Below are 109,727 nucleotides of genomic sequence, written 5' to 3' on the forward strand. Positions count from 1 at the left end.
TATATGTTCAAATAAAACGTCTGCTCCTTTTTCTCATTCTTCTTCTGTAACTCCTATGGTATGGATATTGTTTTGTTTCATGGAATCACTTAGTTCTCTAATTCTCTCCTCATGACCTAGTAATCTCCTTTCCCTATTTTTTTCAGCTTCATTATTTTCCATAAGTTTATCTTCTATTTCACCTGTTCTCTCATCTGCTTCTTCCATCCTTGCTCTCACTGTACTAGTTTATTTTGCATCTCAGCTCTAGCATTTCTGACTTCATCCTGACTAGTTCTTAGGTCTTTGATCTCTGCAGCAAGGGTTTCTCAGGTGTCTTCCATGCTTTATTCAAGGGCAGCTACTAGTCTTATGACTTTTGTTCTAAATTCTTGTTCAGATATACTGTTTATATCTGTTTTGAGCAAGTCTCTGCCTGTGATTTCTTCTTGACCTTTCTTTTGGGGAGAATTCCTCTGTCTGATCATTTTGGCTAGGTTTCTGTCTTTTGCACACTTTGTAAGTGTATTATGTGTCCTGCACCTGACAGTACTACCATATTAAAAAGGGGTCATACACTGTCAAGGGCCTGGCACCTCACGAAGTGTTTCTAGTGTATGTGGTATACACTCTGCTGTTGTGTTTTGGCTGCTCTATCCCACTGGTCAGTCCTCTGCCGGGCTCCTCCTTGCTTGTAGTGGTTGAGTGTTTGGATTTTTAACTAGGTGTGCTTTTATTTGTTTGTTGAAGTAACCTTGGGGGGGGCGGGGAAGAAAGAGGGCTAGCCCCTAAAAAGAGAAAATGGAAAGGGGAGAAAAAAACAAACAAACAGAATATCAAAAAACTATAAGGAAGGAGACTGACTCCAAGGAAGGAGAAAGGAAAAGAAAGAAGGAGAAAAGAATAGAAGCAAAGAGAAAAGAAGAAGAAAGAATAGAATAAGAAAAGTCTGATCAAAAAGTTAAAACTATATAATAAGAAATGACAAAAAAAAAGTCATAAGCCATGAGCATGATTCCAAAAGAAAAAAAAAGAAGAGGGAGGAGAAAAAGAAAAATAAAGAGTTGTCTATTGGCTCCTGGGGTGGTGGCTGTGCTGACCTGGAAGAGACGCTGGGTGTGCTGGGACAGTTAGTCTTGCTCCAGTAGATAAGCAGTTGCCGGGCACGCAGGGTTGGGGTTTGGTATAAGTGTGTCTCTCCTCCACCGGGGGCCACTTTACTGCTCTCTGAAGTCCCATCACGTTGGTGTTGAGGGAAAAATGGCGCCCCCCATCTCTCCTTCCCGGACTGAGGATCTCAACCCTTTCTATTCAGGCAGCCCTCACAGAATAGCAAGGGCAATCAGCTTGCCCTGCACCACAATTCCCTGAACCTTCCCCTTGGTGATTGGCTGGGATTCAAAACCTGAAGTCTTAAAGGACCTGGCAAGGTGCAGATCCACTCCCCTCCTCTGGAGTAGACCCCCTCCACCCTGCTGATGAAACGCCTTTGGCAACTGCAGGGACTTTTGCCTTGGGGAGGTAATAAACCCTCTCCCAGAGTTCTCTAGGAAGAGGACTGTTCTCTTTCACCATACCCTGGAGATTGCTACACCATGCTATGCACTCAGGATAGCTTCTTCCTCCCCAGGAGTGTGCACCGCAGCTGTGCTTGGAAGAAAATAGTGTTTCCAAAACCTCAGCATTTCAGCTCCAAAGGCTGTTTGCAGAAAAGAATATATACACTCAGAACTTCTCCCTCTCTATTCCATGGTCCAGAGAGATTTCCTCTTGTGCTGATGCCACACTTTCACAACCTCTCTCTCTTTCTCTCCCTTTTGTCTTTCCACAGAAAGGGTTCCCTTTCTTCCTTAGCCCCACTGTTTTATCTCCCCCAGCTCACATACATGCACCTCCATTCTGCCAAGCTTTCTCCCTCCAAGGAGATCTGTGGAGATCCTTCTGCTTCTCTGCAGATCTATTTCCTGGGTGTTCCAAGTGATCTGACCTTAGTACAGCTGTGTTTGAAGGATGAGGAAAATCCAGATCCCCTACTTCTCCACCATTTTAACTCTCTTCTTGACATTTTGTTTTTAATTGTGCTGAAAGATAATTGATTACTTAAAGAAAAATAGTATCAGTGGACTGTAGAATTGTGGCATATAAAAGAAAAATATATGACAATCACAGCAATGGGGAGTTGGAAGCATATAGTCATAACATTCTTATACTATGTCAGAAGCAGTAGAGTATTATTTGAAGGTAGCCTGTGATAAATAAAAGATTAGGGCAACCTAATTATATAGAATACATAATACTGTGAACCAGTTTGCTTACCTGACATTGGGTAAAGCCAATATTCCACCCAAAATGACAGAATGCACATTGTTTTCAAGTACATGTGGAACATTTTCACCAAGATAGGCCAGATGCCAGGCTAACTGAATAGATTCATATTCTGAAATGTTTCCACAAATTTAAAAGAATTAAAAAACCATATGTAGTATGTTTTCTAGCCATAGCAGAATTAAACTACAATCCATAACAAAGAGAAATCTGGAAAACCTCCAAATCTTTGGAAATGGAATATTACTAAACAATATATGGGTGAAAGAGGAAATCACAGGGAAAGTAGAAAATATTTTGAATCAAATAAAAATGAAATAACAACATATTAAAATGTATGGGATATAGCTAAAGCAATGCTTAGAGGAAAAACTATGCCGTATATGTTGATATCAGAAAAGAAGAAAACTTAAGTCAATAATCTAAGTTTCTATCGTAAGGAATTAGGAAAGAAAAGTAAATTAACTCAAAACAAGAGAAGGAGGGAAATAATGAAAGAAGAGCAGAAATCAGTGAAATTGAAAACAGAAAAAACAGCAGTGAAATAGTGAAACCAAAAGCTGATTCTTTGAAAAGTTCAATAAAACTGATAAATTTCTAGCCAAACTAATCATGGATATAGGAGAGGACTCAGATTACCAATATTAGGAATGAAAGAAAGAACATCACTACAGATCCTACAAACATTTAAGGAACAATAAGAAAATATGATCATGTATAAAATTATGCCCACAGACTTGACAATTTAGATAAAATGGACAAATTTTTTGAATGACACAAATTATCAAAGCTCACTCAAATAAAAATAAATAATCTGAATGGTCCTAGGTCTTAAAGAAATTGAATTCACATTGGAAATTTTTCTAAGAAGGAAAACTTTGGGCTCAGATGAGTTCAATGTTATATACTACAAAACATTGTAAAGAACAATAGTATCAGTTCTAAAATCACAAATTTCTCCAGAAAATAGAAAAGATGGGAGGGGGGCGCCTGGGTGGCTCAGTTGGTTGAGCGTCCGACTTCGGCTCAGGTCATGTTCTTGCAGTTTGTGAGGTCAAGCCCGGCGTTGAGCTCTGTGCTGACATCTCAGAGCCTGGAGCCTGCTTCAGATTCTCTCTCTCTCTCTCTCTCTCTCTCTCTCTCTCTTTCTGCCCCTCCTCCACTCATGCTCTGACTCTCTCTCCTTTGGAAATAAATATTTTTTAAAAATGTAAAGAAAAGAAGGGAGGACATCCCAACTTATTTATTGAGCCAACTTGATTCTGATACCAAAACCAGACTAAGACATTAGAAGAAAACAGTAGAATAATAACTCTCAAGAACAGAGATACAAAAAAAAAAAAAAAATCCTCAACAAAATATTAGCAATATAAGCCGAACAAACTTTATCCAGGAAATTGAAGTTAATTCAACATTCAAAAATTAATCAATAAAATGTACCATATCAACAGATTTAAAGAAGGAAAAATTATGTTATTATCTCAATAAACATGCCAAAAAGTATCACATTTGACATCCACTTATAATAATAATAGAAAACAATTCTCAGCAAACTAAGAAAAGAGAGAATTTCCTCAGCTTAATAGGGAACATCTACAAAAACCCCAACAACCATCATTATACTTAATAGCAAAATACTGAAAGCTTTACCCCTGATATCAGGAACAAGGAATGGACTTCCGCTGTCATACTCCTATTCAACATTATATTGGAGGTCCTAGTCAGTATAATAAATCAAGAAAAGGAAATAAAAGGAATATGGATAAAAAGGAAGAATTATAGCTGCCTCTATTCACAGGTGACATGATCATATATGTAGAAAATCTCAAGGAATCTACAAAAAAAAGCCTCTAGAACTAATAAGTTTAGTAAGGTTACAAGATACAATGTCAATGCACAAAAATCAATGGTAATTCTATATACTAGCAACAAACAACCATAAATTGAAATTTTATTTTTTATTTTTTTATTTAAAAATTTTTTTTTAACGTTTATTCATTTTTGGGAGACAGAGAGAGACAGAGCATGAGCTGGGAAGGGGCAGATAGAGAGGGAGACACAGGATCTGAAGCAGGCTCCAGGCTCTGAGCTGTCAGCATAGAGCCTGACGTGCGGCTGGAACTCACGAACTGCGAGATCATGACCTGAGCCGAAGTCGGACACTCAACCGACTGAGCCACCCAGGCACCCCCATAAATTGAAATTTTAAAAAATCATTTATGATAGAACAAAAAAACATTAAATACTTAGTTATAAATCTAATGAAATACATGCAAGATATGCTTGAAACTACAAAGCATTGATGAATAAAGTCAAAGAAGATCTAAATAAATGAAACGAAATACTACTTCATGATAGAAAAACTTAATATTATTAAGGTGTCAATTCTCCCCAAACTGATCTACAAATTCAACAGAGTCCCAGTCAAACATTCTGCCAGAATTTTGGTGTAACATTAATAAGCTTATTCTAAAAATTTATATGGGAAAGAAAAGGAGCTGAAATAGCTGAAACAATTTTGAGAAAGAGAGTGGAAAACTTTCAAAACTTGATTTCAAAACTTACTCTAAAGAAACGGTAATCAAGACAGTCTGGTGTTGGTGAAAAGGTAAACACACAAGCAACATAACAGAAGGGAAAGTCCAGATGTTTACCCACACATATATGGTCAATTGATTTTTGACACAGGAGCAAGGGCAACTCAAAAGAAAAAAAAAGGATGATCTTTTCAACAAATGGTGCTGGAACTATTAGACATCCACATACCAAAAAAAAAAAAAAAAAAAAAAGGGAAAGAAAAGAAAAAAGAACTTTGACTTATCTCTTGCACCAAATATAAAAACTTACTAAAAATGAACCACATCAACCTAAATGTAAACTGTAACACTATATAACACTACAAAATTCCCAGAAGAAAATAAAGGGGAAAATCTCTGTGACTCTGGGAAGGCAAATATTTCTTATATACAATACCGAAAGCACAGTTCATAAAAGAATAACTTGGACTTCATCAAAACTGAGATTTCTTCTCTTTGAAAAGCATTGTTGAAAACAGAAAAAAGAAGCCATAGGATAGACAGAATAAAATATTGTACTGTACATATATGATAAAGGGTTTATATCCAGAATATATGGAAAACTGTCAAAACTCATCAATAACAAAACAAACAATGCAGTAAAAAATGGGCAAAAGATTTGAAGAGATTCTTTACTAAGATTTGAAGAGATTCTGTACAGAGCCTGCCTGCAATTCTCTCTCCCCCGTCCCTCTGTCCCTCCCCAACTCACTCTCTCTGTCTCTATCTCTCAAAATAAATAAACTTGAAAAGTTAGCTACTTTGGGGTGCCAGGGTAGCTCAGTCGGTTGAGTATCCAACTCTTGATTTCAGCTCAGTTCATAATCCCAAGGTCACAGGATCGAGCCCTGGGTCAGGCTCCACACTCAGGGTGGAGCCTGCTAGCAATTATCCCTCTCTCTGTCTCTCTGTGCCTCTGTCCCTCTCCCCTGCTCAAGCGCTCTAAATCAATCAATCAATCAATAAAAGTCAGCTACTTTAAGATAAACACAATAAAGTATTTCATAGGGCTGTTTCCTGTGGCATTTCTTGATACAAAATGATGCAATCATACCAACTTCATTTGAGTCAAACAATTTAGCGGGGCCAATTTGATTTGGTCCATGTCTTCAGCTTTCTAAAGATCTGGCTTAAAACAGGAATGGATAGAGACTATTTGAATAAGACTACAAAAATGACAAATTTCCATTAAAAAATCTCTCTCTCAATTAGGCTTTTGATTGGTATCAGTGGGTCAAGATAATGCTACTAGACAGAGTGTAGATGGACGTCCATTAATGACCCTTACAACGTGTCCCAGAAGACACATAGTAAGCGTTTCTGTCTTCTTTCAAAGCTAACAGTATATTTCCTCGGCTCTCCTCATTTAAGCTAAGAATTAAAAGTTGCTATTACCTTCTTTTCATGAAGACTTTCTTAGATGTCCTTTAGAGGTCTCCGAGACTATGTACGTCTCCCTTGGTCTCTACTATTTCATATTTTAAATATTAATTTGCAACCTATCTTCTGGCAGAATCAAGGATCTTGAGTCATCTCATTAAAACGTGTTTTTTTTTTCTACTTGTTTTTTTCTTTTTCCTGAAGTAAAGGCTATTGACCTGTTAACTCAGCCTGTTCCAAAGGATATCAGTTTGTTTGAAACTATTTGTTGAAGGAATTCAAAAGGTGGTCAGGCCTTTGTGTTTATTCTTATGCTCTGAGTAGTCTTATGAAAGGGCATGCTTCTGTTCTGGGAGGTAGTCTGGTTACTGAATACAGCTTAGTCTGGATGATGAAATTATGTATAGTCGTTGGCAGAAGTTCATTTTACAAGTTCAGTACCTGCTAGATAGTTTGGAGGTGAGAGTGAGGGTTGGTGGGGAGCAGAATGAGTCCTCCATATGGTAAAAGAGGCCATCCTCCACATATAGGGTCCTTAATGACTACTATGTATCAAAGTTAAGAATGTAGTGACTTTGGTTTATTAGAAATGATATAAATCGATGCACCAGGAATTTTAGCTGTTGGTGTATTGCCTTTTAAAGCTGTAGACCTTCACACAAAAAGCAGGTGAGCACAAGTTCTATTGGACACATAGCCATGCTTCATTCAATTGCACTATGGGAAGGACGATCAGCACAGGTACACATGAATTGAAGGATGTGTATTTTTAAGAACAAAAAATAGAAATGCAAAAGAGCTAAATTTTATCTACTTCATTGGTAAAATTTCTGGGCCACACACTTGCTGGCTAGACTTATCTCATGCTGTCACATATGTAAGTTTTCCTAGTTCAGTGAATTGCAGCTAATATTAGAACTCAACAGATCCCATGGGCACTGGCTCAGGCAGGGTTTCTTCGCTGCTAGTACAATGTTAAGGTCCTCCATCAGAAATGGGGAGATAATGCTAGAACGTGCAAAACCCTGACTCCTAACGCAGCCATCATGCTTAATATAGGATAGCTAGAAATATGTCTTCCATTGTTTTGGTAAACACTTCAGCGCTGGCCTGGTGCAGGCCTCAACAAAGTAATGTCACATTTTTTCATGATATTGCTTATATAAATGATATTGTATGCTCAGAAACTGCATTTCTATTAGCCAATAATAAAACTATATTTTTCAAAGGCCTTTGAATCTAATCAGATTCTTATTAGAATGTCACAGAAACCCTAGGTGGCATATAGTCATGAAAAAAGTGGGGAAGGGAAGTGTATATTAAATATTAATTGAATGTTTGCTATGTGACAGAAGCTAAAAAGACAGTTGAAATTAGCATTTTAAGGCAAATTCTGATACAAGCTGAAGTATTTGTAGAACTAAAGTAATTGCTAATTATCTTTAACAGAACTAGTTAGAGTGGGGACCAATTAGAATCAAGATTATTGCCTTATATACTTTTCTATCCAACTAATTTAATGGTAGAACCAAATACTATTTTAAAAATTCTCCCGTGACTCATTCTCTTGCATTCTGACCTCTTCCCTTGGAAAGGATCAATCCCGTTAAAGTCTCCTGTTAATTTTTTTCCTTTTCAGAGCTTATATAAATAAAGAAATCCTTGCAAGCCACTCTAGTTAAGATAGAACATGGTATATATTTAAAAAAGCAAGTTGGGCAACAATAGTTAAGGTGGCCTTGTTGACACTGGCTAGCATGGGTATTTCCAAATGCTATGCATTCTTAACTTATCTCCATGTCTAAATTTTGAACTCTCTCTGAATTTTTACATTGCTAGGGAACCAGCTCTTCACTGTAAAATTTTATTTTTTTAATTTTTTTATTTTTTGACTTTTCCTTACTTTATTATTTTATTTTATATTAAATATAATTTATTGTCAAATTGGTTTCCATACAGCACCCAGTGCTCATGCCAACAGGTGCCCTCCTCAATGCCCATCACCCATGTTTCCCTCTTCCCCACCACCCCCCACCAACCCTCAGTTTGTTCTCAGTGTTTAAGAGTCTCTTATAGTTTGCCCCCTTCCCTCTCTGTAACTTTCTTTTTCTCCCTTCCCCTCCCCCGGTCTTCTGTTAAGTTTCTCAGGATCCACATATGAGTGAAAACTTATGGTATCTATCTTTCTCTGCCTGACTTATTTCATTTAGCATAATACCCTCCAGTTCCATCAACATTGCTACAAATGGCCAGATTTCATTCTTTCTCATTGCCAAGTAGTATTCCATTGTGTACATAAACCACATCTTCTTTAGTCATTTGTCAGTTGATGGACATTTAGGTGCTTTCCATAATTTGGCTATGGCTGAAAGTGCTGCTAGAAACATTGGGGTTTATTTCGTCTTTCCCATGCAGATGCAACCATAGGTAATCAAAGAGCATATATGGGCAAATTTCTGGAAGTATCCTAGCTAATAAACGAAGAAGGAATGACAGAACTAGATTATCACAATTTCGCAAACCCTGATGAATGACTGGATGTAAACACTTGGCATCAACCACGGGTGCCAAAGCATCACAAAAGGAGCCACGGTTGGATATCATGCGCCTCCTGATGGAAACACACGCTATTAGCTCTGAAGCAGTCTTGCCAAAAATTTCTAACTTGAGTCTGAACAAGCCTCCAGAGCTGGCTACGGTTATCATTTTACAAAAACACAGAGGTCAGAAGCACATGTTAAACTGTACCCTGGGGATGCTGTAAAAAAAAAAAAAAAAAAAAAAAAAAATCCACACTGTGGGAAATTCTACTGTACAAACAAATTGCCAGAAAATGAAAAGAGATAGAGGGGGAGAGCGGAGATTAAAGAGACTTAAAGATACATCAACCAATTGCAATGTGAAGACAAATTTGGGAAATTTGCACATTCAGTGTCCGTAATTAATGCCACTAAGAAATTATGGTTAATGTTTAACATACCACGATGGGTTTGTGATTATGCGTGGTTTTTAAAAGATTTCTTGTCTCCAGTGATACATACTGAAATATTTACAGACAGGGGCACCTGGGGGTCTCAGTCGGTCAAGCGTCCAACTCTTGTTTTCCTCTCAGGTCTTGATTTCATGGTTTGTGAGATTGCGTCCCAGGTCAGGCTTTGCACTGACAGCATGGAGCCTGCATGGGATTTTCTCTCTCCCTCTTTCTGCCCCTCCCCCCTTCACTCTCAAAAATAAATAAACTTAAAAAAAAAAAAGCAATATTTACAGACAAATGATTATATCTGGGATTTGCTTGAAAATAATAGAAAAAAAAAAACCCAAAATTATAGAACGGGGAGAGATAGGTAGGGGCATAGATGAAACAAGACTGGCCATGCATGAATAATTTTTAAAGATGAGTGAGGGATGCATCGACATTCATTATTATTCTGTCTCCTTTTGTAGATGCTCGAAATTTTTCATAATGAAAAAAAATCAAATCGCCATAAAGTTTACACTTCATCTCCTCTTCTGAACCATAGAAAGGGAGTTTCTCTGCCAAATTTATCGGGATTCTCAAAGATAGGGTTATTCAACACAGCATGGTGTCAGAGAAAGAATCCAACAGGCTTCAGACTGCATCCTGGCTTCCCCACTTCCCGACTGCCTGACTATGTGACCCCAGTACACTAATTCCGTTCTTTGGACCCCAGTTTCCTCATCTACTGTTGTCAGTCATTTGGCATGGTTTATATTAGATACCCGATAGTAACCTGCAAATACCACACTTGAGCTAAAAGAATGATGAGGTCATAAGCTGAGGCTGCCTGCAATAGCTTCCGGATGAATCTTAGGATCCCTTTGGTCTGTTGCCCAGATGTTGCAGAAGTTGCTTGGGTTGTAGTGATGCACGTGGTTGACATCTGGGTCAGGTAAGAGGCTCTTCAAGCATCTGCGCCTCATTTAGATTCTTCATTTCCATCCCGTCTAGAAGACCCGTTCACCAATACACTGGTCAAATAAAATGTTCACTATTTGGGGATTACTATCCTGTATCCTCACTGAATACCAACTAGAACAGATATAACAACGCGCTAGCTAATTTCTAATAAAACTCTACTCTAGCTATTTTTTATTCCCCTGTCATCTCAAACCATTCAACTTCTGCTTTCATTTAGGCGGAATCAATATTTTTGGGTAGAGTTTTTTGTTGGCGTATATGGTTTTAGTATTGAAAATCTTTTTTTTCAGGAAGAGAAGAGAAAGAATGTGCAGGGCAAATCAGTCTAAGATAAAGCAAAGTCAGGGGAGGAGTCTAACGCATTTTATCTGTTCGTGCAAATTTTACCATTATGACATTCACATTGTTAACATCTCAATCATTTACAATAATGTAAAAATGATTTCTTACAGATCAGCTATCTTTTAAGCTTATTTATTTATTTTGAGAGAGAGAGAGCACAAAAACAGGGGAGAGAGGCAGAGAGAGAAAGAGAGAGAATCTCAAGCAAGTTCCACACTCAGCACAGAGCCAACTTGGGGCCTGATGCCATAGTCGTGGGACCGTGAGCCGAAATCAAGAGTTGGACACTCAACCAACTGAGCCACCCAGGTTGAGCCCCTGAATGGTTGGGTTTTAATCGGCAATTTCTCTCTTTCCTCAATTGATTTCTAGGCTTCATGTTAAGTATGGGGTAGGTTTGCAACAAAAAGAGGCTGGGGGACTACTGTCTGGGGTTAATCATGGAAGTTACACCCGAGGTAGAAACAGCCACTCTATGATGTGTGTTGGAAAGGCTATTGCCTTGGGACAACTCCCCTTCCTTGTGAAATAGGCACTCTCACCTTATGCCTGTGCTACTTGACATTCATAAAAGAGCTTTTTAAAAGAATATTCAAAGGAAATAAATGCAGTTTAACAGAACCAGCATATTTTAAAGACAATGGTAAAGACAAAATGTGAATGAATGCCTCAAGTAAATAAGATCAATTAAAGGAGCATAACAAAAAGACAAAAGATAAAAGTTAAGTGGCTGTACGAGTACAAAGTAATGGCTCCACTATGGTTTCCTGAACTGGGATGTCTGCAGCTGACCAGAAGACATCATCTGAGAATGTCCTTCCAGGACCAGGTTCCCTAGGGCTGAGATCCTCAACGGTAGGGCTGCAGGGCAGAGGTTAATGGCCATGGTGTCAACAAATATATGGATCTCCACCTACAAGAGTGGGTGAAGGTGATGATGGGCTTGCATCCAACTCTAACACCTGAGTCACACTTCTGGACATTCCGGCCACCTTCCTGTTCCTCAAACAGGCCCAGTTTTTCTCTCAGGGTATTTTCATTTGCTGTTTTCTCCACCTAGAGGGACTTCCTCTAGATTTACTTGTGGCTCCATAGCTGGCTTGTTCTGCCATTGAGATACTATCTGCTTAGAGAGGACTTTCCTAGCCATCTTATCTCAAGCATCCCTCCCACCAAGTCAACTCTCTACCGTAGTATCATTTCTTTATGACATTTTTCTCTCTAAAATTATTTTGTTTATTGTCTTCTTCCTATAAAATACAGGCTTCATAAGAGAAAAGGATCTACCTATATTGTTCAAGGTCTTATTTATTGTATCTTGCTCCTACAGGGATCGCCACATGTTTTTGTAAAGAGCCAAGTAAATATGTGAGGATTTGCAGCTTTCAGGTTCAGTTGGGTTTGAGCATCCGTCTCTGGCTCAGGTCATATCTCACCAATTGTGAGTTTGAGCCCACATTGGGCTCTGTGCTGACAGCTCAGAGCCTGGAGCCTGCTTCGGATTCTGTGTCTCCCTCGCTCTCTGCCCCTCCCCCACTCGTGTTCTGTCTCTCTCTGTCTCAAGAATAAACATTAAAAAAACAAAAACAAAAACACCCTTCCCAACTTCCTCCTTCTTCTCCATAAAAGTAACATTCCTCTCCTGTGATGGACTTACCTGTGATTTGGCTGTAGCTTGCGTGTCTGAAATTGCAATTGTCTGCTCTTCCCAAATAAATCCCTTTTTTGCTGGTAAAATAACTGTTTTGTTTTTAAGGTTAACACAGGCCATGCAGTTTCTGTCACGATCACTCAACTCTGCCATTTTAGTGCAAAAGTCACCACAGACAATATGTAAATGTATGGGGAAGGCTGTGTTCTAATAAAACTTTATTTACAAACAGAGGTAGTTGGTCAAATTTGGCCCGTGGCTATAGTGTGCCGATCCCCGCTCTAGAACATTGTACTGAAGCATGGTACTCAGTCAATATGTCTAACTAAATCAACATAAAATGCTTCTTACCAGGATTGATCCGACGTAACAAATACAAAAACCCTGGAGAAAGGCGTTATATTAAGTTAAAGGCACATTATAAGTGAGTATTTTTCTTAGGATAAAATACAGCGGTGCCGAGTGTCAAAGGAGGAATGCTTCAGATGAAACCACACAAAAATATTAGACTCATGGAAAACAAAGTTTTTCCCACTTCATAATTTTGATGAGAACTAGAAGGCTAGAGCTGGAGAGACAGTAGTTACAATGAGGACATTGAACCAGGGGGCAGATCAGGCTTTGGGACTATGACCTATTACTTGTTGGTCTTCTCTAACTTCTCTGAGATAGACTTTCTTCACCTGCAAAATACATGTATATATATATATATACACACATATACATATATGTATGTATACACACATACATATATATACGCATATATATGTATATATGTATACATACACACACACACACATATATATATGGAGTCTGATCTCTATTCCTAGGTTTAAGATTCTTAGATTATGCTAATGATCATTTCCTATAGCACTGTGTTCATGTCAGTGCCTAACGCATAATTAGGCTCCAATTCTGTTATTGTTGTGCCTTAGCTGATGCACACGCTCCATGTAGGCGTGCCCTACAGCTAAAGAAACATAAGTATATTCCAGTTTTTGTGTAATCTATATAAGAGAGCAAAAATAAAAGGAAGAAAATCCTATAAAAGAATGTTGATGGCATATTAAAATATTTTTATTGATAGATAAATGAGGGGACTCTCGTGTTTCCTCTGATTAGAATGTTAAGGTACCCTCCCAGTTTTGTATTTATAGAGGTAGAACCACTTCCTTTTCTATTTAATGAGCTATGGGTGGGGAAAAAAATACCCTCTTGCATATGATGATGTCTCCTTTGTTTTAGTGACAAGGAAAGCCATAAAATAGTATTTTAAGAAATAGATACGATATAGGGAACTTTTTAAAAATGTTTATTTATTTATTTATTTATTTATTTATTTATTTATTTAGAGTGTGAGTAGGGGAGGGGCAGGGAGAGAGTGAGAGAGAATCCCAAGCAGGCTCCCTGCTCAGCGCAAAACCTGTTGCAGGGCTCAAACCCATGAATGGTGAGATCATGACCTGAGCCAAAATCAAGAGTTGGATGCTTAACCAACTGAGCGACCCAGGTGCCCCAGACATAGGTAACTTTTTAGATCTCCTCCTGGTTCTAGCTACGTTTTTAGACAACAAATGTAAAATAACAGTTATCTGGCTAACTGGTAATGGGAAGCAGCAGATAAAGTGTTAGAGTTCCTTCTGTGTTAACCTGGCGTGCTTTGCAAGGTATAGATGACATCCATGGCACAATTCCTGCCAGCAAATAGCAGAGAACTTAGACACTGGCTATCATACGTCTTTTTCCCTTAAAGCTGTTAGAAAAACAGACTAAAGCTTTCCCGGAGCATCTGATGGACTTGTGTTCTCAAAATGTGGTCCATGGGTCACCTGCCTGCATCAGTATCATTTGTGATGCTTTTTAAAATTTGTATTCCTGGTCTTCACTGGAGACCTGCATGGGTCCCAGGTCTGTGAAATTGATTAAAGCCTCAGGTGCAATTTACACACAATAATGTCTGAGAATCACTAGGTTAAGAATTCCCATTCCAGACACCTGGGTGGCTCAGATGATTAAGTGTCTGACTCTTGATTTCAGCTCAGGTCACGATCTCGCAGTTTGGGAGATCGAGCCCCGCATCAGGGTCTGCACTGTCGGTGAAGAGCCTGCTTGGGATTCTCTCTTTCCCTCTCTCTCTCTCTCTCTCTCTCTCTCTCTCTCTCTCTTTCAAAAATAAATAAATAAGCTTAAAAAAAAGAATTCCCATTCTACCACATCAGATTCATGATACAGTGAAATACAGATCTGGCATTTTTACAGTTCAATACCCAAAGAATGTAGAAGCTATTTTTATGGCTTTAAAAATATAAAATAATACATGTAAAAAAAAAAGGCTGAGAAATAAAAAATACCAAAAACACTATCCCATACTACTGTTATCGGGGGCGGGAGGGAACTCTGAGTATTTGGTGAATATTTCAGTGAATTTCCTTCTAGTCCCTGGATATCATAATATGGATCATCACAAGATTCTGAAAACTAATGTTAGGGGCTGTGTTTGTTTGTTCATTATTGTATCCCCAGCTCATACCACAAAGCGTGGCATAAAAGGTACTCAAATATTTATTGAATGGGCTTATTTCTGGGCTTCCTATTCTGTTCCACTGATATAGGTGTCTATTTTCTTTAAGTTATTTTCTTTTGAGAGAGAGAGAGAGAGGGAGAGAGAGAGAGAATCCCAAGCAGGCTTTGTACTATCAGTGCAAAGCCTGATGCAGGGACCTGATGCAGGGCTCGATCTCACCAGCTGCAAGATCATGACCTGAGCCTAAATCAAGAGTTGGACACTTAACCAAGTCACCCAGGGGCCCTTGTGTTTATTTTTGTGCAAGTACCATACCGTTTTGGTTACTACACCTCTGTTGTATATCTTGGAATTTGGGATTGTAATACCTCACGCTTTGTTCTTCTTTAAGATTGCTTTGGCTATTTGGGGGCTTTTGTGGTTCCACACAAATTTTAGCATTGTTTTTTTTAGTTCTGTGAAAAATGCTCTTGATAGCTTGGTGAGGATTGCATTCAATCTGTAGATTGCTTTGGATAATACAGACATTTTCACAATATTAATTCTTCCAATCCAGGAGCACGGATATCTTTCCATTGGCTTCTGTTGTTTTCAATTTCTTTCATCAGTTTTGTAGTTTTCAGGGTACAAGTCTTTTACCTTTCCAGGGTACAATATTCCTAAGCATTTTATTCTTTTTGGTGCAATTGTAAATGCAATTGTGTTGAAGGAATTAAGAGAATGAATGAATTGAACCGGCATCAAATTGTATATTTGGGTTCAGCCCTACAGACATTTTTTTATAAAAACATTCCAGCATTAAAAGGAATATCACTTTCTGATTTTCACAGGTGTCAGATCAATAACAAAATCAATAATTAATACTTTTGCACCAGGCATTTTTCCGGTGCCTTTTCATATTAATTCAATCCCAACAACAATATATAATGTGCCATTTTTATCCTCCATTTTATAGATCAAGAAACTGAAGCATAGAGATGTTAGGCAACTAAACCAGTATCACTCAGTATGAGGCAGGGCTGACTCCTGAGCCCACCAATGGTGAGATTTTAGAAGCCTTGGTTAATAAATACCTATCTGTTCATGGTCTAAAGTTACCCACCTCTTATAAGCACATATGTACCTGATGTTTAACACTCCAACTACAGGAAACTCTAAATACTAGGTGATTATACGACAAGAGTTAGCTCTGACATCTTTGGTTATTCACTTTGCTGCTTTACAAAATTGCAAATACATCTGCAACACTTCAGGTATGGATGCTAGGCGTATTTGCAGGTACCTCTGTGCACATGCAGATACGGTGTTCCTGACTGTCAACAAACACATTCACCTTTGCTTGCGTTTCAGTTTACCGGATCAGCCACATAAAAAAAAGCAAGCACACATTCTTAACGCTAATCACAAGTCTACCTTTCTCAGCATCGTTCACTCAGGCAACAAAAACTTTAAAAAATTAGAAGCCCAGGATCTAAGATTCCATACTTTCTATTCACAATTATGGGTTAAACTAACCATCGGTGGCATTAGCTAAGAAGACCTTGGAATAAGACCCTCTGGAGACAACATCATGGGGGACAAGGAGGCTCCGGCTCAGACTGATCCACTCCGGACCTCATGCCAAACAGAACCCGACCGATAGACCTGCATCTAAAACACCCACATCCCGCAAACCTGCACGGGCTCGGACCATTCTCCTTTAACGCGTGCCTGAAACCGCGGAGTCCAACTAAGAGGACCAGCAGCGCCCTGGCCGTCTACAGCCTCCCTGGTCCCCGCAGCCGCCGCAGCTGCCGGGGGGGGGGGGGGGGGGGGAAGCTGCCAGAGGCGGGCGGCGGGTCCGCGCCGAGTCTCTGCGAACGTTGGGCCATCCCACGAGGCGGGCGCCGACTGGGCCTGCAAATCGCCGCCCGCCCGGCAGGGGGCGCCGCGGCGGCGAGGGCGGAACCGTGCGCCCGGGAGGGGGCGCGCGAGGCCGCCCGGGTCTCCGTCTCGCTTGCCCCCGCCCCGCCCCCGCCGCCCTCCTCGCGCCTCGGCGCGCGAGGCCCCGGCGAGGGGAGGGGCAGGGAGCGGCGGGCGCCCGAAACGGCCCTGGAGCTCGGAGCGCCGCGCGGGAGCAGCGCGAGCCCGAGGGGGCGGGGAGGCGGGCGGGCGTGCGCGCGCCGGGCGTGGGTGTGGGCGTGGGTAAGTAGAGCGGGCGCGGCGGCAGCGCGGGGCAGAGGGACGCCGGCTACCCTGGACAGCGCATCGCCGCCCGCCGGGGTCGCCGCGCCGCAGCCGCCGCGGATCATGGTGAGTGGGCGCCGCGCGCCGCCGGCGCCCTTCTCCTTTCTCTCCTCGACCAACGCACTGGGCGGGAAGGGGCCGGGCGGGCGGCGGCGCGGGAGCTGCGGGTTCGACCGCTGGAACCCGTCGCGCCGGGCGGGCCCGGGGAGGGGTCCGTGAACGTTTGGGTTGGGGGCGCGCGGGCCGGGTCGAGGCCGCGGTCTCGGGATCTTTGTCCGGGGCCGCGGTCCCGCCCCGGCACCTCGAGGCGCCCGCTCGCGTCCAGCCCCCTGTTGCAAGCACGCGGCCGGCCGGGCGCCGGGGATGCCCGACGAAACCGCCCCCCGCTCCCGCGGCGGCCATTCCCGCTCGTCCCCCGGACCCTGCTTTCCCCCGGCCTTCGACCCCTGGAGTGGGGGACGGCCTTTCCCTCGCGCGGTGCCGACCCTGCCTCGGGAAATTCTGGGGTTTTGTCTCTAACGGTTGAATCCGTGCCTCCTCTCCTCCCTGCACCGTGCCTGCAATCCCGGGGGTGTGTCTGCGTGCTTGCCCCGGCCTCCCCGGGGTTGCATCGCGGAGTCGGGGAGGTTTCCTTTTGTAAACGGGGATGGGGGGGATGGGGTGGCGGGGGGTCCTGGTGTGTCCTTTCCGACAACTACTCTCGTTCCCGGTTTCCCAGGCCAGTACTTGACTCTGAATTCTTAACGCTTTCTGCTGGCCATTAAGCTCTGTTCCTGGACAGAGAGGGGTGCGTGTGTCCGTGTGTGTCCCCGTGCCTCCGTATCCCGTGAACTGCCTGAGAGTTTTGGCAGAAGAACCTGTTTCTGGGACTACAAAAAGAGAAAGTGATGTGGTTTCCATATGGTTTCTTCTCCACTACCGGGCATGTTAAAATATGCTAATCTCCTTTCTTTTCCCCACTTCAGCTGACACTGATCAGTCCTAGATTTTGCTCTCTCTATCCTCTCAGGCGCATACCATCTACTTTATTATACGTGAAGCCTTCTCTGGCCACTCTGTCTAAAATTTCGGTCTTTCCTACCCCAGCCATCACAGTTCATATTACCCTTTTTGCTTCATTTTTTTTTTCTTTTCGTCATGTATTATTTAACACACTCTTTTGTTTACCTTGTTTACTGAACGTGTTCCCCACTAGAATGTGTCAGCGCAGAGATTTTTGTCCTTTTGTTCACTGCTGTATTTCTAGTGCCTAAACGGTACCTGGCCCATAGTGTGTGATCGGTACATCGAAGAGGAAATTAACCCAATAAAACAGGATGCTAATGATGATGTACAAAAGGGAAGCGGCAAGGCAGTTACAAGGATTATCCAGTTGACGTTTGTAATGATGAGAATCTCAAGGGAAGTTTGAGAGGAGGGATACTCTTGGAAAGGAGGGACTCAGCGTGGTGACCCTCAATGATGAAAATATAGCTGGCCCTCTCAATACCTGGGTCTATCACTTCATGCTCTTAACACCTTTGCACTGGGAAGGACAAAGCATTTTTAGTGCTAGCAGGCTCTCTCCTTGGGGGCCTGAGCCTTTGTTACAAATTATTATGAATTGTAATGAGTAAGGACACAAGTCCAGGGATATCGCCTTAATTGGATGGAAGAGTCATGGGAATTAATCTAAAAGAACCGAAATAAAGGGCTAGCTGTTACAAACACTACCCTATACTACTGTGATACTACCTTTATAGGAAAGTGTTTTTCAGAAACTTTGGGTTTTCAGAGGAGATCTTTTTATATATGTCCACGTACAAGTCCTCACACTTCAAAAAAAAAATGATGCTGTGAGTGGGAAGGTTTCGGGGGTGGGGGGAGGGGGTTAAATTCAAAAATAAACTAGTAGGTCCGTTCAGAAGGATACTGTTTTGGATCTAAGTCCAACATGAACAGCCTATCACGAGGTCTGCTAATTAATCTTATTCCAAAGCAAATATTTTTCCTTCAAATTCCTTTTGTTTTCCCATTTCTATAATGTAAATGGATAGCAATCCTTTGTTTTAAGCCTGGCTACATGTGTTTTTATAATCTGAGCCAAACTGCGTGGTAAAATTTACATGGGCAAGTTCCTGAAAATGATGTGATTATTATAGCCATTGCTGTTCAAGTTTAGCGGTTCTATAATTGCTGTCTTGGCCAGATAGGTAGTAAAAAGTAAAGATGTAAAGGAAGGAATAAGTTTGTCTTTGAAATTAAATCCAACCACCAAACATACATGAAAGACCCCTCATTCTTTTGATCCCAATTTATATTTCTAGGAGATTTTATGCAATGATTCCAGTCAAAAAATCAAGCCATTTTTTTTTCTTTCTATTGCTCAAAGGATGGCATTTTCAAGGCGTAGAAATTATCCTGTCGGGTAAGCTAAATTTTTGTTCCTTCAACAAATGGTTGAAATTTAACCCAGCTCCCTTAAAAAAACATTTTTTTTTTTTAATTGTATAACTCATCCCTTCAAAACATTGTAATCACCGTTGGGGAGGGTCAGATACTCCACAGGGTGTTTAAAATGTAAGTGGCTCCATATCCTATATTTACTTATATTCCGAAAACAGGGCTCTTCTGTTGAGGGTCGTGCCCAGGATCATCTCCCTTGGACATTGTACCATCTAACTTGAAAGTTTTGGATTTTTAGGAGTAGATGTTGATAAGAGGCAAGAGTTTGCACCAGTAATCTCTTATTGCAGCTAAACGGGGTGAAAATATGCCAACATGAGTAGCTCGGCAAAATTCTGAAGTTAAAAATTTTTACACATTTGTATTTTTCCTTTCTCGAATTGGGACATCACTGGTATGTCGCTGACTCCTGACAATGGACCATTCTAATAAATTGTTAGTTTCAACGTGACCATTTAAAATCTAACAATTTAAGAGTTGCAAAGTATAAATTGTTCTGGAATTCGTGTGGCAATTTAGACCTTGAGATCTGGGGTCAGTCAAGGATTTGAACTCCCAACACCAAGATTTTACTGTGTGACCTTAGGCAGATTCGCTTCTTTAGAACTTAGTGTTTTTTTCTTTTGTTTTGTTTTTGTTTTTTTGTAAAAAAAAAAAAAAAAGAATATCATTTCATAAGGTTGTTGGGAGGAACAAATGAGATAACGCATTAAATGTGGCTAGTGTAGTTCTTCGAGTGTTCAGAAAATATTATCTTTTATAATGACGTGCGTTCTTTCTTCCCTATCTGACTGTTTCTGGTTGAAAGACCTCAGAATAATGTCTGTGATTCACCTCAGGGTTCTTGTCCCCTTACGTGATTCTGAAACGTATCTAGTATTGCTCTATATCAGCACTGTCCAGTAGAAATATGCAAGCTGCATATGCAATTTTAAATTTTCTCATAGTCACACTAAAAAGTAAAACTGTGAAATTAATTTTAGTAATATATTTTATTTATGGGGTGCCTGGATGTCTCCGTTGGTTAAGCGTCTTACTTCAGCTCAAGTCATAATCTCACGGTTCATGAGTTTGAGCCCTGCATCAGAGACTCTGCTGTCAGCACAGAGCCTGCTTTGGACCCTCTGTCTCTCTCTCTCTCTCTCTCTCTCTCTCTCTCTCTCTGCCCCTTCCCCACTGGTTCTCTCTCTCTCAGAATAAATGAGTAAACTTAAAAAATATATATTTTGTTAACCTAATTCATGCAATTATTATTTCAACATGTAATCATGTAAAAAAAAAAATTGGATACTTTACATTCTTTTTTTTTTTTCCCCACATGGAATCTTCAAAATCTGGTTGTGTGTTTTATGCCGATAGCTCGTTCAGTTCAGGCTAGCCACAATTTCAAGTGCTGGTTTGCCGCATGTGGTTAGAAGCTACTGTGCAGACAAAACAGCCCCAAATGTTACTCATCTTCCAAATTTCCCTCTTAACCTGCCGGACCCTCCCCGCTCCTGAGAATCGCACTGCCACCTTAAACCTCATGTTACTAAAAGTCAGCTACTCGCCTTTCACCCTGTCCTCTCTGTTCCCTTCGGCTGTTAGTAATTCCACCAGCTCTCAAGTCTACTGTGTCTGAAATCTGATTCTCACTCTCCTTCTTCTATTGTTTTGTGTAGAATCTCACATTTTTACTTGAAAATATCTTTATGTCTCCTCTCTTCTCCAACCCCCTATCCACTAGTCTTGCCTTTTTTTTTTTTTTTTTTTTAAACAGGTTTCCTCCTTTGTGGTCCCTTAGTTTTTAACCTTTTTCCTTGAGGTCCATTATTGCAAGGCCAGAGGCCTCATTTTCAGTTAGTAGCTTAAAGGTAGGGGGGCTCTGGGGACTCCCAGGTGGCTCAGTCGGTTAAGCGTCCGACTTTGGCTCAGGTCATGATCTCGCGGTCCGTGGGTTCGAGCCCTGTGTCGGGCTCTATGCTGACAGCTTGGAGCCTGCTTCGGATTCTATGTCTCCTTCTCTCTCTGCCCCTCCCCCACTCATGCTCTGTCTCTCCCCATCTCTCAAAAATGAATAAACATAAAAATAAAATAAAAGGTGGGGGGCTCTAGCCCTAATATATTTCCAAGGCTTCCCTCTTGCCTTCCTGTGCTGTGCTCCCATTCCTTGTGCCTCCTTCCTGCCTCTGGAGAGAGGGAAGTTCTCTACTGCCCAGGACCGCCCAGGCGCTGGGCTTCACATTCTTCCATTCTCTCATGGCTCTTCTGTGCGTTAAGTTACACTTTCTATTTTATACCTTATTCCTGGGTTTCGCACCGTTATCAAATATCCAAAGACACATAATTCCTTTACCTGAAAATCTGTTATTGAAATGACCCACCTACGGAAAGATGCACAGATAAAGGAAGGAGAAAAATCAACCATGGGAAGGGACAGTGAAATTATTCTTTGAGCTTTAGCTACCTTTCAAGAAATATCAGTGGACCCGATGAATGATAATAATAGCAACAACAACCGCAGCAGTGGTGACACCTTACATTTATTCGGGGCTTTGCAGGAAACAGAACACTTTCTTCGAGCCTGGTGAACAAAGGCGCGAGACAGAAGAAGGGCACTGGACCGAGAGTCAAGAAACCTGGTTTCTTTCTAGTCCTGGCTTTGTTATTGACTAGCTCTGTTCCCTTAATTGCACCACTCTGAGACACTGTTTACTCAGCTGCAAAATGGGGTATTCTTTTTTTCACGAGATCGTTTTGGCAGAATCAGTGGAGCCTCTACACTGGCTCTTCCCGCTGGCTGGCTGGCTGGATCTTTCTGCCAGAGAGCTGTGTGGCTGTCTTCTGAATACCTTCTTCTTCTTCTTTTTTTTTTTTTTTTTAATATAATTTTTTTTTTCTTAACTGTTGAGAGAAAACAGATCTTAGGATCAAAATAGTCTTGGGAAACAGTAGAGAAGTTTTCTCGTTCTCACTCTGTTTTTTTTTTTTTTTTTTGAAGTATAGCTGATACACAAGGCTATATTAATTTCAGGTGTACGATGTAGTGATTCAACAAACCTGTACGTTATGCTGTGCTCACCATAAGCATAGCTACCATCTGTCATCATGCAACATTAGCACACTCTCATTGACCATATGTATTCAGCATGCTGTACCTTTCATCCCTGTGACTTATTTATCCCATAATTGGAGGCCTATGTCTCCCACTCGCTTTTACCCATTTTGCCCATCCTCTATGCCCCATCCCTCTGGCTATCGCCAGTTCTCTGTATTTATGGGTCAGTTTCTGCTTTTGTTCATTTGCTTTGTGTGTTTTTTTTTATTCCACATACACATGAAATCGTGTGGTATTTGTGTTTCTCTGTCACGCTTATTTCACTTAGCGTAACATTCTAGGTCCTACAGTGTTGTCACAAATGACAAAATCTCATCTTTTTTTTTTTTTTATGACGGAGTAATATTCTGTTGTGTATTTATACACATTATCTTCTTTATCTGCATATCTACTGCTGGACACTTGAGTTGCTCCCATACTTTGGCTATTATAAATAACGTTGTAGTTAAAAAAAAAAAAGGCGCATATATCTTTTCGAATTAGTGTTTTCATTTCCTTTGGATATGTACCCAGTAGTGAAGTTAGTGGATCATATGGTAGTTCTATTTTTTATTGTTTGAGGAACCTCCATACTGTTTTCCACAGTGGCTACACCAGCTTGCATTCCCAACAGCAGTGCAAGAGGGTTCCTCTTCCTCCACTTGCTTTCCAACACTTGTTATTTCTTGTCTCTTTGATCCTAGCCATTCTGGCACGCATAATATGGTAGCTCATTGTGGTCTTGATTTGATTAGTGATGTCGAGCGTATTTTCATGTGTCCTGGCCAACTGTATGTCTTCTTTGGAAAAGTTTCTTTTCAGGTAGGTCCTCTGCCCATTTTCTAATTGGATTATTTGGGGGGGGGGTGGTTCTTGGTGTTGAATTTTATGTTATTTATGTATCATTTGCAAATATCTTCTATTCAGCAGGTTGCCTTTTTGTTATGTTGATAGTTTCCTTCACTGTGCAGAAGCTTTTTATTTATATAGTGTTTTTTTGCCTTTGTTTCCCTTGCCTGAGGAGACAGATCTAGAACAATATTACTAAGGCCTATGTCAAAGAAATTACTGCCTATATTTTCTTTTAGGAATTTTATGGTTTGGGGTCTCCCATTCAGGTCTTTAATCCATTTTGAGTTTCTTTTTGTGTATGGTGTGAGAAAGTGGTCCGGCCTCATTCTTTTGCATGTAGCTGTTCAGTTTTCCTAGCACCATTAATTGAAAAGATGGTCTTTCCCCACTGTATATTCTTGCCTCTTTTGTCATAGGCTAATTAACCAACATAAGCATGAATTCATTTCTGGGGTTTCTGCTCTGTTCCATTGGTCTGTGTCTATTTTTGTGCCAGTACCATACTCTTTTGATTCCTGTAGCTTTGTAGCATATTTTGAAATTGGATTGTGATACCTCCAGCTTTGTTCTTTCTCAAGATTGCTTTGGCTGTTGAAGGTCTTCTGTGGTTCCATAGCAACTTTAGGATTATTTGTTCTGAGATGTGTGAAAATGCTGTTGTATTTCATTTTCAATGTTGGTTGCATTGAATCTGTAGATTACTTTGGGTAGTATGGACATTTTCACAATATTATTCCTCCAGTCCATGAGAATGGTATATCTTTTCATTTGTTTGTGGTGTCTTCAATTTCTTTTATCAGTGTTTTATACTTTACAGAGCATAGGTCTTTCACTTCCTTGGTAAAGTTTATTCCTAAGTATTCTTTTTGGTGCAGTTACAAATAGAATTGTTTTCACAGTTTCTCTTTCTGCTTTGTTATTAGGATATAGAAATGCAACAGATTTCTGCATGTTAATTTTATGTCTTGCAATCTTACAGAATTCACTTATTCTAATTGTGTTGTGGTGAAGTATTCAGGGTTATCTATAGATAGTATCCTGTCATCTACAACTAGTTTTCCTTCTTCCTTACCAATTTGGATACCATTTATTTTGGTTCGTTGTGTGGTTGCTGTGGCTGTGACCTCCAGTATTGTGTTGAAGAAAAGTGGTGAGAGTGGACATTCTTGTCTTAATCCTGATCTTAGAGGAAAAGCTTTCTGTTTTTCCACCAATGAGTATGATATTAGCTCTGGTTTGTCATATATGGCCTTTATGATGTTAAGGTATATTCCCTCTAAGCACACTTTGTCGAACATTTTTATCACAACTGGATGTTAAATTTTGTCAGATGCTTTTTTGCATCTATCGACATGATCATATGATTATTATCCTTAGTTTTGTTAATGTGGTATATCCTGTTGACTGATTTGCAGATGTTGACCATCGTTGCTCCCTGTAATAAATCCCACTTGATCATGGTGATCCTTTTAATGTGATGTTGGAATTGGTTTGCTAATATTTTATTGGGGATTTTTGCATCTATGTTCATTAGGTATATTGGCCTATAGTTTTCTTTCTTTCTTTTTTTCTTTTTCTTTTTCTTTTTTTTTTTTTGGTAGTGTGTGGTTTTGGTATCACAGTAATGCTGACCTCATAGAATGTATTTGGAAGCTTCCTTCCTCTTCTGTTTTTGGAATAGTTTGAGAATTGATGATAACTCTTCTTTAAATGTATGGTAGAATTCACTTGTGAATCCCTCTGGTCCTAGACTTTTGTTTACTGGAAGTTTTTTGATTACTGATTGAATTTTGTTACTAGTAATTGGTCTGTTCAGATTTTCCATTTTTCCCTGACTCACTTTTGGAAGATTGTACATTTCTAAGAATTTACCCATTTCTTCTAGGTTGTCCAGTTTGTTGGCGTATAATTTTTCATAGTAATCTTTCATAATCTTCTGCATTTCTGTGGTGTTGGCTGTTACATCTCTTTCATTTCTGATGTTATTTATTTGGGTCCTCTCTTTGTTTCTTGCTGAGTTTGGCTAAAGGTTTATCAATTTTGTTTATCTTTTTAAAGACCCAATTTTTGGTTTCATTGATCTTTTCTTTCCCTCTCTTCTGCCACCCCTCTTGTTATATTGATCCCTTTTTCATTATGTAATACCAGTCTTTGTTTGTTACCATCTCTGTTTTAAAGTCTGTTTTGTCTGATATAAGTATTGCTAGTTTGGCTTTTTTTTTCCTCCCTTTGCATGAAATATCTTTTCCTATCCCTTCACTTTCAATCTGTATGTGTCTTTAGATCTGAAGTGGGCAGCATATATGAATCATTTTTTTTCAATCATCCCACATCTTTTTTTTTTAATGTTTATTTTTGCTAGAGAGAGAGAGAGAGCAAGTGAGTGGGGAGAGGCAGAGAGAGAGGGAGACACAGAATCCAAAGGAGGTTCCAGACTCTGAGCTGTCAGCACAGAGCCTGACGCAGGGCTTGAACTCATGGACTGTGAGATCATGACCTGAGCCAAAATAGGACACATAACTGACTGAGCCACCCAGCCCCCCACCCCCCCCCCACCCCCGCCATCCTACATCTTTTGATTAGAGCATTTAGACCATTTACATTTAAAATAATTATTGATAGGGGCGCTTGGGTGGCTCAGTCGGTGAAGGGTCCGACTTCAGCTCAGGTCATGATCTCGAGGTCTGGGGGTTTGAGCGCTGCATTGGGCTCTGTGCTAACAGCTCAGAGCCTAGAGCCTGCTTCAGATTCTGTCTCCCTCTCTCTGCTCCTCTCCTGCTCGCACTCTGTCTCTCTCACTCTCCCTCAAAAATAAGTAAACATTAAAAAAATAAATAAAAATAAAGTAATTATTGATAGATATATACTTCCTCCCATTTGTTAATTGTTATCTGGGATTTTTTTTCTTTTATAGTTCTCTGTTCTTTTCTTTCTTTTCTTTTTTTTTCTTGCTCTCTTTCCTTGTGCTTGAGGACTTTCTTTAGTGTTATGTTTGGCTCTCTTTCTCTCTTTTTTTAAACGCATTTATATAGGTTTTTGGTTTGTGCTTTCCATGAGGTTCATAATAACATTTTAAATATATGGCAGTCTATATTAAGTTGATGGTCACTTAAATTCACACACATTATAAGGAAACTATTTTTACTCCTGCATCACGTTTTACATATTTGTTGTCATATTTTACATCTTTCTATTTTACGAGTTCCCTTAACTAATTTTTAATATATAATTGACTTTGCTGCTTTTGTTCTGTTATATGCATAGTAGCTCTATAAGTGATTGTTTGTTTTCTTTACTGTGTGTTTGCCTTTCCTCATGAAATTTTGTCTTTTCATAATTTTCTAATTTTGAAAAGTTCCTAATTTTCTTAATTATGACTGTTTCTTCTTCACTTAATGAAGTCCCTGTAACATTTCCTGTAAGGCCAGTTTAGCGGCGATGACTCCTTTAACTTTTGTTTGTTTGGGAAACTGTCTGTCGTTCCTTCTATTCTGGATGATAATCTTGATGCTGGGTAGAGCATCAAGCATTTTCCTTTTAAGCACCTTAAATATATCATTCCACTCCCTTCTGGCCTGCAAAGCTTCTGCTGAAAAATCAGCTGACAGCCTCCTGAGATTTACCATGAACATATGTAATTAGTTTCTCCTTTCTTGTTGCTTTCAAAATTCTCTCTTTGTAATCTTTAACATTTTAGTTATTATGTACCATGGCGTGGGCCTCCTTTGTTCATCTTCTTTGAAACTTTTTGTGCTTCTTGAACCTAGAAGTCTGTTTCTTTCACTAGGTTAGTGAAGTGTTCAGCTATTACTGCTTTAAATATGATTTCTGCCACTTTCTCTCTTTTCCTTCTGGGACACATATAATGAAAATGTTTCTTTCCTTGGTGTTGTCCAAGAAATCCTTTAACCTATCCTCCTTTTATTATTCTTTTTGATTTTTGCTGTTCAGCTTGGGTGCTTTCTTTCCGTTACCTTGTCTTCCAGATTGCTGATCTGTTCTTCTGCATCCTATAATCTATTGTTGATTCCCTTTAGTGTATTTTTCATTTCAGTTATTGCTTAATAACTTCTTAATTAGACCTACCCTAACCACTCTATTTAAAACTAAAACCTGCCCTGCCATATTCACACCTGCCTGATCCCCTTACACTGCTGTATTTTTTCATAGTACTTACAATCTAATGACTACTCATTTATATAGCACTTTGTACATCTTACTAGTTTACTTATTATGTGAGATGATTTTTGTCCCTTCATGTCTCCCTTTGTTTACAAGCTTCATGAAGGCAGATTTTTGTTTGCCTTGCTCAGTAAAGCATCTCAAGCATCTAGGCTAATGCCTGACCTATAGTAAATGCTAAACAGTTGTTTGCTGATAAAGTGAAGGCCGGTTGTGCTGGTTCCCAGTGCAGTGCTCTTTTCTCATCAGTCTGCTTTGCAAACATACCCACAGTACAGTTCTTTTAAAGACTAGTATCTCTTAATGCATTCACAATTTTTTATCACATTTTAGCTTAGGCACGTTTCAGTAATGTAGCTGTTTTATCCATGCACATATGTTTGTGTAACCTTTCAGTGAATAAGGCATCTGTATTCCTACAACTATATTTATACTTCACAATCATTGTATTTGTGGAAGGGGTCAGGTTATGTCCTTTTTAAGTAATGAAATGTATAATTTTATTATAAATACTTATTGAAATTAAAATGTGTATCCATTTCTATAGTTACATTTGCTTGTTATAATTTGTCGATGAGGCTAGATTATGTTGTTATCTTTACATAATGAAATCTAGAACAGTGTTAAATTCTTACCGAAATTTAAAAAAAATGAATATCCTAATAGTAGTATAAACAAACCTATGATTTGTGAATTTACTGAGTAATTATTTTGGTTTTTACATATATGTTGTCTTTTCTGGCTTTAGTCGCTTAAATACACTATAAGCATGGTAATATTATTTTATATTTATTAATCAGTTAATGTGTGTATAACTGCATTAAAAAACATTTATCTTTTTTGAAGTCTTATAAACAACTTTTGAGAGAGGCAAGTCCTGTATCAGTATACCTACTTTATAGGTGAGGAAATTGAGTTTCAAAAAAAGATAAGTGATTTATTCAAAGTCACATACTAGAGGTAGCAAAACCACGTATAAACCTTCTGATTCCAAAAATATAACCTATTGTATTCCATATAGATTTATCCATGAGCCAGTGTAAATGTACTTTTCTCATATAAATCTGATGAAAGCAATAGTACTTTTTACCATTATCATAGGTGACAATAGGAAAATCAGAATGACTTCCCCATGTAGTTTCTTCCCCATTAATTATAAGAATAGATGGATAGATAGGTAAATATATGTTTGTATTTATGTACATAATATTTGTATTTACATATTACGTAGATCATAGGTATGTACTTACATGTATACACACATATATACACAAATATGTAAAACCTAAAGATCCATTTCAAATATGTGGAAAGTGGAGCCAGCAAGGGAAAGTGTTTTTGTAAATGGAAGTGATTATGGACAACGTATGTGCTTATACATACTCTACAAGTGTAATCTTTTAGCATAATAAATAGGACACTCATATAGTAGACAGTTAAGTAATAAATATTCAACTAAAGTGGTTGCTGTTTTTAAATAGAATGACTTCAGTATTAAGACATAGATCAGAGAGACGAGTGGTAGCTTTGCACATAAGTTTTGTTTCATAATGACAGTTTATCATTTGAGTTGACTTGCAATACTTAAAGACTTAAGTTATTGATTTTTCCATATTGCTGAGCAGAATTTGGTTAATAGAATCTTTGAGTTTAACAGCTTTTAAGGCCACTTGGGGACCCTGAGTCTTTTAGTAGGGTCCAAGGTTTATTGACTGTTAAGTTACACTGAAGTTAGATAGAGTTAGTTAGAGTCAGATTAAAAATTAACTCAACCCTTTAAAGAAGAAAACAGAAGTTGTCCATAATGTGAAAATAAAATTATGTCATTTTCATTTTTCCGGAAAAAGTTCTGATCAGCTTATTTTCTTTGCCTATGAGAGGTCTGTGCAGTATTCCCCAAGACATGGCAGGACAAAGAAGGAGCCTATACTTTGACCTTTTCTGCTCTCATTCCAGGGGCTTTCCTTAAATTGTTACAGGGAAGATTCATTCTCTTGGAGTCAGCAGCTTCCTTGATTTGGGGAATTGCATATTTTGTGACTGTTTTAATGTCAGCGGTGCAGTTATGCTTAAGGAGGGTGCGCTGGGCTGTCAGAAAATACTCGGTTCCACTTCTAGGACATCCCAGTCAAGATTGTCCTTAGAGGCCAATTCACATCCCTTTCTCCATGGGCTAGGGAATTGTTACCTCTTTGAATGTTTCAGGGTAAGCATTCCCCCCTTCCCCTTGGTCTTTTCTGTACTCAGACTCCTAAAAAGAAATGGCATGAGCTGCAACTTTTTTTGAGATTTAACTGCCTGAAGTCTGTTTCAAGCTCACCAGTGCAAAGCAGCCATACTAGTTAAAAAAGAATAAAAATAGTCTCAGCCTACATCAGGGCTAGCTTCTTTATTGAGCCAAGAATGTGATCAGGACCAGGAGGTGGTTGGTAATTGAGGACCAAAATCATCAGGATTGATAAGGCTGAAGCCAAGGTTTTGTGTGTGACACCAGGGAACTCAGATGAGTCAATTCAGTGAGAGGAGAAAAAATTAAACCAGTTGTCTGGGAAGTGACATGGGTAGATGGGGGCCAGAACTTGGGAATTTAGACAGGTGTTTAAATGCACATTCCCATACTGGATGAAACCATACCCACTGAATCAATCTCTGAGCGAGGGGCTTTGGAATCTGCATTCCAGGAATCAAGTCCACGTAAATCTGGAATCTGGTATTCTAGGGGATCAGAGGAATGAACTAACAAACATATTTAGCATATGTTTCATGAATGGATTGGAATCGACACTGGATCTTGACTAGGTTAGATTTTGATACATGAGAAAAAGGGTGAATGTAGAATCAAGCAGAACATTCCATTTAGGGGAGATGACTGGGTAAGGATCCACAGAGCAATAACAGATATATTTGAGAAATACTCTACTGTGAGCAATTTACAGACAGGGCCTTATATCCTCGCAGAGCCTAGCTTACATTAGATGCTCAGTAAATGTCTTTTGAATCGTGAAGGCTGTGGACCAACAGGATTATGAGATGGGTCAAGTCAGATTTTTGAGGAGTCTTGAATCTAAGAAGTTCCTTCTAGATTTTGTAAATGAAGTGTTTGGAGTGGAGAGTCAAATGATGAAAGCGTCATTTAGGAAGATTAACCTGATTTCCATAATACCTGGGCTGGGAGAGCCTGGATAAGGAGGTCATAAAGGGGTCGAACTAATATGTCAGTATTCCCTTGTTTTCACGTTGTCAACATTTGAAAAACTTCTTTCTTGAACCACACACTCGTGGGTTCAATTCTCTACTCCAATTACCTCATCTATAAAATGTGTATAATGACACATGGTGGAGATTGGGTCACATGAGATAACCTACATACAAAGTTCCTCATAATATGCAAGCTAAGCTAGCTGATAGTGAATACTCAAAACTGGGGCTGTTACCCACAGAAACTTAATCAGATTCATCTTTACAATCCTAAGTTTTTTTTTCTCTGCGCCTGGAATAGAGATTTTGTTGTTGTTATTGTTAAACTAGATTACATTTACGTACATTTTTAAAATCTTCATATTCCTGTGACAATGGATTTTAGTTTAACATTCAGGACTTTTCCTGGAGAGAATGAAAGAGTAATAAAAATTTCATTCTCTGATATTTAGTTCCTTTTCTCTTCCGGCTGCATGGGGTCTGTTAATTAGCGAAAAATGAAAAACCAAGCTCCTTGCTAGTTTCAAAACCGTTTTTCCTGCTGAATAGTTCTTACCTATAGATGCACTCATGTTATGGAACGGAATGTAGTTTGAAAATTGTTGCATGGATTTGAATCATAACTTGAGAAAATCCTGGGAGCTGCACATAATCAGATTAAACCTTAGCTGTTTGCCCAGCTGCCTACATCAAATTGCCTATGTCTTGAGCTTCTTAATGGTGCTTAATCTAATGCCTTAATCCTTAAAAATTTACCTTATAAGAAAACATATCTTCAGCTCTCTGCCTTTCCCACTGGATTGTCATTATTTCAGTTACTAAAACCTTATGTAGAGTGGATAATAATCTAAATCCATACAAATTGGATTTGTAGACTGTATTGGAAATAATGAGGAAAGAGAATACATGTTTGTTTCCCTACTTTTTTCTTCCCACCTTTCCCCTGTCAGTTTAGAAGTAGTGAAAATTGATTATAAACTTAAGTGTATGGGTAAAAACGAAATAAGTGGACAATATAGGACTTTCTGCCCAATCTAGGAGGAGACAGCATTAGAAGAGACTAAGATGAGGTGGGTGGGAAAAGTAGAAGAGCCATCAGACATGTTGAGGGCCGCGAATAGGCCAGCCTGGCTGGTGTGAAGTTGTTGCATCAAGGACTGGTCCCAGCAAGGCTGGAGGACTGCTTTGGACCAAACAGAATGAAGTCTCTGGGTTTCTGGTCAAAGTCCCTGATGCCCTCCAACATAAAATTCTTTCCTATCTGGGAGACTTCTAGTGTCTTGCATGGCTTGACTCCCTATCAGTTCATTTTCAAATAAAATAGAATAATTACACTTTCAATTTTTGAGCACCTTCAGAGGACCTTCTGGCAGCATCCCAGATGGTGATCATCATAATAGCACATGCTTGGAGAGCACTTTTTCAAGGTACAGAACTCTTTCACTGTTGAGACAAGCATGAATTAAAGAAGGGATGTTTCGTGTGTGTGTGTGTGTGTGTGTGTGTGTGTGTGTGTGTGTGTGTAGTCACTCCCTTTAGGTTATCCAAGTATGATGGCAGTGGGAGATAATAAGGTATGCCCCTGAATTGGGATTTGAAAACGCAGGACACTGAATGAATGATTGTCTATTTAGCTTCTTCTTAGTGTCCAGCCTATCATAGGTATCTTTGCAATCCTCTGAAACTAGGGTTACTCTTCTCATTTTATAGAAAGCAAAGATACTGCTCAGAGACAATGCCACTGAGTGTCAGAATCAAGACTAGAACCCTTGTGAACTCTCATTCTTTGCAATGGACCACACTGGGTGCCAGGCTACCTCTTCGAACCATAGCTTTAAGTGACACCCCCCCCCCCACCAGCCTCAGACACCCATGTGAGTGAGTGGCAGGAAGGCAGAGCATTCCTGTAAACAGTGGTGGATCATGATTTACTACCTCTCTGAAGTTAGGCACCTTGCTTTACCTCTTTAAACCCCACTTTACTCATCTGTCAAGGGAGATAAAATGCCTATCTTGCAGAGTAGTTGAGAGAATTAAGTGAGATAGTAGGATGTAATGTTAATATGCCCAGTAAATACAACAGTTGGTACTCACTAAGCACTTTCTAACAATTTTCATTTATTATTGTCACCAGTAGTTTCTGTAATGAAGAAATCAATCAGCCTGTAGTGAAGAAATTGCAGGCTGTTTCTGAAATTAGGAACTCCTAGATGTATTGTTTCAAGAAAAAAATACCCTAAAAAAGCAAGCTTCATAGCAACTGTAGATAACTCATGAGGGAGAATGTAATCCTTTTTTTCATAAACCAATGCATAAGAAAAGAAAGGAAGAGGAAAAGCCTACGACCATTATTATAACTTGGAGGCAGTCTAGTCTTCTGAGGGAGATACTTTGGACTGAAGTCCTCTGACAATCAGCCCATTTGCCTATACCTGCTTCTCACTGACGATAAAATCTCTTTACAAAAAGTGGCCAGACAAAGCATAAGAGACTCTTAAAAACTGAGAACAAACTGAGGGTGGATGGGGGTGGGAGGGCGGGGAGGGTGGGTGATGGGTATCGAGGAGGGCACCTGTTGGGATGAGCGCTGGGTGTTGTATGGAAACCAGTTTGACAATAAATTTCATGTTAAAAAACAAAAACAAAAAAAATGAAAAACAGAAAGTGGCCAGACTGAGGAGTCAGTAAATAGTTCAGTCAAGTAGTAGCTTATCAGGGCAGCCACGACACGGACCTGTTTTAATCTATCATGGAGTTAAAATACTACATCCAAATCTAAAGCAAAACCAAATCCTCAAAACAACCAAAGCAATTTATACATTGCTATAAAGAAACTCGCAGCCCTCATTTGGTGGATGGAAGAGAAGAGAAATCCAAGTGTCTGTAGATTCTCCCCACCTCTCAAAAAAAAGCCCAAATTAGGTCCATTTAGAGGAATGGTATCAGAGGGGAAGTTTTTATCTAGTTACAAGCAAAAGGAAATGGTTATTTCCATAGAAATATGGCTTTCAGAGTAAGAGGTAATAGTTCTGTCACATTCTGGAAATGTTCACTTCTGAGGGCTCACTTTTTTAAGACGTTGACCAACTAGAATAAATCCAGAAAGGAATGCCGAAGAGTGTAAGGGTCTAGAGCTCTTGTGCTATATATGGACATATGTCTACTACCTAACGCATTCAACTGATGCTTGTGGCTGGAAGGAGGAAGGGAGGGTCAGAGGACACAGTAGGGAGGAGGGAGGGGAGGAAGGGAGGGTGGGAGCAGGTGGGTTTACAGAGGCTGGTTAGCCAGGAAAGCTGAAGCATGGTGTGAAATGCCTGTCGTCAATGTCTGAAGGGCTCTCAGGTGAAAAAGAATACTAGCTGTGTGTGATGTCAGAGGAAAGAAGCAAGATTGATGGGTAACACTTGAATACAGAAAGATTTTTTAGCTCAAAATAAGAGCTTCCCAAAAACAAAAAACATTTTAAAAACTGAATGTGCTACCTTGCAAAGTAGTGAGAAGTCTTTCTCTGGAGTTTTTCCAGTACGATGGGTGAATTTCTATTGGAATTATTGTAGAAAGCAGTTATTTCCAGCTTTGGGTGGAAAGTTGAGTTAGGGGTCTGTGATTCTCTGATATTATGAGAGCCAGTACGCTGCCCCTTGATTCATCTGAGGTTTAAAACATCAATCTGTGTTTCTCCTTTCTATGTGGCTATTCATAACAAAAATTGTGGACTATGCAGGGCTAATTTTTATGACTTTGTAGTGCTTTGTGATGGGAAAGGAACCCCAATATGTTAATTTTTACTCTAATATTTTAAAAGTTATTTTTCACAAAACACAGAAATGTTAAGTTTGCGAAATGGAGATGTAATCGCATGAAAAATTCCAAATATTTTTGAATGCTGTTCTACCTAAAGATATGACATCTCCATGTAAGGAAAGACAGTTCCTCTTTAGAGGGATAGTTACTCTGTTAGATACAGTACTAATACTCCATATAGCTTTGTTAAAATTCATATGAGGAAACCAGGCTACAGTTTATAAACTGGCAGTAAATCCTGTTATTTCTTCAATTTTGATATGTTGTCCAAAGCTAGAGGCGATTTTGTATGAGTTAAGAGTGTGGCTAAAGATAAAAATTTCATTTCATTAATCCACTGATCATGTTAGAATCACACACGGATAAAGGTGTACTTGTTTTACTGATTCTAAAGTACAGTAGGACATCTTAAGGCATATCAGTGTGTCACGAATACTTGTCATAAGATCTTTGTTTCTAAGCAAATGGCACTTAACAGCAGCTAATTCAGTCATCGTAAGAAGGGAGGGTGTTTTTTTCCCCTGTATTATGTAAGTGAGGTTCAAGATGACAGAACTTGTTGGTGCCAGAGTTAAGAACCTGGGTTTCTTAATTCACATTCTGAATTCACATTCTGCTTCATTATGACAGTTACTGACATTATAATGAAGCAATTATGTTTTCTAAGTGGCTACATGTATGGGCATTCTCTTTAAGAGATCCCATGGAATTGGGAAAGCTCATTTTTGATAAATAGGGTTTTTAATTAACGTATGTATATATATACATACATATACATTTGTACATATATATATATATATATATATATATATATATATATATATATATAGCATTGAGTTTATCCTACATTCTGACATCCTGCTAAGTGCATGCAAGCTTGTCCTTACAGGTTTGACACGAATGTGTTTTATTCTCAAAGACGCAAGCCAAAGTGTCCATTGTTGTCATGGAGTTAAATAGCCCTCTTTGTGAATACATTCAAGGGACTCCTATTCAGGTGACTCCTATGTTAGAGAATTCTAGACACTGAAGGAGTAGTAAGCTAGAATGAACAGTTAGGTGAAAATCCAACAACTCACTCCAGTCCTTCAGAGGGAAGAGCTAGAAAAAGTGGCAAATCATTATTATAAGGTTTTCCTTGCAGTTGTAAGGAAGCACTGTAAGGTTTTTTCCTTCTGATTGTCACCAGCTGCTACCTTCTAAGTCTCTTGGACTTAAGAGTCCTATATTAATGAGACAATGGGCATGGAGAAAATACTAATAAACAGCTCCCATTTTCCCACAATTCCTAGTTTGCCTAGTGAAACAAAGGAGGCTGTCTACTTAAGAATCAGGTTCCTGGTGGCTGTCCCAGAGATCTGCAATATAACGCTTCGTCCCTGAGTCTGGGATTCATGTGGGAGTTGGCCTGTTCCTCCTGTGACAGCCAAGGAGAATCACAAAGTGTTTCCTGCCACATGCTGCCCGGCCCTCTGTGTAGCCCAGCACAGCATTATCTGACCTTCAAGCCTATGTGGGAGTCACTTCCATTTTCAGTCCTAGGGCTGTTTTAAAGCTATGTAGATGAGTTGGCCAGACTTCTCTCCTTTAAAAAACAAAAACCTCGTAGCCTGACATCTTCTTTAACTTTCCTAATATGTTCAAATGCAACACACATTTATTTTCATGCAGTAAGACTAGGAAACTTTCCTTAAGTCTTTACTTCTCCAGAGGCTAATTTGAGCTACTATTTGAGAGACAGGTAGAAGCATTTGTCAGGTGGCAGAAATGGAAGCCAGGCTCTTGTAACTGTTGCAGTTGCTGCTTCCGCCGTATCTTCCCAAAAACAAGTCTGCATCCAGAATCTTCTTGAAGAAAACCCAGGAATGTTTCTCCTCCACTGCTTCCTTTGCCCAGAATCATTGTTTCTTAATGTTACTGGCTTTATCCTTGCCTTTTAGAGGTTGGGAGGGAAAACACTATAGCAGTTAACATTTCTAGAATGACACAGCTCTAAAAAGCTATATTTAAAAAGAAAAATTGGGGATGCTTGAGTGGCTCAGTTGGTTGAGTGTCTGACTCTTGATTTCGGCTCAGGTCATGATCTCGCCGTGGATGAGATCGAGTCCCGCATCGGGCTCTACACTGACAGCACGGAGCATGCCTGGGATTCTGTCTCTCCTCTCTCTGCTCCTCCCCCTGCTTGCTCTCTGTCTCTGTCTCAAAATAAATAAAAATAAACTTTAAAAAATAAAAATAAAATATTGTATTTTCTCTATTATTTTTATTATATAATCTTATTATAGTAGAGATAATATTTATTTGTTGTTTTTTTTGAGAGAGAGAGAAAGAGCATGTGTGAGCGGGCGAGAGGGGCAGAGAGAGAGAATCCCGAGCAGGCTCCATGCTCAACACAGAGCCCTATGCAGGGCTTGAACTCATGACCCAGAGATCATGACCTGAGCCGAAATCAATATATTATAGAAATATATTATAGAAAATATATAGGGAGAAAATAGAACATACAGATATAGGTAGGTATGATTATTGCTTAAACAATTAGAAATAAAATCTGGCTCATTTTTTTTCCAAGAAATCATTAAAAGCTTTCCTCTGTTCTCACATTCAAAAGGATACCACTTACACAAGCAGAATAACCAACCTGCTTCCCCTCTGGTCCGTACTTGATAACCAGGGCACATACGAACAGAATCTCCTTTCATTGCTGTTGTTAATTGTGAAAGAGCTTTATTCTTCCCCATGTCCCCAAATTCAGAAACTGGTCCAGTTCCAGGGTGTCCTGGATACAACTGTCTGGCTTTGGATTAAATCTCCAAGGAGTTTTATATTCACTCACTACTTCCTGTGGAAGTAGAAGTTGTAATAATCATTACAAGTATCTTGAATCGCAACCTTAATGGCATTGTTACTGGCCTTTTCTGTTCCTTACATATTCAGCATCGAATCACTGAAAGACTCTATTTTCTAATTATGAAATTGACACTCTTTGTTTTCTTGTGCAGATTTCATTTAGTCACTCAAAACTGGCAAGTTATTCAGTGTCTTTTAATGAGCCCAGAAAGTTATGAAAGCAATGGGTTTTTGGATTTTATTTCCACGCTCTTGGAGAGAAGGCCATAATTTGCAAAGTAACTGGAAATAAACTAATATTATTATATTCACCATTACGAATACATGTTTGTTGAGTAAAATGTCAGTTTCCTTAAACTTGGCGAATATCTATGGGACCAGTGAATTAATCCACAAATCATTTTTAAGGTGTTTCAAATCTATTTTTGAGACTTACCAATTTGGATATACTTGTCTCCTATCTTTGTTAACCAGGGACCATTCTGTGCTCCAGAGATCCACACGTGAACCCTCGCTCGCGGTACTTTGTACTAGTTTTTACGTCTTGCCAGTTCCTTCCCCAGCTCCTCACACATTCCCTGCGGTATCATCTACCTTTAACATACAGCCATACCTGGGCAGTTCTTTCAAGAGTTCCAGTAGTTCACATTCATGGATAATTCTGGCCAGTTGTTTCAGGACATCTGGGAGGATACTCCTCTCGAGCAGATCCCCCTTTGTTGGGGAGGGCCGGTGCCACCACAGCTACCAGACATCTGCCGCTACATCTGCAGGGTGCTGATGGCCAGCGTCACTGCTTGCCAGAGACGGCTGGTGCTTACGTCGGGTTTCCAGACTCCGCTGGGCCCCACTGCCGGTGCAGAGGAGCCTCGCAGGGCCCAGATTCCACACAGTAGTCTGTGGAAAAGTTGAGAATGCCTGTCTGTTGCTTTCTGCTCTGTGTTGGGGAGGTTGCAGAGCACTCCTCTCCTACAACCCCGATGTCTTAGGTAGATTTAAGCACATCCTATTTTTTCATGAGTACATTCTTTCTCCTTGGGACCCACAGGGGACTGAACCATGAAGAGTCCCAAGTGACAACCCTTAACATTACCCCTCTTATGTGCAAAGCTTCGTTACCAAGACAGCCTTGTGAGTATCTGACCAGTGACCCTCCGTAGGATGAGTTTCTTCCCAAGATGCTGCTCAGGCTCTTGTGCCAAGTGGACTGCCCCAGCAGTTTGCAGAGGATTCTGAAACCAGGAGGTGAGCCGGAAGCACCACCCACAGTGGATAAACATAGCAGGTGACTGCATACATATTCCCCTGACAGCATTCTGGAAAACCATTAAAATACATCATTGAAATTTGTAACTTTTAAACACTGATCTCCATCGCTTAAAAATCTAGATCAGGGACACCTGGGTGGCTCAGTCGGTTGAGCATCCGACCCTTGGTTTCTGCTCAGGTCATGATCTCACAGTGTGAGTTCGAGCCCCATATTGGACTCTGCACTGACAGTGTGGAGCCCGCTTGCAATTCATTCTCTCTCTCTCTCTCTCTCTCTCTCTCTCTCTCTCTGCCCTTCCCCTGCTTGTGATCTCTCTCTCTCTCTCTCAAAATAAATTTTAAAAATCTGAAACAAAAGTACTTTATTTTAGAGTCTAGCTAGCTGGTTTCCGCTGGATCCTGGTTCTCTTTACAATTCTGGAATTATTTCTGCCTGAATATCCCTCTGCTCGATAATACAGTGATACTTTATCAGATCTTTCAGTGTTTCCATTCTCTCTTCCTACTCCCCAACACTCTTTCCTCGCCATTGTATATTCATATATTCATAATTCTGAGAACTCTCTAAACTTGTCAAAGAAGAGTGTTGTGAAAGAAAGAAGAGGTCAAAAGTAGACCCCTGATGTCTGCTAACCCTGTTCCTGGTATGATTTCGACAAACTCATTCATTTCTTACTACGTGCATTCCACAGACGCTTATTGAGCGCCTCGTGTGTGCCAGGCACAGAGGATCTTGACCAGTTTGGGAGGAGAGTGGTCAGGGAAAACCAAAAAACTATCAGGAGTCATCCAGGCAGAAGGAGGAACACCTTCAATGGCACAGATCGAGAATGGGGCATTGGGGGAACTTCAGGTACTTGGATGTGCCTAGAGCAAAGGGGACACCTGCACATAGACATCTGGAAGGAGAGGAGGCTTAGCGAAGTGGGTGGAGGTGATTGGACTGTGGCCCAGTCAGCCAAAGAATTTAATAACAACTATTTTGATTTTTTGAAATTCTTCAGATTTTATACCAAACAAGTTGTAAATCCTTCGGCAACATTCAGGTCGATGCCAAGGATCAAGGTCAAAATGCATAGTACGTGCGTCTCGACTCCCTTCGTGCAGTCCTCTGATATAATGGACTTGCCTTCCTCTGAGCTGTCTATTTGCACTGTATTGAAATGTTGGTAATAACAGTAACAACACTTACAACGATGAAAATAATGAGGCTGTCACTAGATTTGCTTTGGGGCTTTGACTTCTGTATAATTACAATCTCCTGGAGGAAAAAGAGTCCTATTTTTACTGTTAACTAAATTGTAATCCGACGCAGTACTCTGAGGACAGACTGCTGCAAACCTTCAGTGAGGGACGTCCTATTGGTTTTCTTTGCTCTGATGGAAGGAAAGTCCTTCTACTGTGGGAGTAGGTCATTCTTCAGCGAGACGTCTTTTCCTGTGGTGTGTGTTAGTGGACAAAGCAGAGTAGACTGACTAAAGATTTCAAAGGCCCTCTTGTACCCTTCTTCTCCAGACATTTCTGAAAAACCTGTAGAGAAATGTTAGAGTAGACAGCTGCGGGTGTTACTGATCTTTTGAAGATAGCTGAATTCTGGTAGCTTAGTGTATTTAATAGAAGCTGAATAATATTCCATTGAATATATATAGCCGTGTCATCGGTATCCACTCATCTGTTGCCAGGACACTTAGATTGTTTCCATATGTTGGCTCTTGTGAATAATGCTGCAGTGAGCATGAAGGCAGAGAGATCTCTGTGGATACCTACCCAGAAGTGAGACTGCGGCCTCATATGGTAGTTCTATTTGTAATTTTTTGAGGGATCTCTGTACTGCTTTCTGTAGTGGCTGTGTCAGTTTACATTCCCACCAACAGCGCATGAGGGTTTCCTTTCTCCGCGTCCCAACACTTGTTAACTCTTTTTGAGGAGAGCGGCTCTAACGGGGTACAGTGATACCTCATTATGGTTTTGCGTTTCTCTGATGATTAGTGGTGTTTTGGGGTGCATTTTGGCCATGTTTGTGTCTCTGAAAAAAATGTCCAGTTCCTCTCCCCATTTTTTAATCGGGTGTTTTGTTGTTGTTGATGATGGTGATGTTTTTCTGAGTTGTGCGAGTTCTCGATGTATTTTTGGCTCTTAACCCTTTACCAGATCCATGATTTGCAAATATTTTCTCCCTTTCTGTAGGTTCCCTTTTCGTTTTGTTATTATTTCTTCTATTTTGCAGAAGCTTTGTAGTTTGATGCGGTCCCACTTACTTATTTTTGCTTTTGTTGCTTGTGCTTTTGGTGTCATCCAAAAAATGTTGCCAAGGCCAAGGAGCTTTTCTGCATGTGTTTTCTTTTAGGAGTTTTATGGCCATTTTGTTTTATCCATAAAACATAAAACTTAAGTTTTCAGCCCATTTTGAGTTAATTTTTGTGAGTGTAAGAGAGAGGTCCCATTTCATTCTTCTGCATGTAGTTATCCAGTTTTTACAACACCATTTATTGAAGAGACTGTCCTTTCTCTATTGAGTATTCTTGGCTCCCCTGTCAAATGTTGGTTGACTGTAAATGTGAGGGTTTATTTTTAGGCTTTTGATTCTGTTCCATTTGCCTGTGCGTCTGTTTTTATGCTTCTATCATACTGTTCTGGTTACTATGGCCTTGTAGTATAGCTTGTAGTATATAGTTCAAGATGTCTGATGCCTGCAGCTTTGGTGTTCTTTCTCAGGATTAATTTGGCTAATTGGGATCTTTGTGGTTCCATACAAATTTTAAGATTTTTTTTTCCTATTTCTGTGAAAAATGCCGTAGGAATTTTAACAGAGATTGCATTGAATCTATAGATGACTTCGGAGAGTATTGACATTTTAATGGTATTAATTCTTCTTCTTTTTTTTTTTAACATTTATTTATTTTTGAGAGACAGAACATGAGCAGGTGAGGAGCAAAGAGAGAGGGAGACATAGAATCTGATGCAGGCTCCAGGCTCTAGGCTGTCAGCACAGAGCCTGACGTGGGGCTCGAACTCATGAGCCATGAGATCGGGACCTGAGCTGAAGTTGGATGCTTAACCTACTGAGCCACCCAGGCGCCCTGGTATTAATTCCTCTGATCCATGAACTTGGAGTGTCTATTTATTCGCCACTTCTTCAGTTCATCAAAATCTCATAGATTTCAGTGTACAGATATTTATTGGTTAAATTTATTCCTAATATTTTATTATAATTGATGCTATTGGGAATGGGATTATTTTCTTTTTCAGATGTTTTGTTGTCAGTGTGTAGAAATGCAACTGTTGATTTTATATCCGTAACTTTACTAAACTTGTTGATTAGCTCTAGCAGTTTTTTGGTGGGGTCTTTAGGATTTTCTGCATATCAAATCACATCATCTGTAGGCAAAGACCTCTTCCTTTCCAATTCGGATGCCTTTTATTTATTTTCCTTGCCTGATTGCTTTGGCTAGGATCCAGTACTATATACAATAAGAGTGGTGAGAGTAGACGCCCTTGTCTTGCTCCTGATTTTTGAGGAAAAGCTTTCAACCTTTCACCATTGAGTTTAATGTTGGCTGTGGACTTGTCATAAATGGCCTTTATTGTGGTGAGATGTGCTTCTTCTATATCCAATACCGTGAGCATTTTTATCATAAAAGGACGTTGTATTTTGTCAGAGGCTTTCTCTGTACCTGTTGAGATACGATTTTTGTCTTAACTTCTGTCAATGTTGTGTGTCACATTTATCGATTTGTGTGTATTGAACATCCTTGCAACCTGGAGATAAATCCCACTTGATCATGTATGATTCTTTTACTGTGCTGTGGAATTCAGTTTGCTAATATTTTGTTTTGAGAATTTCACATCTATATTCTACAGGGATATTGGTCTGTAATCTTCTTTTGTAATTTCTTTTTTTAAAATATTTTTAATGTTTGTTTATTTTTGAGAGACAGAGACAGAGCCTGAGTGAGGAGGGGAGAGAGAGACAGACAGACAGAATCCGAAGCAGGTTCCAGGCAGGCTCTGAGCTGTCAGCACAGAGCCCGACGTGAGGCTCGAACTCACAAACCATGAGATTACCTGAGCCGAAGTTGGATGCTTAACCAACTGAGCCACCCAGGCACCCCTTCTTTTGTAGTTTCTTTATCTGGCTTTGGTATCAGGATAATACTGGCCTTGTAAAAATGAGTTTGTGAGTGCCCTGTTGTCATTTTTTGGAAAATTTTGAGAGGGCTTGGCATTCATTTTTCTTTAAATGCTTGGTAGAATTCATCAGTGATACCATCTGGTCCTAGACTTTTCTGTGATGGAGGGGTTTTGATTACTGATTCAGTCTGCTTACTCATGTTAGTTTGTTAAGCTATCCATTTCTGCGTGTCTTAGTCTTGGTAGGTTGTATTTCTAGGAATGCATCCATTTCTTCTAGGTTATCCAGTTTGTTAGTGTATAATTGTTCAGAGTAGTCTCTCATGATCCTTGTATTTCTGTGGTAGGAGTTGTGATGTCTCCTCTTTCACTTATGATTTGATTTTGAGTTGTCTTTTTTTTTTTTTTCCTGAGTTAGTCTAGCTAAAGTTTTGTTAATTTTGTTTACCTTTTGAGAACATAGCTTTGGGCTGACTAGTGTAATCACTAATCTTTTTGTATCACTACAAAATATTAAAATATATATTTGATGAAAACTTAGACCTGTCGTATACTTAGTCAAGAATTTCACATGTTATATTTTTTAATCATTTTATATCATAATACCTATTCATCTCATCTTTTATTTCAAATCAATAGGAAGAAACCAACCTATCCAAAACTGTGATTGGTGTTTTGGTTAAGACTTGAGGAAATTGTACAACTTTCTTATAGCCGTTTCATTAACAATATTTCCCTTATAGTTGTAATATTTTAATTACGTAATTAATATATTGTTAGTGATTTCTAAGACATTAGCCGTATCCAGAATTAATCTCTCTCTTTCCAATCTCCCTGCCCCTGTCATTCTCCTTTCCCCCTCAGAGATAATTGCGGTTAATAATTTGATGTGTGCCTTTCCAAAATTTTTCCTATGCATATATATATTTGATCATATACCTGCATAGACCGATACATTAACATTTGTTAAACTGTTTATTTAAATGAAACCTGATCATGTGAAGCTTCTATTGTACTTTACGTTAGATGAGTTCAAGCCATGATTTCTTACACAGAGTCATTCTGTAAGGCTTATAGAAGGACATTTTTTGGGTGCCTGGGTGGCTCAGTTGGTTAAGTGTCCAATTTCAGCTCAGTTCATGATCTCACCGCTTGTGGGTTCAAGCCCCATGTCGAGCTCTGTGCTGACAGCTCAGAGCCTGGAGCCTGCTTCAGATTCTGTGTCTCCCTCTCTCCCTGCCCCTTCCCTGCTCGCTCGCTCGCTCTCTCTCTTTCTCACTCTCTCAAAAATAAATATGAAAACAATTAAAAAAAAAAAGAAGGGCATTCTCTGAGGCTATTTCTTTTTCCTTTACTCAGTGTCTTAGCCAGCTCAAGCAGTCATAACAAAACAGCATAGACTGGGTGGCTAAACTATAGAAATTTATTTTCTCACAGTTCCAGAGCCTAAAGTCAGAGATCTGGTGCTAGCATGGTCGAGTTCTGGCAGAGGTGCTCTTCCTGGCTTGGAGACAGCAGCCTTCTTGCTGTGCCCTCACATGGCTGGGGGAGAGAGCAAATAAGAGCAAACTGTCCTTAATTCCCATCACCTATTCCACCCATATTTCTACCCACCTCCCATCTGGTAACCAGCAAGGTGTTAGTTAACAACTGTTGGCTAAACAGAGCTTGTTTTTTGGTTTATCTCTGTTTTTTCTTTGATTGTTTTTCTTCCTTAAACTCCACATGTGAGTGAAATATGGTGTTTATCTTTCCCTGACCACCTTACTTAGCATCACACCCTCTAGATCCATCCATGTTGTTGCAAATAGCAAGATTTCATTCTTTTTTATGGCTGAGTAATATTCCATTGTATGTATGTACCACATCTTCTTTATCCATTCATTTGTTCATGGACACTTGGGTTGCTTCCATAATTTGGCTGTTATCAATAATGCTGCAATAAACATAGGGGTGCATATATCTTTTTGAGTTAGTGCCTTTGTATTCTTTGGGTAAATACCCAGTAGCAGAATTACTGGATCTTACGATAATTCCATATCTTTTTTAATTTACATCCAAACGATAATTCCATTTTTAGTTTCTTCGAGGAACCTCCATACTGTTCACAGTGACTGCACCAGTTTGTATTATCACCCAACGGTGCACATGGGTTCCTTTTTCTGCGCATCCTCACCAACACGTGTTGTTTCTTGTGCTTTTGATTTTAGCCATTCTCATGGGTGTGAGGTGATATCTCATCGTGGTTTTGATTTGCATTTTCCTAATGATGACTGATGTTGAGCATCTTTTTATGTGTCTGTTGGTAATCTGTATGTTGTCTTTGTAAAATGTCTGTGCATGTCTTCCACCCATTTTTCAGCTGGATTCTTTCTTTCTTTTTTTTGGCGTGGAGTTGTAGAAGTTTCTTGTATATTTTGGATACTAACCCCTTATCAAAGATATCATTTGCAAATATCTTCTCCCATTCAGTAGGCTGTCTTTTTGTTTTGTTTATTGTTTTCTTTGCAGTGCAGAAGCTTTTTATTTTGGTGTATTCCAGTAGTTTATTTTTGCCTTTGTTTTGCTTGCTTTAGAAGACATACTTAGAAAAATATTGCTGTGGCTGATGTCAGAGAAATTACTGCCTGTGCTCTCTTCTATGATTTCTATGGTTTCAAGTCTCCCGTTAGGTCTTAAATCCATTTTGAGTTTATTTTTCCTTATGGTGTAAGAAAGTGGTCTACTTTTCATTCTTTTGCATGGACCTATTCTATTTTCCCAGCACAATTTGTTAAGGAGACTGTCTTTTTCCTATTGCATATTTTTTCTTTGTCACAGATTAACTGACCGTATAAGTTTATCTCTGGACTCTCTGTTCTGTTTCATTGATCTAAATTATATGTCTGTTTCCGTTCCAGGACCATATTTTTTTGATTACTGTAGCTTTGTAGTATATCTAGAAATCTGGGATTGTGATACCTCCAGCCTTGTTCTTCTTTTCTCAGGATTGCTTTGACTCTTTGGGGTCTTTCTCTGATTCTATACTTCCTATACGAAGTTTAGAATTATTTGTTCTAGTTCTGTGAAAAATACTATTGGTATTTTGATAGAAATTCCATTAAGTCTGTAGATCACTCTGGGTAGTGCAGACATCTTAACAGTATTTGTTCTTATAATCTATGAGCATGGGATAGTTTTCCATTTGTTGTGTCATCGTCATTTTCTTCAGTCAGTGTTCTATGGATTTCAGAGTACAGGTCCTTCATCTCCTTAGTTAAGTTTATCCCAAGGTATTTTATTACTTTTAGTGCAATTGTAAGTGAGATTGTTTTCTTTATTTTTTTTTAATTTTTTTTTAAATTTTTCTAATGTTTATTTATTCTTGAGACAGAGACAGAGCGCGAACAGGGGAAGGGCAGAGAGAAAGGGAGACACAGAATCTGAAACAGGCTCCAGCCTCTGAGCTGTCAGCACAGAGCCCGATGTGAGACTCGAACCCACAAACTGTGAGATCATGACCTGAGCCGAAGTCGGACGCTCAACCGACTGAGCCACCCAGGCGCCCCGAGATTGTTTTCTTAATTTATCTCTCTGCTCATTCGTTATCAGTGTATAGAAATGCAACCGGTTTCTGTATGTTGATTTTTGTATCCCGTAACTTCATTGAATTCGTTTATCGGTTCTAATAGTTTGGTGGAGTCTTTAGGGTTTTCTATCTATAGTATGGTGACATCTGCAAACAGTGAAAGTTTTACTTCTGCCTTACCAGTTTGGATGCCTTTTATTTCTTCTCCAGTTGCTGTGAGTAGGGCTTCCAGTCTATGTTGAATGAAAATGGTGAGAATAGACATCTGGTCTTGCTCTTGATCTTAGGAGAAGAGCTCTCAGTTTTTCACCATTGAGTATGATGTTAGTTGTGGGTTTGTCATATATGGCCTTTATTATGTTGAGGTATGTTCCCTTTAAACCTATTTTGTTAAAGGTTTCATCATGAATGGGTATTGTACTTTGTCAACTGCTTATTCCACATCTATTAAAATGATCAAATGGTTTTATCCTTTCTCTTGTGGATGTGATGTGTCAGATTGATTGGTTTGTGAATATTGAACCACCCTTGCAACACAAGAATAAATCCCACTTGACTGTGGTGAATTATTTTTTTAATGCATAGTTGGAATTGATTTGCTAGTATTTTGTTGAGGATTTTTGCATCCATGTTCACGAGGGATATTGGCTAGTTCTCTCTTTTTGTGGTGTCTTTATCTGGTTTTGGTACCAGGGTAATGCTTGCCTTATAGAATGAATTTGGAGGTTTTCATTTCTCTTCTATTTTGGAACAGTTTGAGAAGAATAGGTATTAATTCTTCTTTAAATGTCTGGTAGAATTCCCCTGGGAAGCCTTTTGGTCCTGGACTTTTGTTTGTTGGGAGGTTTTGGATTACTACTTAATTTTTTTTTTATAACATTTATTCATTTCTGAGAGAGAGACAGAGTGTGAGTGGGAGAGGGGCAGAGAGAGAGGGAGACACAGAATCTGAAGTAGGCTCCAGGCTCTGAGCTGTCAGCACAGAGCCTGATGCGGGGCTCAAACTCATGAACTGCAAGATCATGCCCTGAACCGACGTTGGACACTCGACCGACTGAGCCACCCAGGCACCCCTGGATTACTCCTTAAGTTTTATTGCTGGTAATCAGTCTGTTCAAATTTTCTGTTTCTTCCTGCTTCACTTGTGGGAGGTAATATGTTTCTAAGAATTTTTCCATTTCTTCTAGGTCATCCAATTTGTTGCCATATAATTTTTCATAGTATTTTGTAATAATCTTTGTATTTCTGTGGTGTCACTTGTTATTTCTCCTTATTCATTTCTGATTTTATTTGAGCATTCCACCCTCCTCCCCCTTTATTTTTTTTATTGAGTCTGGCTAAAGGTTTATCACTTTCATTGATCTCTTCAAGGAACCAACTTCTGGTTTCATTGTTCTATTGCTTTCAGTTTCATTTTATTTCTGCTCTAATCTTTATTATTGTCTTCCTTCTACTGGCTTGGGGTTTTTGCTGTTGTTGCTCTCCTTTTTATAGCTTTTTTTGGTGTCAAGTTATGTTGCTTATTTAAGACTTTTCTTGCTTCTTGAGGTAGACCTGTATTGTTATAAACTTGCCTCTAAAAAAGAGTTTTTGCTCTTCTCAAAGGTTTTGGAAACTTGTGGTTTCCCTTGTGTGTGACTCTGTTCTCTTGCTGCGTTTAAAATTCTCTCTTTATCACACTCTTGCATTGTTGGTGGGAATGCAAACTGGTGCAGCCATGGTGGAAAACAGTACAGAGGTTCCTCAGAAAGTTCAAATAGAACTACCCTAAGATCCCACAATTGCACTACTGAGTATTTACCCAAAGGGTACAAAAATACTGATTCAAAGGGATGCATGCACCCCTATATGTATAGCAGTGTTATTTATAGCCCTGATATGGAAGTAGCCCAAGTGTCTATTGATAAATCAATGAATAAAGAACATGTGTATATGTATGTGTGTGTGTGTGTCTATATATATACATATATATGTGTGTATATATATATATATATATATATATACATATACACATGTTCTTTATCCATTGATTTATTGATAGATCAATATATACACACACATACATATAATTCAACCATAAAAAGAATGAAATTTTTCCATTTGCAACAACATGGATAGAGCTAGAGGGTACAGTGCTAAATGAAATAAGTCAGAGAGAAAGACAAATACCATATGATTTCACTCATATGTGGAATTGAAAAAAACAAAACAAGCAAAAGGAAAAAAAAAGAGAAATAAGAAACAGACTCTTAACTCTAGAGAACAAACTGATGGTTGCCAAAAGGGAGGTAGGCAGGTGGATGGGGTGAAATATATAGATCTTTTACAATGTTCTTTGGCCCCAAATATAAAGCTATATCATTTTACTCTTGCAGAAAATTTAACTTCCTGTTAAATAGATAATATAAATAAAATTATCTCTTGATCACTGCTTTTTGCCATTTTAATTACTAATATGTCTTGGTGTGGACCTCCTTGGATTGATTGGGGGAGGGGGGGTGCTGTCTCTGCCTCCTGGATCTGGATGTTTGTTTCCTTCCCCAGATTCAGGCAGTTTTCAGCTATTATTTCTTCCAATGCATTTGCTTCCAGTGCATGTCCCCTTTTCCCTCTCTTCTCCTTCTGGGATCCCCGTAATGGGAATGTTGTTATGCTTGATGGTGTCGCTAAGTTCCCTTCATCTATTCTCATTCGTTATTCTTTTTTATCTCTTGTTCGGCTTGATTGCTTTCCATTACTCTGTCCTTCTGGCCACTGATCCACCCGCTTGCTCTAGTCTACTATTTCTTCCATCTAGTCTATTTTTAATTTCAGTTATTGAGTTCTTCATCTCTGATTGGTTCTTTTTCGTGTTTTCTATCTCTTTGTTGAGGGTCTCGCTGAGTTCCTCCACTCTTCTCAAGCCCAGCGAGTATCTTTATAATCATTATTTTATAATTTTTTCTTGTTTATTTATTTATTTTGAGAGAGAATGAGTGGGGGAAGGACAGAGAGAGATAGAGGGAGGGAAAGAATCTCAAGCAGGCTCCACCCTGCTAGCACAGAGCCTGATGTGGGGCTCGAACTCACAAACTGCAAGATCATGACCTGAGCCAAAATCGAGAGGCAAACGCTTAACCGACTGAGCCACCTAAGTGCCCCTTTATGATCATTACCTTAAATGTTCTCTCAGGCATACTACTGACCTCCATTTTGTTTAGCTCTTTTGCTGTGATTTTGACCTGCTTTTACATTTGGAGCATAGTCCTCTATCTCCTCATTTTGTCTAATTCCCTGGGTCTGTTTCTATATGTTAGAAAAGTCAGCTATGTCTCCTGCTCTTGAAAGTAGTGGCCTCATGAAGAAGTCCTGTGGTGCCCTGCAGTGCAGTGTCCCCTGTTCATCAGAGCCTGGAACTTCAGGGGTGTCTCCTCTGTGTGTTGCGTGCCTTCTGCTCTTGTGGCTGAGCCTCATTTGCCTTCAGCTGTCGTCAGTGACTCTCCTTGCCTGCCATAGGCAGGATTTGGTCCCTGTGTTGTTAGTGGGCCAGCCTGCGACCACACTGGGCTTGAGTTGAGTCAGACCAGGCATATGTCTAGGATTCACTAGCACCAAATTGCAGGTGCTCTCCCTGTGTTGTCCCCTGAAAGGCTTTTGTATGCGTACAGGATCTGCAGTCAAACCAGATGTCTGCCCCCAGCCCATGGCTGGGGCTGTAGTAGGGCTGGTGTGTGTGGTTATCTTCCCCCCAATCCCAGTGTAGGAGTCACTCTGGAGTGCTACTGGCCCCTGTTGAGGCTGTTTGCACACTGCCAAGCTTGTGGTACCACTTTGGATGCGTTCTGACCCAGGGCATATTGGAGGGGTCAAGTCCACAGGAGAATGAGGGGGTGGGGGGAGGGAATGGCACCTGCCAACTCTTTTGTTCTTGGAGAAGTCTCCCAAAGATCCCTGCCCCACCAGCACATGCTCTGAGATTAGTGCAAAGTTTCCCCCCAGGGGCACCTGGGTGGCTCAGTCAGTTAAGCATCCGACTTCAGCCCAGGTCATGATCTCGTGGTCCATGAGTTCAAGCCCCATGTTGGGCTCTGTGCTGACAGCTCAGAGCCTGGAACCTGCTTCCGATTCTGTGTCTCCTCTCTCTCTGCACCTCTTCCCCTCCCTCCCGCTGGCATTCTATCTCTCTTTCTCTTAAATAAGTGAACATTAAAAAAAAAAAAGTTTCCCCCCAGTATGTCCCAGGGGTTTTTTCAAACTGCTGCTTCTATACTATATCTCTGCGGGCTATTGGTTGTGCTTTTTAAGGATGCAAACTCCCATTTCCTCTCACCCCCTGGCTCTCCCAGAGCCAGCCTGCTGACTTTTAAAGTTGCAGGTGTTAAGCCCCACTGACTGTAAGAACTCATGAAGTTAAGTCCCTCTGGTTTTCAGAGCCAAGTGTTTCGAGGATTTGTCTTCCCAGTGTGGGTCCCCTGTGCCTGGGGTGCCTGATGTGGGTTCTGCTCCTTTCCCTTCTCTATACCTGTGGTGTCCCTTCCTCCCGAGGACAGTCTCGTGAGTCAGTTTTGCTCCTGACTGCGTTTCTGCCCTTCCTACCCTTTTTGATGTGGCCTCTTCTGTCTGTGAAGAGTCAGTTCTGCCAGTCTTTGGGTCATTTTCCAGTTTGTTACACTGATGCAGGTGTTATCTAATTGTATCCCTGGGACTAGGTGGGTTTTGGGTCCTTGTACTCCACCATTTTCCCTGGAAGTCCAGAATTTGCATAATCTTATCAGAGCGCAAAGGTAGAGCTGGAACAAAGAAGATAAAATCAAAAGGAACCACAGTTTAAAATCCCACTTAATGGGGCGCCTGGGTGGCGCAGTCGGTTAAGCGTCCGACTTCAGCCAGGTCACGATCTCGCGGCCCGTGAGTTTGAGCCCCGCGTCAGGCTCTGGGCTGATGGTTCAGAGCCTGGAGCCTGTTTCCGATTCTGTGTCTCCCTCTCTCTCTGCCCCTCCCCCGTTCATGCTCTGTCTCTCTCTGTCCCAAAAATAAATAAACGTTGAAAAAAAAAAAAAAAAATTAAAATCCCACTTAAGTAAACAACAACAACAACAAAATCCTATACTTGTAGAAGTATAGGATGTATAAGGACAGCAGTTAACATCTAAAGCTCCTGGTGATGCTTGTTGACAAGTACTGACTGATGCACTGTGTGTGAATGCAATCTCCTGATGCCTCAGTAGAAACAGCCTCAGAAGAGGCCATGATCTGTCTGCACTCTTCCTGAGTAGGCCGCTTTCAGAATACCGAATGCAGGTACAGTAAGCATAAGGAGAATACAACTGAACCAGTGGTTTTATTTCTGTTTGGAATAACGTGGATACTGTCTGAGTTTGTAGAGTTAGTTACTAAAATGCCTGTGAAGTGAATGTTGGTATAATAATGCATAGCAAGTGTAAATTTCATCGAGCAGAATATGTAATAAAAGACTCAGTACATTTGTAGCAAGTAAGCAAGAACTTGGTATTTTTATAACAAAAGCACATAAATCATTAATACCTTGATTATACCCCAAACACATTTCAAGAGACCCTAGTCTGAATCCTTGCTACTCAAAGTGTGGTCTGTAGACCACTAGCATCGACATCACCTGGGAGTTTGGTAGAAATGCAGGCCCCCTCCCAGATAATTAAAGTTTAAGAGCAGGAAAAATTGTGAACTTTCAGGTGTGTTCACTGAAAGCTTTAAAAAGCTATGAAGATGTCTCTAAGTGTCTCTTATCTTAAAGAGTGGTGCCATTTGCCATTTCTTGGGTAGAGAACAAGGAAAATGCAGAACAGTGCAGTAGTGATGGCTTATGTGATTATTTCATTGTCCTTCTAGGCATTTCTGTCATTCTTACATTTTCATCGTTTTTTTTTTTTTTTTTGGCACAAATTTAGATGATTGATTAATGAGCTAATTTCTGGGATGATTAAATAGCAAAATGTTTTGAAAATATAGAAAGTATAAGATTACTAAGATCCCACAAGATATTCAGGTTTATAATAGGGTCCATTGGACTCCTGTTAATTGCAAAATAGAATAAGTTTCATTCTATTTTAAAAATATACACATTTTTTTCCGTTGTTTTTTGGAAGAAAGAATCTTCTGAAAAACTCAAAAAATAAAATTGAGTCCAGTGTACCCCGATGATACAGCAGGTGTTAAAAGCGTTGGGGATCTTTCCCAATGTACTGGAAACAAGATTGCACATAGGAAAATATAGGTAGGAATGCAAAGTAATATGAATGTAAGTATCAAATGAATACCGTAAAGGTTTAGAACAATGAGAGTTGCGTTCATTCACTCACTACATATTCAGTGCTCATTATGTGCCAGGCATTGTTCTTAGAATTGGGGATAAAGCGGCCTGTTGGAGGCCCATTGGAGGACCCAGACAATAAACAAACTCGCCAGTGAAAGTTTGTAGAGGTGCTGTCAAGAAAAAAATCGAGCAAAGACATGGAGACTGGCTCTGCATCACAGACCAGGACACCACAAGGCAGACGCTTTCCTCCTTCCGTTGCAATTAGGCCCGAGAGAGATGGCTGTGGGAAGCGCCTCAAGAGTTGCCATTTGACCAGACACTGAACGAAATGAGACAAAGAGCCGCGTGGGGAAAATGGAACGCAGCAAACAAAACTGCACTCACACATCTTGCTCTAAATAGACCTTTCATCTCCTTAATTGAGCGAAACTGTTGTGAGGCCTCAGGGGTCTCCAGGATGCAGATAAAATCGACCTTTTTTTTTTTTTTTTTTTTTTTGTCAGCTTATTGTCCTGGGATGTAGGGCAGCGCAGGAAACGTAAGCAGGAGCTCCACAAAGAGTCCTTCCTCTGCCACCCCAGCTCTGAAACCTCCCACTCCGAAGGGATCAAACTGCCGATTGTTACTGCACTTTGTTCACATTTCACACAACAGTGCCAGTCTTGAGCTCATGGTGTCCATTTCCACATCTGTAAACCGGGAAGACTACGCACCTTGTATGGCTACCGGGAAAGTCCTAGATAATATATATCCAGTGCCGGCGCATGAGTGTTTGATTGGCAGGTGCTACTGCTATTCTTCACCATTATGGTCAGTTCATTTATATTCCAGCCGTGGTAACCAAATATGTTCCCCCAGATGCCTCAATACCTGGCTTAGATGGTTTCAGCCTCACGAAGATTACTTCGTAAGACAAATAATAACAATTCAGAGTTCCTACCAATGAGTAAGAGTTCCCTACCTAGTTCATATCCTCAGTCTCACTTAGTTGCTTCCTCCAGAGCACGGTGCTGGGAGGTAGGTGCTGAGCCGGCAGGTGTTTCAGCGTAAAATACACGTAAATCTACATGATGTGACGTCAGCTGCATGAAAGCCAAAGAATTCCATGTGTTCGCTTCTAGCCATTCTCTAAACCTTCTGGTTTTATTCACAAATGTAAACACATTCTGATTCTTCAAACACACAAGAGACCGGCTGGCAACCATCCTTCAGGGTCCGTCAAAAGAACTGGCAACATTAGACAGCCATCCTGAGCCCTGGGAACAACACAGAGACCTCGTTGCATGACAGTAATCCGGTTTGTGCCCCTTGTCTGAGGAAGGAGATGCCAGCTCCCTGTCTCTCAGTTCTGTACAACTCAGCCTTGACCTTGAGGGTCCCAGGAATGTTTCAGATTGTGTCTGGTTAGTGTGAGAATGACACATTCCTGAGCTGGTTGGATCCCATATCCTAACCTGCCGTCATCAAATGCTTCCGATTTCATCTTCTCCGAAACTTTTTTTTTAAAGGTAAGGATTTGGAGACTGTGTCTTCTTACAAACTTAATAGTCTGTCTCGTGACTTTAATGACTTTTGCTCATTTTAAAAAGAAATGAGGAAGGAGTTGGTGATGGGAAATGACTATTCGGATCGAATTAAGGGTCTTTAAAGGTTCCATGAAGCCGTATCGACAAAACTGTATCAACACCAAGATCTTGAGTCATTGCGTTATACGATATAATACCCATGATAAATAATGCTGAAACCCACAAAATGCCGAAAACACAAATAAAGGAAGGAACACGGAGAAGGAATGAGGGAAGGAGGGGAAGGAAGACAGGAAGAGGAAGGAGAGGGAGGAAGGAGTGGAGTTCCACGGGCACAGGACTGGGTGGGAGTCCCAATCAGCATTGTGGTGGCAAAAAAGTAGGCATGCTCTTCATGGCTCTCCTGCTGCCAGGTTCTCTCAGAAAATGGCAGCCGAGGCAGGAGCGCATGGTGAGCGTGTCCACGGCACTGGGAGTTGCACGGCACATAGCTAGGAAGACCACCTCGGCTTCGCGTAAGGAGTCAGTCCAGTGGGTTTGCCTCAGGTGGGTCGCCGCTACCTCCAAGTGCTGGTCTTCCTGCTGGGAGTAGAGCAAGGAGCAGGTGCAGGACATCACGTTGGTGTTTTGCAGCGCTGCTCCCGCTGGCAGGGATGAGCATGGTGTGAGGGGCGGTGATGGCAGGTACGGTGCTGGGAATAAGGTGGTGGAGGCTGGCTTGCTCTGAGTTCTGGCTCTTCCATGAGATAACTCCATTTCTGGTGTTCTTGATCCTCTTCTGTAAATCCTTCCCATATGGAATTCTCTCCCTTTGGCACGAGGCGCATCGCCAGCACACGTTGCAGTGCTGTTCTGCCGGCTACAGAGCCTCTCACTTACGCGTAATAGGAAAACGTCCTCATTTCACTTTCATTTTTGGAGGATATTCTGTCCTCCTAGCCTGTGGTCCCCGAGCAACCACTGATTTGCTTTCTGTCACATATGTGAGTTCATATTTCCTCACGTTTTGTGTAAATGGAAACACAAGGTATGTTCTCTTTCTCCCTCTCGGTCTAGCTTTAATGCAGCATCATAATTTTGAGATCTGTCCATGTTGTCTGTGCACCGATAGTTCTTTATTTTTGCCCAGTTATATTTCGTTGTATGGATACTCCAGAGCTTACCCATTCACCTGTTGATGGACATTTGGGCGGTTTCCATTTTTAGCTATTAAAAATAAAGCTGCCATAAATATTTGTGTACAGGTCTTTGCAAGGATATATGCTTTATTTTTCCTTGAGTAAATATACCTAGAAGTAGCATGCCAGATCATGTGTTTTTACCAAACTGCTAAATTTTCAATGTGAGTGCACCATTTTACATTCTCAGCAGCTGTGGTAAGCACGCAGGAATACACAATTAAAGAAGGCTGTACTTCCAATCTTTCCATCCTCCAGATAGTGTTATACACAGCCATACGTTAAACTGAAAGTCATGGAACATCCCACTGAGTATTTACCCAAAGAAAACAAAAACACTAATTCGAAGAGATATATGCACCCCTATGTTTAGCACACCACTGTTAACAATGGCCAAGCTATGGAAACAACACAAGCGTCCATCAGTATAAGAATGGATAAAGAGGATGTGATCTATATCAACAGTGCAATACTAGTCAGCCTTAAAAAACAAGATCTTGCCATTTGTGACAACATGGATGGACCTAGAGTGAAAGTGGAAGGAGTCCGAGAGAGAGAGACAGATACCATATAATTTCACTTATGTGTGGAATCTGAAAAACCAACCAGACAAAAGCAGAAACAGACCCACAAATACAGAGAACAAGCTGATGGTTGCCAGAGGGAGGGGGGGTGAGGGGATGGACAAAATGCTTCAAGAGGAGTAGGAGACACAGGCTTCCAGTTATGGAATGGGTAAGTCATGGGGATGAAAAATGCCACTTAGGGAATGTAGCCAGTGATAGTGTAATAGCGTTGGATGGTGATATGGGAGCTGCACTTGTGGTAAGCACAACGTAGCCTATGGAGTTGTCTTGTCATATCACTGCGTTGTTCACCTGTAACTGATGTAACAAGTGTACGTCAATAAAATAAAGTCATGGAATGTGGACTTTATTACTGTGTGGGCAAGGGGAAATCCCTGAGGTTGTTCTAGAAGTGGGGTTGGAGAATGTTTGGCGGGGAATTCTGTGGCCTGGGGGACTTGGAACATAATCTGACGGGGAAGCTGTGACCAGGGGTGGGCATCTCCCTTGGCTCATAAGATTTCCTGTGTCGAGGGGCATGGCCTTGGGACGGCCAGCATGGGGCCCTCTACAGTATGAGTTCAGGACAGCATGCCCCTTGCATGGGTCTAATGACAGTGCTGTTCCCTTCTCTTCCAGTCTGTCCAAACTCTAACCACCTTAAGTCCTCACTCCTGCAGTGTCTTCCATCAGTGTGGCAGTTCTGTGTACCTTCTTCTCTGTTTGCTGTTTGCCTTTCTCTGTAGGCCTCACTTTCCCAGTTTGCCTGTAGGCTTTTGAGTTGACCACTATGCCTTTTTTGTCCTCATATGTCTGACAAAGTGTTAGCACATAATGGCCGTTCAAAATGTTGGCTGAATGACTGACGTGCTGCATGTACTGTAGTTTGCTGATTTGTCTTAGCTCCTAGGTTATTGTGTTAGTGTTGGGACATCAGCCAGCATGCTTTGACGTTTACAGTAAAACATGCTTTGACGTTTACAGCAGCTATTAACGCGTCACCCAAGCGGTGCTCTACCCTGCTGTGCTAAGCCTTCATCCTTAGTTGACTAATGCTACCCCGACTCTGTACTTACTACACTTAGGTTTACTGATCTAGGGTAGATTTTCATTTGTTCTTCTTATCTCCTCATTGTCTCTTAACGTTGTATCCTTGCTAACTGTATTAAATAGTCCAGAAATAAAGAGGTCATTTTTATTCCAGTTTCTGATTTTCTCAGTATTGACTTTATTTCCACCTATCATGTGAGTCAGTAGAGACCCTGGCTATAAACATGTCCTGAGTGAGTCCCATCTCAGTCTATTTGTATATGATGATTCTTCTTCCTGAAATGCTCTTTCTTCCCTTCTCCATCTAGACGATGTCCTAAGAGTCTTTCAGAACTCAACAGCAGTAGCATCTCCTTCTGGAAGGCTTCTGTTTTTAAGAGACCTATATTAAATTTCCTACCTCTATGTTCTTTTGTTTGTTTCGGGAGTACAACATAATAATTCAGTATTTGTATATATTGCAAAATGATTGTCACACTAAATCTGATTCACATACACAGTTCAAATTTTTTTGTGTGTGATGAGAACTTTGAAGATCTATTTACTGCCTTAGCAATTTTCAGATATACAGTACAGTATTAATTATAGTCATCATGCTATAGATTATGTCCCCATGATTTGTTCATTTTACACAGAAGTGTGTACCCGTTTTGCCCACCCCCCCACGCTGCTGCCTCTGGCAACCACCAATCTGTTCTTTGTATCTATGAGTTTGGGATTTTTGTTTTTGTTTTTGTTTTTAGATTCCACAAAAACTGACCTATTTATTTTTATTTACTGAAGCATAATTTAGATACAGTGTTCTATTAGTTTCAGGTACACAACATATTGCTTCAGTTCTATACATTACTCAGTGCTCACCATGATAGTCACCGTGTGTCACCAATGTTATTACAGTATTATTGACTGTATTTTTCATCCCCATGACTTATCTGTTTTATAACTGGAAGTTTGTACCTCTTAATCCCATGTATTTTGCCTGTCCCCTCACCCACCTCCCCTCTGGCAACCACCAGTTTGTTCTCGGTATTTAAGTATATTTTTTTCTTTGGTGTTTTAGATTCCACATATAAGTGAAATCATGTAGTATTTGTCTTTCTTTGTCAGACTTCTTTCACTTAGCCTAATACCCTCTAGGTCCACCCATGTTGTCACAGATGACAAGATCTCACTTTTTTTTTATGGCTGGCTAATATTCCAGTGTGTATATACATCACATCTTCTTGATCCACTCATCTGCTGATGAACACTTGGGCTGCTTCCATGTCTTGGCCGTTGTAAATAGTGGTACGATAGACATAGGGGTGCGTATGTCTTTTCAAATGAGTGTTTTTATTTCCTTTGGGTAAGTGCCTAATAGTGGTATTACTGGATTATATGATTGTTCAGTTTTAATCTTTTGAGGAACCTCCATGCTGTTTTTCACAGTGGTTGCACCAATATGTTTTTCCACCAACAGTGCATGAGGGATCCCTTTTCTCCACATCCTACCAACAACACTTATTATTTCTTGTCTTTTTGATACTAGCCACTCTGACAGGTGCGAGGTGGTATCTCATTGCATTTTTCAGTTGCATTTCCCTGACAATGAGTGACGTTGAGCATCTTTTCACGTGTCTTTTGGCCATCTGTGTGTCTTGTTTGGAATAATGTCTGTTCATGTCCTCTGCCTATTTTTTAATTGGAATATTTGTTTCTTGGTGTGGAGTTGTCCATGTTCTTTATCTATTTTGGATATTAATCCCTTATTAGATATACCTTTTGAAAATATCTTCTCCCATTCAGTAGGTTGTCTTTTCGTTTTGTTGATGGTTTCTTTTGCTGTACGAAAGCTTTTTATTTTGGTGCAGTCCTAGTAGTTTACTTTCACTGTTGTTTCCCTTGCCTGAGGAGACATCCATGAATATATTGCTAATGGCAGTGTCCAGGAAATTACCTCCTATGTTTTCTTTCAGAAGTTTTATGGCTTCAGGTCTCACATTTAGATCTTTAATCCATTTTAATTTTGTGTATGGTGGTAAGAATGTGGTTCACTTTTACTCTCTTGCCTGTAGCTCTCCATTTTTCCCAGCAGCATTTATTGAAAAGACTGTCTTCCCGTTGTGTGTATTCTTGCTTTCATTGTCATAGATTTATTGACCATATAGGTTTGGGTCTATTTCTGGGTTCTTTTCTTTTCCATTGATCTGTGTGTCTGTTTTCATGCCAGTACCATACTGTTTTGATTACTACAGCTTTGTGGTATATCTTGAAATTTGGACCTGTGATACCTTTAGCTTTGTTCGTTCTCAGGATTGCTTTGGCCATTTGAGGTCTTCTGTGGTTCCATTCAAATTTTAATACTTAATCTATTTCCATGAAAAACACTGTTGGTATTTTGATAATGACTGCATTGAATCTGTAGATTGTTCTGGTAGTATGGACATTTTAACAATATTAATTCCTAATCCATGAGCATGGTATATCTTTCCATTTGTTTCTGTTATCTTCAGTTTTTTTCATCAGTGTCTTCTAGTTTTCAGAGTACAGGTCTTTAACATCCTCGGTTAAATTTATTTCTGGATATTTTATTCTTTTTGATGCAGTTGTAAATGGGATTGTTTTTTAAATTTATTCTTCTACTTCATTAGTAGTGTATAGAAATGCAACAGATTCCTGTACATTAATTTGTATCTTACAAATTTATTGGATTTATTTATTTGTTTTAATGATTTTTGATGGAAGTCTTTTAGGGTTTTCTATTTCAGTTATCTGCAAATAGTGACACTTTTCCTTCTTCCTTACCAACTTGGATTCCTTTTACTTCCTTTTCTTGTCTTATTCCTGCACCTATGACCTCCCAATACCATGTTGAATAAATGTAAGAGTGCACATCCTTGTCTCGTTCCTGATCTTAGAGCAAAAACTTTCGGTTTTTCACTGTCAAGTATGATGTTAGCTCCTGGTGGGTTTTTCAAATATGGCCCTTATTATGTTGAGGTATGGGCCCTCTAAACCCATGTTGTTGAGAGTTTTTTTCATCATGAATGTATGTTGTATTTTGCCAAATGCTTTTTTGGCATCTATTGAGATGATCATATGGTTTTACTTTTCTACTTATTAATGTGATATATCAATTGCTTTGCAAATATTGAACCACCTTTGCATCTCTGGGATAAACCCCACACGATTGTAGTGAATAATCCTTTTAATGTATTGTTGAATTTGGTTTGCTAATATTTGGTTGGATTTTTGCATCTATGTTCATCAGAACTATTGGCCTGTAGTTTTGGTTTGTTTTGTCATGTTTTTGTAGTGCCTTTGTCTGGTTTTATTATCAGGGTATTGGTGTAGAGTGCCCTTTCTTATTCATTTTTTCACTCTCTGCTCTTTCTTCATTATCTTCCCCTCTGCTTTCTTTTATTTCTGGTCTTCTACTGTGACTTAGTTTCTGCAACATTGTAGAACGAATACAAGCTTTGTGACCTTTAGAGTTTTCTTAGACCTCCAGATGTTGGAAAATGGAGTTTGGACTGTAGCAAACAGACTGAAAACCTTTAAACATGTGTGGGTGGATGTGGCAATGAGAGGAAGATTTCACTGGTATTTGTTATGAAGGTGGATATATCAGTGAGATTAACATTCTTTGCTCAAGAATGAGAGGCCTCAGGACAGATCTTCTCTGTTCTAATGGCAACACAAATCTTAACTCTGTCACACTGAAATGTGAGGTTAGTGACCTTTTCAAGACTAGAGGGCTCCTGAGATATCCTTCATGGAAACCAAAACACTCTGTAAAAATTTCCAATCTTGGTTTAGCCCAGATACCTTTTATAGAGATACTATGATATAATAAAGGTCCTAATACATGACCAGCAGGTGTAGGTGCTAACAGATGTCGTCATTAAATCTTCCACTCTCTCGAGCTTCCTAAAGTCCGCAAATACCTAAGTTTCCTTGAAATTTTCTCAGGATCAAAGTCACAAGTAAGAAATAGGTCTAAATGGTAGAGGCTGATCACCAAACCTGCAGATCTTCTTTTCAAATGCCAGCAAGTTAATTCTCTTCTTTGGCACTTACGCTTTCTTTGTAAATGAGATGCTTTGACTGCACTCCAGTGGCTGATTATAGAGAATGTTCTAGATGAACATCCTGAGAGCTGACGCTCAGCTCACCAATCCACCAGCCCCAAATCATCATCAAAGATCCCTTTCCCAGGAGCAGTGGGCAAATTTGTCTTTTCTTCCCTTTGCCTGAGGAGGTGCACTAGGCCATTGTAGGCAAAGTTAGGGAACACCGTCACAGGTATTTTGAGCAACATAATAGCACACCAGAATGAACAGGAGCTAAATCCAGGGCCTGTAGCCAGTTTAGCAACCATAAGGTTCTTAGCAGAAATTCTCCTGTCCTGAATCCAGTTAAAGTGGCAGTAATCACCTGATGTACCCTAGAGATGCTGTTTATTGTAATATTAAATATATATCCATGTATAAGAAAGGTTTTGAAAACAAACAAAATATAAAGGTTTTTAGATTATGGAAAAAATAGCTATAGTGCTTCATTGCCTTATTTGAAAAATAAGTCCCCTTTAAAGCTTTAGATTGAGCTTTGTGAAATACAGTTCAGCCGAATTTTTATTTAACAATTACATTATATCCTGCAGGTGTAGACCCTCCCTGTTGCTTGCACGTGACTCCTGTTAATTGCAACAATAGAAGTTGCTTATGGAAACGCTTCTACCTCTAAGCATTTTAGAGGGAAATGGAATTAAGGTCAATAATCCTTCAGTGTTTAAAAATGTACCAAGCCTGTTTTTCAGGACTGCCTCTTTCCTTTCCTTAGGCAACAGAATTTTTTCCTTCTAAATCCACACAAGCTCGTGAAGGATGAGACTGCGTTTAACTGGTCCCCTTCCCGTAAGTGTTTGCAGCCGAAAGTCCTTGAAGCTAGGACTTGGAGATTCTGGCAACTACATGTCTGTTTTGAATTTCCCAAAAAACCGAGTTAAGTAATGTTTTCTTTTATCTTTTCAGGAGCATCTAAAGGCTTTTGATGATGAAATCAATGCTTTTTTGGACAATATGTTTGGACCTCGAGGTGAGTAAGCTACTTGAGAATTTCATGTGGAAGGAAACTATTTAGTTGCAGAAGAGGGTTTTGTCATTTCTGGTGTTTTTTGTTTTTTTTTTTAATGTTTGTTTATTTTTGAGAGAGAGACATACATATAGAATCCAAAGCGGGCTCCAGGCTCCGAGCTGTCAGCAAAAAGCCTGATGCAGGGCTTGAACTCACAGACTGGGAGATCATGACCTGAACCAAAGTCGGACACTTAACCGACTAAGCCACCCAGGCACCCCTCTGGTACCTTGACGACAGTATGGTACTTCACATTTAGAGATCTAACTTCCCTCCCCTTTGATATCCTTCTCCAGAACATCTAGAAAGCCTCAGTGCACCTGCTCAACCTTCCTGGGATTAAAGTTCCAGGAGCCACAAGCAGGGACAGAATGCAGCGAAGCCCTTCCGGTCGGTGTCTCTCGGGCCACCAGAGCAGGCCGGAGCCACCTGCTAACCGGGACTACTTTCTCTCCTGGCGTCACCGCCCACACACCTTCCACCTTCCTCACCCGCGCAGTCACCTCTCGTCTTTCCGCCCACGTGTGTCTAGGGGCGTGAGCTCGCTCCGCCCATGCTGTGGGCTGGAGCCCCTGCACGCCCCCTCTTTTGTGTGTCACCCGTCACTTAGACCCACTGAGGCGCGCCGTCCCCTGCAGCGCTTCTTACGCTTCCCTGGGCATCTTAGTCACCCTGCATAGCTTGCAAACAAGTGGATGTTTTCCAAACAACGTGTTTCATTTCACTTAGGCCTCGCTGGTTCACAAACCGTGGCGAATCTGTGCCTCTCTCCGGGTTATTTCCTCAGCACTGTTGGGTTAGGGAAATGGAGGGAAATGAGGTTTTCCTGTCTCTCAAAAACCTCCAAACAGCATCCTTTAGAGACTACTTAGACCACTCCAGTCTCTGCCTAGGCTTTATAAACGTCTGATAAACGACTGTTTGTATGATTTTAATATAATGGTGCTGTGTGATTATTAGAGCTTTAAAAATATTTTCAGTCGCCTCGCCCCCCCCTGGCCCCCCACCCACCATTTGTCCTCGTGGTGACCCCGTGGGGTAGGCAAGGCAGGATCTCTGTATCGCATAAGCTCCCTTATTGAATATGTTCTCTGCCTCACAGTTCTTGTGGGTGCAGAGGAGGACGGTTCACGTAGAGGGCACGCAGGGTTTCTTGGCAACTGTGGCTTCTATTGGACACTTGCACCAGAGCGTGGAACAACAGTGTCTCTGTTCACACTGAGCTGTGCCTTTGCTAAGATTGCTGTGATCTGGAACTATGTGGATAGGGGTCCACGTACGGAGAGGATTGCAGTTTGTTTACTCAGCTCTGGTCATGTTTATGGAAGGTTCTTTGTGGCGAGGAGATGGGAAGATTGACAGTTGACAACCGGGTCGGGTGACCTCCACGGTGACAGGGAATCTAGCATCTGGGCCGTCCAGCATCCCTTTCCCTTTCCCAAAAGTGGCACAAGCTTAAGTTGACGGGCAGGCCACCTAGCAGACTTCCCGGGTGTCCCCAAGTCTCTTCTGTAGTCACCTTTTCCACGTTGGCATCAGGGGATCTTGTCCTGGGCAGATACCCGACGCAGATGCAGTTAACCATTAATGTCCCAAAGGTAGAATAAATCTTACTGCAAGTATTTGTTCCTCTCTCTGGGCTGGGACAGTTAACTCTCCTCCTTGACAAAAGCGGCAAGCATTTACAGGACCATGACAAAAGAAAACGAACCACTGGAGATGCTATATTTTGTACTGGGCTCATCGTGCTGGTTGGCCTAGATTGCATGACTCAGAACTCAGTGGAGGTATGGGTGAGACACAGTGGGAGCGTAAGACCTGGGGTCTGTCTCTAGGCGGGAGGTCAGACTACCACCTCGACGGTAGTTGCAAAGCAGTGAAGCAGACCACGTGTGTTGGTTTCCCGGGGCTGTAGTAACCACGTGCCACAAACCACGTGGCTTAAAGCAACAGTGGTTGATTCTCTCACGGTCCGGAGGCTACAGGTCTGACATCAAGGACCTGGCAGGGCAGTGCTCCCTCTGAGTTTCTAGGATAGAGTGCTCCCTGCCTTTCTCCCAGCTTCTGGCATTGCCGGCAATCTCTGGCATTGCTTGGCTCGGAGATGCATCTCCCTGTTCTCTGCCTCCATTTGCACGTGGCTTCTCCTCTTCGTGTCCCTGTGTCCACATCTCCGCTTGTAATATAGGACACCGGTCACAGCGAGGGCCCACCTAGTCCAGTACGACATCTTCTTAACTGGGTCAAACCTGTGAAGACCTTATGTCCAAGTAAGGTCACAGTCACGCAGGTATCAGGAGTTCGGACTTAACCATATCTTTTGGGGGACACCGTTCAATCCATAACACCATAACAGGAGGTGGGGTAGCAGTTTAGTGCAAATATTTAACTGTTTCAGTCTCTGTGGCTCAATTGTTCTCAAACATAAACTGGCAATAATTACATCACCTATATGGTGGATGCATCTGTTACCTGCACTGTGGTGATGGCATCGTGGGAGTTTGCATAAGTCCAAACCCATCAAATTATACACATTAAATATGTACAGGTTTATCAGTTATACCTCAAAACTATTTGAGATATCAACTATATAATTAGATTACTTTGGGAATTAAGTTAATACATGTAAAAAGCTTTATTAGGACAGTGCCTGGCACAGAATAAGTGTTCAGTAAATATAAATTGTGATAACAGTGTTCCAGCCATAATAACACATTAATTATAAAATTATAATTACATTGTTACACAGGTGGAGAGCTGTAGTAGGAAAGGGTAAGAAGAAGCAGCTCCCTTCCAACGGCAGGACATTTATCTGGTTTTTAGAGGATGCGTAGGATGTATTTTATTTTATTATTATCTTTTTTTTTTAATTTTAGAGAGAGAGTACGAGTGGGGGAGAGGGGCAGAGGGGGAGAGAGAGAATCTTCAGCAGGCTCAGCACTGAGCCCAACACGGGGCTCGATCCCACAACCCTGGGATCATGACCTGAACCAAAATCAAGAGTCGGTTCAACTTACTGAGCCACCCAGGCGCCCCATGGGTGCATAGGATTTGGATTCAGAGGTGAACATTAGGAAGTGGCACATGGGACAGACTTTTCCGACCAGTGATTTCCTGCAGGTTGTGTGAAGGTAGGTCTCTGCTAGTCACACGAATGCTGAGGTGGGCCCCTTGCCTGCCGTGTTCTCTCCATCACAACTGGAGGAGTTTACAGAACAGGTGATGGGACAGAGCCTGAGAAGGCACTTTCCTCTGTGCTGTCCGTCAGGTGGGGTGGAGTAAGGGGGGCTGGCGTGCGAGGGGTAGAGTGGAGCAGAAAGAGGGGCGGAGGCCTGGGGAGAGCAGAGAGAGGGAGGAAAGGGCATGATCGGCTGGAGAAACCAGCTCCTTCCAACCGCATTTACAGAGATGAAAAACAACGTGCCAGGGGCGCCTGGGTGGCGCAGTCGGTTAAGCGTCCGACTTCAGCCAGGTCACGATCTCGCGATCCGTGAGTTCGAGCCCCGCGTCGGGCTCTGGGCTGATGGCTCAGAGCCTGGAGCCTGTTTCCGATTCTGTGTCTCCCTCTCTCTCTGCCTCTCCCCCGTTCATGCTCTGTCTCTCTCTGTCCCAAAAATAAATAAACGTTGAAAAAAATAAATAAATAAATAAAAACAACGTGCCAGTTTTTATCTTTGTGGGCCAAATTATTTGCTTTATTGAAACAACAAAAAGCAGAACAGAGAACTAAAATCACTTTGTGCCTACCGTTCTATTCAGATGTTAACTAATTATCTTACAGATCTATTATGTGTGTTTTATGTAGATTTTTACGTTTTCACCCTCCAGAGCAAGGAACACTTGCTGTATCTTGGTTCTTGCCTCCTAGCTATTGATACTTCTAGTCCATGGTCAGGTTTCAGTCCTCGGTTATATTTTCTGCCCTCACCTCTGAATCATCAGCCCCCAAGGCTTTGCCTTCTTCAGCTTCCCGTGGTTGTTGGGTTCAGTCCCACGGCTCTGGCTAAGCTGAGCTCTCAACTCTGCCTGGTTTACCGCATGGTGGTCCTCACCGAGCTGCGGGGTGTGGGGTGCGTGAACCAGTATACGCTGTCGACACCCCTTCTCTCCTGCCTACTCCAGACTCCACCGAGGAAGGCAGCACCGGGTGGAATGTGCTGGGCAGCAGAGGTGAATTCAGATCCTGACGCTGCTGCCCCCTGCTGTGTGGCCTCGGCAGGTTACTGTAGCTTTCTGAGCTGTTTTTCATCCACAGAAGGGCATGATGGCACATCCTGTTTACAGAGTTAGAATAAATAAACATAGTAACTGTTCCGGAGAAGACGCTAGAACTCTTACCGCCCACCTTGATCACCTGTCCCCGTCACTCAGGGTTCAGCCTAAGCCCTGTTTGCTCCATGAGATCTTCCTTAACTCCTCCCACCCCAGGGGTTTCTTCTTCAGAACTGTAACTCCAGTCCTGCTTATCGCGGCTTATTACTCGGGTTCTTGTGGGTTCTTGTCGTATTGTTATTTGTTGTATCCAGTGTGGAAGATACAATATATGTGACAGGAGGTCTTAAAAGTTCTCATGACAAGAAAAATTTTTGTAACTATGTAAGGTGATGGATATTAAGTACACTTATTGCGGTGATGATCTTGTAGGGTGTGCAAATATTGAATCGTGTTGTGCTCCTGAAACTCATGTTCTACCTCAGTAAAAAACAAAAGGCCAAAGAAAAAAAAAACCCCAAAACTTTTTAAATACTTGTGATAATATTTTAAAACTAAACAGAAACGCCCCCCTTTAGGATTCTCACTGTATGTGTTTCCTTTCAGATTCTCGAGTCAGAGGATGGTTCATGTTGGACTCTTACCTTCCTACCTTTTTTCTTACTGTCCTGTATCTGCTTTCAATATGGCTGGGTAACAAATACATGAAGAACAGACATGCTCTCTCCCTCAGGGGTATCCTCACCTTGTATAATCTCGGAATCACACTTCTCTCCGTATATATGCTGGCAGAGGTAAGTGTCTATGTAGGAACGCTGGAGTCTGGTAAGTGAGCATCTCTGAGAAGTAAATCTGGCCTTCCAGAACTATCCAGCGCTGCTCTCAGTACCGTTCCTCAAGATCTCAGGAGCTGTTCCAGCGTCTGATACTGTTTCGTCAGAAAATCTTGGGGAAATCTTTGTTTCTGAGAATTTTTCTCATCCCAATTTAGGCCTGTTTCTTTCTTTAAAAAAAAATTTTTTTTAATGTTTATTTTTAAGAGAGAGAGAGAGAGAGAGCGTAAGCAGGGGGGAGGCATAGAGAGAGGGAGACACAGAATCTGAAGCAGGCTCCAGGATCCTAGCTGTCAGCACAGAGCCCATCGCGGGGCTCAAACCCACATACCGTGAGATGGTGACCTGAGCCAAAGTCACTTAACCAACTGAGCCACCGAGGCACCCCTAGGCCTATTTCTTGAATCCTTCGTCTTTCACTATAATTCAAAGTCACAATTTAGATCTGAATGGGCCTTTAAAGCTCATATGTGCTAGTTTTCTCCTTTTACAGATGATGATGCTGAGGCTTGGAAAAGTTACATGACTTGCCTGAGAATAGACGGCTCCTGAGGACAGAGCAGTTTTTAAGTTAAAAATCAAATGCAGTTAGTCGGAAATACAGATACACAGTCCCTTAAAGACTACTCCCTCCATCTTTGGTCCCCCGTGACGGGGGCATCGCGGTTTCTGAGGACTGACTGCGGAGTCCCAGGCTGAGATTCCAGCCCCGCTCCTGCTGCCCTCATTACATCATGCATCGCCCGTTCCTTTGTAACGTGCCAAACCCAAGTCATTTTACAAGAAAGGGAACAAGTAACAATTGCACTTTCTGTACAACCCAAAGCCTGCTTCACTCTGCCTGCCACAAAGGAAAATCAACAAGTGCCAAATAAACCTGCTCCAGCGAGCAGAGGGAAAACAAAAACAAGACAAAACCTTTCTTAGGGAACAGGATAAAATCATTCATGTCAGTTACAAATGGCTGACAATGGCACAAGTATAGTTGCCTTCCTGGTCCTTGAATTCTAAAAGAAGATAAATCCTCACGTAAAATATAGATCCTCTCGGCCACAGAGTTCAATCTGTGCATTGCTCTGCTGCGCACCATTCTGAAGACGCTTAATAACCATTACTTAACATGACTTACAACACCGATGCCCACAGTTCCGTGATCGGAGTGCAGATGGAATTCAGGGTCTAGAAAGCCCCCCCTACAGTCCTGTCGCATCAGTGATCCTAATTTACCTGACTCTGGAAGGGGAATTTTTATGTAGGTTTTCAACGAGGTAAATCTTAGTTCACTAGAAGAGCTTGCGAGATAGTGATTGACAGGGTTAGTTTCTTGGGGAAGAAACAAAAGGAAAGATACTCTTCCTTAGATTGTTCTCAGAAGCAGCACCTGTGTCAGAAGGGCAGCCGAATGTCTGACCACACCGGAAGTCCGAATACCAGCTGGAGACTTCGGAGTAGTGGAGTCAGCAGATGCGAATGCAGGTGTCACTGTCTGTAATTCTGGGGCAGTTAATTAGGCTCTATGACCCGTACACGACTTGTCTTTAAAATGGAAATATGGGGTGCGCCTCAGTGGCTCAGTCAGTTAAGTGTCGGGTCATGATCTCGCAGTTCGTGAGTTCAAGCTCTGCATCGGGTTCTGCGCTGACAGCTCAGAGCCTGGAGCCTGCTTCGGATTCTGTGTCTCCCTCTCTCTGCTCCTACCGCACTTGCACTCATGTTCTCTGTCTCAAAAATAAATAAACATTAAAAAAATAGAAGTCAAGTGGAGATTTGGTCCTCATTCTACTTAACTCATGAGTCTGCTAGAAGCATTAGTCAGTTCTGTTTAGTCAACATTCTGTGAGCATCCACTAGGTGCTGTGAATTGTATACTCAGCCAAGGAGATATTAAGATGGGTAACACGTGATTTTTGTACTTGAAAAGCTCATAGACCAGTATACAGCAGGAGTTCATGAATATGAGAACGCTGTGTAAATATTAAGGTGAATATTATTCACTATTAACAGGAATAAGAACAGTAGTGTTTGGACAAGTAAATGGCTTCGACCCGTTTTTAGGGAGAACGTCGGTACTTAGTCCCTTCCCTACAAGAATGTTATCCATTGCTTGTCCACTGTGCTCTTCTCACACTCCTATAGCTCTTGGTTCAAAGTTACCGCTGTTGATTGTGTCCTGCTGTCCTCTGATTGTAGCCTCTTCCAGGGCAGGCATACGGTCTTAGACACTTTTGGGGTATGTGTTAACAGCCACTAGTTGATGATGGGTTGATTGAACCTTGCTAACTTGTTAAGCCCAGTTCAGATGTTTGCTTGGGCCAGGAAGGTGCTGCTAAAATTACTTAAGAGTCTTTCAACAAATACGTATGGAGTTTCTACAGTGTGTCAGATTCTATTCTAGGCTCTACAACCCCGCCTTTCCCCTTGCAACGCTGACCAGTGGTGGGCTGGTGGGGGGGCAGGAAGGCCTCTGATATTTGAGCAGAAATCAAGCATATGAAGATCTGAAGGAACTGTGTTCGTGCAGAACAAGCAGCAAACATAAAGGCCTTGGGGCAGGAACAAGCTCGGGATGTTCAAAGACCACAAAAAAGAAACAGTGCAGCTAGACCACCGTGGTCAGAGGAGGGGATGGTTCACGATGCAGAGCGGTGGCAGAACATAGAGGGCCTTGTAAAGAGTTTGGCTTCTATTCTGAGTATCGTGGCAGGCCACTGGGGGATTTTAATGAGGGGAGTGATCGATCTTCCATCTCGGATACATGGTTGCGTCCGCTACATGGAAAATGAACTGGGACAGTGAGCTGGGGGCAAGAGCGGAAGCAGAGTCCAGGAGACGGTTGGAGCACTGTTGTCACAGATGCCGGTGGCCTGGACTGAGGAGTTGGAAATGGGGAGAAGGGGAGGGATCCTAGACCTCTTTTGGAGCAAGCTAGGCTCCACCTCCTAAGGCTAACCCTGTCCAACAGCCTGGTTTCCTTTCCTTCAACACCCAGGATGGATGGCTCCCGTCTGCCAAGCCCCCCAGGGGATAAGCAACGGACCTGTGCAAGGCACATAGAGTCTTTCATAGAGCGAGCGGCTGCTTAATTCTCTTTAGGTTTTAAATTGTCAGACAGTTTTAAACAATCTAAATGGGTTTTTTTAGTAGTTTGATGGCTTTCAGTGTTCAATTTTAACATCCTATCACTCCCCCTGTGTATTTCTCTGCAGGGTGTATCTTTACACGTCTCTGATGAGCAGCCACAAATAGTAGGCCTTTGCATACCTTATGTAACACGTTAACTAGACTCCTCGTGGTGATCATTTAACAATATACACAAATATCAAATATGCAGAAGTCCTTGGCAAACTTGTCAGGAGCATAGGTTTCTTTTTATATCCAGAGATAGTTTTCATTCAGCAATTGTAAACGACTGCCTACTATTCCTGAAGTTGGAAAGGTTAAACATTTTCCTATAAATAAAATTTGATGAAGGGGAAAAATACCGTCTGTACCTGCTTTGTATTCTAGAATCTTAAGTTTTTACAGTAATAGCCAGAAAGAAGAGAGAGAGAACTTCTTTGGCAGAATTTTCCACAAAGCATAAAAAGCTTATTTTCTCATAATTTATTGGGTGTTTTCTATGTGCTGGGCATTGGGCAAGGAATGGTGAATTCAAAGATGAGCAAAAAACACACAGATCTTTATGGAGACTTTTGGTTTTTGAACATAATGAGAGATATAAATATTAATCATTTATAATCACACACATGATTGAGTACCAAGTAGCATAAATACAGTGAAGAAAATGATTTAAGAACCTTTGAGCCCTGTTTTCCCATCTATAAAATGGTAATAAATATGTACGTAATAAAATTATGGAGATGATCAGCTAAGGTAAATATAAACCAATATAAAGTATTATTAAAATTTTAGTGTAGTTTTTGCATTTGTTTATATTTAATTCTGTGTTTTACCTGTGGAAACATACGACTAGATGATTCCTTACATAAAATATTTTGTTACTCAAATGATAGCTAAACTGTTACTTTGGGCCAATGTAAAGTTCAGAAGTAAATTATACCCATTAAAGCGTACCAACTATTGGTATCTATTCAACAGCAAGAATTAATTCCTTTGATAACATGTTTGGGGACAGGATTGAGAAAGTCAGATGCTGGGAAGTTTCTACTCAGACCTTGAACAGACAGATGCCAGTCAGGAACATGAATGGGAAATCTAGTCCTCTTTCAAATGTTCATGTTAATTTTTCCCCCTCTGTTTCTTTGGCAGCTTATTCTCTCCAGTTGGGAAGGAGGCTACAATTTACAGTGTCAAGATCTCACCAGTGCAGGGGAAGCCGATGTCCGGGTAAGTCTTGAGAAGCTAATAGACCATCTGTAACCGTTTCTCCTAGAAAAGGAGAGGAGGCCTTATCCTTCCAGATATGAGGATGGGGCTGGGATTACATAAGAAAGGGAGTCATGTTCTGATAGAAATACTTGGTAACAAAAATGTTTTTCAAATGTCCAACCATGGGGGAGCTGATTGAATAAACCATGGCTTGTCCAGGAATGGTTCCTTTGGCAAAACAGAATGACGAAGATCTCTGTACTGTTACAGAGTAATCTCTGGGACGTGATCTCAGTTAAAAAACAAAACAAAACAACTTGCAGACCGTGTTTATAATATAGTACCTTCTGTGTAAGAAGTGATATGAATATTTGTGTGTGTGTGTTTGCTTTGAAAACAAACCATGGTAGAACAAACCAAAACCCAACAAAGTGTTTCCTTTTGGGTGAAGGAACTGGGCAGAGGTGGTAGGGATGGAATACTTGATTTTGGAACCATTAAGTGTTTTACATTATTTGAAACAAAATTAATTTTAAAAAGAAAGCAAGGCAGCCTTCCTCCCAAAACTTGGAAACTCAAAGAAATGGATATACCCGTGTATTAAGTGACTTTAAAACATGGTGTTTTGACTGAGCATCCCTCGGGGATGTATCTTAACAGTATTCAGTAATTTTTTTGATTGCTATTAATGAAAATTCTGGTGTTGCTTCTCTGAGACTGTTAAAGGTACACTGTAGGATGAAGTTAAGTATTTAATAATCTTAATATCATTACAACTAGTATTTGAGACCTAGAAAAGAGATACCAATTAAAAAGTCAAGCGAACACTGATCATAGATTCAAATTGGAAATATCAGAATTAGCTTTATTCTTTCTAAAAACAAATGTGTTATTTAGCTCTATCTACAGAAAAGGCCTAGTTAGTCTCTGACAGCCCAGTGCAGTGAGGAGTGAATACCCAGATTGTGCTTTCTAAATATAATTTTCCACCAGAAGGGATTAGGATTCTTAGAGAATTGGCCAGTTCCTGGGTTGGGGTGGGAAATGTGTATAAGCAAAATCGAGGACATCTTGTGACAGAAAGCACGTAAGCCGTCCAGACTACCCAGGTCATGACAAAAAGACCGAGGAGCCATCTTGAAGGGACTCCCAGCGTGCAAGATGGGACAATTCAAAAAGAATACTGACTGGAATGGGTTGAAGCATACCAAGTTTAGTAAAAACCCATGAGTTTAAAATGATACTAAAAAACACATTGTTGCCTTCTGAAGGTTGCTAGAACACCAGCTCTTTCTAGGGGAAAAATGTTAAAGGGAAAGAATCAAACATTGATCTTTGCTTTTCACGTGTGAATTTCCAAATAGAGGAAGAGAGAGAGCTCTTCTCTATAGAAAAGTGCATAAGTAACAGGAGAACTAGACAATCACCCTTTTGCAACTCCTAGTGAAATCATGGATCTGTTCGGCCATCATCCATAAGGGATAAAACTGTTGGGTGAACGCTGAATGGAACTTCATAATAATTGGATTAGCTGTTAACACCTGAACTCTATCACGAATGCCAGCGGGACGACCAGAAATGATGTGCCCTCCCAGCATGATGTGCCAGGAAGTACACAGAACCATGGACTCAGAGTTCCTGCCAAATTCCCTAAGTCTCAGTCCATCAAGCCTCTAAATCTCATTGCTTTGCTTCAGAAAATGTGGGGGATAGAGAAGTTAAATAACATTAGGAATTCACAATATTAGAAATTCCATGCAACAACTGATCTAGTTTTCGTGAAGAAAAGACAGGAAGAGGGGAAGCAAGGAAAGGGGACTGTTACTGATTAGAAAAGACTAACAAACTTTATCAAATCAGTGCAAGCTGGACCTTGGTTGCATCCAGATTTAAATCAGTTCTAAAAGGCCATTTTTAAGACACTTTGACCATGGATGAGGCTATTGGTAGATAGCCTGATTTTATTAGCTAATGACATCGTGGTTATGGTGAAGTAAAAGTTTCCTTCCTCTCTGTTGGTAGTTTTTATAGATGAAATGATACCTTGCCTTTGCTTAGAATATGCTGTACAGCCCCTAAAAATGTTGAGAAATAGAATTGATCCAACAAATTGGAATCATATTGAAAGTTTTGAAGTTTAGTGATAGGTAACACAGGTTCCTTATACTTCCTCTCCTTGATTGAAATTTTCTATAATGAAAAACATGCTTATTAGCAGAAACCTTTTAATGAAAATCTTTCATAGTAAGACGTACATTTCAGAATGCATTTTTTTTTTAAATATTTTTTTTTTCAACGTTTATTTATTTTTGGGACAGAGAGAGACAGAGCATGAACGGGGGAGGGGCAGAGAGAGAGGGAGACACAGAATTGGAAACAGGCTCCAGGCTCTGAGCCATCAGCCCAGAGCCTGACGCGGGGCTCGAACTCACGGGCTGCGAGATCGTGACCTGGCTGAAGTCGGACGCTTAACCGACTGCGCCACCCAGGCGCCCCTAGAATGCATTTTAAAAAACATCTTCAAACCCGTAGTATGAAAAAAGTATATATAGAGGTTTCTCTGCACCCATTTTATTTCTAATGTATTATCACAGAGCAGCGCACTTTGGGCTACCATACAATTCTCTAAAGGTCATCGTCGTTTTACATTTGTATTTGACTTAATATCTGTGAAGTTGAATCACACTCTCAAACATTAAGATGGAAACCAGCACACCTCCTTGTCTTCTTGGCAGGCAGACAATAGAGCATGATATTCTGACTTCAGAGTTCCTTTTACACACACTCTCCTCATACGTTTAAATGTTAGTGCTAAAAACACTGCCGTTAAAGTATTTCCCTGTGGCTGAGACTTGTAAGGGGCTCAGGAGGGAAAGTAGGAATCCCGACCCACCAACCACATCAGTGAGGAGGGAGGAGCATCGTGATTTTTTTTTTTTTTTTAAGCTTTTGCTTAAGTTCCAGTTGGCCAACATACAGTGTAATACTAGTTTCAGGTGTACAAGGTAGTGATTCAGCACTCCATATGACACCTGGAAGCACCTGGATTTTAAATCTTCCGAGGAGGAGGAGACACGAAAGCAGTAGTCGTCCACTTACAGACGGCTCCTGGGCTCCAGCACAGCTAAGAGACCAAACACGCGTACAGTAGGGAACTAGAGAAAAAATTAAGACCTAGTGTAATGAGCAGTAGCGATCTGTTGAGAGCTGAGCCCTGAGCAGAGATGAGCCAGCCCCTGCCTTGTGTGATTTGCCCTCGGTCGCATTAACCCTCACTCCACAGCCGTGGTTACTGAAAGCAGAGGCATAAAGCAGTTTCCAAATGCAAAGGAAGACGTGGCTGATGAGGCCTGAGAAAAGGCGAGGAGAGGGTTAGGAGGAGGCATTTAAGGGTGTTCCTCAAGGATGCCAGGCGTGCGGTAGGAAAGGAGGGTGAACGAGGGGAGAAGGGTGCCAGGAGGCCCAGGGGCCCCATCGGCGGCGAGTGCTGGAAGAGGGAGCAGACGGCCTTGATGGCGCCCGGTGCTGTGCTCAGAGAGGGTGCTGGAATGGAGAACGAGCCCGTGTTCGGCGGGTGCAGGGGAGTCACCTGATCAGATCACACGTGTCGGAGGGGCAACTCCTTTTCACCAGAGTGGGGTGGATTGCTGGGAATGAGGAGAAGCTGGGGGCAGAGATGCCAGGAAGGTGCTTTGGTGATGGCCTGAGACAGAAACGCCCGCTGGTGGAGTGCGGCATCACGCAGGTTGCTGGGGGGGGGGGGGGGGGGGGCAGCCTGGGGGAGCGGGGCAGCCTGGGGGAGCGTTTTCATTCGCTCACCTTTTCTTTTTCCTGTTTTAACATCCTTACAGGTAGCCAAGGTGTTGTGGTGGTACTACTTCTCCAAATCCATAGAGTTCCTGGACACAATTTTCTTTGTTTTGCGGAAAAAAACCAGTCAGATTACTTTTCTTCACGTATACCATCATGCCTCCATGTTTAACATCTGGTGGTGTGTTTTGAACTGGATACCTTGTGGGCAAAGTAAGTTCTGTTGTTGCCTTTTCAGTTCCGTGTCATGGGTCTCGCGAGGCCTCTAGTGGGTGCCTGGGGTTGAATATTGTTGTACTGATGTGGCTCTGGAGACAGAAGAGGGAGGCACACGGCGCAGCACGCGGCTGCCCATGTGGCCACTTTCTCATCTTTCGTTCCTGCAGAATGGGAGCGTTACCTTAAATTGTGAAAATGCATTCTGTTTTCCCCCTGCGCCAAATGTCCGCGGGCCAGAAGCACGCACCCCAGCTGGAGTAATTTTACTCCAGCACCAGGGGCTGAAGGACTCCTGTCGAAACAAATCCAGCACCTTCCACTTGGTGGAGGTCATCACTCGGCTGTCCTATAGATTAGACTTTTTTTTTCCATTCTGAAAAGTTAAAGGCACGTCTCTGTGTGGCTTCCAACGTTTGTTTTAACAGAGAGCTACAATGCGCTTTATATCACAGCCTCTTTACGTGTATGCACTTTGTGTGGAACAGAAATTTCAGGAGATATTTACCCTAGCTCTGTGATGCACTTTGGGTTTTTGTTGTTGTCGTTTCATTAATTCTGTTGCACTTTTTCAAAAAGCTGATGACCGCTCTCACTGCATTGATTTCACAGTCATTAATGGGTCCCTTCTGACCTGCAGTGCAGACAGCGGTACTTTCTATGTGATTGTCTTATATCCCCAGCTTTAAAAATCTTCTGTGAAAACTCAGAACAGGTAAAACTTAAGTCAAAATGATTTGGGGATCTTAGGGATATTTTTTAAATGTCAAGGAGAGGGGCGCCTGCGTGGCTCAGTCGGTTCAGTGTCTGATCACGGTCTCACGGTTCGTGGAATTGAGCCCCACGTCGGGCTCTGTGCTGACAGTGTGGAGCCTGCTTGGGGTTCTCTCTCCCTCCCTCTCTCTCAAAATAAACTTAAAAAAATAAATAAAATGTCAAGGATATTTGGAATATATCCGTGACTATGAAGATGCAAATTAAAACCAGAGTGTGAATCAGGAAAGTGCTGGGGATGAAGTGGCCAGAAAGATGTTTTTATTTTAACTCTCTCCTGGACCAAATCTGGCTTCTTGAGTTTAGTGATTAAAACTATGATAGACTTAATGCTGTCATCAATATACAGACCGTAATCAATATCAAGCAATTATCAAGGTTAAGTATTTTTTGTGATTGTCAACAATTTCATTACAAATCACTAAACATCTAAACCTCCTTCTCACGTAATCCCCATGTAAAGACCTGGGATTCTTGTAGATGAAATGCAGTGTGTGTGACAATTCATAATCAACCTAAAATATTATAAAAATCATGTCCCAGGGGCTCCTGGGTGGCTCAGTCGGCTGAGCGTCTGACTTCAGCTCAGGTCATGATCTCATGGTCCGGGAGTTCGAGCCCCGCATCGGGCTCTGTGCTGACAGCTCGGAGCCTGAAGCCTGCTTGGGATTCTGTGTCTCCCTCTCTCTCTGCCCCTCCCCTACTCATGCTCTATCTCTCTCAAGAATAAATAAACATTAAAAAAAAATGTTTTTAATCATACCCCATTAATTCATGGTAATGAAAGCTCAAGCGGTAAAGAAATACTGCTGTAACCGGTTATTCCTGCCAGTGTTTGCTGAGTACTTACTAGATTCTGGCGGTGGTGTCTGAGCCACCCAGACACCCCTGTTTCTCATTCATTGATTTGCATGGATCTAACCAGACCTTGATTTAGACTGGGAAAACCAGGCTACAGAGTTTAAATTCATTAGCCAGCGTAGGTACTGCACTTCTCAGTTTCCGTAGCATTATGCACTCATTCCCAGCACCGCCCAGAGAGCCAATTACTGTCCTGCCCATTTCCCAGGTGACAGAATCAAAATTTACAAAGTAAAACTAACGTATCTAAGGGGACATAGCTGATAGGGGTCCTCTAGCCCCACAGCCCCTTCCACCGCAGGACTGAGAGCTCACAGCCCAGCCATCTGGATCCCAACGTAACAGAGGTAGTGTTTGCTTTGCCGGGCACTGTCGTGAGCACTTTGTGTGTATCGATTGGTCTAATCCTCACGACAGTGGGTTCCTGGTTTCCAATAAATAGACCCGTCTCTGACATCTCACCGCTTCAAACTAAATCCTTTTGCTTCTTAGCTGAGCAACATAGAACTTCTCTCTTTTTCCTTTGGTTTCCTGAAACACCATTTGCCCACGTTGACGGAAGCTACAGGGACTTCACGAAGGTGGCGGCAGGGGCAGGGGAGTGATAACGGCACAAGTTAGCACAGAAATGTCCTGCAATTGGATTTTAGATATTCCTTGTCCTAGAAGTCCATGAGATGGTCCAGCCGCTGGGAAGCCTCACTGGCCAGCCCGTCCACACCCTACCCCGCCCCCCCCCCCCCCCCCCCCCCCCCGCCACCGCTGCCCCGTCCCGTCCCAGCCTTCTCTCCTGCTCGCCTTGCTCTAGCTCTCCTGGTTCTAGGTCCCTTTCAGGTAGAATTTATTAAATTTAAAGAGCAGCCTGATCTCCTGGACTCTTTAGCACCTTGTTAAGCCCTAGACCAAAGGCCCTCTTTCCACAGTCGGAATGGCTTCATCAGAGGCGTAGTGGAAGCAGAGACACTTCTCTTTCAAAGGAATTCTGCCACCGGTTTGAAGCTAACATTTCATTTTCTCCCTGATCACTCGATAGTAACAACAGCTTAAGGGACAGTAAAGCCTTTGCAAATCAGGAATTACCTGTTTGGTTGGCACTCTGACTGAAAAACCATCCAGTTTTGTCCCATCTCGGTGACTTTTGCGGAATCCTGGAGCAAGAGCTCGGAAACGAGGGTGAATTCACCGTGTGGATTGCAGCAGATGATAGTGCCACAGGTGTGACCCATCTTCAGCCGTGCTGCACAGGAAGAATCCGTCTCATTTGATGAAGAATGAGCAGTAATTTTTATCCCATGCTTTTACAGGTTTCTTTGGACCCACACTCAACAGTTTTATCCACATTCTCATGTACTCCTACTATGGCCTTTCTGTATTTCCATCTATGCACAAGTATCTCTGGTGGAAGAAATACCTCACGCAGGCTCAACTGGTATGTTATCCCTTCGTTCAGCTCCTCTCCCTGTGAAGCATCGAATATCCTCATGGAGGAAAGAAATCTGTCCCCGTAGGCAGAGGCTTTGCCGTGTGTGAGGAGGCTGCCTGTTTTCCTCTAAAAAGAACCTTTTAAGGATTAAAATCTAGTGTGTCGAAATAAGCTACCTTATTCCTTGCTTCGAAGTGACAGTGATTTAACACAGACGTTTAAGATTCATTTTTATCTAAATAAGTGCAACTGCTACTCTTCCATGAGAAAACGAGCGGGCAATTAAATATACTGACTAGCATCGTTCCGAGCGAAATTTCTGGGTAGGATAGTGGGCTGCTTCCGCAGTTTTGCTTTCTTCCTGCAAAACCTAGGGAGTAACAGGAGTCGACTTCTAAATGTTTCGTATTTCCAAATGGTGTATTGCGTGGCTCGGCCTGGCCGCCCCCCAGTGACGCCCCCCACCCCCCACCCCCCCGCAGGTGCAGTTCGTGCTGACCATCACGCACACGCTGAGCGCGGTGGTGAAACCCTGCGGCTTCCCCTTCGGCTGTCTCATCTTCCAGTCGTCCTACATGCTCACCTTAGTCATCCTGTTCTTAAATTTCTACGTTCAGGTAAGTGAAATGTACATCTCCGGTGGCGGAACATAGCAGACTGCGCTCTCGCCTTACATTGGTGTTTAATTTGCCCGAGGAAATCCACTAGCACGTGCTGGTCGGTGATGGAGGCTCGCAAAGTAAAGAGTGAAAACTAACTCTTCCCCCACCCCCAAGCCCTCCCCTTGAAGGAAAACCACCATGAATAGCCTTAGTGGGCATTTTATTAAACATTTTTCAGTGCATGCATAAAAAGTTTAATGAAGTCACACATTGGTAACATGGGACAAAAACATGAAACAAGGGTCTTATATCTGAATCCAGGGCCTCTATACAAATGGAGAAGAACTTAGGCTGAATGAATTGAATATTCAAAAATCGTTTCTATATCAGCACGGTGATGTTGTAACCTCACTATCTGGAAAAAATTCTTTTAAGGCAAGCCACCGTGGAAAGGTCACATTGGCTTTTTCTTTACTAAATGTCATTTTCTTTTTAATCAACAATTTAAATGGAACAGGGCTCCAAAACACGACATCAAGGCAACTCCATTAATACAAAAACTGATGAAGGGGGGAGCAGAGTGCAGGCCTCAGGTGGTGGTAGAGTTTAAATTGCTCTCCTTTGTGGGCTGGGGAAATAGAAAGTAAGCTTCATGAAAAAAAGATGAGAACATACATTTCTATTCCAAACAGTACTTTGCAAATTGAAATCAACTGTATTTCTTTCTTTAGACAATAAATCCTTCATTTTTTTTTTAGTTGGCATTTGCTAAAGGTTAACCTGTGGTGGCTTCTCACAAAGTACAACTGTGGGAAAGTGAACTGCTGACAGTCTTTTCAGCGCCATTGGACTGGCTAGGCTTTGTCTTTTATAACAGATAGAAGTTTCCTTTGAGAATTTCTGAAGAAATAACCATTGAGGGAACCAAACAAAGACACCCAAAAAAAAAACCCAAAAAAAAACAAAAAAACAAAAACAACTCACACAGCAAAACTGACTGTTAACAGGAAAACTAAGTGAGTCAACGTGGCACTTGGTGTTGAACCTTGAGGATGAGCAGGTAGCCGGCAGGGTGGGCAGTGGGCGTTCAAAACGTTGACCCTACTTGTTGGTTCACACAGAGTCTTACTCCTTTACACTTGAGTATATAATTTCAGGCTTGACCCTTGTTAATATAGGTGCTTTAAAAAACAAAAAAAAAGTAAAAATGAGACAAAATCAGGTATTTGGACAGAATAAGAAGGATATGCCAAAAACCAAATCAAGCCAGAATCCTGGATACTGGTACTTTTAAAATAACAGCATTTTTTCCAACTTGAATTGGGAAGGATCTAATTTTTAGGAAATGCAGGCAAGCAACTAATGCAGAATAATTTGAATGCCAGTCCTGTAATACATAAATCCTAACCAGTGTAGAGAAGGTGACAGAAACAACCTTTCATTGGAATTCATTCACATTTGTCTCGGTTTTTACCCTATTTTTAGTTTTAACCATTAGCTTAAAAATTGTCAGACAAAAATTCTTCTTTGGCGGGGGGCCTGGGTGGCTCAGCCGGTTAAGCATCCGACTCTTGATTTCGGCTCAGGTCACAGGTCGTGAGTTCAAGCCCTGGGATTCTCTCTCTTTCCCTCCCTCTCTGCCCACCCCCCCCCCACTTGTGCTCCCTCTCTCAAAATAGATAAACTAAAACAAATTCTTACCTGTCCAATACCCAATAAAATCATGAACTGTTTTAGATTATATGCCATGTCGAAGTCTTATTCAAGAATCCTTTTTTCCCTCTCTTCAAAATATATGCATCCAACAGACATACCGAAAAAAGCCAATGAAGAAAAATATGCAAGAGCCACCTGCAGGGAAAGAAGTTAAGAACGGTTTCTCCAAAGCCTGCTTCGCTGCAACTAATGGGGTAATAAACAAGAAAGCACAGTAAATGTCCAGTAACAGACAAAGCATATATAATAGCCTCACAGATTCGCTTGTTTTAAAGCAAAGACTGAATTGAAAGTTATATATGTTTTAGCATAAACTAATTTCTTTTGAGTTTATAAATCATTTGTACCCAGAATGTATTAATATATTGCTATTAGGTTAATCTGTTAACTGAATGCTTCCGTCAACATACGTGTCGCCTCAGACACCGAACTCTGTAGACCTCAGAACTGGTGCGGCTCTGTCTCCTCCCCACAGACTGACCCCCTCACCAGAACCGTCGGTATAACGCCTTATACACGTACAAAGCCAGGAAACACGGAGCCTTGTTTTCCGAAGCCAGTCTTCAAATAAAAAGTTTTATTCAGATTGAAGTGTTTAAAACAAAATGTTAATTACCTTTCTAACTACAGGGTGTCTTAATCTATATTAAGCACTGCTCGCCAGTGTGTAATCAGTCCATTTGTTCCATTAGGACCTGACCCCAGAAAATATGAAAATGGATTATAAACGGAAGACAGGAGAATCTAGCACAACTTTTCTCTCTTAAGGTAGAGTCTGTCAAATTCCTACACTAAGTCTCAACTTAGTGATATGGTAATGAAATTTGTATTTGATTTTGACAATTACTTTTCCTAAGAAGAAAAACTCTTCTGCCAAATCCTCATAGCTCAGGGGCTTCGGATAGGAGTAGTTTCGCACTTTTTAATTTGGTTTCCTTAGCTATTCACATAGTCCTGTCAACCTCCCATGTTAAATTACCCTAGTTTAGGTCGTAAATGGACACCATGATCGGTTTTAAAAGCAGCATCTGAATCTGGCTGCCCGCTTTCTGATTAAGGAATCTTCCCTTCTCCTTGGAAGACTAAGCCATTGGAATATTCATGAATCAGAGCAGTTGGGGCAAAATAGACATTGAATTTGTCCACTCTTGTATTATCCCCAAATACCTGCTGTCACTCTTTTCAGGTTAAGTTTTTGAAAACAGGAAGAAAAAGAGGACTATGGAAAGATCCCAACATGAGCCTTGGGCTGGTAATGAGCCACAGTGAAAAGTGCCAGTTTGGCAAACCCGGTATGTCCTACCCCTGCCCAGGTAACACGAGTTCTCCTGAGAACAAGCACAAAAGTGGAGGAAAACAAATTTTTTTTTTCCTCCCTAAATATTGGACTTTTACTACTAAATTGCATCAAGCATGGAAACAATATGTTTTGAAGATGTGAGGAAGATTTATACCCTATGAAACTAAAAGACTTGCCAACTTTGACGCTTTTTCTTTCCTCTCTTCCCTTTAAAATAACTTTGAGGTCATAATGTTAAGGTCAAACACGGAAGTGCCAGAAAGGCATGCTCGCCATTACCCAGTGTTCAATCTGGGAGTGCTTCTCTGTCCTTTTTCCCCCCCTTGCTTTCTAGTCTGAAAATTATTTCCCCCATTTAAAAAAGAGCACGGCCTTGGGGATGGCATTGCACACAGACACCAATCCAAGTCTCCCACTTCCTGCTCGTGGCCACTACCCTCTCAGGCCCCGGCCTGCTTTGCGGAAGGTGACTGACCTTAGCTGGTCTTCATGGGAAACGTGCTGTGCAGATGCGTGCATGTCACATGTGGGCACTTGGTCCATTTTTATCGAACAGACACCACTTACTCTTGGATTTATTTTTCTAAGTTTTCTAAAGCTGATTTTTCTAGGGTGCCTAACCCCCACTTCCTCCCATCCCATCCTAACAGTGTTGTTACCAGTATTGTCCTCTCCCAGAAACCTGTTTCAAAACAAGGGCTAGCTTCCAGAGTTCTGTTATTTCTCCTCTGTAACAAAACGCCAGCTGGACTCCAGTGCAGTTTGGGGTCCCAAACAAGGGCTGAAATCGGTGACCAAAGTGCGTTCCAGGTAAAAATGAGACAGAGGGAAGCCAGACCTCACTGGTCGTTCGTCGTAAGCAGCTTATTCTCAAATGTCAGTGAGGCCCTAAAGTCTCAGACTCTGCATCACACCTGCAGTTTTGGTGACCTCATGGACCCCATACTGGCAGAGCAAGGAGGGAAGCCAGCCTTCGGCAGAATGGCAAAGCCAGACAGCTGTAAGTACGAGGCAGTTGGAAACCTCTTAGATCGAAGGGAAAAACATGGGTAGTTGGTACTTCCAAGCTCAACTTAGAGGCGTTAGGATGCTATTTTCCCACTGGGGCTTTCATTCTTGTGAAGCCGACCAAACACTTCTAGCCTTAAACCATTCAAGGGCTGATACAAGAGCTATGAAGTCTTAGCCACAAAAACTGAATCAGGTAAATATTTTAACCTGTCTTTAAGCGTTGGAATTTAAAAAAAAAAAAAAAAAAAAAAGTCTACATTTAATGTGATTTTCCTAGAACCAGGAAAAAAACTCTCTAATCTGTTAAAAACTTTTGTGCCCGAATTTCCTTTTACTCATAAGAATGAAAATATTTAATACTATAAGCACATGTTACAAATTCAATTTTTTTAAACAAAATGGAATGTTAAATGGAAATGAAGAGACATTTTCAACCCATCAAAATTATACATTGAACCAGTTAGGCTTATTGAAAGATAAGGTCCTCCCTATCCCCGTCAGAGGTATCTATTTTTATTGGTAAGGAAAAATGATATTTACTGTGATGGGCAGAACCGCACTTTGTAAGAGACCATTCTGATACTTCCGTATCATTTTATGATGTTTCTAGAGTCTTCCTTATTTGGAAAATAAGGATATCACTTTTTTGTTTTCTTTTGAAAGTACTTGAGAACATAATATCATGATTGGGGTGGACAGGGAAGCAGGAGAAGCCATTTTTCTTTGTAGACAGATAAAAAGCATTCTGTATGATTGTTGTATAATAAATTGATTTTTACACTAAAGCAAAGCATGTTGAGATTATTCTTTTTTTTTTTTTTTTTTAATTTTTTTTTTTTTTCAACGTTTATTTACTTTTGGGACAGAGAGAGACAGAGCATGAACGGGGGAGGGGCAGAGAGAGAGGGAGACACAGAATCGGAAACAGGCTCCAGGCTCTGAGCCATCAGCCCAGAGCCCGACGCGGGGCTCGAACTCACGGACCGCGAGATCGTGACCTGGCTGAAGTCGGACGCTTAACCGACTGCGCCACCCAGGCGCCCCGAGATTATTCTTATTTGGTTGCAAGAAGTTAAAACGTGTGCCTGCGTGGTATTCCAGATGACCAATTTTACTCAGGAATTTTTTTTTAATAAAGGGATATTTTAGTAATTTTAGACATTTAATTCTTCATTTCAATAAAAAGCGCACGGCCTTTTATGTAGCATTAGTATATAAATACTATGTAAAACTATTTCAGAAAATGGTCATTACAAGAAAAACTTAAGACCAATTAGAGGAGTAGAGGCTATAATGGCTATTATAAACTTAATGGTTTAATCTAATGGTTATATTAAATTTACTGTGTGGGAGCACCGGCTTGGTTGAGGGGACGATGTTAGGCAGAAACACCATACAGTGCTCTGGAGCCTCCAACCATCGCTCTGTAGAGTGCCCAGACCAGCAGAGAGGGTGCTGCTTCCGCTCAGGAGTGGGATGTGAGCTTTGACCATGGGGAAGCCCAAGACAGACAACGTCAGTCAAGGTCATGGGGCAGGATCACCGATGGGTGGTGCATCAATGGAGAGTTTTGAACAGTTACATTAAAGAGAACAAGACAGGCCCAAAGGACGTGCTCAAAGTCTGTTTACGAAATGGCTTAAATTCCTGGATGGTAACAGGGATGGGGCAGGGGTGGGAGAAAGGGTACGGGAGGTGGCACAGAAGGGGGAAAGTTCAGTTTCGCTATCTGAACGGGGACCCGAGTTTTCGGGGGGGGGGGGGAGGGAGAGGACATTTTGAAAAGTTTCCTCGTAACCTACTGAGGTTTCATTTAAACAGTGGGTGGAACCAATTCACGTGTAAAAAGAAATCCTTTTTGTCTCTGTGGCAAGGCCTAATAATTCGTTGCAGAGTGAAAGAGCTGCCTGACACGTGGGAAGCATTCACCTAAACACATTTCCTAGTTTCTGTATACAAAGAAGATTGCCGTTTTTATTACAGCAGGCTTTCTTCAAAATCAGCTACGTTCACATACTTAGGGGACAGCTGTCTTCCCAGGCAAAGAAGTAAGCACTCGTACAAGACTACGGTCACCTAAGATATCCCTTCACCTTCTTCACCTTCAGTCATGGACAAGAGGAAATGCGATCAACGTGTAGGTCATTTTGCCCTGTTAAAGCATGTACAGGGGACACTGGAATAAGAGCAGGAGGGCGCAAATCTGAAATTCGTACCCTCATCGGGCAGCTTGTCAGCACAGGTCATCGTGCATCTGCAGAGCAGCTCACGGGGAGCCCTCGAGGAAGGTGTCTGCAGCCAGGTCACGTTCGGCAGCCCGGGTGAGGCAGACCTCTGCTCCCTCCGTGCACTCGAAGCTCGTGGCACCGACCTGTGCCGTTGGCAGGCACCGCCGTCTGTAGCCCAGAGATGGGCCCGTGAGCTTGTTTTTGCCACAGTTACCATCTGCCTTCGGTCAACAAACCTAGCCACCCCCCGAGAGGCACGTGGGTCTGTGACTCCCGAGCATTGAACAACAAAAGGCAAGGTTTTGCAGCGTTGCCTGGGATAATGCCGCGTACGAAGAGGGAAATGAACTTCACACCTGCTAGTTACGAATAGAAGTCGCACATTTCTCTGAAAGATTTAAGCACTCTGCCTGGGCTAGTCCATGTAAAACTGGCCCTTATGTTTTTAACGCTAGTTTATTCCTACGGGATCTGATAAACTCTGGAAATAGGAATGTTCACTTAATATTTGTCAAATCTACCTCGCCCAGTGCTGCGTATTACACTAGAGGTACAGAGGCGCCCCAGGTGAAATCCTGCCCGTAGCCTTCATAGTCTGGTTAAGTAGATGGAGAAATGTTTAGTTAGAAAATAATGGACGCGTTAAAAATAGTGGGGGCGCCTGGGTGGCTCAGTCGGTTAAGTGTCCGACTCTTGGTTTCTGCTCAGGTCACAATCGTGCAGTACGTGTGTCTGAGCCCCACATCAGGCTCTGCGCTGACCGTGGGGAGCCTGTTTGGGATTCTCTCCCTCCCTCTCTGCCCTTCCCACACACTCTCTCCAAAATAAACTTAAAAACAACAGCTTACCAAGAAAACTTTCCTAAAGGAGGCAATAATGCCTGAGCTTAGTTTTTGATGGATGGGAAATTGTCCATATAGACAAGGAAGGGACCTTGTTCAAAAAAATTCCAGAGGTTAAACACCTAGGATTCCAATGGATTCCATTACTTGAACAAGTATTTGAATGCCTATGTGCCAAGTATTGTCCCAGGATTTGGAATAAAATGGTAAAAAGAACAGACGAGCGGTCTGCTCTTAAGGAGCTCATGCCTAGTGGGCACCTTCTAGAGGGAAAACAAGCAGTTACCACGCTCTGTAAGATGTGCTCTTCACATTAACAAACATGCACTGGGGTCAAGAAGCCTTTGTGCCTAAAAAAGGGAGAGGAGAAAGCTGGTCCTACCAGAGACTTAGCCAGAAACGAAGGCCTAAGAAGCACTGAGAGAAAGAGGAGGAAGGAGTGTCCCAGAGGCCAAGAGAATATTTAAACAGACTCAGATGCTGCAAGGTTATCAGGTGGGCAAATGCTGGGGAAAGAAAAAGGGCATTAGGTTTGGTCAATGGGAGGCAATTAGCAGATTTCAGGGGCTTTAGAGTGAACGAGAAGCCTTCCCCCCTCCAACCCCCTGCCAATCAAGCCACATAAGAATAATGTCTAAGAGTTGGAAACAGGAAGGGAGAGCTCTAGCTGCTAAAAGAGAGTGAAGCTGAGTGAGTTGCAGTTAGAGGGCAAGTCCGATGACCTCGCAGCATGAGGGGAAGGATCCGGCAGTCAGGCCCCTCCCTTTGTTCCCACAGGAAAACTACTCAGAGTCCACTGCTGCATCACCTGAGAGCCATCGATGGCCTTGAACGGACCCTACAAAGAAAGCAGCCCAGGGACATCCTGCCCTTGGGCAAGGCTTGGCCTCACTCTCTTTGCCACAGGAAGGGTGGAGAAGGAGCCAAGGGGTGGGAGAGCTACGAAGACAGGAGGGGCACCCACAGAGCCCAACTTGTGTCTCAAACTGCAAAGTCCAGTTCAAGATAGCAACGTAGGAAGAGTCTGAACTCGCCTCCCCCACAGAACACACCACATCACATCTATTAATTCAACAGTTCCTCCTGAAGAACGATCGAGGGCTGACCGAACGGCTACTAAACAACCCCAGGCAAAGAAACCAGCAAGAGAGACAGAGACGTGGTAACAAAGGGAACCCCCGCTCCCAACTCTGTGACCAGCAGTGGGGAGGGACAGTACTGAGAAATCAGGAACAGATCCCTCTCTGTCCTTGGGCACAGAAAAAAAACCCAAGGCTTAAGAGAGCAACACTAGAACTCTGCCAAGCAGCAGGGTCACTGCAAGAATGCTCTCCAGGTCAGAGGGACCAGAGAATGACAGTTTACGTTGCCACCCTACCTTGGGAGCTTGGACTGGAACAGAGTCCAGCCACCATGGCGAGCAGGTCTGGTTGTTTCGGTGGGCTTGTGACCTCAGCGAACCCAGGGTCCACAAGCCCACGCCAGCCCTAGACACGCTGGAACACAGAAAAAGAACCATGGTTTAAAAGGGCAGAGGAACTATGGGAACCCTCTCCCTTCCATCTGAAGGGCCCAGACTGGAGCAGGTCTGGCTGCCCACAAGGTGTGGGTTCAAGATGCCATATTGGAGGGCCCTGGTACCATAACTGAAGCCCACAGGAGCCCTGGCCATGATGGTGCACAGAAAATGAAAAGCCAAGGTTTACAAAGGCTGAGGAACTGTGGGAAGGTTCTCTTTCCCTCCACCTTCAAAGTCCAGATGAGAACAGGGTCCGGCTCATGGTGAGTGTGCCACCTCAGTAAGCCCAGTGTTCACAAGCCCACACCAGCTCCCCTGTGGTGCTGGGGCACAGAAAACACAAGCTGTGGTTTTGTGGGATTTTTATTTCTTTTCCTTTTAAAAATTTGTCAGGTCTTGTTTGTATTTTTTTCTTTTTGGTCTTATTCTTTTTCTTTTTTCTTTTAGTTTACTCTTTTTAAAATTTCATTGTTTTTTCCCCTTTATTCTTTCTGTAAAAAGCCATGGTTTAAGAGAGTAGCTGGTGTATACAGCCACAGCTCCAGCCATCCAGCAGAAGTCACAAAGCACACACAGTCTATGCAGGGAACACCATACAGGGGACCACTCCTTCAACTGTAGGAGAAGTAGCCATTTTGCTTAGTCCACAGTAAAAAGCACAAAAAGTCAAGCAAAATGGGGAAACAGAGAAATATACTTAAAAAAAACTCAGAAAAAGGACCAAATGAAACAGATCAGCAATATGTCTGATAAAGAACTGAAGTAATGATTGTAAAGATATTACTGGGCTGGAGAAAAGAATGGAAGAACTCATTCCAAGAAGTGAGACAAAAAAAAAAAATATTAAAAAGAACTAAGCAGGAGAGCACCTGGGAGGCTCATTTGGTTAAGTATCCAACTTCAGCTCAGGTCATGGTCTTGCAGTGTGTGAGTTCAAGCCCCGCATCAGGCTCTCCACTGTCAGCAAAGACCACTTCAGATGCTCTGTCTCCCTCTCTCTGCCTGTCTCACCAGTCCTCTCTCGCGCTCTCAGAAATAAACTTAAAAGAACCAAGGAGAGCTGAAGAATACAATAACTGAAATAAGAAAACACTAAAGGGAATCAACAGATTAGAGGATGCAGAGGAACATATCAGCGATATGGAAGAGTAATGCAACAAACTAAACAAAAAGAAAACAAAATTAATGAGGTTAGATTAAGAGAGCTCTTAAGCAACATCAGGTGAAAAAAGACTCGCATTATATGGGTCCCAGAAGGAGAGAGAAAGGTCTAGAAGACTTATTTAAAGAAATAAAAACTGCAGGAGTACCTGGGTGGCTCAGTCGGTTAAGTGTCTGACTCTTGATTTCAGCTCAGGTCATGATTTCACAGTGGTGGGATCGTGCCTTGCATCAGGCTCAGCATGGAGCGTGGAGCCTACTTGGGATTCTGTCTCCCCCACTCTCTCAAAATAAATAAATAAACTGGGGCGCCTGGGTGGCTCAGTCCATTAAGCATCCAACTTCGCTCAGGTCATGATCTCACGGTTCATGTGTTTGAGCCCAACGTGGAGCTCTGTGCTGACAGCTTGGAGCCTGCTGAAGATTCTGTATCTCCTTCTCTCTCTGCCCCTCTCCTGCTCATGCTCTGTCTTGCAAAACTAAATGTTTTTTTTTTTTAAATTAAAAATAAGTAAACTTTAAAAAGAGAAATAACTGAAAACTTCCCTAACTTGAGGGAAATAGATATCCCAAGTCCAAGAAGCAAAGAGAGTTCCAAAGAAGATGAACCCAAGGCGGTCCACACCAAGGCACATAATAATTAAAATGTCAAAGGTTAAAGATAAAGAGAGTGTGGGGGGCCAGGCCCCGGTGCCAGGCTGAGACCGGGTCGAGCAATGTTCCCCGTTGACTCAAGCCAACCCGGTGCTTCCCCCTCCCATTCCCCCACTTTCAAGGGCATACGAAAGCCTTGTCAAGGCTGAGAAAGTTAATTCCTGAAGCCTGTGGTCTGCAGGTGTTGGCAGTAATGCTACCTCCCTTTTTCTACCCCGAGTCAGATAGAAACAAACATGGGAATTGTGTTTTGCTAGCAATCTTAACAAGGTCTTGTGACCCGTCTAGAAAATGCACAAGAAACACAGAACTAAATGTTTTGGCTGGCAGTGATTATGTGAAACCTGTTTATTCTTAGAATGACCTAACCCTTAAGAGTCTGGTTATAAAAGATTGTGTACAGCAACAATAAAGCCGTCACTTGGGCCATCAGCCCAGGGGACCCTCCTGTTCCCAAACTTTCTCTTCTCTCTTTTTTTCTTGCATTTCCCCTACCCTCAGGACCCTGACCTCGGTGTTTGTCGCGCCGGTCGCGACAAGAGAGGATCTCAGAAGCAGCAAGAAACAAACAGTTACTTACAAGGGAAAATTTATAAAGCTATCAGCTGATTTTTCAGCAGAAACTGTGCAAGCCAGAAGAGAGTAGCATAGTATATTCAAAGTGCTGAAAGCAAAAAACCTACAACTAAGAATACCCAGCAAGGTTATCATTCTGATTTGAAGGAGAGATAAAGTTTCCCAGACAAACAAAAGATAAAGTAGTTTCTCCCCATTAAAACAGCTTTACAAGAAATGTTAAAAGGACTTCTTTAAGTGGAAAAGAAGTGGCCATACTTAGACATAAGTAAAAGAGGAATAAAAAGATGTAAGATATGACAACATATACTTAAAATGTGGAGAAGTGAGTAAAAAGAGAAGGGGGAATCTTTTTGTTTTTAAGAATGTGTTTGAACTCAAATGACCATCAAATTAACATGGAATGCCATTTAGTTAGGATGTAAATGGTAACCTCATGGTTACCATAAACCCAAAACCTATGATAGACACACAAAAAATAGAAAGAAAGCCAAATAAAACACTATAGATATTCCTCGATCACAAAGAAAGAAAGAGAAGAAGAAGAAAGAAGAACTACAAAAACAACCAGAAAACAATTTTTAAATGGCAATAGGTACATACCTATCAATAATTACTTTAAATGTAAATGGCCTAAATGCTCCAATCAAAAGACAGAGTGGTGGAATAGAAATAAAAAAACAAAAAACACACAAGACCCATCTATACACTGCCTACAAGAGATTCAGCTCAGATGTAAAGACACATACAAACTGAAAGTGAAGGGATGGAAAAACATTCCACATGCAAATGGAACTGATCAAAAAGCCAGGGTAGCAATACTTATGTTAGACAAAATAGGCTTTGAAACAAAGATTTTAACAAGAGACAAAGAAAGCCATTACACAATGATAAAGGGATCAGTCCAACAGAAGAATATAACAACTGTAAATATCTATGCACCTACCACTGGAGCATCTAAATACATGAAGCAAATGTTAATGGACATAAAGAGATAAATTGATGATAATACAAAAGTAGGGGACTTTAATACTCTGCTCACATCAATGGATAGATAATCTAGACGGAAAATCAATGAAGAAACAATGTCTTTGAATGACACATTGGACCAGATAGATACAACAGATATATACAGAACATTCAACCCCAAAACAATAGAATCCACATTCTTTTCATGTGCACATGAAACATTCTGAAAAACAGATCACATGTTAGGCTGTAAAACGAGCCTCAATAAATTTAAGAAGACTTAAATCAAACCATGTATCTTTTCTGACCACCACAGTATGAATCTAGTAATAATTCACAAGAAAAAAAACTGGAAAAAATACAAACACATGGAGACGAAACAACATGATACTAAACAACCAATGAGCCAATGAAACAAAGATGAAATTAAAAAAAAAAAAAAAAAACACATGGAAACAAATGAAAATGGAAACATAATAGTCCAAAATCTCTGGGGCACAGCAAAAGCAGTTCAAAGAGCAAAGTATATGGCAGTACAGGCCTACCCCAAGAAACAAGAAAAATTTCAAATAATCTGACCTTAAGCCTAAGAAATTAGAAAAAGAACAACAAAGTCTGGGGTAAGCAGAGGAAAGGAAATAATAAAGATCAGAGCAGAAATAAATGACATAGACACTTAAAAAAGAAAATCAGTAAAACAAACAGCTGGTCCTTTCAGAAGATCAACAAAATTCACAAATTCTTAGCCAAACAAATCAAGAAAAAAAAAAAGATAAAGGACCGAAATAAAATCAGAAATGAAAGAGGAAAAGTAACAAGTCACATCACATAAATACAAAAAAATTATAAGAGATTACTGTGATAAGATATATTCCAACAAACTGGATAACCTAAAAGAAATGGATAAATTCTTAGAAATATGTAATCTCCCAAAACTGAACCAGGAAGAAATATAAAATCTGAAGAGACTGATTACAGGTAATGAAATTAAATCAGTTATTTAAAAACTACCAAAAAAAAAAAAAAAAAGTCCAGGACCAGATGGATTCACAATCGAATTCTATCAAATATTTAAAGAAGATTTAATACCTATTTGCCTCAAACAACTCCAAAAAAATAGAAAAGGAAAACTTCCAAATATATTCTGTAAGACCAGTATTACTGTGATACCAAAACCAAAGACACCGCAAAAAAAGAAAACTACAAGCCAATATCTCTAATGAACACAGATGTAAAAATCCTCAACAAAATATGAGCAAGCCACATACAACAAAAAAATTATTCATTGCAATCAGGTGGAATTTAGTTCTGGGATGCAAGGATGGTACAACATTCCCCAATTAGTCAACATCATACACCATATCAATAAAGCAAAGAATAAAAAAAATCTATAATCCTCTCAGTAGATGCAGAAAAGCATTTGACAAGATTTAACATTCATTCATGATAAAAACTCAACAAAATGAGGTTAGAGGGAACATACGTCAACATAACAAGGGCTTTAAATGACAAACCCACAGCTAAGATCATCTTCAATGGTGAAAAATTGAGAGCTTTCCCTCTAACGTCAGGAACAAAACAAGGATGTACACTCCCACTTTTTATTTAACATAATACTGCAAGTCCTAGCCAAAGGATCAGCCAAAACAAAGAAATAAAAGGCATCCATATTGGTAAAGAAGAAGTTAAATTATAACTATTTGCAGATGACATGATACCATACATAGAAATGAATTCAGTGAAATGGTAGGATACATTTATACCCAGAAATTTGTAGCATTTCTAGAAATTAACAACAAAGTTGAAATTCTTTTAAATACCATTTACAATTGGACCACAAAGAACACCCAGAAATAAACTTAGCCAAAGAGGTGAAAGACCTATATTCTGAAAACTATAAAACACTGATGAAAGAAATTGAAGATGACACAAATGGAAAGATATTCCATACTCATAGAAGAATTAATATTGTCAAAATATCCACATTACCCAAAGCAATCTACAGATTCAATGCAATCTTTATCAAGATACCACAGCATTTTCCCAGAACGAGCACAAATAATATTAAAATCTGTATGGAACCAGGGGCACCTGGGTGGCTCAGTTGGCTGGGGACTGACTTCAGCTCAGGTCATGATCTCACAGTTCGGGAGTTCGAGCCCCGCGTCGGGCTCCATGCTGACAGCTCAGAGCCTGGAGCCTGCTTCGGATTCCATGTCTCCCCCTCTCTCTGCCCCTCCCCTGCTCACCCTCTGTGTCTCTCTGTCTCTCGGTAATAAATAAACGTTAAAAAAAAAATCTCTTCCTTAGCTACCATGTTCATTTGTCATTGTCATAAAGTCCTTCTAATCAAGCCATTAAAGGCGCTTCCATTTGGGTCTGGACAAACTTTTTTTCAAAAATTTTTAACGTTTATTATTGAGAGACAGAGAGAGACAGAGCATGAACAGAGGAGGGGCAGAGAGAGGAGAAACAGAATGCGAAGCAGGCTCCAGGCTCCCAGCTGTCAGCACAGAGCCTGACGCGGGGCTCGAACTCACGAACCGGGAGATCGTGACCTGAGCTGAAGTTGAACTCTCAACCGACTGAGCCACCCAGGTGCTCCTGGGCCTAGACAAACTTAATTTCCACTAATACTCCATAGTATGACAGCCTCGGACCATTCCTGCATTTCTCTGCCTCTGTTCCAGGATTCACGTTAGTCCCTCTGTGCTAACCCTAGAGAAATCCACCCTATCCTTCAAGATCTCATAATGGCACTTTTCCTCCAGGAAAAGCTGTCCCTGATCACCCCAACAAAAATGACCTCTCCCTCCTCACAACCCTGCTTGTGCCCAGTTTACACTTCACTTAGGACCCTTGTCACACACAACCTTGAGATTTTTCAGTTACCTGGTGTCTTAAGACTAACTTCTTACTAGCTAAGATCATGCCTTACCCATCCTACCCTGGGAGCTGACCGAAGGCTTTGGAGGGAACAGCTCTCAGATAAATGTTTACCAGTTACCAGAAGTCATATACATTCTTTAGATGTTGTTCACTGAAGATGGTCAATGTAATGGCATTGAAATCCACAAAACTCCAGGTCACCAGGAACTGTAAGCCCTAAACTGCAACCCACATGAGATGAACTAGATCCTATGGACTTAACTAAAAAGTGTTCTTATACTCTTTTATAAAGCTTACAATAATATACTAAACCATAGCTCATTTAAAAATTCTAAAGAAAAAAGATGACCATTAAATTGAGGCTGTAAACATTTGTTTTGGCAGACTAAATTTACACAACACATAAGATATTATGTCACGATTATATAACTGTTTTCAGTCCATAGTCTTTAACTGCACTCATCCAATTATGAACAGAGTTCGTTTGTAGATGGCCTCAAATTACATAGGTTTTATTTTTCCAAAATAAATTCACTCAACTGTGCATGCAAACTTCATGCATTCAGACTTTATTAGAGCACTTAGGAATTGTCACATAGGCATCTCTCCTCTGCTAAAGCTGGCCGTTTTGTTTAAGTGCTGAAGAAACTAGAATATTTGCAGATCCAATGAAATCATAAGTATTTCAAAATACAACACTGTTTTCATCTGAGCTATTTGCATCACAAATTAAATTTTCCCTCTACGAGACAGACCAAACAGCAGGTATACAGATGCTAAGATTTTTCCCCCACAAAACTCGAGGACACCTCAAATAAAAGACTGATTTTACTTTAAAATCATTTAACAAAAAAAAGCAACACTCCAAGTTAGTAAACATCCTGAGCTTCTTATTTTCTGACCAAATTTTGATACAGAACGCTAACATTTATGACAACTGGACAATAACACAACTACAAACTACCAACGTATCCTGTCCTATTTCCAACTCTGCAGTTCTCAGGGATGCCATTTGGAGCAGAGCAAAATGAAGAAGCCAGGGCCACCACTGTGTGACCCAAGCCAGTTATGTCGTCTTCAGGTGGCTCAGACTGGTGGGAAAAAAAAAAAAAAGAACAGCAATTAGTTGAGCCTGAACTACCCAGCTCTTGGTCCCTCAGAACTCGGTGAGCCAACATGAACGTCACTCTGTTTTATCAGCTACGTCCCTAACTCAGATATCCAGCGAAGTTCTGTCTTCCATGGACACTGGAAGCTAAAGTCAGTTCATTGCAGGAGAACTGGCTGGAGTCAAAAATCACCCTGCAAAAATATCTCGAACGTGTGATGCTTCGAGGATGTGCCTGCCATCTCTCAACAGTCCAGCACAGCAGGTTATTTGTTTCCTCCCGTGTTGAAGAAAAGACCAGTATTTCTTGGGTGGAATACCAAAGGCAGTGGCTGGGCTGGCTTTTGGGGCCGTGCTGTGTGCAAAATGCATGTTTGTTAATACACAGATTGGGACTGAGCCCAACGTGATGCTCATAAAACAAGATGTAGGTAAGAGCTGATATCAACGAGGGAACTGATTTTCCTGTCCTAAAGCGTCCTAGGCGCAGGCTCATCTGCAAAGAATGGCAGACAGAATCACCTGTGTGATTTAAGTTATTTCTCTTTTTTCTGTGTTCAGCTCGGGTAATTTGACTTGGGCATGATAGACAGTACTAGATATCTACCCAACATCTGTTCTCCCTTTCTTATTTACAGAACCCCACTTGTTAGGAAGACAGTAATAGTTAAATTCTCCCCCAACTCCCTTTCAACCAGGGTGGGCTACTGACCCAGTCAGTAAGATGGAGACAAACTTCTGTTGGTTTGGGCTTCCACGAAAACAGTTTTCTTAATTTAGAAAAAAACGGAAGGGGAAGGTAGATTTTCCTGGCACACGTCTTTGACCTTTCACATTTCACCTATTCTCGTCCTTCCTACCTGGAGTGTAGAAGAGATACCCAGAAGTAGAGTGGACACTCTATTGAGTCCAAAGCCATATGAAGGATGGCTGAGCAGGAAACTAAAGGGACCTGGGTCTCTGATGGCTGCTTACTGTTACCGCATCACCGGCCCTGGATAATCTCCCTCCCTCTGGGCTGCCGCTTACAGGGAAAAAATAAAACCCCTATTTGGTGTAGCTGCTGGAGCCTGATTCCTGTTACATGTGACCAACTGTAACACGTACATTTAATTCACATTTGATCCAATTCTCCAGTAGAGCTGGGAATTAGGCTAATATTCTTAGCCCAGATTTGTCTTCTTCCTATATCCTCTTTTAGTGTTATTTTGATGTGAAGATTTGTTATTTTTGTTTCTCTAAATTTTGGGGGGGCCTTCCCAAATTTTTTCCTGATAATTCAAGTGATTCAAGATATAGGTCAAGTGATTCAAGATGTAGATAAAAGGATGATCACTAGAGCTCTTAAGAATTTGGGAAGGGAAGAGGGCGGCGTAGGAGGACGCTGGGCTCACCGCGCGTCCTGCTGATCACTTAGACTCCACCTACACCTGCCTAAATAACCCAGAAAACCGCCAGAGGATTAGCAGAACGGAGTCTCCGGAGCCAAGCGCAGACGAGAGGCCCACGGAAGAGGGTAGGAAGGACGGCGAGGCGGTGCGTGCTCCACGGACTGGCGGGAGGGAGCCGAGGCGGAGGGGTGGCTCGCCGGCCAAGCAGAGCCCCCGAGTCTGGCTGGCAAAAGCAGAGGGGCCTGACGGAGTGTGTTCCGACAGCAAGCGCGACTTAGCGTCTGGGGGTCATAAGTTAACAGCTCTGCTCGGAAAGCGGGAAGGCTAGAGGACAAAGGGAGGGAGAGCTGCTGAGCCCCCGGACGACAGAGCTCAGTTTGGTGGGGAACAAAGGCGCTCGCCAGCGCCATCTCCCTCGCCCATCCCCCAGCCAAAATCCCAAAGGGAACCAGTTCCAAAGGGAACTTGCTCGCTCGTGCAAACACCCAACTCTGTGCTTCTGCGGAGCCAAACCTCCGGCAGCGGATCTGACTCCCTCCCGCTGCCACAGGGCCCCTCCTGAAGTGGATCACCTAAGGAGAAGCGAGCTAAGCCTGCCCCTCCTGCCCCCGTGCACCTTGCCTACCCACCCCAGCTAACACGCCAGATCCCCAGCATCACAAGCCTGGCAGTGTGCACGTAGCCCAGACGGGCCACGCCACCCCACAGTGAATCCCGCCCCTAGGAGAGGGGAAGAGAAGGCACACACCAGTCTGACTGTGGCCCCAGCGGTGGGCTGGGGGCAGACATCAGGTCGGACTGCGGCCCCGCCCACCAACTCCAGTTATACACCACAGCACAGGGGAAGTGCCCTGCAGGTCCTCACCACGCCAGGAACTATCCAAAATGACCAAGCGGAAGAATTCCCCTCAGAAGAATCTCCAGGAAATAACAACAGCTAATGAACTGATCAAAAAGGATTTAAATAATATAACAGAAAGTGAATTTAGAATAATAGTCATAAAATTAATCGCTGGGCTTGAAAACAGTATAGAGGACAGCAGAGAATCTCTTGCTATGGAGATCAAGGGACTAAGGAACAGTCACGAGGAGCTGAAAAGCGCTTTAAACGAAATGCAAAACAAAATGGAAACAACGACAGCTCGGATTGAAGAGGCAGAGGAGAGAATAGGTGAACTAGAAGATAAAGTTATGGAAAAAGAGGAAGCTGAGAGAGAGATAAAAAAATCCAGGAGTATGAGGGGAAAATTAGAGAACTAAGTGATACACTAAAAAGAAATAATATATGCATAATTGGTATCCCAGAGGAGGAAGAGAGAGGGAAAGGTGCTGAAGGGGTACTTGAAGAAATTATAGCTGAGAACTTCCCTGAACTGGGGAAGGAAAAAGGCATTGAAATCCAAGAGGCACAGAGAACTCCCTTCAGACGTAACTTGAATCGATCTTCTGCACGACATACCATAGTGAAACTGGCAAAATACAAGGATAAAGAGAAAATTCTGAAAGCAGCAAGGATTAAACGTGCCCTCACATATAAAGGGAGACCTATAAGACTCGTGACTGATCTCTCTTTTGAAACTTGGCAGGCCAGAAAGAATTGGCACGAGATCTTCAGTGTGCTAAACAGAAAAAATATGCAGCCGAGAATCCTTTATCCAGCAAGTCTGTCATTTAGAAGAGAAGGAGAGATAAAGGTCTTCCCAAACAAAAACTGAAGGAATTTGTCACCACTAAACCAGCCCTACAAGAGATCCTAAGGGAGACCCTGTGAGACAAAGTACCAGAGACATCACTATAAGCATAAAACATACAGACATCACAATTACTCTAAACCCATATCTTTCTATAATAACACTGAAGGTAAATGGATTAAATGCGCCAACCAAAAGACATAGGGTATCAGAATGGATAAAAAAACAAGACCCATCTATTTGCTGTCTACAAGAGACTCATTTTAGACCTGAGGACACCTTTAGATTGAGAGTGAGGGGATGGAGAACTATTTATCATGCTACTGGAAGCCAAAAGAAAGCTGGAGTAGCCATACTTATATCAGACAAACTAGACTTTAAATTAAAGTCTGTAACAAGAGATGAAGAAGGGCATTATATAATAATCACAGGGTCTATCCATCAGGAAGAGCTAACAATTATAAATGTCTATGCGCCGAATACCGGAGCCCCCAAATATATAAAACAATTACTCATAAACATAAACAACCTTATTGATAAGAATGCAGTAATTGCAGGGGACTTTAACACCCCACTTACAGAAATGGATAGATCATCTAGACACACGGTCAATAAAGAAACAAGGGCCCTGAATGAGACATTGGATCAGATGGACTTGACAGATATATTTAGAACTCTGCATCCCAAAGCAACAGAATATACTTTCTTCTCGAGTGCACATGGAACATTCTCCAAGATAGATCATATATTGGGTCACAAAACAGCCCTTCATAAGTTTACAAGAATTGAAATTATACCATGCATACTTTCAGACCACAATGGTATGAAGCTTGAAATCAACCACAGGAAAAAGTCTGGAAAACCTCCAAAAGCATGGAGGTTAAAGAACACCCTACTAACGAATGAGTGGGTCAACCAGGCAATTAGAGAAGAAATTAAAAAATATATGGAAACAAACGAAAATGAAAATACAATAATCCAAACGCTTTGGGACGCAGCGAAGGCAGTCCTGAGAGGAAAATACATTGCAATCCAGGCCTATCTCAAGAAACAAGAAAAATCCCAAATACAAAATCTAACAGCACACCTAAAGGAAATAGAAGCAGAACAGCAAAGGCAGCCTAAACCCAGCAGAAGAAGAGAAACAATAAAGATCAGAGCAGAAATAAACAATATAGAATCTAAAAAAACTGCAGAGCAGATCAACGAAACCAAGAGTTGGTTTTTTGAAAAAATAAACAAAATTGACAAACCTCTAGCCAGGCTTCTCAAAAAGAAAAGGGAGATGACCCAAATAGATAAAATCATGAATGAAAATGGAATTATTACAACCAATCCCTCAGAGACACAAACAATTATCAGGGAATACTATGAAAAATTATATGCCAACAAATTGGACAACCTGGAAGAAATGGACAAATTCCTAAACACCCACACTCTTCCAAAACTCAATCAGGAGGAAATAGAAAGCTTGAACAGACCCATAACCAGCGAAGAAATTGAATCGGTTATCAAAAATCTCCCAACAAATAAGAGTCCAGGACCAGATGGCTTCCCAGGGGAGTTCTACCAGACGTTTAAAGCAGAGATAATACCTATCCTTCTCAAGCTATTCCAAGAAATAGAAAGGGAAGGAAAACTTCCAGACTCATTCTATGAAGCCAGTATTACTTTGGTTCCTAAACCAGACAGAGACCCAGTAAAAAAAGAGAACTACACGCCAATATCCCTGATGAATATGGATGCAAAAATTCTCAATAAGATACTAGCAAATCGAATTCAACAGCATATAAAAAGAATTATTCACCATGATCAAGTGGGATTCATTCCTGGGATGCAGGGCTGGTTCAACATTCGCAAATCAATCAACGTGATACATCACATTAACAAAAAAAAGAGAAGAACCATATGATCCTGTCAATCGATGCAGAAAAGGCCTTTGACAAAATCCAGCACCCTTTCTTAATAAAAACCCTTGAGACAGTCGGGATAGAAGGAACATACTTAAAGATCATAAAAGCCATTTATGAAAAGCCCACAGCTAACATCATCCTCAACGGGGAAAAACTGAGAGCTTTTTCCCTGAGATCAGGAACACGACAGGGATGCCCACTCTCACCGCTGTTGTTTAACATAGCGCTGGAAGTTCTAGCATCAGCAATCAGACAACAAAAGGAAATCAAAGGCATCAAAATTGGCAAAGATGAAGTCAAGCTTTCGCTTTTTGCAGATGACATGATATTATACATGGAAAATCCGATAGACTCCACCAAAAGTCTGCTAGAACTGATACATGAATTCAGCAAAGTTGCAGGATACAAAATCAATGTACAGAAATCAGTTGCATTCTTATACACTAACAAGAAGCAACAGAAAGACAAATAAAGAAACTGATCCCATTCACAATTGCACCAAGAAGCATAAAATACCTAGGAATAAATCTAACCAAAGATGTAAAAGATCTGTATGCTGAAAACTATAGAAAACTTATGAAGGTAATTGAAGAAGATTTAAAGAAATGGAAAGACATTCCCTGCTCATGGATTGGAAGAATAAATATTGTCAAAATGTCAATACTACCCAAAGCTATCTACATATTCAATGCAATCCCAATCAAAATTGCACCAGCATTCTTCTCGAAACTAGAACAAGCAATCCTAAAATTCATATGGAACCACAAAAGGCCCCGAATAGCCAAAGGAATTTTGAAGAAGACCAAAGCAGGAGGCATCACAATCCCAGACTTTAGCCTCTACTACAAAGCTGTCATCATCAAGACAGCATGGTATTGGCACAAAAACAGACACATAGACCAATGGAATAGAATAGAAACCCCAGAACTAGACCCACAAACGTATGGCCAACTCCTCTTTGACAAAGCAGGAAAGAAGATCCAATGGAAAAAAGACAGTCTCTTTAACAAATGGTGCTGGGAGAACTGGACAGCAACATGCAGAAGGTTGAAACTAGACCACTTTCTCACACCATTCACAAAAATAAACTCAAAATGGATAAAGGACCTGAATGTGAGACAGGAAACCATCAAAACCTTAGAGGAGAAAGCAGGAAAAGACCTCTTTGACCTCAGCCGTAGCAATCTCTTACTCGACACATCCCCAAAGGCAAGGGAATTAAAAGCAAAAGTGAATTACTGGGACCTTATGAAGATAAAAAGCTTCTGCACAGCAAAGGAAACAACCAACAAAACTAAAAGGCAACCAGCGGAATGGGAAAAGATATTTGCAAATGACATATTGGACAAAGGGCTAGTATCCAAAATCTATAAAGAGCTCACCAAACTCCACACCCGAAAAACAAATAACCCAGTGAAGAAATGGGCAGAAAACATGAATAGACACTTCTCTAAAGAAGACATCCGGATGGCCAACAGGCACATGAAAAGATGTTCAACGTCGCTCCTCATCAGGGAAATACAAATCAAAACCACACTCAGATATCACCTCACGCCAGTCAGAGTGGCCAAAATGAACAAATCAGGAGACTATAGATGCTGGAGAGGATGTGGAGAAACAGGAACCCTCTTGCACTGTTGGTGGGAATGCAAATTGGTGCAGCCGCTCTGGAAAGCAGTGTGGAGGTTCCTCAGAAAATTAAAAATAGACCTACCCTATGACCCAGCAATAGCACTACTAGGAATTTATCCAAGGGATACAGGAGTACTGATGCATAGGGGCACTTGTACCCCAATGTTTATAGCAGCACTCTCAACAATAGCCAAATTATGGAAAGAGCCTAAATGTCCATCAACTGATGAATGGATAAAGAAATTGTGGTTTATATACACAATGGAATACTACGTGGCAATGAGAAAAAATGAAATATGGCCTTTTGTAGCAACGTGGATGGAACTGGAGAGTGTGATGCTAAGTGAAATAAGCCCTACAGAGAAAGACAGATACCATATGGTTTCACTCTTATGTGGATCCTGAGAAACTTAACAGAAACCCATGGGGGAGGGGAAGGAAAAAAAAAAAAAAAAAAGATGTTAGAGTGGGAGAGAGCCAAAGCATAAGAGACTGTTAAAAACTGAGAACAAACTGAGGGTTGATGGGGGGTGGGAGGGAGGGGAGGGTGGGTGATGGGTATTGAGGAGGGCACCTTTTGGGATGAGCACTGGGTGTTTTATGGAAACCAATTTGACAATAAATTTCATATATTAAAAAAAAAAAGAAAAAAGGATGATCACTACAAAATTATTTGTAATAATAATTTAAAATAACCTGGATGTGCATCAATAGGGAATCAAATGTATAAGTTGTAGCAGGTCCACAACCTAGAATATTTTATAGTTATTAAAAAATAATTCTGGACTTGGAAAAGGATCCTTTTATTGCTCAGAGAACGAACAAAAATACACATAATATTTAGTATAACATTTATGTTACTTAAAGACATACACATGTATACTTATACAGACATTTGTATACATTCTTCTATAAGTATTGACAAAGTGTCTGAAAGAACATATACCAAACTATAAAGAGGTGGTTACTTCTAGATCACAGGTAAGAAGGAGGGTTAAGGAAAGGGGGAAAAAATAACTCTCTATAAATGTTATGCTGTTTGAGTTTATTCCACAAAAGTAATTCGTATCCGGGACTAAATTCGAAAAATACAGAAGTAATCTAATATAAGAAGATTCACCTAAAATGTCACTACACAGAAATACCCCAGTTTTGGTGCATATCTTCTAGAATCTAGACCTCTCACTGTGTATACATGCACGTACATATGCGCAAACTCTCTTGTCACACCATCCTCCTTGTTATCTCATTGGTCAACTGGTTCTTCTCTTCTTCTCGCTTCATCTCCCTGGAGCAGCCCAAGAACTTCTCTCTATGCTGGCCCTTCTCTCTATGCTCAGTCCCTAAGTCAACTCAACCAGTCTTATGCTCAGCCTTTGGCCATGAGTTTCAGTCTCAAATATCCAATCACCCACTAGACAACTCCATTCAGATGCTGAAATCACACACTGAATATATGTTCCCAATTAAACTTTTAATATCTATCCACAACCTCCCCTTTGCCCTCCCAGCAAAACCAGACCTTTCCCAGTCTTCTCTATCTCATTAAACGACACCAATCTTTACCAGGCGGCTCAAACCCCAACTCTGGATGTGGTCCTTTACCCCTCCCACCACATCTAACTCATCAGCCAGCCTTCCAGCTCCCTCTCTGCTGCCTGCGTCATCCAATCCCCCATCCCAACACACAGAGGGCATTAAGAGGAGTCCTTTACTATTACCCTTTTCACTGCCATTGGAATAAAATCCTGTTCCCCTTCCATAGCCCATAACGTGACGACCGACATCACACAACCTCATACTACTCTGCCTCACTCCTGTTGTTTGGCCCCCACCGGAACATACCAAGCTGCATATGGCCTCAGACATCCATCTCGGCCATTCTCTCTGAAATGCCCTTCCCTGCTCTCCCCACGGCTGGCTCCCTCCCACCTTCCAAGTTAGCTCAAATGTCACTTCCTTAAGAGAAGTTTGACTGGACTCTTTCCACACCGAATCAGTCTCTTTCATCACACTTTTTTTCTTCTTACCACTGTCACGAATTTTTATCTATTTACTCTTCACTCTCTGTCTATCCTACTAAAATGTACCCTCTAGATGGTCAAGGACCTCTTGGGTATCATTCTAGCCCCAGCAGTGAAGACAACTTGGCACCTAATAGATGCAGCAGTTTGTGGAGTGAATGACCATAATACAACCTCATCGAACATTTAAAATAAATGGGATCTGGGGCGCCTGGATGGCTCAGTCAGTTGAGCATCCGACTCTTGATTTTGGCTCAGGTCATGATCTCACAGTTCAGGAGGTGGAGCCCCACATGGGGCTTTGTGCTGACAGCACAGAGCCTGCTTGGGATTTTTTTTCTCTCCCTCTCTATTGCAGAATAAATAAATAAACTTTAAAAAAATAAAACTAAAAAACCAAATGGGATCACGTGATATACAATGCTTTTCAAGAGGCTTTTAACTTTCTACTCACGATCAAGTGTCTTCCCGAATCAATTAATCTAATTCTTTTCAATGGCAACGCGACATATCATGTAAGTGTATCGATCTATTTAACCAAGCTCCAGCTAGGCATTCAGGCACTTTCCAACAGCTCCTTATCAGAACTGTTATACATACTACTCTACATATCCTTGCATAGTCCAATTTAATCTTTAAGAGAGTTCTCTAGAAGCGGGATTGCCGGGTCAAACATCACAAAGCACAACTTTGGATCCCGAAGGAGTTCTTAAAAATTAACCACTTTTTTTTTTTTTTGATAACTACTATACTCTAAGATATATGGAATTACATTCTTAACGAAAATATATTTGGATATGGTCTACTTAGGGAATCTACCTGAGACCTCTAAATTGAAATTTTCAAGTCGATAACTGTATAAAAAGCCCCATTATTAAATGCTATGGGAAAGAAGCAAACGGTATTCGAAGAACCCAACCGGGTGAGACGGTTGCTATCTTTAAAGCGACTGCATCCAAGAACAGGATAGTTCGTAGTTGTTCAACACATTCTGTATTTGTTTACTCCGTGGGCCTCACAATACTTCCAGAAAGCTCACAGGGTGGTAGCCCCACGAGCTGCTGGGCCATCTAGAGAAGCATTAGGGCTCATAGTAATACTTCTATAAACTTCTTCCTTGAAAAATCTCTCCAAATCCATCCCATCCTGTCTCCAATCCTCGGCCTTCCCAATATCCTCGGCCTCTTCTTGAAAGAAAATGTCTCCCCTCCCTTCTCCTTTTCACTAAAATGTGGTGGACTTCTGAGGGTGCCACCTTCCCCAACACCCTCTCTCAATTAAAAGTTTTTGTCATTGCCGTTGTTCTTTTTAACTCTGGTATCCCATTACTTCCTGGCCAGGCAGAGAAACAGGTATTCTCCTTGCTCCAAAATGCCAAATATAGGAATTGCTCTCCTGCAGACACTTCTCTGCTGCTTATGCCAACCATCTGAATTATCATCCGTCACCCATCATCTTGGCCCCTCTGTTCACTTGGCCCTGCTTCCTGTCAAGCCTTAGTAGTTACTGAAACTCCGTCATGAGAGACCCACCTTCACTCTCTGGCTTCTCAGTTCTTTCACTTCCTCACCTCGTATAGGATTTTCTTCCATTTCACCATAGCTACACTCTCTCGGATGTTATCATTACAGAAATCTTGATTCATAACATCCCGTTTTCTAACTGCATTTTTCGGGCCTTTCCCAGCCACCTGCTCTCCTTCCCTCACTGTCCTAACTTTTGATCCCACTGAAACTGTCAATCCATTGACATTATTTATGGACAGAATGTCTGTATCACCCCCACTCCATTCAATTGCTGGAACTCCCCCATTCCCGCCATGTGATGGTATTAGGAAGCAGAGCCTCGGGGAGGTAATCAGGATGAAATGAGGTCAGGAGATGAGCCCTCACAAGTGGATTAGTGCTCTTAGAAGAATCAGGACAGAGTTTGCATTCTCTGCTCTCCACCTTGTGAGAACGGACATCTTTATATTACTGAGTCTCCCCATCTATTGGTCCGGAAATTAGTAATAATGCATTTAGAGTTTCTCCATTAAGCATGATACTGGCTTCTGGACTGATTTATCATACTACACAGTATCTCATTACTACTATTTTATGTGGGCTTATACAAATTCAGACACAGATGTAGACTTTTTTCAAACACCTTTTGAAATCTATGAAAGAGAGTCACAATGATTTTTCTCCCTAGGTCTATCACAATCAATGTATTGATAGATTCCCTAATATCACACCATCTTTGTATTGCTGGAATAAATCTCCCTTGATTGTGACACATTATTCCTTTCATAAGGTGCTATCTCCCTTGATCGTGACACATTATTCCTTTCATAAGGTGCTAAATGGTGTTTGCCGATATTTTGCTTAGAATTTTGCCTTAATTATTTTGAGGGAGATTTGTTCTATGGTTCTCTGTGCAATTCTTGTTGGATTTTAGCATTGTCACACAAGGTTCATTTAAAAATTGGGTAATTTTTATTCTTCTGTGTGCTGGAACAGTACTAACGTTACCCTTTAGTACCATTTAGTCAACAGCACCGAAGTTATCCTTTCCTGATAGAAGAACTTCGTGCACAATCTGAACCATACACATCTCCATGGTAGTTCTTTTTGACTCTCCACTTCTTCTATGAATAGTTCCCATCCCTGCAGGAGTCCATTTTGTTAAATTGTAGTTTCCTGGAAAATTGCCCATGATTCTAAGTCCTCGTCAAAACCAGTTAACACATGAACAACTAAACTCTAGTTCCTGCTTGACCCACACATTCCTTCCACCCCAGGTCTCCCCCATCTCCCTAACTGGCAACGCCATCCATCCAACTGCTAGAAAACAGAATCCCAGGAGTCATCCTTACTTTATGCATCACTTCCATCTATCAATGATTTATAAACCCTGGCCCCAAAAGGTACCTGGTGTCTCCCCATTTCTCACCGTCTCCAAAGCCCCTCCATCCAGTTCAGCTCCTCTCCTCTATTCTCACTTCCCCAGTCAATTCTTAACAAGGCAGGTAGGATGGGATTCTTAAAATATAAATCAGATCACAGTACCCTCACCCCCAATGCCTTTGCTCAAACCCACCCATATTTCCCTTTACCTGTAGTACGAAATTCAAGCTCCTCAGCCTGTTCAGTGAGGCCCTGACCTCAATGAGACTCAGTCATGCTCCCAGCTTCCTTTCAAGTAACTGTCCCCTCAAACACCACTGAGCTAAGAACTTTCAGTTTTTCAAATATGTCATGTTCTCCCCTACCCAATCCTGTTGCCTTAAACTGTTCCTAAGTCTGGTTCCTTCCTATTCTTTTTTTTTTTTTTTTTTTAATGTTAGTTTTGAGGGAGAGACAGAGCATGAATGGGGAAGGGTCAGAGAAAGAGGGAGACACAGAACCTGAAGCAGGCTCCAGGTTCTGAGCTGTCAGCACAGAGCCTGACACGAGGCTTGAACCCACAAACCGTGAGAACATGAGCTGAGCTGAAGTGGGATGCTTAACTGACTGAGCCACCTAGGCTCCCTGGTTCCTTCCTATTCTTAAAACCCTATCTTAAATGTCACTTTCCCACAGAGACCTTTGATGACCATCCTATCTGAAACTGCACACCCTTGCTCTCGGCCACAGCACTTGTATCCCTCAAAAGCACTTTGCAAACTTGTGCTTAGTTTATTTGTTCACTTGTCTCTTTCTGTCTTTCTTCAAGGAATTTATTTGCAACGGGGGCAGGAACACATCTGTGTGTTACCAATCGTAGCTCCATGTTTAGCCTGTTGCCCGATGCAGAGCAAGCACTCAATTATAAATATTTGTTCGATGAAAGACCAGATCCAAAAGGATAATTTCTAGCATGGACAATATCATGAAAGAGGAGAAAGCTTCTTGGAGCCCAGAGCGTTAGAACATCTTTCACTGCTTACTTTCCCCCATTCCAATTCCATCGAAGCAATCCTTTGCACCTACCCCAGGAATGCAGTCGTCACACGGGACTTTGGCTTTCCTCATGAAGACTGATCTGGATTGAGCCTGGAAAAAACGGGTCCATCTCATTATATTTGGCCAATTTAAGACTATACACAAATGTACATACATACATCACAAGGTTATTTCATAGATCGTTACATTCCTGGATGTCAGCTGAGGAGAATCAATGGCCAATCCAGAATACCATTCTAAGTAATTGATATTTTCACTTGATCCTATTTCATGCACTGCATCTGTCAACACCACTAGCCTGAAACATAGGTAGAGGGATCTCATGACAACCATTCAAAGTATTAATCCCTACTTCCTTGTAGCACTGCGCTGGGGGCTGAAATAATCTAGTCTGAAATAATCTAGTCTAGTGAAAAGAACGGTCTCCTTTCCCTAGCAAAATATGTAAAAACCATCACTGGTGCACAAACATGCCAAAAGGGCAGCCACTGGGTACCCATCAGATCCAGATACTGGATCTTGACCAAGTCCAGCCTGGTGCCCAGTAAGCACCCAGCATGAGCTAAGAGCATCATTATCATCTCTCCTCTACAAGCCACGGGGTGGTTTCCTTAGGTGACTGGAAGAGTGGAGAGCAAAGGCAAAACCCTGGGAGATGTGTATTTTGGAGGGATTTTTTTTTTTTTTTGAGTATTCTAAAGTCATACAAAGGGCTATTGTCAAGGGAGGTGAAAGCAAATTGTAACTATTCCTACAATGTAATCTGTATGAACTGAAAAGACAGTTGTCTAAAAGCTGAGGTTTAGTCAAAATAAGTGAATTCTCCAGGTTTCAGAAATCTAGGAGGCATAATCTTCTCTGCTTCTTAATCTAGTGTTGGTTTATATCAGCAGTTCTCAAAGTGTGAACCTTTGGGACCCCCTAAGTGACCCCTTAAGTTGGAGACCCCTAAGCTTCCAAAGGTTCCGTGAGTCCAAAACTACTTTGGTAATAATGGTAAGTAATAGTAAGACATCATTTGCTTTTTTTCATTCTTTCTCGCACAAATATACAGTGTCTTCCAGAGGCTACAAGATATGTGATATCACAGCAGACTGAACTGAGAAGCAGATATGAGAATACAGCTATCTTTGGTGAAGCCTGATATTAAAGAAATTTGCAAACACAACCCAGTGCTGTTCTTCTCACGTTTGTCTTGAAAAATCTGGTTATTTTTCATAAAAATATATTACTCATATCAATATGTAAAATTTGTTATTTTTTTCATTAGTCATTGTATTTTTTTAATTTTTTTTTAATGTTTATTTATTTTTGAGACAGAGAAAAACAGCATGAGTGGGGGAGGGTCAGAGAGAGAGGGAGACACAGAATCCCAAGCAGGCTCCAGGCTCTGAGCTGTCAGCACAGAGCCTGACGCGGGGCTCGAACCCACAGAGTGTGAAATCATGTCCTGAGCTGAAGTCGGACGCCCAACCAACTGAGCCACCCAGGCGCCCCAGTCATTGTATTTTTACAAACCAGTCTTTTGAATACGTTCAGCCATGAGTGAAAAAGACTCATTATCATTTGAATTGTGAGCTATATATATCATGACAAGCCTTTTGGAGAGTGAACCCAGGATAAACCCATACCAGTAAAACAAAAACCACTAAAAAAAAAGAAAAACAACAAAAACAACAACAAAAACCTCCCGAACATAATATATAATAAATATACATATACATATTAATTTAACATAAAAATATTATTGGAAATTATGTATTATCCTGAGTTATTTATGTCAAATTCTATTTTTTAAATGTCTTTCTTTCACATTTTTAAGATATAATTGATACACAATGTAACATTAGTTACAGGTGCATACAACACAGTGGCTTTAACAATGCTGTAGGTTATGCTATGCTCACCATGGTGCGGCTACCATCTGTCACCATACGATGCTACTAAAATACCACGGACTGTATTTCCTGTTGTACCTTTCATCCCCATGACTTATTCCTTCCATAACTGGAAGCAGGTGTCGCCCACTCCCCTTCACATATTTTGACCGCTCCCCCATACCCCTAACCTACCTCCATACCTCTGAT

At 41.3% G+C, this 109,727-nt stretch overlaps 1 protein-coding gene and 1 long non-coding RNA gene across 3 annotated transcripts; one reads left to right on the top strand and one right to left on the bottom strand.

The window, feature by feature from the left end:
* The first annotated feature begins 16,735 nt into the window (after nucleotides 1-16,735).
* ELOVL2 (ELOVL fatty acid elongase 2) lies at nucleotides 16,736-83,345 on the top strand. Of its 2 annotated transcripts, none has more exons than XM_045497406.1 (8): nucleotides 16,736-17,009; nucleotides 61,928-61,991; nucleotides 66,849-67,036; nucleotides 71,345-71,422; nucleotides 75,256-75,427; nucleotides 78,370-78,494; nucleotides 78,971-79,105; nucleotides 80,899-83,345. In XM_045497406.1, exons 1-8 carry the CDS (start codon nucleotides 17,007-17,009, stop codon nucleotides 81,022-81,024), a joined length of 891 nt encoding a protein of 296 aa, XP_045353362.1. In that variant the 5' UTR covers nucleotides 16,736-17,006; the 3' UTR covers nucleotides 81,025-83,345. The 2 variants fall into 2 exon arrangements, with proteins under 2 accessions (XP_045353362.1, XP_045353361.1); XM_045497405.1 differs by lacking the exon at nucleotides 16,736-17,009 and adding an exon at nucleotides 61,760-61,810.
* On the bottom strand, nucleotides 79,395-80,900 carry LOC123608043. The gene is made up of 3 exons (XR_006717061.1): nucleotides 80,792-80,900; nucleotides 80,075-80,271; nucleotides 79,395-79,718 (listed from the first exon to the last, which is right to left on the bottom strand). It is a non-coding gene; the product is annotated as an uncharacterized LOC123608043 (long non-coding RNA).
* Nucleotides 83,346-109,727: the final 26,382 nt, after the last annotated feature.

The sequence above is a fragment of the Leopardus geoffroyi genome, chromosome B2 (genome assembly GCF_018350155.1).
Source record: "Leopardus geoffroyi isolate Oge1 chromosome B2, O.geoffroyi_Oge1_pat1.0, whole genome shotgun sequence".
Classification (NCBI taxonomy): domain Eukaryota; kingdom Metazoa; phylum Chordata; class Mammalia; order Carnivora; family Felidae; genus Leopardus; species Leopardus geoffroyi.

What these genes read in the sequence shown, in the direction of transcription:
- ELOVL2 (XM_045497405.1), top strand. Translation starts at nt 61,781, where the DNA reads ATGAGACTGCGTTTAACTGGTCCCCTTCCC. An exon ending in CTGGATACCTTGTGGGCAAA is followed by an intron (nt 75,428 to 78,369) that starts GTAAGTTCTGTT and finishes ATGCTTTTACAG; the next exon opens with GTTTCTTTGGACCCACACTC. An exon ending in ACCTCACGCAGGCTCAACTG is followed by an intron (nt 78,495 to 78,970) that starts GTATGTTATCCC and finishes ACCCCCCCGCAG; the next exon opens with GTGCAGTTCGTGCTGACCAT.